This window comes from Elephas maximus, chromosome 12, assembly GCF_024166365.1.
Source record: "Elephas maximus indicus isolate mEleMax1 chromosome 12, mEleMax1 primary haplotype, whole genome shotgun sequence".
In the NCBI taxonomy this organism is placed as follows: Eukaryota; Metazoa; Chordata; class Mammalia; order Proboscidea; family Elephantidae; genus Elephas; species Elephas maximus.
This window is the reverse complement of record NC_064830.1, coordinates 88712813-88849036: the sequence shown is the minus strand read 5'-3', so window position 1 is coordinate 88849036 and position 136224 is coordinate 88712813. Positions and strand designations below refer to the sequence as shown.

General features: G+C 49.0%; 9 protein-coding genes across 35 annotated transcripts in view; 7 read left to right on the top strand and 2 right to left on the bottom strand.

The window, feature by feature from the left end:
- ATXN2L (ataxin 2 like) overlaps positions 1-1649 on the top strand; it is a 12758-nt gene extending 11109 nt beyond the window's left edge. For 7 of the 14 annotated variants that reach the window (XM_049903950.1, XM_049903938.1, XM_049903937.1 and 4 more), the window contains 2 exons: positions 1-208; positions 354-1649. The exon at positions 1-208 is cut by the window's left edge and continues 5 nt beyond it. In XM_049903950.1, the coding sequence (XP_049759907.1) occupies positions 1-208; positions 354-686 (541 nt within the window). In that variant the 3' untranslated portion in view covers positions 687-1649. The remainder of the gene's footprint in view (positions 209-353) is intronic. The other 7 variants (XM_049903948.1, XM_049903949.1, XR_007519629.1 and 4 more) reach the window with 6 other exon arrangements.
- Positions 1650-5625: 3976 nt separating this feature from the next.
- TUFM (Tu translation elongation factor, mitochondrial) lies at positions 5626-9163 on the bottom strand. Its single transcript, XM_049903967.1, has 10 exons — positions 9049-9163; positions 8752-8946; positions 8158-8324; positions 7784-7888; positions 7529-7693; positions 7256-7388; positions 7063-7167; positions 6796-6947; positions 6572-6691; positions 5626-5986 (listed from the first exon to the last, which is right to left on the bottom strand). The coding sequence occupies exons 1-10, from the start codon at positions 9089-9091 to the stop codon at positions 5813-5815; spliced, it is 1359 nt and encodes a 452-aa protein (XP_049759924.1). The 5' UTR covers positions 9092-9163; the 3' UTR covers positions 5626-5812.
- A 10575-nt stretch (positions 9164-19738) lies between these two features.
- Positions 19739-30167, top strand: SH2B1 (SH2B adaptor protein 1). Of its 3 annotated transcripts, none has more exons than XM_049903951.1 (9): positions 19739-19850; positions 22285-23312; positions 23607-23708; positions 23990-24081; positions 24192-24367; positions 25993-26196; positions 26412-26623; positions 26762-26933; positions 27644-30167. In XM_049903951.1, the coding sequence occupies exons 2-9, from the start codon at positions 22374-22376 to the stop codon at positions 28015-28017; spliced, it is 2271 nt and encodes a 756-aa protein (XP_049759908.1). In that variant the 5' UTR covers positions 19739-19850; positions 22285-22373; the 3' UTR covers positions 28018-30167. The 3 variants fall into 3 exon arrangements, with proteins under 3 accessions (XP_049759908.1, XP_049759911.1, XP_049759910.1); XM_049903954.1 differs by lacking the exon at positions 19739-19850 and adding an exon at positions 27363-27462 and having other exon boundaries at positions 20017-23312; positions 27644-27751; XM_049903953.1 differs by lacking the exon at positions 19739-19850 and adding an exon at positions 27363-27462 and having other exon boundaries at positions 20017-23312; positions 26762-26986; positions 27644-27735.
- Positions 30168-30687: 520 nt separating this feature from the next.
- ATP2A1 (ATPase sarcoplasmic/endoplasmic reticulum Ca2+ transporting 1) lies at positions 30688-48388 on the top strand. The gene is made up of 24 exons (XM_049903977.1): positions 30688-31080; positions 31602-31679; positions 32695-32852; positions 33172-33189; positions 33596-33678; positions 35150-35254; positions 36105-36243; positions 38007-38087; positions 38927-39012; positions 39198-39495; positions 39674-39840; positions 41651-41739; positions 41971-42073; positions 42294-42425; positions 43868-43990; positions 44115-44333; positions 45077-45412; positions 45639-45859; positions 45959-46161; positions 46356-46441; positions 46534-46667; positions 46807-46924; positions 47198-47315; positions 48129-48388. Exons 3-24 carry the CDS (start codon positions 32735-32737, stop codon positions 48152-48154), a joined length of 3003 nt encoding a protein of 1000 aa, XP_049759934.1. The 5' UTR covers positions 30688-31080; positions 31602-31679; positions 32695-32734; the 3' UTR covers positions 48155-48388.
- Positions 48361-60195, bottom strand: RABEP2 (rabaptin, RAB GTPase binding effector protein 2). Of its 2 annotated transcripts, XM_049903955.1 has the most exons (15): positions 59896-60194; positions 59581-59789; positions 58866-59075; positions 56468-56625; positions 53932-54042; positions 53497-53847; positions 52444-52539; positions 52245-52343; positions 51305-51460; positions 50140-50317; positions 49990-50001; positions 49846-49901; positions 49698-49751; positions 49460-49576; positions 48361-49076 (listed from the first exon to the last, which is right to left on the bottom strand). In XM_049903955.1, exons 2-15 carry the CDS (start codon positions 59636-59638, stop codon positions 48975-48977), a joined length of 1758 nt encoding a protein of 585 aa, XP_049759912.1. In that variant the 5' UTR covers positions 59639-59789; positions 59896-60194; the 3' UTR covers positions 48361-48974. The 2 variants fall into 2 exon arrangements, with proteins under 2 accessions (XP_049759912.1, XP_049759913.1); XM_049903956.1 differs by having other exon boundaries at positions 49499-49576; positions 59581-60195.
- A 4373-nt stretch (positions 60196-64568) lies between these two features.
- CD19 (CD19 molecule) lies at positions 64569-70943 on the top strand. 3 transcript variants are annotated; one of them, XM_049903959.1, is made up of 16 exons: positions 64569-64680; positions 64910-65185; positions 65530-65733; positions 65874-66161; positions 67238-67348; positions 67810-67858; positions 68346-68434; positions 68882-68995; positions 69117-69227; positions 69309-69356; positions 69399-69416; positions 69524-69580; positions 69663-69719; positions 70298-70390; positions 70496-70597; positions 70764-70943. In XM_049903959.1, the coding sequence occupies exons 1-15, from the start codon at positions 64599-64601 to the stop codon at positions 70585-70587; spliced, it is 1689 nt and encodes a 562-aa protein (XP_049759916.1). In that variant the 5' UTR covers positions 64569-64598; the 3' UTR covers positions 70588-70597; positions 70764-70943. The 3 variants fall into 3 exon arrangements, with proteins under 3 accessions (XP_049759916.1, XP_049759915.1, XP_049759914.1); XM_049903958.1 differs by having other exon boundaries at positions 67241-67348; positions 69309-69416; XM_049903957.1 differs by having other exon boundaries at positions 69309-69416.
- Positions 70944-75634: 4691 nt separating this feature from the next.
- NFATC2IP (nuclear factor of activated T cells 2 interacting protein) lies at positions 75635-115222 on the top strand. 3 transcript variants are annotated; one of them, XM_049903970.1, is made up of 10 exons: positions 75635-75689; positions 76700-76820; positions 77204-77475; positions 78256-78328; positions 108414-108534; positions 109203-109283; positions 109359-109545; positions 111710-111854; positions 111984-112093; positions 112956-115222. In XM_049903970.1, exons 2-10 carry the CDS (start codon positions 76817-76819, stop codon positions 113112-113114), a joined length of 1152 nt encoding a protein of 383 aa, XP_049759927.1. In that variant the 5' UTR covers positions 75635-75689; positions 76700-76816; the 3' UTR covers positions 113115-115222. The 3 variants fall into 3 exon arrangements, with proteins under 3 accessions (XP_049759927.1, XP_049759926.1, XP_049759925.1); XM_049903969.1 differs by lacking the exon at positions 75635-75689 and adding an exon at positions 76139-76263; XM_049903968.1 differs by lacking the exons at positions 75635-75689; positions 76700-76820 and having other exon boundaries at positions 77032-77475.
- Positions 115223-126212: 10990 nt separating this feature from the next.
- Positions 126213-134389, top strand: SPNS1 (SPNS lysolipid transporter 1, lysophospholipid). Of its 6 annotated transcripts, none has more exons than XM_049903960.1 (13): positions 126213-126554; positions 126639-126847; positions 126945-127010; positions 128909-129045; positions 130194-130345; positions 130433-130499; positions 131203-131348; positions 131828-131983; positions 132298-132487; positions 132822-132887; positions 133176-133274; positions 133584-133755; positions 134032-134389. In XM_049903960.1, exons 1-13 carry the CDS (start codon positions 126430-126432, stop codon positions 134124-134126), a joined length of 1680 nt encoding a protein of 559 aa, XP_049759917.1. In that variant the 5' UTR covers positions 126213-126429; the 3' UTR covers positions 134127-134389. The 6 variants fall into 6 exon arrangements, with proteins under 6 accessions (XP_049759917.1, XP_049759920.1, XP_049759921.1 ...); XM_049903963.1 differs by having other exon boundaries at positions 126215-126309; positions 126555-126847; XM_049903964.1 differs by having other exon boundaries at positions 126227-126309; positions 126643-126847.
- A 578-nt stretch (positions 134390-134967) lies between these two features.
- LAT (linker for activation of T cells) overlaps positions 134968-136224 on the top strand; it is a 4642-nt gene continuing 3385 nt past the window's right edge. For both annotated transcript variants that reach the window (XM_049903975.1, XM_049903976.1), the window contains exons 1-5: positions 134968-135334; positions 135506-135533; positions 135651-135685; positions 135951-136038; positions 136184-136224. The exon at positions 136184-136224 is cut by the window's right edge and continues 24 nt beyond it. In XM_049903975.1, coding sequence (XP_049759932.1) covers positions 135232-135334; positions 135506-135533; positions 135651-135685; positions 135951-136038; positions 136184-136224 — 295 coding nt within the window. In that variant the 5' untranslated portion in view covers positions 134968-135231. The remainder of the gene's footprint in view (positions 135335-135505; positions 135534-135650; positions 135686-135950; positions 136039-136183) is intronic.

Here is a 136224-nt window from a genome sequence, read left to right as displayed (position 1 = left end):
GGCGGGGCAGGCCCCACACCTGGGCAGTGGACAGCCACAGCAGAATCTGTACCACCCAGGGGCCCTGACAGGCACGCCGCCTTCTCTACCACCGGGACCTTCTGCCCAGTCCCCTCAGAGCAGCTTCCCCCAGCCAGCCGCTGTGTATGCCATCCATGCCCACCAGCAGCTGCCCCACGGCTTCACCAACATGGCCCACGTCACCCAGGTAAAAGCCCAGGAGACTTGCTTCCTCTGGGTCTGTGGTCCACCATGAGGACATGATAAGCCATGGGGCTTCCCGTTCCTGAACCCCTGGTGCTCCCTCTGCTCCTTGCTCCCTGGTACTACCAGCTCCTTTCTGTTCTCTGTAGGCCCATGTCCAAACTGGAATCACAGCAGCCCCGCCCCCTCACCCTGGGGCTCCCCACCCGCCCCAGGTGATGCTGCTGCACCCACCCCAGAGCCATGGGGGCCCCCCCCAAGGCGCGGTGCCCCAGAGCGGGGTGCCTGCACTCTCAGCTTCCACACCCTCACCCTACCCCTACATCGGACACCCCCAAGGTGAGCAGCCTGGCCAGGCGCCTGGATTTCCAGGAGGAGCCGATGACAGGATTCGTGAGTTCTCGTTAGCTGGGGGAATTTGGCATGGAAGAGCTGAGGGGCTGCAGGTGGGGCAGGATGCACGGGTTCTGGGTGGGGAGTGAGGGTCTTGGAGGCAGGGCTGTCCCACAGGGCGCCCGCCGACCTGCACCTGTCTGTGAAGTATGTAGGGTGGGCAGAAGCCACAGCCGCCGCCGCCAGGGGCTTGCTCCTGGCTCTGTCCTTTGCTTCCCTCCGTCCTCGCTCAGTTGTGATCCAGCAGCCCCCCTCCCCACTGCCTCCCCAGCTCTCAGTGACCCCGACTGTCTCCTGACTTAGCCGAGGTAAGGTCAGCGCAGCAGACAGGGCCAGGCTGGGGTGCGGGGGGCTGAGCTGGGCACACGAGTAAGGGCTCTGGCTCACTGGGAAACAGCGATTGATCTGTGCTTCTGACAGCCCCAAGAGACACCCTGAGGAGGCCGCTCCTACCCAAACACACCCCCCACGCCCCGCACTGGACGGCATTGGATGAAGGGACAGCTGCTTAGGTTCTAATGCTCCTGCTCTCTTCTCTTTCCCCTCCAACCAGTTCAATCTCATCCCTCCCAGCAGCTCCCCTTCCACCCCCCGGGGAACTGAAGATTGTCCTGGCCGCGACCTGAGACCTCCATGAGTGGAGGGAAGAGTGATCTATGTCTCTTCCCCCAGCAGCTCGGACCAGTCCCAGCCCCCAACCCCCCCTTTCCCCCTGGGGAAGCTGGGGAATTCCTGCCAAGCACCTTGACTGGGAGGGGCCTCAAAGTGGGCAGGGCCAGGGCCCAGTGGGGGTGGGGGGTTCCTGCTCTGACTCTGTCCATTCCCACCCCGTCTTGCCCTCCCATCCTCTATCTATCCCACTGGAGACAGAAGATCTTTTATTTTCTATTATTTATAACCTCAGACTTGGGCCCCCTGTTGTTCTTCCCCATTAACTTGAGTGACCTGAGTGAAAGACAGACAGATGCCCCACAAGGATGGTTGGACAAGGACTTTTACTTTTTATTACATAAAAATATTTAAAAAAAAAAATAAAAAAAATAAAATTTTAAACTAACTTAACCTGCCTGTAGTTTCCTGTCTAGAGAATGGGGCAGGCCCATAGCTTCCCTTTCAAGCACTAGAGTTGTACAGATCCTAGAGGTTGGGCACCAGGGCCCTTCCCTTGAGGGGAAGATAAAGCTGAGCAGCTCCGTTTTCTCATACATGTTTTATGTGGTATTGGCGTTGTGTTTATCTTGTCATCATGTTCTTCCTCTTCCATGTAAAAATTGTATCTAACGTCTCAGTGTAGGGTCATGAATCAGATGAGGGTCTTAAGCCGTTCGCTCATTGAGTTCCAGATGGTTAACGTTTTGATGTTGTGTCCTTGATAGCTGTGAGGTTCTGGGTTTCCAGATGGCTAAAAGTGCATGAGATGTGTTGGCCAAGCCGGTTCCCAAGATGGTGCAGTGTGGCAATACAGTCAGGATGCTAAACACAGACATGGGTTCCTCCTCTGGCCAGAGCTACTGCAGAAGTCACCCAACCTCTAGTGACTGTTCCCATCTCTAAACTGGTCTCATCTTGAGGTGTGACTTGAAGCTTTTCCTTTCTAGTGGTATCTCATGAATTAGTCTGCTTCTTTGTGTTGAAAAATGTTTTTAATTTTTTTTGGCAACTGGAATTAATGGTCTGGCTGGCACACAGCTGAGATGTCTTGGGTGTGGGTGAGAGCTATAGATGTGAAGTTGGTAGTGAGGAAGAGAGCTGGGTTGAGGAACCAGGTTTAGGGGTGCAACAGCTGAACTAGGGGTTTGACAGGAGGAGAGAAGCGAGGCATGGGCTGTAGAAATGAAAACAGGCTCCAGGGGAGGTGCTTTGTCAAGGAGGCAGTTTGGAATTGTGTCACACTCTGACCTTTTGCCCTTGGTTTCCTTGTATGTAAAATGGAGAGAATCTCACCCTTACGGGGTTGTGAGAATGTGAGTTGTGCCCAAGTGCTCAGTAGAAGGGAGGGGTGTTTCACCTGGGACCAAAGTCAGAAAAAAGTGGCTGAGACCTGGGTGGAAAGAATGAAGGTTAGATATTGAGGAAGAAGTCTCAGGATGTGAGGATCTGAAACCAGGCATAGAGAAGGGTCACTTGATAAGTGGAAAAAGGATTGTGTGTAGCAGCCATGTGGCTGCTAAAATTGGACAGGGTTATGTTAGAGTCCTAGCGAGAAAGCTCTTGGATGGAAGATGGGGGTGGAATGGGAGTGTGGACTGGGGTTGGTTAGTGATGGGAGTTGGGGCAGGAAAGCCTTCTGTTGGGATTGGGGTAGCTGAAGTACACACTGAGATAACAGGTTTCTGTGGAACAGTGAAAAATATAATTGCAGGTATTACTAGAAAAGAAAAAAAACCTGTTGCCATCGAGTCGATTCCAACTTATAGTAACCCTACAGGACAGAGTAGAACTGCCCCATAGGATTTCCAAGGAGCTCCTGGTGGATTTGAACTGCCGATCTTTTGGTTAGCAGCTGTAGCTCATAACCACTACGCCACCAGGGTTTCTTTTAGGTATTACTAAGTAGTCATTTTTATGCTTTAAGGATGGATTGCAGATTGTGATTTATTACCTTATTCCTAAAAGCAGAAATGAGTTGGGGAGGGAACTTACCCTTCATCTAAGCAGGATTCCCCTGTGAAACCCAGATTCCACTTGGACACAGAAGGATAAACTTGCCCTGATATTGAACAATACTTTTTGCAAAGTTTTACCTTGTGTATTGCTTTTGTTTTCCTCTGCTCTGGAGTCAGATCAAGTTATCTGAGGTCCTCAAAACAGCACTCAGGTTGGGCCCACAACCCTCCCCCCTTCTCTGGGCTGCTGGTCCTTGGGTTGTCCTGGATGTATCCTTTTGTCAGTGGCCGTGCTCGAAAGGGGTGCCTATGAATTCCTGGTAGTAGTGCTTGATTGGTGTGGACTGTGCATCCTGGCCAGTCTTGGTCATTTCAAGTTTTTTTTTTTAATCTAGCCAGCATTTGTAAATAGCCTTTTTCTTTTTTTATTCATTTTTCTACTATGTTTTCAATGAAAGTTTCCCATACAAAAATTTATACATACATTATCATGTGGTCCTAGTTGATCTCCTTATACTGTCACAGCACACTCCTTTCCACCCTGTTATTTCCCACGTCCGTTCAACCAGCTTCCTGTCCGTTTCTGTCTTGTCTCTGGACAGGAGCTGCCCATTTAGTCTCATGTATCTACTCGAGCTAAGAAGCACACACAAGTATCATTTAATGTCTTATATAGTCCAATCTTTTTCTGAAAAATTGACTTCAGGAATGGTTTTAGTTTTGGGCTAACAGGGAGTCCGGGGCCATGTCCTCTGGGGTCCCTCCAATCTCAGACCATTAAGTCTGGTCTTTTTTACTAGAATTTGAGTTTTGCATCCCACTTTTCTCCTGCCCCTCAGGAACACTCTGTTGTGTTCTGTCAGGGCAATCGTTGGCGGTAGCCAGGCACCACCTAGGTCTGGTCCGAGGCTGATGGAGTGTCTGGTTCACGTGGCCCTTTCTGTCTCTTGGGCTCATATTTTCCTTGTCTTTGGTGTTCTTCATTCTTTGCTACAGGTGGGTTGGGACCAATTGATGCGTCTTAGATGGCCGCTTGCTACTTTTTAAGACCCCAGACACCACTCACCAAGGTGGGATGCAGAACATTTCCTTAATAAACTGTTATGCTGTTGACCTAGATGTCCCCTAAAACCATGATCCCTAGATCCCCATCCCTGCTATTCTGTCCCTCAAAGTGTTTGTCTGTATTCAGGGAACTTCTTAGCTTTTGGTTTAGTCCAGTTGTGCTGACTTCCCCTGTATAATGTGTTGTCCTTCCCTTCAACTAATTTTTGTCTACTATCTAATTAGTGAATATCCTTTTCCCTTCCCACTCTCATAACCATCAACGAATGTTTTCTTCTGTATTTAAACCTTTTCTTGAGTTCTTGTAATAGTAGTCTTATGCAGTATTTGTCCTTTTGTGACTGCTTTCACTCGGCATGATGCCTTACAAATTCATGTTACGTTTCAAGGATTCATCGTCCTTCATCATTGCGTAGTATCTCATTGTGCGAATATACCATAATTCGTTTATCCATTCATCCATCGACAGGCACCTACGTTGATTCCATTTTTTTGCTATTGTGTAAACAGCCTTTTAAATTCTAAATCCCAGTAAATGTTGAAAAAGGAAACCCTTCTACAACCTCTCACTCCTGTGCTTGGAGTTGGGTTATAGATAGCAGTGATCAACCAGTTCATTAAGTAACACTGCAGGAACCACTTACTGAGATTTATGTAGCTCTCAAGTCCCTTAAAGGTGAACAAGATAGTCCCCACTCAGAGCTTAAACGGGTAGCTAAACATTAACAACAGTAACTACTGAAAGAGGAAATAAGGTGGGTTTAGCATCTGGGTTAAGCCTATGCTGGCTCCAGGTGATAGCCAGATTCTTTCCCAAGAGCTTCCAGTAGGATAGTCCACACACTGGGGTGTTTTACTAGGCAATTAATTGCACAATGCTTACCGGGCTTTTTCTTTGGCTTTTCACTTTCTCAAGTTGCCATAGTGATAAACCCGTTGCTGTGGAGTCGATCCCAACTCATAGTGACCTTACAGGATGGAGTAGAACTGCCCCGTAGGGTTTTCAAGACTGTACGTCTTTACAGGAGCAGACTGCCAAATCTCCCTCCTGGAGAGTGGTTAGTGGGTTTGAACCACTGACAAACTTTTAAGTTAGCAGCTGAGTGCTTAACCACTGCCCCACTGTTGTCAGGTGCCGTCAAGTCTGTTCCAACTCATAGTGACCCTATATACCACAGAACGACAGCTTTAAAAAGACATCAGTGAGGTCTTCCAACCTCTGCCATAGAGATGAACTCAGACTAGCAGGATGAGCTCAAAATGGCTCTGCAGCACCTCCTGCTCCTGGACTTTGGTTCCCTTTTTGTACTCCATCTCCTCCAACTTACACAAAGTACACAAGACACACAGGCTAGTCTAGTATTCACAGAACAGTTTATTGGCCTGCCCCAGCTGGCAGGCTACTCCTCAACAGGGCAAGTGTCAGTCTAGCTGTACCCTCCTGGGCTGATAAGGGCTACAGCTTGGGCCCTGGGGACACCAGGACAGGAGGGGACACTGGCCAAGGCAGCCCTGGAGCAGATCCTGAGCAGAGGTCCAGAGACTCAACCCCACTTGATCTTCTTGTCCTCCTCAGTTAAGGCCAGTGTGTCAATGACAAGGCCAGTGCCAATGGTCCCGCTGCCATCACGAAGGGTGAAACGCTGGCCCTTTTCTAATATCATTGGCTGCCTCAAAATCAGGGTAAACTTCAGGTTCTCCCCGGGCATGGCAAGCTCCTGGAGGGAGACACAGAGATAATGTCACCTGTCAACTTCAGTGTGCCTTGCCTTCATTCAGTAACTGGTGGCTACTGTGGAGGTTGAGAAACCCAGAAGAATACATCAGGGTGATGATTCTGTCAAGGGACAGCTTCATTCCAGCTGTCAGGCAAACTCAACAGCATGTGCAAAGACAAAAAGAATGAATGGGACAAATGATACCAGTGTTTCCAAGGTATATTCTTGGAAAAAAAAGTCTAGGAAATTTTGGGTTATACAGGTTTCTTAGTTGCAGGACTTCTCTGAGCCCTCATATACTGTGAAACTTAAATAACAAGAGGGTTCTTTCCTAGGAAATCTTTCTGGAGATAAATGCTGGTATAGCTAGCTTTTAACCTACTTCAGCCTAGGGCACACTGGGTGAGGACTCAGTTCCTCTAGATCCACTAGTCTAGACCCTCCCATCTACTTTCACCTATATCAACAGTCAGCCTCTGGCTGATCCACAGCAATCAAGTCACCCTAGTTGTCACATTGTATCTTTTGAACTATGAATGAGGCAGAGCTGGTGTCACTCCTTCACACTTCCCTATACCCACATACCTTCCCTGGGGGCAAGATGACACGACAGGCCATGTCCCAAGTCAGGGAGAACATGACAGGCATGAAGTGGGATACAAAAGGCTTGTGGCGGCCACCCTCCTCCTTGCTGAGGATGTAAACCTGTAGGAGAGCAATGAAGGTGCAGCTGGACTTGACTAGAAGCACTGCTTCCATGCAGGGGACAGTGTGGCTTAGCCCTGCCCACCATCAGCTGGAGCCCTCACCTGGGCCTCCACCTTCTGGTGGGGCTGGATGGAACCTGGCTTAGCCATGACCAGGCCACGCCTCAGGTCCTCACGCTTCAAGCCTCGGAGCAGGGCTCCAAGATTATCGCCTGCCTCTGCCCTTTCCAGGCTCTTGTGGAACATCTCAATGCCTAGAAAAGAAGAAAGGAGGCAAAAGGGACAAGGAGGAGTACCTGGGTTAGAGGAGAAAGCACGAGGAATTCACAAGGTGAAAGGTCAGCTCCTGGGTCCCAAGGCTTCCTATACCTGTCACCACAGTGCGAATGTTCTTGTTATGTCCCAGGAACTCACACTCGTCTCCCTTTTTCAAAATGCCACGCTCCAGCGTACCTGTTACCACCGTGCCCCGGCCTGAAAAGGAGCCGGAAAGGACATCAGGGACGCTCGGCTAAGCTATTGCTGGGGTAGAGGGTACAAACAAGCATGGTCTGGTCCTCACCAGGGACAGAGTAAATAGATTCTACAGGCATGAGGAAAGGCTTCTCCAGGTCTCGAATGGGCACTGGGATGTAAGTGTCCACAGCATCCAGCAACTTCTGCACTGACTTTAGGCCTAGCTCAGGGTCACGTTGCTGTGAAGGGAATTGACAGGACTCTTAAAAATCCACTCTGCTCCTCTTACCAAGCATCACTCTCTGGACTCAGAGCAGAGCTCTGCCTGCCCATCCAGCCTCATCCTCTGCCAGCAGCCCCCTACTGTCCCTATCCTCACCTCAAGGGCACAGAGAGCAGAGCCTACAATAACTGGGGCCTCCTCCCCTTTGTAGCCAAACTCAGTGAGCAGTTCCCGGATTTCCAGCTCAACTAGCTCCACCGTCTCAGAGTCCTGGACAGCATCTGCCTTGTTCACATACACCACAATGTACTCTACCCCGATCTGTAGATGGAGAAAGATAACAAGGGATGGTGTCCAGAGTGGCCCAACGGCCACTCTTCCCCTTTGCACCCCACCTGAGCTCTTGAGTACCTGTTTGGCCAGTAATAAGTGCTCTCGGGTCTGGGGCATGGGGCCGTCATCGGCTGCCACCACCAGGATACAGCCATCGAGGGGAGCGGCGCCTGTGATCATATTCTGGGTTGGGGGAGGAGAGGAAACACTCAGCCAAGTTCAGTGGCCTCCTCGGCTCCATATCCATCTGACCAAGCACAGCAATTGAGAACTGAGGCTCACATTTCCCTTCCATCTCCTCACCCCCCAACTTTGAGTCATCATGGCCACAAATCCATAGTCTCAAATACCTACATCTCAGTATCATAACCTTCTCTCCTTATGCCCACCATTTATCCTGACAGAAGGCAGCTCCTGGTCCTCTCCCCAGAGGTCCTCAGTAACTCTCTCACCTTAATGTAATCTGCGTGGCCTGGGCAGTCTGTGTGGGCATAGTGGCGGGCGGCAGTGCTATACTCCACATGGGCTGCGTTGATTGTGATACCCCGAGCTCGCTCTTCCGGAGCATTGTCAATCTCTTCATACTTCTTAAACTTGGCCCCGCCGCCCTCCTCTAGAACTGGAGGGAAGAGACACACCTCTCAGCTAAACTTCCAAGGCTACGGGCAGGGCTCAGGCCACACCCCTGAGCCCCTCCCACCTAAACGAATGAGTCTGGGAGGATAAAAATTCTGTAATCCCTCTCCCTCCAATCTCCGATTTCTCCAGCAGAGCTAACTTTGCATCAGAAAGGGCTATTACAGTCCTCAAGGTCCAGCCCTGCGAATTCTCCAGGGGGAGGCAGTTCAGGGTCCCCCAATTCATGCATCAAAAAGTTCTTCAGGTTAAAGGGAAATCTGCATCTTCCACTCTACCGCCTGCCCGAGTTCTGGTTCCCAAGGCCACACGAAACACGTCCAGCAGCCGCTCAGGGGCCCAGTTTCCTGGCTCCAGGTCCTGTCTCTAGATCGGGCACTACCGGACGCCCCCAGCCCATGCCCGCTCACTCTTGGTGATGGCCGCTGTCAGCGTGGTCTTGCCGTGGTCCACATGGCCGATGGTACCCACGTTCACATGGGGCCTATCGCGGACATAGACCTTCTTGGCCTCCACTGCCAAGCCTCGACACAAGAGGGGCAGTGCCGGGGCCTTTGGCGGCCACAACAGGCCCTGCAGTAGTGAAGTCGGGCCGGCGCCGAGACCTGCGGGACAGAGGCTTGGAGTCAGGACGCGGATTCGAGCCCGGCCACCCCCGGAGCACCCTACGGGTCCCCAGGCTGCCACCGCCCTCCCTGCCCCCTCACCGCAGAAGCGGGGCGTCGCGCGCAGCAGGGTCGTGGCCGCCATTATGGTGGTGCAGGCGCCCCGCGTACCGCGTAGCGGCAACCCGCGCGTGCAACAGCCAAAGGACACTTACTGCTGAAGTCACTTCCGGCGGAAGTGAGGGCCGAGAAGGCGAGTCCGGGCGCCTCTAGCCACCAGTTTCCACTGCTTTCTCCGCCGACTTCCGGACACAAGGCAGAGGACGTCGGGAAAAGTGCAGGTGTCTCCGGGAGGGGAAGGGTGGAGGTTTCCGCGATGCGATCGGGTCTAGCCGCCTGACGGGCTATGTTCTTTTCTCAGGTGGCACCGGTGGGCCTTGCATTTTCCAAGGCGGAGGGTTTAGGGTGGAAGTCAGGTAGGTCCGCGCCGGGTCCAGAGGGTGTAGAGGCGGCCTGGGTGCGGACTACTCAAGAAAGTCCCGGGCCCGGCGCAGAGAGGTCCCGGATCCCCTGGATTCCGACCCACTGCGCGGTTCTCGCGGCCTTCGAGCCGCAATGGAGGTAGGACCAGGTCCTGGACGCCTTTCGGGGCAGGGGCTCCAGTGTGACCCATCTCTCCGCTGAGCCTTTGTTTTCTTATCTGTAAAATGGGAATAATAGTATCCATTTAATAGGGAGATTCTGACATCTGGACCTGAGAGGAAATGAGCTACGCTGAAGTCAGGGATGGGGTCTTGGGACTTCCAGCTGGAACAGTCCCTGCCCCTCAAATATCTGTCCCCACCGCACCCCCGGTTCTGTACTGGCTGACCTCATAGGGTCGGAGTCCTAAGACAAGGCTCTGTCGTCTACTCCTGTAGCCCCTTCTGCGGCCCAGGGGGAAATTCCCTTGTCTCTCTCCTCCCCCACCCCCGCCCCCACCTCATTTTACAGATAACATCGAGGATGAGGGACCAGCCTGAATCTTGTTCCTGGAAGTGTCCCTAGCACCCAACATAGGGCAGGGCACATAGTGAGTGCTCAATAAATGTCTGTTGACTGACTGACTGACTGAAAGAGTAGTAAATAACCTTTAGCTCTCACATCCATCATCTCATCGCAGCATCCGACATCAGCCTGAAATAATAAAACCAAAAAACCAAACCCACTGCTGTCGAGTCTATTCTGACTCGTAGCAACCCTGATCCTGATTAACGTTTCCAAAACTTACCCGAACCTACGACTCAATAGACAGCACTTGTTTCAAATCGATTCCCTGATTGCTCCCTTGGAGATTATGATTCAGTGGAGTCTGGGCACAGGGTGTAACAAACACCTTGCCCTCCTCCTTCAGCTGAAAGGAGTTTGGGAAAGGAGTCTGAACTAGAGCTTTTTATGTATCAAACGTTGTGCAAATGTTCTATATTGATTCACAATCAGTGTTCCCAGTGTTACCTGATGTGTGGTCAGATCTGTTATTTTCCCCATTTTACAGGTGAGAAAACTGAGAATCAGGGAGATGAAGATTAACCCCCCCAAACCTCAAAAGCCCTAAAAACATGTGCTCTTAAGCACTGCACTGTACTATTATTTAATACATTAAATTATGTATTATTTTACAGATTGCTCAGATAAAGTGAGGAACTTGCGTCTTTCTGGCCCTCCAACCCATCATTTCTGCCTAAAAAGGGCTGGTATAAGTATGGAAATGTTTTCTTTGTCTTTTCTGTGCCCCTCAGTCACTCCGCTCCTGGGAATTTATCCTGAAATACTATCAGCCACTGGTGGGGGTGGGAGTTTTTTTGGGTGACATATGAACTAATGGTTTCTATGCTAGTGGTACTGTATTTATTTATTACTTTTTAGCAACTTTAATGAAGTGTAACTTACAGTAAATGGCACATATTGTCCAATTTGGTACGTTTTGACGTGTTTTTGAGCCACAAAACCATCACAACAATCAAAATAATGAACATGTCTATCACTCTCCCCCAAACATTTCCTCATGATGCACTGTAATCCCTCTCTCAGCCCCCGATTTCTCACCCCCACACCAGCCCTCAGGCAACCTCTGCTATGTTTTCTGTCATTGTCTATGTATGTTATTTCTATCATAAGTGTATTTACTGATTGATTTTTTTAAATATTGAGTTTTCAGTGAAGGTTCACCTAGCACTTTAGGCTCCCATTCAACAATTTCTACACAAGTGGTTCAGTGATACGTAAATGACTGAGGTTTGAGAAACAGTGCTAAGAAGAGGGTCCAAAGGAAGAAAAACTTTTGTGGCGCTGTTGAGTGTAGCATATTCTGTAATAGTAAATCGATCAGTCAGGAATCTTGATTTACAGATAATTTACATTGACTGGTTTAAGCAGGGGAGGGATTTATTAGAGAGTATTGGGCAGCTTACAGATTTGTGGGGAGGACTAGAGAGATACTCCCAAGCCATAGGACTGACAAATAAGAAAACTGCTGCTGCTGTCACTGCCACCAAACACGAAGTGCCAGGACTTAGACTTGTCTGCAGCAGCTATTGCTGGAAACACTGAAGCCATGTTTGCATCATCAAAGTGATCATCCCTCTGCCCCCAAAGCCAGGCAAATTCAAAGTCTCACATGGATATGTCTGATAGAAGAAGCCTAGATCATATGTCAAGGTTCTTGTATCAGAGGAGGCTGAGATGTAGTCTTTGATATTGGAGAGGCAGGGCTGATTGCAAGGAATTTCTCCAAATGTAGAAAGTCTAAAAGATGCCCACCATACCGTTACTGAACATTTTGATCAAAGATTCTATAGAAGAATCCTGAACAAAAGGGAGGAAATGCAGGACAGATTTCACATTCTCATGGAATCCAGACTTTCTGGAGTCATGGAGGCTGGATGAACCCCTGACATTATTGCCCTGAGATCTTTAAACCTTAAACCAAAAATATCCCCTGAAATATTCTTTAAACCAAACATTAGTTCAGCTTATTTAGTAAAGAATATCTGCCTTCAGCATTTTGCTCTTTTAAGAACTGTCTACATAGAATCAAATTGACAACAGTAATTTGAAAGATAGGAAACTCAGGGGGCAGTGAGTTTGTTAATGGGGAGGAACAATTCAGAAAAGGAGGCTGAGAATGGTTATACACCTTGAAAAATGTGATCAGTCACTGAATTGTACATGGAGAAATTGTTGAATTGGTTTATGTTCTGCTGTATATATTCTCAACAACAATAAAAAGATGTCCAGCCCACATGAACCACGGCCTCTTCTAGCCTGAGACCAGAAGAACTAGATAGTGCCCAACTACCACTACAGACCATTCCGACCAGGGACACAATAGAAGGTGCCTGATAGAATGGGGGAAAAATGTAGAACAAAATTCAAATTCCCAAAAAAGGCCAGACTTACTGAATCTATAGTGATGAGAGGAACCCCTGAGACTATCACCCTAAGATACCCTTTGAACTTGAAACTGAATCAATTTTTGCTGGGCACCTTTCAGCCAAATAATACATTGGCTTATTAAATAAAGAATATCACCCATGAGTAATGTGCTGCCTTAAACAATTAACCCTATGAGACCAAATGGTCAACATTTACCAAAAAGCAAAGATGAGAAGGCAAGGAGGGGAAGAGAAGCTAGATCAATGGAAACAGAACAAACAGAAGGGAGATAATGAGGTTGCTGACACTTTGTGAAAATTGTAACCACACAGAACAATAAGTATAAAAATTGTTAAAGGGGAACCTCGTTTGCTGTGTAGTCTTTCACTTAAAACATAATAAAACATTATTTAAGAAAAAAAAAGTCCAGCCACACCTGTCACAAATATTGTAGTCAAAGAGTGGGATAGACACGAATGTCCAGTATGTGAATATGGTGGCATGAACTGTGGCATAGCCACTAGGTGAGATATTAATGGGGTAGGCTCAGTGTTGCAGAGATGGGGGAGCCAGCCACCTGTGAAAATGTTTGTGACCAATGTTACGGAGCAAGGAAGAAGGAAGGAGCTACTCCATGGGAACCTACTACAGAAAAATAGCCTGCGTACAAGGTCGGGGGTGAAGGGGTAGGAACAAAGGAAGTTGAAAACAATGTGACTTTAGAAGGCTGTGAATTTGCTTGGAGGAGGAGATTTTTCATATTTTGTGTGACTGGAGTTAAAGGAGAATTCTTTGTGAAGAATCTTGAACTCTAAAAAAGGTGTTCCTGAAATCAAATGACCTTCCAGGTCCTCCCCTCCGCACCTCTCCAGCTGTCCATTCAGTCTGCTGTTGGGCAGACACCTTTAGTTCCTACCTGACAGTGGTTTTGCCATCTTCCTGAACGCAGGGCCCTGATTTTGTTCAGGGTGGCCCCTTCCCCAGCTCCAGGCGTAAATTCTGGTGGTCCTGTTCTTGCCAGGGGATTTGTGTGGGGTTGAGTTTGTGACTCCTTTGGAACCAGTGATTGGTATGAGGAGATCTGCTTGGGGCAGGGGGAAGAGGGCTTCTGGGAAATAATTCCTCTTAAGGAGATGCTGGAAGAGGAATACCTCTTTCTGACTGGATGTTGCTGGATCTGGATGGGAAGCGTGAAACTTCTGTGGCCATCTTGTTCCCAGTTTGGTGATGAGGCCAGAACCAAGAGGAGAACAAAGCGAAGAGGATCTTAGAAAATGGACTCCTTGTGTTATTAGATGATGAATGTCATTTCTGTTTAAGCCAGGCTGTGCCAGAGTTGTCTGTTCTTTACAGCCAAATCCATCCTAACAGATACTCTCTCTTATAGCAGTTGGTATCCTGAGACAGAGTTCTTGGTTTTACTTGCCTGAGACTATGAGTGCCTTGAGTAGGGCCAGGACCAAGCATCATTTATCTATCTCTGTGTCCCTGGTGCCTGGCTGCGGTAGACCTCTGCAAATGTTCGCAGCTGAACTATTAATGAGCCTTCGCAAACTGACTGTGGTGCTCCAGATTAACATGTCCAAAACAGGACTCTTCGTTCTCTCCCACACCCTCCTTAAAAACCAAACCAAATCCATTGCCATCAAGTTGATTCTGACTCACAGTGACCCTACACGACAGGGTAGAACACCCTCCTTACACATCTGAATAAATGGCACCACCATTCTCCCTCCCTCTCACCCCCCACACCTAACCCATTACTCAGTTTTCTCTCCAAAATATATCCCGAATGTGACCACTTCTCACTACCTCCACTGCCAACATGGTGGTTCAGTCCGGAATCATCTCATCTAGGTTACTGGAGAACTCTCTATTGAATCTCCTGGGTTTTATTCTTATCCCTAATACCCGTCATTCTCCACACAGCACCCAGGTCGGTCGCTTTAAAATGCCGATCACAAGTTAATATTCCCTCAATGATTCCTCACTGTACTTAGAGTAAAATCTAAATTCCTACTTTAAATGGGTGAATTAGATCTCAATAAAAGCTGTTACAGAAAAATAATCAAACTCCTCCCTCTGGCCCACAAGGCCTACGTGATCTGGCCCCTGCCCACCTCTCTTGACTTTCCGCTCTCTCTCCCAGCCACACTGGCCATCCTTCTGCTCTGCAGACATCCCACGATTGTTTCTACCTCAGGGTCTTTGCAGATTTCTCCCCTCTTCCTGGAATGCTCTTCGTTGCAGCTTTCCCCATGCCTTGTTCCTTTTCATTATTTAAGGCCCACCTCATTTTTTTTTTTTCAGATGTCATCTCCTGAGCCTAAAGTAGCACCCAACTCACCCTCTTATCCTTGTTTTTCCTCAAAGCACCCAAATATCCAGAATTAGTTTAAAAAACCCGCTGTCCAGTCAATTCAAACTCATAGCAACCCTATAGGACAAAGAACTGCCCCCATAGGGTTTCCTAGGCTGTAATCTTTAGGGAAGCAGACTGCCACATCTTCCTCCTTTGTAGCACATGGTGGATTCAAACTGCCAACCTTTTGGTTAGCAGCTGAGTGCTTAACTACTATGCAACTAGGGCTCCTTTCTTATTAGTTTGCTTGGATTTTTTTCCTTTCTCATGACAGTAAGAACTTATTTTTTACTCTAAGAATAGTGCCTAACCCTTAAGTGAATAATAAGTATTTGCTGAACGAATTATTTGTTGAATCATTTTTATTGAGCATTTGTTATTGGCTTATTTTGATGTTTTCAGTGGAAAGCAAAATTTGTATTCACATTCATTTTATAAATAAAGGTGAGTAACTACTTGGGCCTCAGCTTTATTATCTATAAAGTGGGGCTAGGCTGAAGAGGTTGTAGTCTCTGATATTTTAAGATTTTTTTGTAGCTCTAACTTATAAAAGGAGGGTGCGGTCTGGTGTACTTGAAATGAGTACTGGGCTGGTCCACCAACTTAGGGGCAAACTGAGGACTAGGACCCCAAATTTTGTCCTCAGTGTCACGCAACAAAACCCTTACTGGAAGCTCAAGGGCATCCTTCACTCTTCTCGTCCTCACCAGCGAGCCTGGCAATGGCGCCTCAGAAAACTCTGGACATTCCCCTTGGTACCAACCTATTGCACTGCCTATCAGGCCTCTCCTGGACCACTGCACCAACTTCCTCCTTGCCTCCAGGCCTACCCCCTCATCCCCCAGCCATCTGCATACTGGCCCCATATGCCCTTCCAAACACAGAGCTCTGACACACTCATGTCCCTGAGACATGACTGGGGACATTCCAACTTGAAACACTTTGGACATGTCACACAAAAGCTACTAAGTAAAAGGCACTTGAGAAGTGGCCTAGGTGGGTCAGCCACAGGTTGCTTCCTAGAGGAAGCCACACTTCGGAGCCTGAAACCAGAGAGAGGAAGATTGGCAGAGGAGGGAAATGTGTGTATGTCCAGAGGCAGAGCCTGAGTGAAGCAGGAGTACTGAAGAGTGTCCTGATTGAACAGGGCATGGTTTGGAAGGATAGGAGGTCCTGGCCAAAGTACCAGGGCTGAATTTGACAACCCAGAAAAGAAGACAAAATAGGAGAAGTCTTCTCTTCGGGATAGGGGAAGGTCAAGATGACCTCTAAAAGGACTCTACAAGCAAAGACTCCCCCTTCAGTCAGAGACTCCTGGTTTCCTTTGAAGAGCCACCCTCCACCATGTTCTGCCCATGAAGTTTGGTTGGAGCTGAGCCCATCCCTATCTCCGATTATGGGTCCGTGATTCAGTGTTTACCAATCAGCATAATCCACCCCTCATGGTTCTAAGTGATTGGTTCGAGGATGGTCACTGGGTGACCCAGCCCTGTTTCATTTGCTGGAACTATCAGGAAAGTCATGATCTTTTTCTGCTACAGTTAAGCTGAAAGAATGTAAGCTTAGAGCTGCTGGGGCCCATTTTGTTACCTGTGAGGGGACCACCTGCCTAGGAATGAGAACAGTCCAGAGGAAAGCAGAGCTAAGAGACTGAAACCAAGTTCAGTTAACATTGAGCCTCTGGTTCCAGCCATGCCTGAAGTCATTCTACTTTGGACTTTTCAGTTCTGTGAACCAGTAAGCTCCCCCTTCTTTTCATGTTTAAGCTAACTTAAATTGGGGTTGCCATTACTTATAGCTGAAAGCATCGTATTACATCCCCTGTTCCTGAGATAGAAGTGCTTCTCCCCTTCATATTAATACCTTGGCTTAACCTGGGACTTGGATTCCATCCCATCTCACCTTGCCCAGAACCTTGTTCCATCAATTATTATTCCTTCTACTGGCTCGTTTCCCCTGAGACTTCCAACATAATTAAGTCTCCCTCGGAATACAAACAAACAAGCCAACCTTCCTCTCTAATTGTTGTTGTCTGCCATCAAGTTAATTCCAACTCATAGTGACCCTACTGGGCAGAGTAGAACTGCCCCATAGAATTTCCTAGGCTGAAACCTTTACAGAGCAAATCCCAGGTCTTTTCTCCTGCCGAGCAGCTAGTGGGTTCAAACCACCGATCTTTCTGTTAGCAGTCAAGCACTTAACCATTGCACCAGCAGGGCTACAAACCTATCTGTATCTCTCCTTCCCTTTTTCAGCCAAGCTGTGTAGGACAGCTCTCCACATTCCTCCCACTCTTCACCTCCCATTCACTCCTCAATCTACTAGATTCTGGCTTCTGCTACCACCACTTCTCTAAAATTACTCTTACCGAGGTCACTCAGCCATGTCAGCCATTAATTCCTTCTGCAGGAGACAATGGCAGTGCACAGCCCAGAATCCCTTGGATCCATTTTTAAAACCTGTGTGTTTACCCATTCTCCTATACCTCCTATATTCCCACATCCCGTGGTCTTCGGTTGTGGTTTCACTCAAGACAGTTATAACTTCCAGATCTTTTTTTTTTTTTTTTTTGAGAAACGCCCTCAGGCTACGGGAGGCTTTGCGTTGATGGAAGTGCCTGGGAACCGATATCTCCTGGGGCCAGCTCTTAGTCAATGACTGAGGGATGTTGGAGTATGAAAGCCCCAGCTCCCTTGTTTCCAAACAAATCTGAAGCATAAGTTACATCCAGAGGTCCCCTGTGGAATCAGAATTTACTACTCCCTGAGATCACACACTTGCTTGGCTTCCTCTCCTTCCCTCTCCTGCTTCCCTATTCCCTTACCAGTTTTTCCTGGTAGCACTTAATCAATCACTCGCACACAAATCCTCATTTAAGGGTGTGCTTCTGGGAAGCCTGACCCAAGACGTCGTCTCAGCACTTTCTACTGCTCTTTCCTACCTGTTAAAAATGTTGACTATTCCCCAGAACTAGGTTCTGGACCTCTTCTCTCTACATGTACTACCTGGACAATCTCATTCATGTCCATGGCTTCAACCACGACTTGTATCTGATCACTAAACTGCTTTGTAAAGCTCAGAATGTAGATCCATCTCTGTTGAACAGCTCCACTTGGTTGTTCATGGACTGTCCAATACAGTAGCCACTAGCCACATATGGCTATTTTCATTTAAATTTTAATTACTGTAAATAAAACTTCAGTTTTTTTATTCCTTAGTCACACTAGTCACATTTCAAGTGCTCAACAGCCACATGTGGCTAATGGCTACCACATTGGGCACTGCTGACAGAGAACATTTCAACCATCGCAGAAAGTTGTATTGGATAGCTTAGACAAAACACTTTGAAACCTAACTCATCATCATCAGCTGTTTGCCTTTCTGTATTCCTCAGCTGTACCTCTCCAAAACAATGAGAAGCCAACTACAGAGAAACAAGCATGTAAGGTGGGGGAGGGGTAGAGGGAGAGCCACAGGAATAGGGTCCTTTCCATTGACATCTTCCTCTGAAACTGGAAAGAGGGATGGACACAGATGGTGATGAAGACCTTACAGAGGCCACTTCTGAGCTGAAGTTAGTTTGGTTAGAGCAGGGGTAGAGCTGGGGGACTAAGAGTGGCTAGGCCAGAACTTGCCCTTCCCAGTGAGTTTTTCCAACTCCATCTTGGCAGCAGCAGCTTTGGGTAAATATTCTTACACGAGTCAGGGCACTTATCCATCTCCATCTTTTGCGTTTCCTTGTCTCTGTGTTCCAGGATGGGCACTTGATCCAAGCCAATCAGTTCTGGAAATTTTACTGGAAATCTCAGAGTTGAGATATGTTCTTTCCACTTGAGTTGCTAAGCTATTAGGACTTAAGCTTGAAGTTATGGAAAGCCATCTTGCCACTAAAAAGAGTTAACTGAGAGTGAAGCTAAGTGCATGGGGAGAGCAGAGCCCAGAGATGGTGAGATGGATTCCTGACATCTTCTGGCCCTGTATTCAGCTATTCCTAAAGAAGTTTTGATTCACTATGGACTTTTCAATTACTTCAGCCGCCAACACTACCAGTTGCCCTCAAGTCCATTCCCACTCACCGCGACCCCATGTGTGTGAGAGGAGAACTGTGCCCCATAGGGTTTTCAAGGGCTGATTTTCGAAGTAGATGCAAGACCTTTCTTCAAGGCACCTCTGGGTGTACTCCAATCTCCTACTGGTTAGCAGTGGAGCGGTTTAAAACCCTCTGCCTCACCCAGGGATTCCCTTGAGCCAACAGATTCCCTGGTTGTTTAGGCCAACTGGAGCTGGGGCAGTTAGAGACCCGGCTGACAGAGGATCTCATTGTGTTCATGATTTCAATTATTCTCTATATCTTAAGGGTTCTCGATTTCTCTATCTGGCCTTGATGTCTCTTCTGAGCCCGGGGCTTATGTGTCCATTGGCCTTCTTAGGTCTCACAAGCACGTCCAAAATTGACCTCATTATTTCCACATCATCTTTATTTTCTGTCGACCACCTGCCTCTTCCTTCAGAGAAGCCAAGGTCGTAAGTTCAGGCTCCGCCTTCTCGAGGGGCCTCCCCAAGGTCACCCGCGTCTTCCCTCGCCCAGTTCCTTGAGGGCGGTGTCCGCGTCCCCCTCAGTAGCCAGGCCGGGCGCTCTAGGCTGCAGCGGATTCTCCAGAAAGCCTTATCATCTCGCTGGTTGCCGGTACCCGAGGGCTACTCTAGCCTTCAACCGTGCTTCGGGACTCTATCCCTTGAAGTGGCTTCTCTATGGTTGACTTCTATTTTTTGGCCCGAATCTCCTCCGGGAGGACGCTTTGGTGGGATCCAACCCCTTCCCATGGCTGCTTCTGTGGTCCCTTTTACGTGCAACTGGGAAAGTCAATAAAGTCCTGCAAGACTCGCACCTCATTAGCTCCTGCAGGGTCTGTGCCCGAAACGAGGATGGCGGAAGTGGGTATGAAGCTGCCCTTCCCTCTCGCCTCTGTTCTCTATGATCTCTTCCTTCGGTGACGGGAAAAGGGTCCCAGCGCCTGCGCAGAACTGGCCTGGGAACTGGTCGCGGAGAGGGGGGAGGGAGCGGGAGCTGCCGCCGCTGCCGCCGCCGCCGCCGCCGCCGAAGCTAACCGCGGGGACCGAGATGCAGGTGGGACCGGAACCGGAACCCCCCCTTCAAGTACCTTTTCCCTCTCCGCGATCTGGCCCCAGCACCTGAGAGGAGCCTTGAATGGGGGACGTGGGGGGGCCAGGGCAGGAGGTGCGCGCGGCGCCGGAGGGGGTGCAGCAGACAGGGCTGGTTCCCAGGAGGCTGCGGCCCCGGGGAATGGGCGGGCGGGGGTGTCCAGGGAGTAGCGTCGAGTTGGAGTGGATTGACCACCAGGCCCGGAGGGTCCGAGCCAAGAGCGGAGCCTGCACCCTCAGCCACCCGCTCTTCGGGAAATATCAGAACTGAGCCAGAAGGCAGGTGCACCGGGAAAATGTGTCTGAGTCCTGCTTGGGAAAAGAGAAACTGAGTCACCAGCTTAGGAGCCGAGGGGTCAGCGGGCCTGACGGGGGGCTGTGTCTTCCGGTGGTGCAGAGGGTTCGGTGGGCCTGTGTGAGCTGAGGTGGCCTGTGGCTGGAAATCGGTCTCTCTGCTGTGCCTGCACCTCTTGGCTCAGTTCCCCTGTGCTCTGTGACTCCTGCATCTCTTGGCCTCTTCTCTTGGTTTGGAGTTGTCCCTATGGTTAGGGCCTGCTGAATGTGTAGAGCCTAGGCCAAGGAGGAAGGAGAGGTGCCTGACTTGGAGCCAGGCTGTGGGGCTGTGCATCTGAGCAGGAGTCTGAGGTCTCTGAGGGCTTAGGTAGACTTTCCTGAGCTGCCCTCACCTAGTTTGGGGGCTGTTATCTTCCAGTATTATGAAACAGAGAAGCACTAACAAAAGAACCATGGGTTGTAAAGCCCATGATCAGCTCCACCAATTTCTAGTTATTAAAATCTTGGTAAACCTTTTCTTTTCTCTAATTTCTCTTTTAGAAGATTGGAACCATAATCCTGTTCTCCCCCACAAAGATAAAAGATGATGGCAGTAGTATATTGTGTGCTTACTTTGTGTCAAGGACTAACATTCCATTTAATTCTCCTGAAAGTTCTAAGAAGTAGGAATTGTTAGTTCTGTTTTACAGTTAAGAAAGCCGAGGCTCAGAGAAGACCAGTAATTTGCTCAAGATCACATCGCTAATAGGCGGCAGATCTAGGATTGGATTCCAACTCTCACTCCAGAACCCGTGGCCTTAACCACTAAGCTAAACAGCCCTTACGACACCCTTCCCAGTAAGAGATGGGGAGATGAAAAGTCCTAGAATCCCCAGCTCTCTGTTATGTGACGAGCCCAACCAACAGTCTCTCCTTCCCAGATGCAGCTGCTTCTGGGCCCCAGACTGAAGGGGCACCAAAGAAGTAGCCTGTGGCCATTCCAAGCCTCTTTTACACAGTGCTTGGGCCCTGGGCCCTGGCTTCAGCTTTCAAGACAGTTGCTGCTTCAGTTCATCCATGTTTTGTTCACCCATCCTCACTAATGAATAACTTCCTTTCTCAGAGCTTGAGAGTGGGATGCATGAGGCAGGATCTCTAAGCTCTGTGGGCTCAGCTCCCTTCTGGCCCCCTGAGCTGGGACAGTCAGGGGCTATGGCGAAGGCTGATCCAGCCAGTCCCTGAGCACAACGACTATGCAATGGGAAGAACAGTAGACTTGGAACCCTGAAACTTTTCTGAGCTTCAGTTTCCCCATCTATTATGTTGTGTGCCATCCAGTCAATTCTGACTCATAGTGACCCTATACGACAGGGTAGAACTGCCCTATAGAGTTTCCTAGGGTATTATCTTTATATAGACAGATCTCCAGGTCTTTTCTTCCATGGAGCGGCTGGTGGGATCAAACCGCCAACCTTTTGGTTAGCAGCTGAGCTAACACGACACCTTTTTCATGTATTGTACCAAAAAAAAAAAAAAAAAAAAACCCTTTGCCGTAGAGTCGGTTCCAACTCATAGAAACTCTGTAGGACAGAGTAACACTCTCACAGGGTTTCCAAGGACTGGCTGGTGGACTCAAAATGCCAACCTTTTGGTTAGCAGCTGTAGCTCTTGACCACTACACCACCAGGACTTCTATGAGTCGGAATCGATTTGACAGCACTGGGTTTTCATCGATTATGGGAGTTGTTAAAACTTCCCACAGGAAAAGGTTATGGAAAGCGTGTAATAAATACTGAAGGATCCACTTTGGAGAAGGGAGGTGATCTGAAAAAGCTTCCTTTTTGGAGGAATATGCCTCAAGTACTCTTATCACTTCTACAACCAAAACCAGGGGAAATGGGTTGAGTAGACAGCTGGAGAGGTACAGGCCAGATGTTGGGGAGCTGGTTTACTGGGATATGTGGGGTGCGAGAATCTGGGAAAGGGAAAGGATGCAGTTTAGTTTTCTTCCCCATTGCTCTCTGAGGCGCCTAAAAACAGTAGGGAGTCTCTGACTCGGGGTGGGGCTCTCCCCCCAGTCCCACCCCAGCAGTGACTCTGTCTGTGCCTCTCTCTTCCTTCTGCAGCTGCTGCCGCTCACCCCGTGTCTTCCAGCCACTTCCCTCTTTGCTGTCCCTCCCCACAGGCTCCCCCTCTCTACCTCCTGGGGACCATCATGAATGGTGCCCCTTCCCAGGAGGATGGGGCTTCCCCCTCCCCTCCACCATTGCCACCACCCCCTCCCCCAAGTTGGCGGGAGTTCTGCGAGTCCCATGCCCGGGCTGCTGCCCTGGATTTTGCCCGCCGTTTCCGCCTCTACCTGGCCTCCCACCCCCAATATGCAGGGCCTGGGGCTGAGACTGCCTTCTCCCGCCGTTTTGCTGAGCTCTTCCTGCAGCACTTTGAAGCTGAGGTGGCCCGGGCCTCTGGCTCCCTCTCACCACCCATCCTGGCTCCCCTGAGTCCTGGAGTGGAGATCCCACCACATGACCTGCCCCTGGAGAGCTGCAGGGTGGCCAGGCCCCTGGCTGTGCTGGGCCCTTCTCGGTCATCTGAGGACCTGGCCTGCCCCATCCCTTCCTCGGGCTCCTCCTCTTCTACGACCTCTTCGAAGCCGAAGCTAAAGAAACGCTTCTCCCTCCGCTCAGTGGGCCGCTCTGTCCGAGGTTCAGTCCGTGGCATCCTACAGTGGCGGGGAACTGTTGACCCTCCCTCGCCAGCTGGGCCTCTGGAGACCTCATCAGGCCCCCCGGTCTTAGGCGGAAACAGCAACTCCAACTCCTCCGGTGGGGCTGGGAACAGTGGTCGGGGACTGACTGGTGATGGCTCGTCCCCTGGGGAAAGATGGACTCACCGTTTTGAGAGGCTGAGACTGAGTCGGGGAGGGGGGACCTTGAAGGATGGTGCAGGGATGGTGCAGAGGGAAGAGCTGCTGAGTTTCATGGGTGCTGAAGAAGCAGCCCCTGACCCAGCTGGAGTGGGCCGGGGAGGAGGGGCAGCCGGGCCAACCTCAGGGGGAGGAGGGCAACCTCAGTGGCAGAAGTGTCGCTTACTGCTGCGAAGCGAAGGAGAAGGAGGAGGAGGAAGCCGCCTGGAGTTCTTTGTACCACCCAAGGTGAGGCTTGGAGGGGAGTGGGTGACTGGGAGAGCAAGTGATAGAGCAGCCAGATCGGTAACTCAGCCCTGCAGATAAGCTTGTGGTTTACCAGCCCACACACCTAGCTTTGCTTGCTTTTCGTTTTTAAAGCCAGCTCCTGGCTTTGGGTTAGTAGCTGTGAAGAGGACTGAGAAAGCGGTGCTTTTGTCTAACTCACGTAGGGTGTAGAAGGAAAGCTGAATCTTGTAGGGGGGAAGCGGAGGAGGGAATGATGATCTCTGTTCAGCCCAAATCTGGATTCTGTTCTCCTAGGCATCTCGGCCCCGACTCAGCATTCCCTGCTCTACTATCACGGATGTCCGGACAACCACAGCCCTGGAGATGCCTGACCGGGAGAACACGTTCGTGGTTAAGGTAGGAGCTCTGAGCCCCCCACCATCTGGAGCATGTGTGCTGGGGAGAAAACGCTCAGCACTTTTAAGCGAGGGACGTTGACGGAAGGTGGTGTGTGTAAAGTTCCTTGAGAGCGTGTCCCTGGTGCTGCAGCTTTTCTGGGAGAGAGAAAGAGAGGGAAGAGGTTCTTGTTCTCATTAGGGGTGGATTAGGGCCTCAGGACCTGGAAGTCCCCTGTGGGCCTCCTCCCTGCCCTCTTGCCATGGCTGAGGCCGTCCTCTTGTCCCCCTCTCGATCCGTAGGTGGAAGGCCCCTCAGAGTATATCCTGGAGACAACTGATTCTCTACATGTGAAGGCCTGGGTGTCTGACATCCAAGAATGCCTGAGCCCAGGGTGAGGGACCTGACTTCAGTCACTGAAGGGACGTGGGAGTGGGATGGGGAACAGCCTTGTACCTTCTCCTAGTGACTTTCCTCCCAGCACCATTCTCCTTGTCTCTGCAGACCCTGCCCTGCTACCAGTCCCCGCCCCATGACCCTCTCTCTGGTCCCTGGAACCTCATTCCTTACAAGGGAGAACACAGACAGCCTGGAGCTGCCCTGCCTGAATCACTCAGAGAGCCTGCCCAGCCAGGATCTGCCGCTGGGAGCCAGTGAGAGCAACGACCGCCTGTCACAGGGTAAGGGTGGAGTCTTAGAGGGCTGTGATCCTCAGAACCGGCCTCACAAGAACCCCTGCTGTCAGGCCTGGACCCTTTCTCTAGACTCTGCTATGCACTCCATTCCTGTTCCCCACCCCACCCCAGAATGCTTGTCTTCCCTGGACATGCAGGGCACTCTCAAGCTGTGGTTTACCTTTTAGAACCATTATCATCACCACCCCACAGGCCCCCAGCAAACTCCTATCCAACCTTCTATGCCCAGGCTTGCATCTTTTCCATGAAAGTGTCTCCTGCAGCCCACCGCTCAGGCTGGAGATAACCCTTTTCTTCCCCACACTTCCAGAACACGTTGTAAACATTTTTCTTTTGCTCTCACTCTGCATCTCTGTGCTTATGTTGATGGTGCCTTGTTTTCTCTTGACTGTCTCTATGTCTCTGCTGTTTGGCCTGATCAAACATAATGTATCCTACCCCCACACATAGACACACAGAGGCATGGGACTCCGTGACCAGCAGTGCTCACCTGTCCTGACTCGGCTTCCACTGTCCCTCCTGCTCCTTCATTCTGGGCTCAGCTTCACAGTGCCTGGCACTCAGTCTATATTCGGTGTATGAACAAATGAATCACATCTCAGAGCTAGAATGGACCTAACAAGTCATCAGATCCAACCCCCTCATTTCTCAGGCTGCTGAGACCCAGGGAAGTAAAATGGCTTTTCTGAGGCCACCTGAGCGTCACTGACAAAGACAGGAGCTACAACGCCAGCCTCCTGATTCCTGGCCCACTGCTTTCTTCAGTCTGCCCTGGTGCCTCCTCCTGAGTGCTGACTGTGTACAGCATTCACGTAGGCTCAGGCCTGGTTCAGGCCTGGCCCTGTGCTAGGCCCTGGGCAGGGTGGGGGAAGCTGGAGGTGCCTGAGGATGTGCCCCTGGCCCTCCACAGGTGCACAGGCATCCCCTGTCAGAAGCAGCTCCCAGAGAGAGAGCCAGTGCCAGTGTCCTGTGAGCAGCGCAGCAGGAAGCGCCTTGGGAGCCCAGGAGGAAGAGAGCAAATGGGGGGAGGGTGGACTAGGCAGGGAGCACTATACAGAGGAGGCAAGAGAAACGAACGTGGCTTGAGGGGAGGCAGATGGTGAGAGCAGAGACCTGAGGTGGGGTGAACCCAGGATATCTGGGAAAATTGGGTAGGGTCATTGGGTTAAAGTGGAAGGTATACAAACTGAGATAAAGATAAAGTAGGGTAGGTTAGGGGGGATTGATGGAAGGAGGATCTGAGATGCCTCTTTGAATTGGTGACTTTGTCCTATAAGCCAAAAAAAGGACCCCTTTTAAATGTCAAAATATTACAGAGTCCCCCTTTGCTTTTGCAGCAATAGCTGTAATTGCAAATGTTGATCTGGAAAATATATAGGCTCTTCTGGGTGCTAGGACCCCCTTGCAATAGCTTCTGGATGCTAGGACCCCTTTGCAATAACTGCAGCCGTCAGCAGTGTACAGGGTGTCCATAAGGAGCCATTGGCGTCTTGGCCAGCTCATTCCCAGTGTGCACTGGGGAGACTGGCTAGGGGAGAAACAGGCCCAGGTAGACCAGTCCTGCCAAAGTTCTTGCGTTCTCAACTTTGCCATCCTCTGTTTTTTTCCAGGGGCGTATGGGGGCCTCTCAGACCGCCCCTCGGCATCCATCTCCCCCAGTTCCGCCTCCATTGCTGCCTCCCATTTTGACTCAATGGAACTACTCCCCCCAGAGTTGCCCCCCCGCATCCCCATTGAAGAGGGACCCCCACCAGGGACAGTTCATCCCCTCTCAGCCCCTTACCCTCCCCTGGACACTCCAGAAACAGCCACAGGTACTAGAGGTGTAAGTGTGTGTCTGCCTCCAGGCTTGGTTGCCTGCCTTCCTGAATTCCTCTTCCATCTCCGGGTCTTGAGGGATCGGACCCAGAGGGAGGGAAATGGCACTTAAGGGGAGGAGACGCCTCAAGGGGGAAGCAAGGCTTTTATTCTCCAAGATGGGGAAGGCTGCCCTGACACCCCGGTTTCCCTCCCTCTCTCCTTCCTGAAGGGTCATTCCTGTTCCAGGGGGAGCCAGAGGGAGGTGAGGGGGACCAGCCCCTCTCAGGATATCCGTGGTTCCATGGGATGCTTTCTCGACTCAAGGCTGCCCAGTTAGTGTTAGCAGGAGGTACTGGCTCCCATGGCGTGTTCCTGGTACGGCAGAGTGAGACGAGGCGGGGTGAATATGTTCTCACTTTCAACTTCCAGGGCAAGGCCAAGGTGAGTGATGCAGGGGCAGAGGTTCTGCTCCATGCAGAGAGCTTGCGGGTAGAGGGGGGACACTGCTGTCGAGGGAAGTTGGGTTTTATAATTGGCTAGGCTTCAGCTCCCACTTCACATTACTCATCCTGCCCTCAGCACCTACGTTTGTCGCTGAATGAGGAGGGTCAGTGCCGGGTCCAGCACCTGTGGTTCCAGTCCATTTTCGATATGCTCGAGCATTTCCAGGTGCACCCCATCCCTCTGGAGTCTGGAGGCTCCAGTGACGTTGTCCTTGTCAGCTATATCGTATCCTCCCAGCGGCAGCAGGGTGAGCAGAGCAGGTCTGCAGGGGAGAAGGTGCCCGTGCACCCAAGAAGTGAGGTGTGTGTGCCAGAAAGATGGGGCGGGGGGCTGTGACGAGGAGAGGCCTTGCTAGGGGAGAGCAGGGTAGAGGAGGCTCCTGCTAGGATGTAGGAAGGCAGAGGGCTCCTCGCTGGAGCCGGGTGGGAGTTGAGAGTTGGGCTGGTGCATCCCCATTCCATCAGACTCCTTGTGCCATCATCTGTCTCCCAGACCCATCCTCCCAGCCTTGTCTTTGCCCTTCGTCACAGCCTTGCCTTGGGCCTGCCCTTCTTGGGGATTGCTCAGTCTGACCCCCTACCCTCCTCCCTTGATGTCTGATGTCCCTGTCTGATCTCTCCCTCTTCCCCATCCCAACGTCCCATCTGCCCCGCCCGTTCCCCCCTCCCGCCCCCAGGCCGGGAGCAGGCCAGGAGCCATGCAGGGGTGTGCAAGGGAGATCGATGCCACCCCGATGCCTCCTCCACCCTCATGCCCTTCGGAGCGAGTGACCGTGTGTAAGTGTGGTCCTCCTCTCACCGCCGCCCATGATCCATCTTCCATGGATGGGGGGTTGCTCAGGAGACGGGATGTGGGGGAGATAGCACATGGCTCCTGGGGGACATGAGTGAAGGGGAGGCCACGATAAGAGCTTGCCTCCTTCCACAATCAGTCTGTCTTCTCACCGTTCCTATCCAGAATCGAACACCTCCCATGATCCACCCCAGCCCTCTGAACCCCCTTCATGGACAGATCCCCCACATCCTGGGGCAGAAGAGGCGTCGGGGGCGCCAGAAGTGGCGGCAGCAACAGCCACAGCAGCCAAAGAGAGGCAAGAGAAAGAGAAAGCGGGCAGTGGAGGGGTCCAGGAAGAGCTGGTCCCCGTGGTTGAGCTGGTCCCCATGGTTGAATTGGAAGAGACCATAGGACCAGGCATGGAGGACCAGGGAAGCGCTGGATCTGGTGGGGATGTGGGGATGACCCTGACGGTGCAGCTCCAGCAGCTACCGCTAGGGGGCGACGGAGAAGGGGGCCATCCCAGAGCCATTAATAACCAGTATTCGTTTGTGTGAGACACCCTGCCCCACCCCTTCTCCACTCTTCTGGCTCCCCAGCCCTTGGTTTTTGCGATTAGGGCTGGATAGGGACACAGAGAAGAGGTAGGAACCTCCTCCCCACATGCTTCCTAACCCTTGTTGGCCAAGGGTGTATATGTTGGTACAAGAGGCTCAAGAGCCCTATTAAGTCCCAGTTCATACACTACAGGTGCCCCTTCCCCTGGGCAGGGGATTTGGGCTCCATTACCTCCCTGAGGGGCTCTTACAGTCAGCCCCACCCCTGGGGGCCATTTCCCCATTAACCACGCCTTGTGGCACAAATAGTTAAGCACGTGACTCCTACTAGCCAAAAGGTTGGTAGTTCGAACCCACCCAGAGGCGCCATGGAAGTAAGGCCTGGCGATCTGCTTCCAAAAGGTCACAGCTTTGAAAACCCTGTGGAGCGCAGTTCTGCTCTGCATGTATGGGGTAGCTATGAGTCAGAATCGACTGGACAGAAACTAACAACAACAGCAGCCCAAGGAAGGGTGAGGGGGAAGGGGGAAGGGCTGTCACTTATATTAAGGTTGTTGTTGTTGTTTTAAACAAAATGGAGAAGCATAAATAAATAAAGGGTTTATCACAGTTCTTTCCTGATGGCTGTGGCCAGTGTTTGTAGTGGGAACCCGGACAGGTGGGTAGGAGGCAGCTCACTCCATGTTAATGAGCTGCAGCACTGAGAGGCCTGGCACTGTCCAGCCTGCGCTTTTGGGCCCGTGGCTCCTCTGTGGGCTATGATGTTTGCTGATACGCTGGTAAGTGCAGAGCCAGATAATGCTCACTGAGGTCTCCAGCCACCAAGTACCCTTAATGGGAGAGGGGAAGGAACAGCAGGATCAGTGATCTCCAAGGACCCTTCACACTCTGAATTCTTAAGAATTAACAACCCTATGGAGAAAGCAGGGGGTGGGCATGGTGGCAATGTTGGGAGGGCTTTAATGCGGCAGGCCCAGAGTCTGGTTGCAGAGGGCCTAGGGCAGGCTAACTGCCCCTTCTTGGAGCCAGACTTGGAAGCAGGAGAATGGGAACAGAGCACTGATCTCCGGTCTGGGCTGTGCCTCTCACTTGCTGTGTGTGACCTGCGTGCAGTGTCGCCGGTCTGGGCCTCAGTTTCCTCATCTGTAAAATACAAGCTTTCATCTGTGTTAGAGCTACCCACATGATTTGTTTGGCCAGGATAATGTTTCCATGTGAATTTCACCTTTAAGTTTGGGTTACTGGTTTCTCTTGAAAATCAGAAGATCCAGCCATATGGGGACCACGTCTACATCCGCTCCATCTCCACCAGGCCACTTCACACACATGCCTGCCTGTCTTGTGGGCATCGAGTTGGCAACACCTCCCTGCCACGCCTCCTACTCCTTTGCCCCCCATTATACATAAGCTTTACTCTCTAAATCGGTCTTACTGAACTGTGGCTGTGCCCCCCACAGAGGGCACCCCTGGGCTTCCCAGCTCTGGGTGTGGTAGGTTCCAGTGTGGTGGGGCCAGGGTCTAAAGAATCCCACCCGTTGATTGGTCCTTTCCACCTCCATCCAGCTCTGTCTCTTACATTCCACCCTTTACTTGCCATCTCAGGCAGAGGAGCCTGTACTCCCTTATACCCCTCAGCCTCTGCCCCCACCTCCAGGAGGCCCTACCCATGCTCACGACCTTGCTATTCTGGGCCTCATGTCCTGTCGGGAGATGGACAGGAGACAGCTGAGCACACAGGCCACCCAGGCTCAAGGCTAGCAGGGCAAGGCTGCTGGCTCTCCCTGACTTATCTAATCCCTGGGGCTCCCCCAAATCTTGGCCTTGGAAGACTGGAGATAGAATTGGTCTTCAGAAGGGAGGGATGGTTTGGGAATCGGGGGGCTGTGTTTTCAAAGTGGGATGGCAAGTGAAGGCTGTGGCACCCCAGAGTAAGCAGGACCTGATCCTTTTCTAATCTAGAAGCAACTGGTGCTCCCACCCCTTCCCCTGCCCCAACCCTGCTAGCCTTCAGGGACTTGCCTTCCCAGGACACCCCAATGGCTTGCATGTTTTAGATGGAAGGGCCCAAGAGACTTTCCCTTTAAGCCTTTCTTTACAGATGGTTAAACCAGGCTCAGAACTGGTCAGAAATTGGCCCGCAGTCCAGGCTCTATCTCCATGTCCTTCAGAACTAGGGCTTCTCCCACCCTCCCAGCTTCAGCTTCAGCTCTCAGGTAAGAGAGGTCGAACACCTAACTCTGGGTTTGTTAGGCTTGGAGACCCGCAGTTGGAAGGGATACCAGAGAGCACCTCATGGCTCAACCTTCTTCCATCCCAGTCACATGACCTGCCTCCCTGATGATGACCCTTCTGCAGCTCTTGGCTGGTGGCTTTCCCTTTCTGGGAGGGAAGTTGGTGGAGGTAGAAATGAATAACCCTAAAGGGCCCTGTGAGCAGGAGCCCTGTAAAGCCGGCCACCTTTCCTCAGCTCATGCTGTGGACCCTCTTGAAGCTGCCCATCTGTCCTGTCTTACCCACTTCTCCATGTTTGGCTATTCCTGCTCCATTAAGACAGTGACCCCTGTCACTTGTCCAGGTGGTGGTGGGAGGAAGCCAGCCAGTGCCAAAGGTTTGGTAGATGTTGAGCCTGACTCTGGCCTGAAAAGGTGGGTGCTGGGGCAGATGGAGGAACCTCGGGTCAGGTGGAGGTGCCTGTTAATGTGACCTCAACACTCACGTCCTGCCTTATTGTCTGAGTCCCCTCACCCTATCCCTCAGGTCACAGCAGGACTCTGCTTCACATAGGGAGGGGTTTGTGGGAGCTGTAAAAAGGGGGAGGGACAGAGCACCATGTCCTCAACTCACCCAGGAGACTGCCCATTCCCCAAGTACAGACAGAAGAAGAGATGAGTCTGGGGGCTAAATCCTTAAGTTCCATCCACCCGTGCTGGCCACCCCCACCCTCCAAAACTGGGGGCTTTCCTTCCCTTTGCCCCACTATTTCCCTAGGTTTTTCTCGGCTCAGACCTAGAAGCAGTGTTAAGAACCCTTTCAGTGGCCCATACCCATCACTGCTGATTTCAGGTAACAGAGGTCTAGACAAAGGAAGGACTTGATCCCAGGGTCACATGGCTCCTTCCCCTCACTGACCTTCTCACCATTGCTCTCATTGAACACTCTGCCGTCCTACCCGCCACTGCCCCTACTCCATGGTACCCTCCGTTTTGCTCCCCCAGCAGCTGCCCTGGTGACCACCAAAAGACGCCCCCACGCTGCAGTGAGGGTGGGGGGGTGCGGCTCAGAGCAGCTGCCTCTCTGAGGAAGCTGACACCATGGCCAGCAGCTCAGCGACTTGTGGCTTTGCACCCAGCCCCTGGCCCCCGCCGCCCTGGCTACTGCAGGCCAGCTCTCTGCTGCCCCTTTTCCCCACTGCTCCTCTGACTTCCCTCACCCCCACTGTCCTGTCTCTCTGCCCTTCCCTCCCCCTGCTCTGTTTTTTCCTTATTTCCCCTAGACCTGTCCCCATAAATCTGACCCTCTCCCCATTCCTTGGAGACCCTGCTTTATTCAGCTTCCCAGGCCCCCTTCCCGGATGCCTCTTTCAGTGTGATATGCCTGATACCATCAGGGCCAGAATGGAGTGAAGACTACACACCGTCTGGAGCTGCTATGTAAACCCTTAGGTGAAGAGAGCAGTGTGGGATGACTTGGGGTGACCCCCGCCCCCATGCTGAAACGTTTATCTCTCCCCCTCTGCCATCAGCACATTCTACAGCCTCTTGGATTACCCAGCTGCCTGGGTATCCCATTTTGCCGGGGGCGGGGGGATTCCCTGTCAGAGATGGGGAGGCCCTGAAGGCTGTGTTCCTGGAGGCTGAGTTAAAGTGAAAGGAGGAGGGAGTGTTTGAGGGGAGAGACAGGCAGTCCTGGCTTTGCTCACCAGGGCCTGGACACTAAATCCCTTGTTGATGGCTGAAGCAACCCCTCCCTAGGGTAGGGTTACCATCTTCGGCCCTGTCCACTTGACCCCTCTCCCTTCCCTATTTCCCCTTATCCCCAAAAGATGATCTCCCCCTCTTCAGTGCCTAGAAGGCCTGGGGTGTCTGCTGCCCTTTCAACAAACTAAGTGAAGAAGGAGACTATGGCTGTGGAAACAGGCTAGGATGGGCAAGAAGGGAAGGAGGGTGTGAAGAGAATGAAAGGTGAAGGCCTGAGAGTAGAAGGGCATAAGGAAAGAATCAGGGGTTATGTTGGGGATGGGAAATTCAGTGCAACTGAGGAAGGTGAGGCAATTGGGAGAGGGGTCAGTAAGCAGAAGACGGAAAGTGAAGTCTCTCCTTACCCCCTCCCCTGGGGTTGGGGCCACCTTAGCTTTCCTCATGAGTGACATCTCAGGCTGCAGCCCCACTGTTCCCCCTCCGTCAGCAGAAATCTCTCTCTTCTAGCCCCTCCTGCTGGAGTCTCAGCCAGCCAATCCCTGATCCGGGGGAGGGGGGAACCTGGCCCCCCTACTCCCTCATAAGGACCAGCTGGGGGCTGGGGGGGGTGGCCGGCTGTTGCAAGTGGGACCGGGTGAGAACTTTGTGGAGGGAAGAAAAACCTGGGGGGGTGGGGGGCAGGAGAGAAAAAACAAGATACCCAGACAGACAGGCAGGTGGATACTGAGGAAGGCCCCCACACGTGAGACCCCCCCCGCAGAAGGAACGCACCGCCCCCTGGCCCCCAGGAAGGGAGCACAATGGAGGCTGCACACTCCAAGACCACGGAGGAATGTTTGGCCTATTTTGGGGTGAGTGAGACCACAGGCCTCACCCCAGACCAAGTTAAGCGGCACCTGGAGAAGTACGGCCACAATGGTAAGTGTTCCTTGATAAGGCTGGTAATGCCCTCCTGTACCCTTCCCCCTCCTCCACACACACATACACACCAGAGCCTCTCCCTCTGGGATATCTTAGGGATGAGCTGGGCCATGGTCCAATGGCTGCGGGAGGAAAGAAGAACTGAGAAAACAGGGTCCCTGAGACTCAGAGTTTTGTGAAATATTGTGGGATGACCTTGGTGAATCTCAGCTGCCCTTTGGGTAGCCTGATTCTCTTAGTCACAAAGTCCTGGGTGTGGGGGTCATTGGGCTGAACCCCAAATGAATATTTCCTTTTCTTCTTTTTCCCTGGGCAGAGCTCCCTGCTGAGGAAGGTAAGTTATTGGAATTTCTGAGTAAATGACCTTCCCTCATCTCCATGTCCCACTCCCTTCTCCCTGACTTCTCCCAACCCACTCCTTGGACAAATATCCCTCCCCCAAAGTTAAGAGTCTGGCAGGTGGATGGGGGGGCAGAAGTTTCCAGTCACTTTCTCCTGAAAGTATCCAACCCTTGAACAACTGCCACCACTTTGAAGAGCCTGTTCTTGGACTCCAGGCAGCTCCCTCAGGCCTTCTGTCTGGTGGCAGGTATGCTTAGCCATCACCCCAGGACCTCCCCACTCCAGGCCTGAATCCAGGGCACTCTCAGCCCCTGGACCCCAGCATTCACCTGGAGTCCCAGACATTCATCCTCTTGATCTTAGCCCCAGGGGGCCCTCCCTTTGCCTTTTCGCCTCAGGAAAGTCCCTGTGGGAGTTGGTGATAGAGCAGTTTGAAGACCTCCTGGTGCGCATCCTTCTCCTGGCCGCCTGCATTTCCTTTGTAAGTGTGGGAGTGCATATGGGGGCTGGCTGGGGGTGAGTTGGGAGTATTAGAGAGTCTGCTTGCGGCCGAGGTGAGGGGGGCTCCCAATCATCAAGTCCTCTAGTCCAAGCCCTCAGCGTCCTATTTTACAGACCAGAGCTGGAGAGAAGGGCATGCTGATTCTCATCCCCCTTCACCCTCCCCCACCCCCCGAAGGCAGATTTTATTTTAACCTTTACGGGTAAAAAAAAAAAAATCCTCAATCAAAATATTAAAGCTAAGCCACCCAGGCAGCCTCAAGGGCTTGGAAGGCTTGGGTTACTCCCTTGAAGCGCCAGGCTTCCGGAAGGTTCAGAACCCAAGCCTAGCTGCGGCTCACGGGCCCACAGACTACTACTCCCGGCATGCTCCGGGACCCGCGCGCCGCTCCACCAATCCCGGGGCATCCTGGCGCCCTGCCCCGCCCTCCTGACGCTGATTGGTCGAGGGGAAGACCCCCCCCCAGAAGCGGGAAGGAGTCGCTGGTGCGGTGGTGACTCCAAATGTGGCCCTAAAGCCCAGACCCTTCCCTTCCCATGGCCTCGCACCCACCTCGGCCCATGAGGTCTGCAACTCCTGGGGTGCCCCGCTTCTCACCCACCTGGCCTTACCTCTACTCTTCTCCGCTCTCCCCAACTCCTTACATCCTCAAGGTCCTTCCACCTTTCCTGCCCTGGAGACCTCTCCTCCAGTTTCCACAAGCCCCTCCTGTGTGACTTCTCAGCACCCACCCGCAGCAGTCCATCCTGCGTTTTGGGGTCTCTTCCTTCACATCTTAGTCCTGCTGGAAGACAAGGCTCTGGAGGCAAAAAAAAAAAAAAAGCCCCCCTGCCCTCTGGTCTCCTTAGTAGAGGCCCCTGAGTACTAGCTGGCAGGGCCTCACTTCTCCCCTCTCAGATTTGCTCCTTGACATTTGCCTGTGGCTGTTGCCGGGCAGTAGCAACAGCTGGGGCGGGGTGTGTACAGGAGGCCCCGTAACCCTATCCTCCCCCTCCTGCTCCCTCTGGTGAAATTGGAGCTACCCTGGGCTTTGGGGGAGGGCTGTGGGTGGGCCAGGCGCCTGTGAGGACTGGACTGCAGGGTTTTTCCTATGGGTTTTGGCTCTAGTGGGATGGATGTGGAGGTGGGGGTAGTTGGCCTAGTTGTCCCCTGAGCTTCGTTTACAAGCCAACAACTCAGGGGAACCTGCAAGCATTCCAGTTAATCCCCGAGTTGTGCATGTCTGTACCCGCCTGTTCTCACTGAGTAACGCTGGTGGCGGTGCACTCTTGAGTATGAGTCTCTGAGGTGTGTAGAACCTCAGTCAGATGTGTGGCTCTAGTATCCCCATGACACCCTGCCCCATTAGCTCTCACTCATGTTCTCACATCTCTTTGCAGTCTTTGGAATCTCCCCACTTCCTTTCTTTACCTTTTTGGGGGGCTTGCTTACCTGTTCCCCTGTTCCCCAGGTGCTGGCCTGGTTTGAGGAAGGTGAAGAGACCGTCACGGCCTTTGTTGAACCCTTCGTCATCCTCTTGATCCTCATTGCCAACGCCATAGTGGGGGTTTGGCAGGTTAGTTTTGACTCCTCCTCACTCCCAGTCCTGACACTAAACAGGAGACCAGCCTTTCCTCACCAATCTCCCTGTCCTCCATCACTTTGCCTGACTTGCTTTGTCCTCTGGTCCGGTCACCTAATTTGGAAATAGGAAGGTGAATTGGAAAGAGAAGGGAGACTGGAGTTCCCACTGTTTCTTGCTGGCTACGTGACCCTGGGCAAATTCCTTCATCTCTCCGAACCCCATAAAATGAGACTCATAATCCTGTGCTTCAGGATTGTGGTGAAATTTAAAAAGATGATGAGTACGCAAGTGCCCAGCATTGTGCCTGACATGTAGCAGGAAATCAATACCAATAGTTATTTTTTGCAAATAACTCACTCACGTAAATAACACACCCACACATATAATGCGCGGCATAATTTGCTTGCCAAAATAGCGAGGGGGGTTTCGTGGTTGGTAAAAATGTATAACGTGCGCATTATTTGCATAACATACTGTAAATACTAGTTCGATTTTCTTCTTCCTCTTACCTTACCACCCTTATTTTTCCTGTCCCTGCTTTCTGGTTTTCTCTGATTTTCCTTTCTTCTCTCCTCCAAGCCCGACTACCTGAAGCATGACCTTATTTTCAGCCATGGGTGACAGCTTTCCTTACACATACACACCCACCCTTGTATAAGTTTTGTCAACTCCTCTGGGCCAGGAGCTGGAACTGCATAACCCTACCTTCTCTGCAATGTCCCTCATTCCCTCTCCATCTCTACCCCCACCCAGCCCTCTCTGATCAATCCCCTCTGAGTCCATGACCTATTCCCTCTGGAGGTCCCCTGCTGACACTCCTCTCCTCCACCCTGCCCCCCAGGAGCGCAATGCAGAGAATGCCATAGAGGCTCTGAAGGAATATGAGCCTGAGATGGGAAAGGTCTACCGGGCTGATCGAAAGGCAGTGCAAAGGATCAAGGCTCGGGACATTGTCCCCGGGGACATTGTGGAGGTGGCTGGTGAGCAATGGGAATGGGCGGTCCAGGAGACAAAGATGCATGTGTGTTGTGGTGGGGGCTGGTATCTAGCAGTAGCAGGATGGTGAAGTCTTTGCCCCTCCTTCTCAGACTCCTCAGGAGGTCATCCCAGGGCATTCTGGCCTCAGGCTCCCTTCCCTTCCCCCCATCAGCGTCTCAGCAGGAACAGCCAGTCCTGTCCCCAAGCTACAAGCAGACCCCTGCTCACCCTCCTCTCAGCCAGCACTTGCAAGCAACAGGTGGAACTCAGTGTCTGCCAATGGCCCCCGTTTCCACCCCCCTCTGGAGGCCTGGCTTCCCTCTCCTTCCACACATCCCAAGCTTGGTCAGCTCTAAATCTTGACCTCTCAGTGCCCTTGAGGCCTCTCAAAGGGGAAGGAGTGAGAGTAGAAGGGAGGAGGGGGGCTGAAGGCGCAAGCCCCCGACCATGTAAGGGAAACTCAGGCCCCAGCAGAGAGCACGGGACCTGGGAGGAGGAGAGCTCAAGGAGGGGCCCCGCCTCTCTAGTCAAGGGACACTTAATGCCTGACCAGGGAGGGGTGGGGGCTGGGTGGCTAAGATTACTGGGATTCTGCCCCCTTCAGCGGATTTTATATTTGCCCTGCGCTGGCCTCCCACATCTCCAGGCATGGAGGAGTGTGTCTTTCTAGGCCTCCTTCCTCCACCAGACACTCAAGTCACCTTAACAGGAACCTTGCGGAGAGGGAGGGCAGGGCAGGCTGAAGACCCCTGTGCCCATTACAGGGCCACCCTGCTGTGGTAGCAGTTTGGAGACAGGACCATGAATGTCTATAAATATTACCTTGGCTTGGGTGACAGGATGTCCCGCCTGACTCCATCGCTGGCTTCCTCCCTCTTCCTTCCGCTTCCCCTGGCCCAGGAAGAGGAACCTTAGGAAATGAGGGAAAGGAAAGTGATTGAACCCTGTCCCCAGCACCATCCTTGGGACCAGGGTGGAATTGGGCAGAGGCCCTGGGAAGAGTTTCCAGCCTCCTCCAAAGGTTTCTAAGTTTGGCGGGCCATCTACCTCTTCAGCGGCACCCCCAAGACAATTCCATGTATTGACTCCACTCCACCTGGGTATTTCTCTTGGCCTTCCCCTCCATCTTTCTCAGCTCTCCAGTGTGTCTTGCTTTTCCTGGCCCTCTGTGCCTTGTTTCCTTCAGGCTCCCCCTTCTCTGCTCCCTGAGTGCGTAAGTGCGTGAGTGCTGAGTGCCTGAATGTATGCGTGTATGTGTGCCTGCTTGCCTACGTGTGTGCTGTCTCCCACTTCATTCTCTACCTTCGTACCCTTGCACCACTTCTCTCCCACTCACCCCGTTTTCTCTGAGCCCCCCGTGGCCCACATTTTTCACTCTTGTTTCCTTCTCTGTTGTGTTCTCTCTCTGTGTTCTCAGTTTTAGTTTCTTAGTATTCTGCTGGAGTGTCTCTGATTTCCCCTTCAGTCACTCTGCATGCATTCATTGAGCATATGCTATGTGCCATGCCAGGCAGCACGCCACACAGGTAGGGAAGGAAGGCATTCAACACAGAGGGGCCGTGGGTATGAGTGTTAAGACGGGGGATGCTTGCTGGGGCTACAGGAGAACAGGCCGAGGATTTGACTCAAGCCCAAGGGTGGAGCCACCTAGCCCTGGGTGACCTCCCTGAGACCTGGAGGGTGAGTGTGAGTTAGACAGAGTGTGAGTTAGGCAGGAAGAAACTCCCTTCCCAGCTGACCCACCTCTTTTCCTCTCTCTTCACAGTGGGGGACAAAGTCCCTGCAGATATCCGAATCCTCTCCATCAAATCCACCACCCTCCGGGTTGACCAGTCCATCCTCACAGGTCTGGTGGCCTGGGTTCCTGGGAGAATGGATCCAGTGGGTGTGCGGATGAGAATCTGATGAGGGAGAACCTGGGTGGCCAGCATTGCTCAACCATGTCCACTCTGTCTCATGCCTGAAACACAAGGGGGCGTGGGAGAGGACAGGACATTCATGCCCGTTCTCCATGTGGCCATCTACCGATCTACCCATCCCTTCCACATGGGTCTATGGACATGTGCACCCAGGGAACTGTTCTGTCTCCTTTGACATCTTCAAAAGTCCCCAAATGAGAAACCCTAAGATTCTGAAACAAGACAGAGGGTTCTGATGCGCTTAAAACCACGCTGCTTCTGTTTCTTCAGCGGGAGGGAGAAGGCAAAAAGCCAGTGAGCATTCCTTGTGATCCAAGAGGGTGAGGCTGGGGTTGCTCTGGGCTGATCCTGGAGCCCCTGCTATTAGGATGAGGGAGGCAAGCTCCCAGGACTGGGGACGGCTCCCTCCCAGAAACTTGCTTTGCAGTTTACTGTGCACTTTCACATACTCGCTTATTTCATTTCCACCAAGATTTTGTTCTGAAGTGCACGTATTATTGTCCTCATTCTACAGAGGGGCAAATTGAGGTTGAGTGATCCAAAGTCACACAACCTGTAAGTGGTTTATCTGGGACTCAGATCAAGGTCTTTTTCCTCCAAGTATAATGGATTTCCTCATTCCCTCCAGCAGCCTCCCCCAGAATTTTGACTTCCTCCAGGATTATTGCTTGATCCTTACCAGGCCCTGCCCTGATGGAGTTAGGGGTGGGAGGTATGGAAAAGGAACATGATGTCATATGAAAACCCCTGGGGCCCTTCTCTACAGGTGAGTCTGTCTCTGTCATCAAGCACACAGACCCTGTTCCTGACCCCCGAGCTGTCAACCAGGACAAGAAGAACATGCTTTTCTCGGTGAGCAATCCAGGGCCAGCTATCATGCACTCCAGCCACAGAGACTGTGATTTGGCAGAGACATCAAAGCATGAGAAGAGATGAGGCCCTTGAAGGGGCGGCCTTATGGGAAGCCCTCCCTGTGGTGGAATGGGGCATGAAGGTCACCTCTTACCTGACTCCGTGCCTCTTCTTCACCTCCCCAGGGTACCAACATTGCAGCTGGCAAGGCCTTAGGCATTGTGGCCAGCACGGGCGTGAACACCGAGATTGGGAAGATTCGTGACCAAATGGCTGCCACAGAACAGGACAAGACCCCTCTGCAGCAGAAGCTGGATGAGTTTGGGGAGCAGCTCTCCAAGGTTATCTCCCTCATCTGCGTGGCCGTCTGGCTCATCAACATTGGCCACTTCAGTGATCCTGTCCATGGAGGCTCTTGGATCCGTGGTGCCATCTACTACTTCAAGATTGCTGTGGCTCTGGCTGTGGCTGCAATCCCAGAAGGTATGGCAGCCTCTATTTCTCCTGCTATTTGCTAATCGTGTCTGCCAAGAGCCTTTTTCCAAATAAAGTAGCATTTACAGGTTCTAAGAATTAGGATCTGATGCCTTCGGGGGCCACACTGGGTCCCACCCCCTCCCTCTCCTGTATTGTCCCCTCACCCTATACCCCCTCCCCACAGGTCTTCCTGCAGTCATCACCACCTGCCTGGCCCTGGGGACCCGCCGGATGGCAAAGAAGAATGCTATTGTGAGGAGCTTACCCTCAGTTGAGACCCTGGGCTGCACCTCTGTCATCTGTTCCGACAAGACAGGCACCCTCACCACCAACCAGATGTCTGTCTGCAAGGTCAGGCCACATGCACAGCACGCCTACTCAGAAGATGGCATTGGGGGTGAAATGGGCCTTCCCAGGATAGGGTGCCCCTCATCAGTGGCAGCTTCTCTTGGCGTGGGAAATGCTCACAGGGTAGATAGAGCACCATCCTGCCAGCAAGGACAGCGATCAGAGAGGACCCCTTCACCCCAGCCAGTCCCCTCGCTAGAGCCACCTTCTGTGCACCAGACACTGCTGGGTGTGATCTTTAATTCTCAAACAGCCTCAGGAGGGGAAGGGCTCAGTAATCCCATTTTCCAGAGGAGAAAACTGAGGCTCTGGGAGATTCAGTGACTTGCCCAAAGACACGCAGGTCATAAGTAGCAGAGTTGTTTCAAACCAAGTCTGGCTCCAGAGCTCCTTCGTTTGCACCAGGCTACCCTCCAGAATGTTCAGTCCGTGTGGGACCTGGGGAGCCTGGCCGTGCTAATCTTGAGCGGTATTTTCTAAACCAGGCCTTGTAATTATTTCTGTGCCTTGGACCTGTTGGCATTCTGGGTCTCTTGTCAGTATAATATTTTAAATGCACAAAATAAAATACATAGGATTCTTTTTAATAAAATACATAGGATTCTTTTTTAAAAAATACATAGGATTACAGAGAAAGCCAATGTTTGCAATACAGTTACTAAGATATTTTAAAAACAAATTTTTGGTTTGCTAATACATACATACTTCTAACGCATCAAATATTAAGTTCTTTGAGTGGCTCTAATAACTATCATAAATTCGAAGCAGCGGTGAGCATAAATGCTATTTTGGGAGACCTGCAACAATGGTAGGAAAGTATGATTATTCTGGGGACAGAGTCAGAGGTTTTGCTAACTAACGTGATCGGTTGTCCATGTTCATAATTGGAAAGAAATGGTAAGAGAGAAAATGAAGATGAGTTCAAGTTCACAGACCCCTTGAAGGGTGGGTCATCCATGGACCCAAGGTAAAGAATTCCTGTCCTAAGCAGGGTTCTGTAAAGTAGCACACCAGTGAAATATAAACAAATATTCTGAGAAACGATGGCTCTGGGCCCGTGAGGACACCCACAGTGCCTGCTGGCGTAGAAAACTTCAGAGAAGGCCAGCTAGAATGGGAGAAGACTCCACTTTGTCTAACCTCTAGTTTCCCAAACTCCTGTGACCACAGAGCCCTTTTATCTTAGAGCACACCTGGGCCGTTTCTCTTCTCGTGACTGAAAAGCCTAGCCCCATCCACCCGCTCTGGCTTCAGGGCTGGCTGGTCCCCTGAGGCATCATGGATTCTCCACATCCTCTTACAGCAGAGGCTTCCGAACCAGACTACAGGCTTGTGGAACTTGCCTCCTGTTGGGCTTCCTGTGTTCCAAAAAACAGTAAATTGCCCACTTTGAAAAGGCAAGAGATTTCATAGGAAAATAACCTGAATTTCGAGCTCCTTCTGCAAAACTGGAAGATCTGGCCACAAACGGCTGGAGCCATAGATGAGCCATGTCCTTCCAGTTAGCTGCAGTCCCTGCCACACCTTATGGTATTGACAATCCAAAGATGCCCCTAGTCATGGCCTGCAGTACTGCTTTAAAGCTACCAATAGAGAACATGGAAATGATTGCAAGGAAACAGGGGAGAAAATGAGGGAAGAAGAAGGAAAGGCAGATGGGAGGGGACATGGCAGGAAGTCCAGGAAGTCTGCTCAGAGGGCTGGGTATAGGGAGGCTAGCCCATAGCAGGGACCTCCCCTCCATGCAGACCACTGCCTTCCGGGGACAGGGAGTTAGACATCTGTGTGCATGCCTTCCCCCCGCCCCCCGCAGATGTTTATCGTTGACAAGATAGATGGGGACTTCTGCGCTCTGAATGAGTTCTCCATCACTGGTTCCACTTATGCTCCAGAAGGAGAGATGTAAGTCCCCAGAGATCTTCTCCCAGCTCCTCATGCCCTTCCCCCCACACTCCACCTCTCCCCAGTCCTTCTCTCTAGTTTTGGCTTCCTTTCTCTCTCCACGTCGTCCCTTGGCCTTATTCTCTCTCCCACCGCATCGCCTGCTCACTGTTCCCCTCATGCTCTCTGCATCTCATTCCTGTTCTTCTCCACCTGTCTCTTTCCCTTCCTCCCTCCCCACCCCACCGCTAGCTTGAAGAATGATAAGCCAGTGCGGGCAGGGCAGTATGATGGGCTGGTGGAGCTGGCCACCATTTGTGCCCTCTGCAATGACTCCTCCTTGGACTTCAATGAGGTAACCCCCGTCCCCCCACTTCCAACGAATCCTCTCCTTCCCCTTCCAATTGGCTCAGGGGCCAGGGTTCCTCCACAGGCCAAGAGGAAGGGACCCTGGGAGGTGGGTCCAATGGGAAGTGAGTAGTTTGCTCCCTCTTAGTTCTAGGTGGAAGATGGGTATGACAGGTGGGAGCAAAGCTCTAGGAGCCTAGGGCACCTATTTCCTCTTCCCATCTCAGACCAAAGGTATCTATGAGAAGGTCGGTGAGGCCACTGAGACGGCCCTTACCACCCTGGTGGAGAAGATGAATGTATTCAACACTGATGTGAGAAGCCTCTCGAAGGTGGAGAGGGCCAATGCCTGCAACTCGGTGAGTCTGGGGACTCCTCCCTGCCCCACATTCCTTCTTCACCCCACATCACACAAATTCAAGGAACCTTAGGAGGCAGAAACAGGGTCTGTGCCCCTTGTGGGGGCCTCCTTAACCAGCACAGGCAGACAGCCCTCCCACCGCTCTTTTTGGCCAGACTGACCCTGAGTAATGCCTACTACCACTCTGTCTGCTGCAATGTCCCTTGATGAATTTCAAGATCATGTCTTCCTGTTGTTACCCTAGTTGAAATGGACGGAGCTGGGCACAGAATCCACAAGTGACCCTTACTGGGGCAGCCTGAGCTTCAAGTATTATGCGTTTGTCCCCAGAAGTTCACTTGCTTTCACTGGATCTCAAGCCCTGATCTATGGTTACCATACCTACAGGAAAGGACTACTTCACAAGCTTTTCCTCTGCTCCCTCTTGTCTAGATAAACACATACACATTCGAGTCTGTTGCTCTCTAAGTCCTTTCTGTTAATATTTACTGAGCTGTCTACATTGAACCACGGTGAAGCAGCAGTTAAGAAGGCGGCTGCTAACCAAAAGGTTGGCAGTTCGAATCCACCAGCTGCTCTTTGGCAGTTCTACTTTGTATTACAGGGTAGCTGTGAGTCAGAATCGGCTCAATGGCAGTGGGGTTTTTTTGGTTTTTATGAGTTGGAATCAACTCAGTGGCAAGGGGCTTGGGATTTGGTCTACACTGAGGTCCTCTGGGGTGTTATGTTGCCCACATCACGGTTAGGTTTGTATGCAAGATGCTTGTTGCTGCTTTCCTTAACATAACAAAAAAAGTTGAAGACAATCTAAATGTCTATCAATAAAGGATTTGTTTTACAAAATTACAGCAATGCCATACAATAGACTACTATTGCAGGTGATAATATATACAGAGATGTAGCAATGTGGAGAAATATCCATGATGTTTTTGGTGAGACAGCATTCATGTTTGTGGAATGCTTAGTACTGTGTGCCAGGAGCTAGGCCATCATGGTCCAATAGCATATGTGGTTATTTAAATGTAAATTAATTAAAATGAAATAAAAGCAAAAATTCAGTTCATCAGTCGCAGTAGCCACGTTTCCAAAGTGGAGCAGCCACTGCTCAGTTGCACCGAATTTGACAGTGCAGATTATAGAAAGTTGCCATCATCTCTGAACATTCTATTGGGCGGTGCCACACTAGGCCATCCTGTCTCTGCTGTGCCGTAAACTGGGCAGTATAAACACAGTGGCAGCACTAGCCTTGGAATTCTCTCCATGTGTACTGCTGGCACCACTTAGCTTTAGCCTCAGACTCAGCTTGGGGTCTACTTTGACCTCCAGATCTTTTTTGACTGTTTTAAGGGGTCTGAGACTCTTTCCTTTAAAATGTAGCATCATCGCTTTTTTCCCACCAATCTTACGTCTGGTCTCTCTCCCCTATCTCCTCTCTCCCAGGTGATCCGCCAGCTAATGAAAAAGGAGTTCACACTGGAGTTCTCCCGAGACAGAAAGTCCATGTCTGTCTATTGCTCCCCAGCCAAATCCCGGGCTGCTGTGGGCAACAAGATGTTTGTCAAGGTCAGAAATCATAAATGCCTCACTCCTCGATTCTTCCTAATCCTGAACCCCTCTCCTACCTCCGCCCCCTCACCGTGCCTTCGAAGGAAGGCCGTGGTCTCTGATTGCTGCTCTGCTGTCCTAGGGTGCCCCTGAGGGGGTCATCGATCGCTGTAACTACGTGCGAGTTGGCACAACCAGGGTACCGATGACAGGGCCGGTGAAGGAGAAGATCTTGTCAGTGATCAAGGAGTGGGGCACCGGCCGAGACACCCTGCGCTGCCTGGCCCTGGCCACCCGGGACACCCCCCCGAAGCGAGAGGACATGTTTCTGGAAGACTCTGCGAAGTTCATAGAGTATGAGGTGAGCAGGTGGCAGCCTCCTGGTGTCCAAGAGTTGATGAGGAATGAGCTTTCCAGTCGGCCACCTTGCTCCCTTTGCCAACCTTGTCACGCTCTGCTTCGTCAGTCAAACCCATCCCTCCTTATCACGGGTTATAGGGCACAGGGTGTTAGGGCTTGATAGAGCCTTCAGATCAGCTAGCCTGGTGCTACACTAATGTGTGTCTGGGCCAGTCTGCGGTGAGGCGAGGAGCCTGCACCAGCAGCATCGTCATCTGTGCAGTGAGCACACCAGCCCTTCTCAGTAAGGAAGCAGTACGTTCATCTACATTCTGGCCTAGCTCCTGATCTTGTAGTGGGTCGGCACTCTGAGGAGCACCACAGTCCACTCCCTTCATTTCATAGAGGTGACTGGGACCCAGCAGGTAAAAGGGATTTGCTCAACATTGTAGACCAAGTGAATGGAACAGTGAAAGCAAAAACCACCCCTGACTTCCAGTTCCTGTACTTCCCTTGAAGACATGGTCTGAGTGCCTGCGATGTGCCTGGCCCTGGTGGGGCCCGCACATACATAGATGAGTGGAAACACTCCTCTTCTGAGCCAAGGGGCCCTGCTGAGGTTTGAACATCAGGTCCCTGAGACTGCAGGTCCAGGGTGCAGGCTTTCATCCAGCTCACTGTCCTTTCTCCCATCTCTGCCAGCTTCCTCCCTGGCTCATTTTCCTAGTCCCTCCCTGACCCTGTTGCTCTGCTCTGTCTCCCCAGGTGGACCTGACTTTCGTTGGCGTGGTGGGCATGTTGGACCCACCCCGCAAGGAGGTCACAGGCTCCATCCAGCTGTGCCGTGATGCTGGAATCCGAGTAATTATGATCACAGGGGACAACAAGGGCACGGCCATCGCCATCTGCCGACGAATTGGCATCTTTGGCGAGAACGAGGAGGTGGCAGAACGTGCCTACACCGGCCGGGAGTTTGACGACCTACCGCTGCCTGAGCAGCGGGAGGCCTGCCGCCGTGCCTGCTGTTTTGCCCGTGTGGAGCCCACCCACAAGTCCAAGATTGTGGAATATCTGCAGTCCTACGACGAGATCACAGCCATGGTGAGAAGACAGGGGGCTGCTGGGCTGGGCCACATGGACGTGGCGCTGGGGGTGTCTTCTTCGCGTCCTTGGAGATGAACACCTTGGGAAGTGGGGGGTGCAGGAGGGAGGGGCTAAACAGGAGAGCTGTTGGTAGGGGCACGGGACTGGAGGGATTCAGGTCCTGTGAAGGCTCTCCAGAAGGCGGCTGTGGAGAGGGACCCTAAGTCCTACCTTCTCCTCTCAGACAGGCGATGGCGTCAATGACGCCCCTGCACTGAAAAAGGCTGAGATCGGCATTGCCATGGGATCCGGCACCGCCGTGGCCAAGACGGCCTCAGAGATGGTGCTGGCAGATGATAATTTCTCCACCATCGTGGCTGCTGTGGAGGAGGGCCGCGCCATCTACAACAACATGAAGCAGTTCATCCGCTACCTCATTTCCTCCAACGTGGGCGAGGTGGTCTGGTGAGTGGCTAGGGCGGGCCTTCCAGGATGACTGGGTGCTGGGTGGGGACAACCCAGGTCTGGAGGCAGGACCATGCTCAACTGCCTCCTTTCCTGCAGCATCTTCCTGACAGCCGCCTTGGGGCTGCCCGAGGCCCTTATCCCTGTGCAGCTGCTGTGGGTCAACCTGGTGACAGATGGGCTCCCAGCCACAGCCCTGGGCTTCAACCCGCCAGACCTGGACATCATGGACCGCCCCCCACGCACCCCAAAGGAACCCCTCATCAGTGGCTGGCTCTTCTTCCGCTATATGGCAATTGGGGGTGAGCAGGCTGGGCTGTAACCCACATCCCCACAGTCCTTCCCAGCCCTGGGGACTGAGCCCCCTCCAGGACACCAGCTCCCCCAGTGCAGCGGCCCTGATAGGCCTCATCCTCAACCAGCTGTTCATGGCCACGTGAGGCTTGATACCTCCCAGCTCCCAGCTCTGACCCCTGACTCCCATCTTCTACGACAGGCTATGTGGGTGCAGCTACCGTGGGAGCAGCTGCCTGGTGGTTCATGTATGCAGAGGATGGGCCTCATGTCACCTACAGCCAGCTGGTAGGAGGGGAGCTGATGGGAGGGGTGGGAACTGGGAGGGTCTGTGTAGAGCCACCATGGGGCTTAGTATCCCGCTCCTCCTCCCGTTGTAGACTCACTTTATGAAGTGCACTGAGGACAACGCCCACTTTGAAGGTGTGGACTGTGAGGTCTTTGAGGCCTCTGAGCCCATGACCATGGCCTTGTCTGTGCTGGTCACCATCGAGATGTGCAACGCTCTCAACAGGTGGGGCTGCCCCCCATCCCTGCCACCTACCCCAGAGCTCACTGTCTTTGCCCTGAGCCCCCCGGCCTGCCTCCACTGTCCTCACCACTTCTTTCTTCTTGCGTTTCCCACTCTTGGCTCCGTGGTTGTTTCCCTGCAGCCTGTCTGAGAACCAGTCCCTCATACGGATGCCACCATGGGTGAACATCTGGCTGGTGGGCTCCATCGGCCTCTCCATGTCCCTCCATTTTCTCATCCTCTACATCGACCCCTTGCCGGTGAGCTTCCTTCCACCCAGGGGCCACCTTCCCCTGACCCCTGTAGGGTATCTGTGTAGGGCAGAGACTGCTACAGCTAGAAGGGCGGAGAACAACAAAAGGGTGGGCTCAGATTGGGGCAGTGCTGGGTCCGCTGGCCCCCTCCACCCCCTCCTAAGCAGGATGCTTGTCCTTCCTCTCTGCTTCCCCTCCCCCCACAGGTCCACTGGCCCCCTGTCCACCCCCTCCTAAGCGGGATGCTTGTCCTTCCTCTCTGCTCCCCCTCCCCCACAGATGATCTTCAAGCTCCAGGCCTTGACAGTTAACCAGTGGCTCATGGTCCTCAAGATCTCACTTCCAGTCATCGGGCTCGACGAGATCCTCAAGTTCATTGCTCGGAACTATCTGGAGGGTAAGAGGTTCCCCCTCCAAGGAGCCCTCAGAACCTCGAGAGCCCTTGAACCTGGGGCAGAGTCCCTCTGCGCGCTGTGCCCACACCCCCTCTTCCTTCCTTTCCTTTCTTGGCCCTGTAGGACCAGTGTCCACCAGGGAGGAGCACTCCAGGCCCCTCTTACATGTTGTCCCCACTCTATCTGCTCCTGGCGCAGACACCCCCAAACCTCCTCACTCCTCAGCCTCCACACCAGCCTCCCCTCCTCCCTTCCTTGGTAACGGCTGTCTCTCTGTCCTCTCTGGTCATAGGATAACCTGTTTCCCCCTCCTCCATCTCTTTGAATCCATGTCACAGGTATTGCCCCCTTCTTGCCCTTGCCCCCAGCTGCTCTGCCTGCCGCCTGCCCCCCACTCCCTCCACACCCAAGGTCACTCGCTCGCAGCTCCACCTGGAGCCACTGCTGCTGCTGCTGCCACCCAGCTGCTGCCACCCATCGTGCTTCTGAATGGGGTTGGGCAGTGGCTGCCTGACTAGGAGTCGGCACTGCTCTCCTGGATGGCCCCCACCGTGGGTTGCACCCGAGCCGGGCACCAGTGTTGGCCGGGGTGCGCTGTGCAGCGCTGGCTGGGCTGGACTGCGCAGCGATGCTCTGACTGGGCGCTGAGCTGTCTCTGCTGCTAAGGCTGCAGTGGTTGGGGAAGTGGGTTTTGGGGACACAGGTGAATAGGGGAGCAATGAGGGCGGGGTGACCCTCCAGGTGTGCCAGGAGCCTGCAAGGAACTTCCCCCTCTCTCCTGCCCCACTTGCTCCATTCCTTCTTTCTCTTTCCAGACCCAGAAGATGAGAGAAGGAAGTAACCAGTCAGTCTTTCTGCCTCTCCTTCCCCGCCCGATAGCGACGCACCTTCAGCCAGAGCTGAGGCAGACAGACCCAGCCTATGCCCTTCTACTCCCCCTCCCGTGTTTCTGTTTATATGCCCATCACTTCCCCTCCCCGCTCTCAGCGACCTGCCCCTTCCTTTTAACCTTGTGAAAGGTTCCCCCTTCCCCGACTTCGTGGGGCTTGCAGGGACAAGGTGACCGATTGATCTGAGCTGCTTATTTATTGAAAATAAATGACAGAAAAGTCTGGCCTGGCCTCCAAGCACTTCTTGGGGTCTGAGCTGGGTCCCTGTGGACAAGCATCTTAGTGTCATGCAGTCCAGAAAGCAGCTGCCTGTCCCAGGGTATGTGTGTGTGTGTGTGAGAGAGAGAGAGAGAGAGAGACCATGACTCCGTGACTCCCAGCCACCACACACAGCTTGGGGCTGTGCCTCGGGAAGGGGACAAGTGGTAACAGATACGGCTGTTAGTTCTGCTGGGACTGAGGGGGAAGAAGAGGGCTGGGGCCCAGGAGGCAGCATGGTGGCCAGAAAGCTGCAGGGCTGAGCCTGCACCTTTGGTTCCAGGAAGGGGTTGGGACCCTCACCCAGGTATCATCCCTGAGAGCAGAAGGCTCAGCTACCCCTGGCAGGAGGTGCTAGAGGGCTGGCAGCGGTGGCCCCATCACCTCGGCCCCAGGCCTGCAGAGGGTGAAGCGTCCATCCCAAGCCCCAAAGCCTAGGCCTCGGGTTCTGGAGTGAAGAAAGGCAGTCTCCCCGACATGGGTGGGAGTGAGGGGGATTCTTGCACTGGCCCTTCAGGTGTCCTTGATGTCCCTGACATCCCTGAGGGGCGCCTCATCCAGGATGCTGTGCACTTGCTCCAGTGTCTCTGCCTGGCGGATCCGTTCCAGGCGTACCTGTGGGGACATGCAGGGGATACAGAGGGCCTTCAGCGGGGAAAACCAGCCCCTCCCGACCTGTCAGCCTACCTGGGGTGAGGGCCAACCCACCTCCCCTACCCAACAGAGGGCTCAGGTTCCAAGGAGGAAATGGGTCCTAAGAGAGCAGCCCCAGGAAGTCTGGGAGGGTTGATCACTGGTGGGGTTTATATAACAAACACATCACACACCTGCATCCCAGGCCCTGCACGAAGGCTTTCATGGGACTAAGAGCGTACACAAAAGATGTCAACTTCCTCAGAGCAATAGCTCAGGGGGAAGAAGACTCCTGCCGCTGGGGGACTGTCCTTGCAAGACCCGGAACAGGTCATAAAGCCTGGTGGGGAGGGGATAAGCCGTACCTGCAGGGCCTGGGAGAGACGTACAAAATCCCTCTGCACCTGCTCGCTGGTCTCCAGCTCCGCCTGCAGCCGCAGCATCTTGGCCCTCTGTTCTGAGAAGAGGTCGGTGAGCGGGGCCTGGGGAGACAAGACACTAAGCTGGGGCCTGGCTCAGCCTCGAGCCAGATGGGAAGGCACGTGGCCAAAGGAACGGGATGTCTGGATGCCACAGCCCGTTTTACACCTCTCAAACTCTGACCTCCTCTGTCTGGCCTAAGGCTGATGGTGGCCTCAGCGCTTCCTGCTGCCCGGCCTGAGGGAGACATAAAGGGCAGGAAGGGCTGGTCAGGGTCTTCTCCACACTGCAGCCCCTTCCCCATCGCCCCAGGTCAGCCCTGTGTTCTCACCCTGCTCTGTTCCTGCTGGACTCGCTCCAGCTCCGTCCTCAGGCTGCACAGGGAAGCTGGGAAGTCAGACACAGTGGCAAGTGTCAGGCCCACACCCACTCCCCTTCCCCACCCCACCCCTGGCCAGCTCCAGCCCATACTCACCCTCTAACACCTCTGTGTGGAAAGGAATAAGAGGTCAAGGTGAATTCTCACGCTGTTTCCTCTACCCCCTCCTGGCCCATGCCTGGTCCCTGTGGGGAGGTCAGCCTTCCTGGGAGTGGGGAGTGGGGGGCTTATCTCCGCTTGTCTCACCTGACTCCTCCCGTTGCACCCTCAACTGCCCCTCCAGGCTGGCCCTGGCTGCCGTCTCCTCCTCCAGCGCCTCCCGCAGTGTCACAATTTCAATGCGCAGGCGCTCAGCCTCGTGCTCCCGGGTCTGCTGACTGGCCCGCGCCTCCTGCCGCGTGTATCGCACCAGCTGCTGCAGCTCCTGGAAGGAATGCAAGTCACAGGCTGGGCGTGGGGCAAGAGGGAAGCCAGCCACCAGTTAGAGGGTGGTCACGGGCTGGGTGTGGGGCAGGAGGGCAGCAGGCCACTGGTTGGAGGGGAGTCACAGGCTGGGCGTTGGGGAGGAGGGCAGAGAGCCATCAGCTAGCTGGGGATCACAGGGAGGGAGGCGAGGGGAGGAAAGCGAAGAGAAAGGAAGGAAGGAAACTATTAAGACGGGAAACAACCCAAATGCCCATCACCAGGACAAGAGATAAAACTCTGTGGGCCAGCAGTAACTACTGTACCCAGTAGACAAGAACAAACCATAGCCACATGTGACAATGTGGGTGACTCTCAGCAATGGTGCTGAGTGAAATTTCCAAAGGTCATCGACAGCAAGATACCCTTTTATAAAGTTCAAAAACAATAAAGGCTAAGCAGGCTATTGTTTAGGCACACATGTACATAATATCCTGAAGAGAGAGCAAGGGGCTGCCAGATGACAGAGCTCAGGGCCGCGAGGTGCATGCAGAAAGATACAAGTTCCTGTTCTCAGGGTCAGGCAGAGTTCCACGTGTTCCTTATGCTTTCAGTCAACTTTTAACAAATTATATTACTAATAAATCAAAGAAGGCCATGCAAGACCAATGACGATACCCTGTCACAAGCCACAAATAATGATGAATCCAGTTTAGTGGATCTGACATCACTTAGAAATAACCAACCAACCAACCAAATGACTGCTTCCTTTGTGTTGTGCATTCTGTGAGCTCATATTCTCTTCGTGTCAACGCTGGGGAGGGGGTATGGTCCCATTTTACGGATGAGGAAGCTGAGCCTTAGAGGCGTGAAGTGAATTGGCCAAAGTGATGCAGCTAATACAGGGCAGCCTGGATCTGTCCACCAGCCCTGTGGCCCCAGGCCAATGCTGCACTGTCCTGGAGAGGAAGGACTGACAGGGTGGCCCCAGTGCCCACATTCTCCTCACCGGCACTGAGCTGGGCAGCGCCTCTTGCTTGCCATCCTCCTGCTCCAGGCCCCGGGGGGCTGCAGATGGAGACTGCTCAGCCCGGAGCCCTTGGTTCTCCTCATTCAGCCGCTTTACTTTGTGGCTCAGGCACTTGTGGGAGGTGGCCAGCTCTGCCTGGGGATGGGCAGTTAGTACCAGGTGATGAGGGGAACAGGGCATCTCTAACTCCCTATGAAGTCAAACCCTGGGCCCTCACAGCCGTGACTGACAGGCAGAGCGCCCACTCCTTCCTTATCTACCCAGAGAGGAGAACATCCTTTCTTAAGTGTCCGCACTCACCAAGTCCATTTCCACCCTGACCCTGGCAGCCCAAAGGTCACATCTGGCGTTTTACTTGGTTCACATGGTTTTTGTCAACTTTCAAATGAGTTGCCAACTTTAAAAAAATTGGGAGACATCACACAAATATCCAGATTTCTGGCTTTCCTTCAAAACCCTGACAATCTGGCAGCACGGAGCCTGCATTCCCACGGGTGACAGTCAGCAGAGCCCTCCAGACAGGTCCTGTGCTCCCCGGCTTGCCACGGCTCTGAGCACACACACTGTCTCCCAAATGGCCTGACTCAACCATTCACCTCTGCCCTCTGGTCTTGCTAAGAATCCGTTTTCACAATCTCTGTATTTAATTCTCACAACTCTGCAAACTAGGTCCCCTTAGCTCAATTTTTTAGACAGCAGTGTTGAGGCTCTGAGTCTGCAGAATTAGCTCAAGGCCACACAGTAAATTGAACCCCTGCGTGGCCACAGAACTGAGCTGCCCCTGAAACCCTTTTACCCATTTGGCACCAACTACAGGGTGCATCGGAGTGGCTAATGGGGAGGGCAGGTGTCTCAACTTTCTATGTGCTCCCTTCCTGCATTCCTGTCAGACCCCTCTCTCTCCTGGGCCGACCCTCACCATCTGCAGCTGAACCCGCTCCTGGGCCTGGCTCACGGTCCCCTGCAGGGTCCGAAGCAGCTGCTCCGAGTTCTGGACCTGGGCTAGGAGTACCTGCATCTGTGGGTGGAAGGAGGGTGAGGGTGAGGCCAGGGGCAGCACCCTAGAGAAGGTGGGCAGCAAGAGGCCCCGCACGAGCCAGAGCTGAGCTGGGACCCACCTGCTTGGCACAGTCCTCGTTACTCCGTCTCAGGCCCTCTTGTAGCTCATCTCGCTCGCGGCTGAGCCTCTCTAGGTCCTTCTGCAGCTGCTGCCCCTGCCACAGAGCCCTGACCTCAGCCTCTATCTTCCCAGGGTTGGCCTTCCCCCCTCCCTACCTCTCATCCCACGCTGTCTGCATCTCAGGCTGCAGTGCCATCATCCACACAGCTGCTCAGGCTCAATGCCCAGGAACTGACGCTGCCTCACCGACTCTTCCCTTTCCTTCGCTCCCCATGTCCCAACCATCAGCAGGCCCTGACCCTCTACCTCCAAGTGTAACCCAGTCCACCCACTTCCTTCCATCTGCACTGTCACCTCTGGTCCCAGCTACTTCCTCCTAACCTCCATTGAATCTCTCACCTGGTCTCCTAGCGCCTCCTGTTGCCCCCGGCCCCTACAGTCTCTTCCTACACAGTAGCCCAAGTCATCTTTTAAAAGCCTAAAGCAGAGAGGCCCTTTTCCTGGCTTAAACCCTCTGGAAGCTTCCCACTGCCCTTCACCTAATATCTGAGCTCCACGGCAGCCCAATGAGGCCCGACCTCACAGGGACCCCTTCTTCCTGATCTCATTCCTCCTCTCCCCCCTGCCCACCATCCTCCCACCTGGTGGCCTTGCTATTCCTCAGACATACTATGGTCTATCTTCCCTCAGGGCCTTTGACCTCTGAAGGCCCTGAACTTCAAAGAGCACCTCCTGTTCATCGCTCAGGTCTTAGCTCAAGCCTTAGCTGGGGGTGGCCAGTCTCCTGCACCACTAATCTCTACCCCATGACCGTATTCCATTCTCTTCTGACCATCTCATTCTGTCGCATTATCCTCCTTAGGTATCCGTGTGCGTGTTTATGTCTGACTTCCTTCCCTGGGAGGAAGCTCCAAGAGGTTAGGCGTTTGCCTTCTTCATTGTGGTCTCCCGGCTCTAGCTTGGGGCCTGGTCCCAGTAGGCACTCAGTAAGTGCTTGGAGAAGGGAGAGATGGGCACATGCAAGCCCACAGGCCATGCCCACTCCACTCACCTCTGTCTGCAGCTGCTCCCACTGGTTGTCTGGGACAAGCTGGTAACCAGGAGGGGGCAGGTAGATGCCCTCAGGGACCAGGGTGCCCGTGGACACCAGGGAGGCCGTCTCTTCCTGCTCAGGGCTCAGGCCCTGGCGGCTATGGGGCAGGGAGGTGCTGCTGCTGGCCCCACCACCGAGGGAGAAGGAGGATATGGAAGCGCTGTCATCACAGTTGTGGGCGAAGGCCTCGGCTGCCGTACCCCCTTCTCCACTCAGCTCCTCCAGAGGCTCCAGTGGGGGAGACGGGTCCCGGGACAGGGGCAGCAACTCTGTGGAGCCGTGCAAGGAAGAGGGGTGCCGGGGCCGTCTCTAGGGAGAAGGGGCAGGAAGAGGCTGGGGGGCCAGGGTCCTGAGGAACCCATTCTTCCCTCCTCACCCCCAGCCACCCCTCACCTGGATCTCTTGAATCAGCTCCTCTGCCCTCAGCAGCTTCGCCTTCAGCTCCTCAATCTCCTGCTCCATGGGCAGCACAATCTCCCGCAGCTTCTCCGAGTCCTCGTGGGCCTGGGGATAGAAGGTTGGCAGCGACAGTCCCCTCTACGGACTGCTGCACCCTCAGGTCTGCTCAGCGTTCTCTCCAAACACATCAGCTCTTCTAGTCCTCTCAAGGAGGCACTGTTTCCCGCCCCATCCCATTTTAGAGATGAGACGATAGAGGCTCTCAGACCTTACAGGACTTGGCTTAGGACACATGGCAGGTAAAAGGACAAAGGGCAGGACTATCTTCCTGCTGCTCACTTGCTCACTTTTCTTCCCCAACATCCTTTCTCCTTTTTTTCTTCTGTCATAGAATCTCACACATTTAGTTTGTCACATGGCCTAAATTCTAGAATACCGTCTATATTTCTCAGCTTACCCTGCAACTAACCATGGCTATATGATGAGGTCCCAGGTAATGAGATGTAAGCAGACGTGCCATGTGCAAATTCCAGGACAATTCCTTGTACAGAGAGGGTGTGCCTTTCTTTACTTCTCCTCTTCCCCCTTCTTCTTGCTGGCTGGAGTGTGGACATGATGGCTGGCACTTAAGTAGCCATCTTGGACTATGAGGCCTATGGCAAAACAGCCATATAGGAGGAGCCTGAGTTCCCAATGACTTGCTCAGCTGTCTCAACAGCCCTGGAACACCTACCTTTAGACTTTTAAGAAAAGTAAACTTCTATTTTATTTAAGCCACTGTTAATTTGGATTTTCAGTCACATGGCTAAACCTCATCCTAACTGCTATATCCCTTCACACTCCCATCATTACCACATCGTTGACCATTTCTTTTTGGTCTCTTTTCAGGTGGGGAATCCTGGTGAATGTGCACAGCCAAGAGCCTCTGGATATGTCCACTTGGATGTCCCACAGGCTTCTCTAACCATGTACATGACAACAGGTTTGGCTTTATTATTATCGTTATTGCTATTATTAATAATAATAGCAAGCACGTATTACCAAACTCATCATCTTTCAAAGTAAGTTCATGTCACTACCTCATTTGACTGAACCAACTCCCTGATGCTGTTCCTCCCACCACAAGCACTAGATCAGCAAGAATGGTGCTGCCATCCACCCAGTTGTTTAAGGCAGAAGCCTGCCAGTCATTCCTGTCTCCTCTCTCTCTGCCACCACCCTCTTCCAATTCATGCTGCTTCTCCCTCTTGACTCACTCTCAAATCTGTCTCCAACAAGCTCAGTTTAACTCTCCAAACCTCTTATGTGAACAGTGGCAAGAGGCAAGGTAAGCCTGCGTGGCCTAAACAAAATGCCTCTGATTCAGGCCTGGGATACACACTCTGCAGATGCTCAATGGAGGGATGGATGGCTGAACTCAGGGGCTGGGCCACGACTGGAACTGACCAGACTCCAGTCCTGATGCCCTTCTGCTGTACCAGGTGGCTTTAATTCGGCAGAGCCCGCCCTTCACCACTCTGCATAACTGAGCCCCAGGAACGTCTTGAATGCAAGTAGCAGCCACTGGGAGGCTGTGGGCTGGAAGCCTTCCTTTCTTGGGTTCCTGTTTTGGTTTTTGTCTTTCTAACCAGATAATTTAATTTACTCCATCTCGATGAACTTGTTTCCTCTGGCATAAGATGAGGTATTAATAAATACCTATCTCACGGAGCTGCTGTGACAGTCAAATGAGGTAGCAACAATGAACTTACTTTGAAAGATAATGAGTTTGGTAATAATGTGCTTGCTATTATTATTAATAATAGCAATAACAATAATAATAATAAAGCCAAACCTGTTGTCATCAAGTCAATTTTGACTCACAGTCACCCTACAGGACAGAGTAGAACCTTCCCATAGGGTTTCCAAGGCTGTAATCTTTATGGGAGCAGACTGCCACATCCTTCTCCTGCAGAGTGGCTGGTGGGTTCAAACCACTGACCTTTCAGTTCACAGCTGAGCACTTTACCCACTGTGCTACCAGGGCTCCCAATAATAATAATAAAGGAAGTGATATACCATAAAGATTATGAATAAAAACTTTAGAAACCAGACTGCCTAGATTTAAAGCTCAACTCTGCTTCTTTCTAGCTGTGCAACCCTGGGAGAATTGCTGACTCTCTCTGAACTTCACTTTACTCATCTGTTAAATGGATCTAATAGGCCTACTTCACAGAGTGAGACTCAGAAGGTTCATTCTGTCAAGCACATAGCACAGTTCCTAGGGCTTGAGAGGTATTCTTAAGTGTTTGTTTTCTTCTCCCTTAATTTTGGAGGCAAACTGACTTGCTCTAGGTCACTCCTCTAGTCAGGGGCAAGCCAGAACCTTGCCTCGTGTGGTAACTCTGTGCTATATCCAGAATTATTACTGGGCTCCCCACTCCTAAGTGATGTGGAAACGGGATACCAACAATCCCTCTGCCCCACTGTCTTTGGCTGCCTCAACCTCTTTCCAAATCCAGGGGAGGACGGGAGCCATCTCAGCCCCAACCTTTTCCATCTGCTTCTCCAAGGAGTCCAGGGGGTGAGCGCGGGACAGAAGCTGCTTCAGCCGGCCCAGTTCCCGCTCCTTCTCCTCACACTCCTGCTGCTGCTGCTGCCGCTCTTGCTTCAGAGAAGCGATTTGGGCTTCATAGCTGCAGATGGAGTCTGGCAGGGCAGGAAGGGCAGGGAGAGGAAGGGTCAGTAGGCAGGCCCCACCTGTGATAGGGGGGTGGCTCTCAACGCATTGACTCTCTACAAACAGCTGACCCTAGTGGTTAAGACAGTAGCTTTGCAGAGAGACGGACCTGGGCTTGAACCTGGACTCTGCTACCCAACTGCCATGGGAGCCGGGCAATCACTTAGCCTCTCTGCACATCAGTGTCCTCAAGCTGCAAAATGGTGATACTGACGCTAACTTCAGGGGTTGTTAAAGGGTTAAAGGAGATGCCATATGTAAGGTGTTCAGCTCCCTCTTCCTGGTGCACAATAACGCTTAACACATACCATCTATTCCTATTAGCAAGTACCAATAACAATCAATGTTTAATCGTAGTAATAAATATTTATTTTGGACCAGACTCTGAGCCGGGCTCTGGAAATAGAGAAATCAACTCAACACAAACCCTGCCACCAAAGCTCATAGTCTAGTGGGGAAGGCAGCTGTGGAAATAAGTTACAATGCTGTGTAAGGAGAGCTGTATGAGAGGACCCTTCCTGGGCTTGTGGACCCTGAGGGAGGAGCTACTCCCTCTGAGATCTGGTTAAGAGGAGTAGACACTGCTAGGTGGTGATGGAGGGAAAGGCCCGGCAGGAGCAAATGCTCAGAGGTGGGACAGTGGCTGGTGTACTGGGGGCATGCCAGGAGGAGCTGGAATGAAGGTCGTCCAGGACAGATGCTGGGAAGTGGGAAGACAATGGCGGTGGACAGTTCACAAGGCCTTGAATGGCACTCCAAAGAGTTTGCAATTCATCCTGTACATCGGTGGGAGGTGGAGATGATACGGGGTGGAATACAGACACTTTTTATTTGCATAGTTATTTATGTTAAAGTGTACTAATGGTGAGAATAAAGGTTTTGCCACTGGACTGCCTGGGTTTAATTCTTCTGTCACTTTCTGGCTGTGTGATCATAAACCAGAAAAACCAAACCCTTTGCCATCGAGTCGATTCTGACTCATAGCAACCCTATAGGACAGGGTAGAACTGCCCGATAGGGTTTCCAAGGAGCAGGTGGTGCACTTGAACTGTTGACCTTTCAGTTAGCAGCTGTAGCTCTTAACCACTGTGCCACCAGGGCTCTGGATCTCAAGCAAGTTATTTACCTTTCTGGGCCTCAGAGACTCCTCTGAAAAATGGAGAAAGATAATAGTTCCTACCTCAAAGTTTGTTCAAAGATGAAATATTTGTGAAGCATTTCACACAGTGCTTGGCATATAGTAAGCATTTAATAAATGCTAGCTATTGTTTATTTCTTTATATAGCAGAGTTAGAAAGTTTCCTTTAAAATTAATTTACATAAGTTTTAAGAAAGTAGATCTATTTAAAGAACAAATAGATTAAGTAAATAACAGGCAAAGGCATACGGGAATAAGACCGCATTGTGCAAGTGCTCAGTGGATGCTTGAAATGTGGGAAATACAGCCCTAGAGAACCCTGAAGCCAGGAAAGGTTTTTAGAAAGGGAAAATGATATGGTGTGAAGGGAATTTTAGGAAGTTTACTCTGGAAGCCAATGTCAAGGCCAGATTAAAGAGGGAGCTCTGTGAGAAGGCTGGGGTGACAGTCCAGGAGAGAGCTGACAAGGGCCCCACTACAGCAGTTGGCGGCAAAAGGCTGGGGACAGGTTTGAAAGCTAGTTCGGAGCCTAGGGCCACTGACAGGAGGAGGAAACAGGAAAAGCAGCTGGAGGTCTGGGGCAAGGGGAGCTGGGCATCCCGAGTACTAATACAGAGAATTAGAAGTGGAGGAAGCAGCAGAAGGAGGGCAGGGGTGAGGTGCAGATTCAGGGGTAGCTGGGGGAAGGAAGGAAACCTGAGGCTTAGGCTCAAGTCTCACAGAGACTGGGCCCAGGGCTGGATCTGTAGCCCAGAAGGCCAGACTAAAATGAAGCTGGCTCAGGGAACTGAGAAGTACCCTGCTCATCTTCTGGGTTGATCAGTGATCAGTGAGGGACAAGGAAAGACATGGGACAAGGGAACAGGTCGATGCTCAGGCTAAATTTAGCTGTAGCTGGCAGCACTGCCGAGAGTACAGGCAAGGCCTCTACGCAAAAGGAAGGGCGCCCATTTCTCTGCTAAGCTACCCAGAGCTTCTCTGTGCCCCGGCAAAGCTTGGCTGAACTCTTTCTTGTCACACACTCCCCCGAATGAGGCTGACAGGCAGAGCGCAGCGGAAGACCCCTCTCACCTTTCAGGATGGCCTGCAGCGAGGCCACCTCCTCTTGGCATTGCCGCCGCACTGCAGCCACAGCCTCGGCCTTCGTACTCTCGCTCACCTCCGCCACAGCCTTCATGGTCTCCATTTCTGCCAGGGCAGCTGCCAGCTCGGCTCGAAGACGGCAGAGCTCCCCGGACTCAGCCTCAGCCTTTGCCCCCTCCTGGGGCTGGTGGTCCAGCGCTGTGGGGGCAGGGATCAGCCTCTCTTCCCATCTCCTCCAGGATCCCCAACACCCCTGCAAATCTGCACCCTGCAAACTAGGACTACAACCAGAGGGACTCTACCTGGCCCCACCCACTCACCTGCCCCGCCCCTTCCCCGCCTCCTTTCTAACTAGCTCCGCCTCTATTGCCTGGAGTCCCGCCTCTTTCCATTTCTCCGTTCACCCAATCCTCCCTTTTCTGACTTGGCCCCGCCCATGCAATAGTCCCGCCCCTCTACACACCTGGCCCCGCCCCTTCCCTCACTGGGCTCCACCTCTCACCTGTCCCTGGCCCTAACCCTTGAATCGTCAGGCCACGCCCCCTTCTCCGGTGGCTCCAGGCCCCGCCTCCCGTCTTTCACGGCAGCGTGGCCCCGCCCTCTCTCCAGGTTCCCCCTCACCACCCCCTCTCCGCTGGCTACTGAGCTCAGCCCCACCTCCGGCTTCACCGCCCCTCGCGTGCATGGACGCGCCCTCACGTACCGACTCCTGGCCGCCGCCGGCCGTCCTCGCCCGCAGCAGCCGACGCAGCTGCCGCCATCGCCTCTGTGCAAACGGCGGATTCCCTCACTCCCTGGCGATTGCTCTCACCGCTTCCGGGTCCTTTCGGTTGTTTCCGGATCCGCTCGGCTGTTTCCGGATCGGCCCCGGGCTCATGCAGGGACCGGAGATGAGGGGTAGGAGTGCCGAGCCTGGGCCGAAGATTCCCGAGTCGACGCCAGGCCCCGCCCCGGCCCCGCCCACTCCCCGCCTCCTTTCCTAGCCGCGCTCTGGATGGAGGACGCCAGCCCTTGGGACCTCAAAGGAGTGCTTTCTTCAAAGGCCCTGCCGACCGTCTCCGCGTCGCCTTGGAAGTTCTGCCTAAATTACACCTCCTCCCGGACGCCTGCCGGTGTCTGCCAACGGAGGGCGAAGCTCGCTCTGTCTTCGGAGCCCGGGAGACCGCCTTTGATCGGCCCTTGGCAGCCCTTCCGCCGGAGCCAGGCTCACGTTACAGCGAGTTGTGGCGGGGCCCTCTCTGCATCTCCGCCCTCGTGGCGCGTCCCTCGGGGCAGGGCTGGGGCGGCTTCATTTTCTCGGTGCCTCTGAGGTCCCGCGTTGCTGTGAACCAGTTTTAGAAGTCGGAAACTTCCACGTCACCACCCCCATTCTGATACCCAGCCAGTCACCGCTTGCTTCTAATCCCCCTCTCCCACTCTCAAATCCCTTCTCTCCTCCCCTGGCCACTGCTCTAGGTCACGCCCTCATTATCTGCGACCTCCCCATCCAAGAGCCCACCTGACATCTCCCCCGATGGCAGGCGACTCAAACTCGTGTACAGAAGTCTGGATTCCCCTCTCCCAGACCTATTTTTCCCTCTGTAAAGGACACCCCAGGCACCTGGAAGCCCTTGATTCTTTTCCTCCTGCAAGTCCTGGATGCTCTACCTGTAATGTACAGAATATTCCAGAAGGTGTCCGTCCCTTTATCTCCATCTCCAGTGCTAACACCCAGCCCCATCATCTCTCCTGAACTTCCACAGTGCCTCTGAACTGTTCCCCCTATGTTGACTCGACCCCTTTAGCATATTCTCAAGGCAGCTGGAGTGCTCTTTGTAAAACAGATCATGTCTCATCTCTGCTTGAAACCTTCTAGATCAATCCAATATGAAAACAGGCAAAGGACATGCACAGACATTTCGCAGATGGCAGGTAAACACATGACAAGGTTTCAGCATCATTAGCCATTAGGGTAAAGAAAATTAAAGCCACAATAAGGTATCACTACACGCCTATCAGCGTGGCTGAAATAAAGTGATAACACCAAGTGCTGGTGAGAATGCAGAGAAACTGGATTCCTCATATATTACTGATGGGAATGTAAAATATAGTACAGCCACTCTGTACGGCATGTGCTTACTTAAACAGACCAAATGTCACTTCCTCAGTCAGGCCTTCCCCAACCACCCTGTCTAAAGTAGCCACCTCCATCACCTCTCCACCCCTAGATCACATCAAGCGCTTCACCATGTAGAATTATATATGGTTAACTTGTTTATTATCAGTCCCCCTTTATACTCCCTCCACCCCAAAACTAGAATCGAAGCTCCCTGAGAAAAATACAGTACAGAATTTCAAATTCCTATGGACTCTAGACTTCCTGGAGCCATGACGGTTGAATGAACCCCTGAAACTATTGCCCTGAGATGATCTTTAAACCTTAATCCAAAAATATCCCCTGAAGTCTTCTTAAAACCAAACAGTAGTTTAGTTTAACCAGTAAAAAATGTCTGCCTTGAGCATTAAATTCTTTTAACAACTATCTATGTAGGATCAGATTGACAACAGCAACTTGAAATATTTGCTAGGAGCCTTAAGGGGCAGTGAATTTATGTTAGTAGAGAAGAACAACTCAGAAAAGGAGGGCGAGTGGTTGCACAACTTAAAGAATGTAATCAATGTCACTTAATGGCATATGTAGAAACTGTTGAATTGGTGTATGTTTTGCTGTGTATATTCTCAACAACAACAACAAAAAAGTTCCCCGAGATTAGGAATCTCGTCTTTCTTGTCCCTTGCTGTTTCCGCAGCACCTAGCACAGTGCCTGATCCGTAACCAACCAGTTGCCATCTGATTGATTCCAACTCACAGTGACCGCATGTGTGTCAGAGCAGAACTGTGCTCCATCGGGATTTCATTGGCTGATTTTTCAGAAGTAGACTGCCAGGCCTTTCTTCTGAGGAGCCTCAGGGTGGACTCGAACCACCACCCAGGGACTCCAAGGCTCTAAATAAATATTTGATAGATGAATTATTGAACGGACACTTTCCCTACTGGCCTCCTGGGCTCCCTGCAACTCACTATCCTCATTGCAGTCAGGGGAAGCTTTGGAAAATGCAAATCTAACCAAGTCTCCTCCTGGTTTATGAATCCCCAATAGCTTCTTGTGGCCCTCAGAATAAAGTCCAGGCTCCCTGTATGCATGGCAGGCTTCTGGGGGGAAGGGATGAAATGATGACTGAAATAAAGTTCCAGTTAGTTTGGGGAGAACCGGCTATCAGGCTTGGATGGTATGCTGCAGGCCTTGGAAGCCATTGAAGGCTGTTGAGCAGGGGAAGCACGTGACTAATACCAAGGAAGCTCTCTCCAGTGAAGTGTAGGTGGGAAGTGAAAGAGATGGGGGGTAGGGAGCCCAGAATGGAGGCTATTGAAATAGCTCTGGTTGTGAAGGCAAGAGTCCAAAGAGAAGAGAAAATTTAATTTAAGAAATACTGAAATTCAGAAAACAAAATATAGGAACATGGACTAGCCTCGATGACTGAATGCCTGTGAGGGAAGAGAAAAGAAAGCTTTCTTTCATTCTCCCTAGTTTTCTTCCTCCCTTTATTCAATAAATATTTATTGAGCACGTATTAGATGCCAGTGAACAAGACAGTCACGATCCCTGTTCTCGAAGAGTGAGCAGGAGGCAGTCGAGAAGACTAACAAACACGCATAACTTGAGACTGGAACAAGTACTAGGAAGGAAATAAAAGAGGGCGTAAGAGCAAAAGTACCTGGGGGTCAGGGAAGGCCTCTCTGAGTGTGCGACATTTGAGTTGAGGCCTGAGTGATAAAAGGAGTCAGTCAAACCAAGAGCTGGTGGAGAGATCCAGAAAGAGTAGCAAGTGCAAAGACCATGAGGATGGAAGGAGCTTTCATTGGACAATGGTGAGCCAGAGGAGTGGTGAGGGCTGAGGTGGAAAATGTAGGTAGGGGCAGCATTACTCAGGCCTTCATTGTAGGCCATGGTTTGGAGGAAAGCCACTGAAATGTTTTAAGCAGGGACCTGACACACACTAGCAAGAAGGCTCTGACTGGGCACCTGTGGCAGCCAGTGAAGGGGATTAGAGAGATTTTGTTGAATAAAAGGCAAACGGGGCTCCTGCCATTGTCCTGCCCTCTCCATCCCCCAGTGCCTTGTTCTTCCCCTCTCAGCTGCCTCAACCCAGCCAAAGGGAAGTGGTGGCCCTACCACCTGGAGGGTCCCCTGGGGTTTGCCTGAGGCAAACAGGAAGCCACAGCCCAGTGAGACAGGCCTGGAAATCAGCAACTGAGAAAGCGTGTCTCCTGCGTTCCTGGACCCTTTCCCTGAGTGCCTGCAGCAGTGAAAGACACAGGAATACACACACACATACACAGATAAAGAGAAAGAAGAGAGACAGAGCAAAGAAAGAACAAGATTTAGGAGTCAGGATTCCTGGGTTCTAGTGCTGACTGTGCCAGCAGCTCAATGTGTGATTGTGGGCAATACCCCGTGCTTCTCTGGGCCCCCATTTCTAAATGGGTTCCTTCCATAAATGAAGCAAGGGCTTTCTGGGAAGGAACTGAGCGAGCAAGGAATACTGATCGTCGGTCATTTCTAAGGACCACTGCAGAAACACCTACAAAGACTTCTGTCTGCTCCACACAGCTGCCAAGCCCCCTCCCAGCTTTCTGTATGTTGACTAATTTCTCCACAGAACAATCGATGGGGTAGGTTAGCTCTTCTTATCACTTCCAGTGTATGGATAAAGAAACTTGCCCATGCTTTTAAACCCAGGCAGTCTGGCTCTAGCCTGTGCTCTTAGCCATGCTGTCTCTCGTTAACTGAGGGCCTACTATGTGTGGGCTCTGGGATAAAAAGACTGCACAATATATTGTCCTGTTTAATCTCCATGGACAACCTTTTTTTTTTTTTTAATAATTTTTATTGTGCTGTAAGTGAAAGTTTACAAATCAAGTCAGTCTCTCACACAAAAACCCATATATACCTTGCTACACACTCCTATTTACTCTCCCCCTAGTGAGACAGCCCGCTCTCTCCATGGACAACTTTTGATAGAACTATTATTATCCCCAGTTTAGAGGGAAGGAAACTGAGGTTTAGAGGGATGAAGAAATTTTAAATTTAGACAAGTGGAGGAGGCGAAGGATTCAAACTCCGGTTACCCAGACCCACAAAGTGTAAGTGACAGAGCAGTTGTATGGAGGTGGAAGGAGGCCAAGAAATGTTTGTTGAAGGATGGTTGGGGTGTGTGTGAAGGGACATAGATTTGAGCCTGGGGTTGAGAGTATGGGGGAGAAGAAGGGAACCCCTGAGGCTAAATTCACTCATTCAACAAATATTTTGGGGGCACCTACTATGTGCTAAGCACTGTTAGGGCACTGGGTCTGTAGTAGTGAGCAAGACAAAGTCTCTGCTGCAAGGGGCTTATGTTCTGGTGGGAGAAACAGAAAGTGAACAAGCAGACACACAAGATCATTTCACATGGTGGTAAGTGCTGGCATGGAAATGAAACAGGGTAGCCGAGTCAGGAGGTAAGGTTTGTGGGTCTGGGGAGAGTGCCTGGGAAAGGGGGTCTGAGGCGTGACCACCCCTTCCTCCCCGGGGGAATGCCCGCCCTCCCCCGCAGACACCCATGGTTCAGTGCCCCCTAGGCCCCTGCCTCCCCAGCATCCCCTGCGCGGGGAAGCTGGGCGCCCCGGGGAGTCTAGCCACCATGCCGCCCCCTCTCCTCCTCTTTTTCCTCCTCTTCCTTGCTCCGGCAGGAGTCAGGCCCCAGAAACAAGTGCTGGTTGAAGGTATGTCATAAAGGCACAGAGGGAAGGAGTGGGGACTAGAACCCTGGGTGCCCTTGGCCAAGTAACCTACTCTCTCTGGGCCTCCATTTTCTTACTCATAAAATTCAAGGAGGGGTTGGAAGGACTCTGAGGGCTCATGGCACTCCCAGCTTGTGGGGTCCTTGGGTTTAGGACCCAGTGTGAAGAGAGAAGGGGGACATGGGGATTCTCTCTCTTTTTGTCTCCACAGAGGGAGACGATGCCATGCTGACGTGTCTCAAGGACCCCTTAAACTCCTCACCTGAGTCCTCTATGCCCCTGGCCTGGTATCAGGGGTCCGAGATAGAGCCCTTCTTAGAGCTGAAGCTGGGGTTACCAGGCCTGGGCATCCAGGTGGGGCCTCTGGGCATCATGCTGCTCATCTTCAACGTCTCGTACCAGATGGGGGGGTTCTACCTATGCCAGCCACGGCCCCCCTCTGAGCAGGCCTGGCAGCCTGGTTGGACAGTCAGTGTGAATGGCAGCGGTAAGGGCCAAGCTGATCCGGGCGGGGGGGGGTGGGGGGGAACTGGGAGAGACAAGGGAGGCCTGCTATGGATGCCGGAGGTCCATGAGCCAAAACTGAGTTGGATGGAGGGCTGGGGGATCTGACAGATAAGCGGGGAGCCAGTTCTAGATGGGTGGGACTCGAGTGGCTTCAGCTCTGAGCTGCTGACATCTCTCTGACTCTCACTCTTTTCTCTCCCTCTCTCTGAATCTCCGTTTCTCTCTTCACTACCTCTCTGGGTTTTTGTCTCGGTTTATGTCTGCCTTTGCATCTCTGGATCTCTATCTCTCCTGAATGTTGGCTGGTTCTGGGTCTCTTCCCAGGGGAGATGTTCAGGTGGAATGCTTCAGACCTAGATGGCCTAAGCTGTAATCTGGGGAACATGTCCTCAGAAGGCCCCAGGGCCTCTTCTGGTTCCCCCACCAGCTCCCAGATGTACGTGTGGACCAAACGTCACCATAAGACCTGGGAGGCAGACCCTGTGTGTGTCCCACCTCAGGGCAGTCCAAACCAGGGCTTCAACCAAGGTAAGGTGACAGGGGATGGGGAGATGCCAGGAGGTGGGGGTCCAGGGGCTGGGGAGGGGCAGGGATTCAGAATTGGTGGGCTTGCAGAGGATGGGATTGCAAGGACTAGGCCTTCCTAGCTTTGGCTCTCCCTGCCTCAGACCTCACCGTGGCTCCTGGCTCCGTACTCTGGCTACCCTGTGGGGTGCCCCCTGCCACCGTGTCCAGAGGCCCCATCTCCTGGAACCATGTACACCCCAAGAAGCCTAACATCTCACTGCTGAGCCTAGACCTGAAGTATTCTCTAGCCAGAGAGATGTGGGTACAGGGGACCCTCTGGGGAGGGACTGTTCTGTTGCTACCCCAGGTCACAGTTCAAGATGCTGGCACCTATCGATGTCACCATGGCAATTGGACCGAGTTTGAGCTGAAAGTCACTGCCAGGCCAGGTAGAGAGCTTTTTTCAGTTGTGGTGTATCTGTGCAGGGCTACAGGGAAGAAATGGAAGCTAGTCAACCTTGGAATCCCAACCTGAGGGCTAGTACCAGCCTCAGCCTGAACCCCTACCTTTGCACTGAACATTAACTCCAACCCTTTCCTCCTCCCTTGCTTCCAAGACACTACTTTTCTGGACCTTCTCCTACCACTGGCTTGTCCTTCCCATCAGCTTTGCTAGGGTTTTCCTTCCTCCCCCACTCCTCTTCTCATCCATGTCCACACACTCTCATCCCTGCCTACACTTTCTTATCCTGTCTACACATCGTTCCTACTTGGCCTCCTTTACTTCCATGGCTTCTTGGACCATCCATGCCTTGGTGACGTGTTTCCAGGGTCCATACACCCATACCCAGTTGTTTCCTGGAACTAGCATTTGACGTTCCATGGACACCTCAAGCTGAACATAAACAAAATCAAACTCAAATCTTCCTCCCCAAGTATAGTCTTCTGGGTGGCCCACTGTAAGCGAAGGGCACCATCACCTGCCCTCTAGCCCAAGCCAGGAACCTGGACATCGTTTCTTTTCCTCACCCCATCCATCAAATCCGTCACAGTGTTTTGCTCACTGTATTTCCTTAATACAATCATACCGTGCTACCCAAACCACAATTCTCAAACTCAACCTCAACTTTCACTCCAAACGCAACCTCAGCAATCCGTTGAATCCCAACTCAAACTTTGTGAATTCAACTCTGCCCTTGACTTTGACCATTATTGTCCTTAACTGCAGCATGAAGCTAATCTTCATGCTCCCCTTAAGCCTAACGTTGCCTCTGACTATAGTTAAGGTTTGTTCATGGTTTGCTCCATAGATACTGCTCCAGGCCCTGTGCCAGGCTCTGGCCAGTCCCTGTCCTTCTGGGACTTGGCTCCTCACACAGGGAGGGAGGAGAATCCTCCTTGTAGCTTGGGACATCAAGGATCATTGTCTTGCCCCTGACCCCCAGACTTACAGCCCTTTGAGATCTTGAGGCTGGGAAGTAAGATGCCAGCTCAGGGTCCTCATCTCATAGTCCCCTCCCTCTAGCAGTATGGCGCTGGCTGCTGAAGTCTGGTGGCTGGAAGGTCCCAGCTGTGACTCTGATTTATCTACTCTTCTGCTTGGGTTTCCTGGTGGGCTTGCTTCATCTTCGAAGAGGTGAGTCGTGTCTTCCACCCAGCCTGCCCAAACACTACCCCCATCCTCCTCAGATAAGCCCACACTGGCCAATCTGACAACTCTCTCTCTCTCCTCCCAGCCCTTCCCCACAAACCCCAGAATTCTGTCCCCCAACTCCTCCTCTAGCCTCCCCAAACTTCCCAAGTCCCTTAGAATTTGAGCTCCCATCTCCTCCATTGACTCAAGTGATCTTCCTGGAACTTCCCCGCCCATCTTCACCCTAAAGCAGCCCCCAGAAGCATAGCGAGGGGGGTTGGGGGGGCATTGCCCCCAGGCGCAAGCAAGTCCAAGGGGGTGCCAGAAGAGGCCAGCGAATCCCCCCAACTGTCGACAACGCTGGCGCGGGATGGGGGGAGGAGAGGAAAAGCACAAATTTAGAGATTACCCTCGCTACGCATCTGGCAGCCCCTCCTCTGATACCTCCCCTCAACTCCCACCAGCCCTGATCCTGAGGAGGAAAAGAAAGCGAATGACTGACCCTACCAGGAGGTAATGCAGGAGCCCCCCTCCCCCTTCACTTTATGCTTTGCCCACGGTGTCTTTCCTCCATCTCTGCCGCCTGAAATACTGCCCAACCTTCAAAAGCCAGCTCTAAAGCTACCTCCTCTGCGAAGCCCCTTGAAGTGCTGGCAGCTTCCTCTGTAGGATAAAAAAAAAAAAAAAAAAAATCCTCTGTATCCCCCAAAAAACCAAACCCAGTGCCGTCGAGTCGATTCCGACTCATAGCGACCCTATAGGACAGAGTAGAGCTGCCCCATAGGGTTTCCAAGGAGCGGCTGGTGGTTTTGAACTGCCGACCTCTTGGTTAGCGGCCTGAGCTCTTAACCGCAGCGCCACCATGGCTGGTTCCCACCACAAAGGAGTTAATTACAAGCCACCACGTTTTAACTGCTGAGGGCCTGGCCTAAATTTTGAATGTATCTCCCCAGTCCCCTCCAGGCCTGGCCTCAGAGGGCAACTCCCCTTCCCCTGCTAGGTTCTTCAAAGTGACACCTCCGCCGGGAAACGGGGCCCAGAACCAGTACGGCAACGTGCTGTCGCTGCCGACGACCACCTCCAGCACCGGTAGGAGGCAACGCCCGGCTTCTAATCCAGCCCCGCCCCTCCGACCTTTAGCGCCACCCCAGAGCTAGAGCCCGACAGTGTCCTGCACCCCTCCAAGCCCCTGAGCTCCAAGTCTTCTCCCAGAGCTGGGAGCTCCTCCTTCAGAACAGATCCCCCCCCAGATTCGAACTCCTCTCGTAGAACCAAGGCCTGCCTCCAGGACTCAACCCCGTCCCCAGGTTTCAAAGCCCCAAGTTCGGTACCCAGAACCAAACCTCACCCTAGAACTTGAGGCCACGCCCCAAATTTAGATCCCGCCCCCGTGGCTCAAAGGCGTGTACCTAGCCCCAGAGTCTGTCCCCAGAGCCTAAAGCGTCCTCTCCTACTTCCCTGGCGCGCAGACCCTGGACCCTGACGGTCTGCATCTCTTCTGACCCTCCCCTTCCCTTACAACATCCCTCTCGCCAGGACGCGCCCTCCGATGGGCTGCTGGCCTGGGGGGCGCCGCTTTGCCCTACGGAAACCCGCACAACGACTACCGGGAGGCTGGAGCCTCGAGGCCCCAGAGCCCACAGGGAGCTGGTGAGTAAGGGAGGGTGTCGTTACTCACAAGGGGGGAGTTGGAGACGTCTGTGGCAGGAACAGTGGATCAGGGCCTGGAGGAGAGGGGCTGTAACTCGATTTCACCAACCTCTGTCCCCAGACCCCAAAGAAGAGGAAGGGGAGGCCTATGAGGAGCCGGACAGTGAGGAGGCCTCGGAATTCTATGAGAACGACGATGCCAACAACCTTGGGCAGGACCAACTGTCCCAGGGTAAGGCTGCCTTCCATGCCTCCCCCACTTCCTCAGTGGTGGGCTGTGGACTCTCGCTGAACACCCCTCTTTCTTCATCAGATGGCAGCAGCTATGAGCACCCTGAGGGCTATGAGAATCCTGAGGATGGGACCTTAGGTCCTGAGGATGGGACCCTGGGTCCTGAGGATGAGGACTCCTTCTCTAGCGGTAATTTGGGGATCCCACAGGGCCTTGGACTTGGGAGGACCTCCCAGGGCTGTAGAGGCCCTAGGGAGCAGGAGTGGTCCTTGGATGTCTCTATTTTTTTCCATCAGCTGAATCTTACGAGAATGAGGATGAAGTGCTGGCCCCACCAGTCCCCCGGGCAGTAGGTGTGTGTGAGGATGGTCGCATTCCTGGGGGAGCGGGGACTGGAAGCCAGCAGGAATGGTGACTTTCCTCTTCCTTTCTTAGACTTCCTGAGTCCCCATGGGACTGCTTGGGACCCCAGCCGGGAGGCAACCTCTCTTGGTGAGAAGTGCTTGGAACTGCCTACCTTACCCAGCTGGGGCTGACCTGGCCTCTCAGCTCGGACCCCAAACACAACCTTGACACTGACACTGAGCTCAGACCCAAGTCCAACCCTGACCTTAGATTTTACTCCTAACTCTAACCTCAGGCCCAATCCTGACCACCAGTATTTACCCAAACCCTAACCAGGAACATCAACACTGATCCCAATCCAACTCCAACCCTGTCTTTGACCTCCAACTCATGCCAGCCCCAATGCAGTCCTCAGCTTTCACCCCTCATTCTCTACAACCTCCTCATGACTCTGATTTTGGCTCCTTCCAAGTCTGTTCTTGGCCTTTTCCTTACGACTATGACCTTAATCTAACCCATAGTTGACCCTTACCCTACAACTAATTAGGGCCCTGAATCTGGTGCTAACCCTTATCATTCCTTCCTAGTACAGCATGGATCAAGACTCCCACCCTCCTCCACCCCTCAAGCCTCCCTCTTTACCAGAGGCTGCACTTTCCCTTTCCATGCCACCCCCTCCCCCCATGGCTCCTGGGCCTCCAGTTCTCCATTCCTTGCCCAATCAGGGTCCCAGTCCTATGAAGATATGAGAGGGATCCTGTACGCAGCCCCCCAGCTCCGCTCCCTTCGGGCCCAGTCTGGTCCCAATCATGAGGAAGGTGGGTGCTTCTGCCGCTGCCCGTTGTGTGTCCTCTGGGGTTGACTTCCCCTCCCGGACTACTTCCAGCCCTACCTCTGTTTTATTGCTTCCTGGTCCTATCCAGATGCAGACTCCTATGAGAACATGGATAATCCCGATGGGCCAGAACCAGCATGGGGAGGAGGTGGCCACATGGGGACCTGGAGCACCAGGTGACCCTCTCCAGGTGAGCTGGGAGCCGCCCTGTAAGGAAGGGAGAGGAGGGAGATGAGCAGTGATAGAAGTGGGACGGATGCTGGCTCTCAGGGAGGGTGAGGTGAAGGGGCTCCCAAGGCCCAGCGGGTAGGGAGAGGGCTCCTGGACCCCACTCCATCACCATTTCTTCTATATAGCTTGGGCCTTCTCAGGCCCGAGATTCACATCTGACTGAAATCTGGGAACCCCAAGCAGATGGTATCAACCTCTGGAGCGACGCTGCTCAGATTGTGTGTATGTGTGAGTGTGTATATGTGTGTGTGTACTCAAGTGAAACTTCTGGCCCCCTTTCCTCTCCCCAAATAAACTCAGTGAGCTCTTCCAATCCTATGAAGTAGTGCGCTTGTGTGGGAGGGGAAGGAAAGGTGAGGGTGGGTGTATCCCTATCCTCTCTCAACTCCAGCGGATACAACCCAGTTCCCCTCTCAACATCCTGGATACAACCCATTTCCCCCTCTTGCCTGCTACCCACCAGACTCCTCACCATCTGCTACCTTCCCACCATCCAGTCATTCAAGCATTGTTCATTCAGCAGTTGTGTGCTGGGGATTTAGTGAAGAAGCAGCAATCCAGGAATTGGCATTCTGGTTCAGCAATATCATTCATCATCACTGACATTTACTGAGCACCTACTATATTCTAGAAGCCCTCGTGGCACAATGATTAAGCATTCAGTTGCTAACCAAAAGGTCGGCAGTTCAAATCCACCACCCACTCCTTGGAAACCTGGTGGGGCGGTTCTACTCTGTCCTATAGGGTTGCTGTGAGTTGAAATCAACTCGATGGCGATGGGGCTATATTCTAAGCACATCAATAAGCTCAATTAATCCTTACAATCACCTCACAAGGTTATTGAGCACTTACTATGTGCCAGGATTGTTCAAACTACTTTCTGTATATTAAATCATTTTATCTTTACAAACAACTCTATGAGGTAGGTATACTATTATTATCCCCATTTCCTACATCGGGAGACTGAGGCAGAGAGTTAAACAACAAGGTTTGCCTAGTTAATAAGTGGCAAGATCAGGAGGCCTTGAACTCAGAGCCTATACTACTTACCCATTGCCGACGAGTTGATTCTGATTCATAGCGACCCTATAGGACAGAGTAGAACTGCCCCATAGAGTTTCCAAGGAGCGCCTGGTGGATCTGAACTTCTAACCTTTTGGTTAGCGGCCATAGCACCTAACCACTACTCCGCCAGGGTTTCCCTATACTACTTAGTCTATGCTAAATCAGAGCTGGTTCCAGAACCCTATGCTAAATTCCAATACTCTCCTTCCCTAGGTGCAATTTTATAGATGAGAAACAGTCAGAGAGGCTGAGTAACATGTATAAGCTCACACAACTAGCAATAGATAGGCAGAGCTGGGATGTGAATCTAGAAATCTGGCTGCAGCTCTAGCCACTGAGCATTACTACCTATCTTAGTCATCTAGTGCTGCCATAACAGAAATACCAGAAGTGGATGACTTTAACAAAGGGAAATTTATTTTCTCACAGTCTAATAGGTTACAAGTCCAAACTCAGGGTGTCGGCTCCGGGGGAAGGCTTTCTCTCACTGTTGGCTCTGGAGGAAGGTCCTTGTCCTCAATCTTCCCGTGGTCGAGCTTCTCTGGTGCAGGGACCCTGGGCCCAAAGGACGGGCTCTGCTCCAGGTGCTGCTTTCTTGGTGATATGAGGTCCCCAACTCTCTGCTTGCTTCCCTTTCCTTTTATCTTTTGAGAGATAAAAGGTGGTGCAGGCCACACCCCAGGAAACTCCCTTTACCTTGGATAAGGGAGGTGACCTGAGTGAGGGTCGTGTTACAATCCCACCCTAATCCTCTCAACATAAAATTACAATCACAAAAGGGAGGACAACCACACAATACTGGGAATCATGGTATAACCAAGTTGATAAACACATTTTGGGGGGGACATAATTCAATCCATGACACTACCTGATATAAACTGTGCTTACTCCTGATGTAAACCATGAACACAATGGTTTTCAGAGATAAAGTCTTCACTCCCTGAGCTGCTGTGTGGCAAGCTCCACCACAGGCCAATTCTTGTCTCAGGTGAAGGTGGAATCAAATCCATTCCTGGTATTCCTGATGTCTTCCGCCTGATCTCCCTGTTACCACTCTCCCCAGCAACAATGGTTCTCTGAAACCCAGGACTGATATGTCTCCCTCCTGCCCGATAAATTTCGATACTGTTGTAAGACTGACTGACATTTTTTCCATGTCTGTGTTTTTATTTCTAGAATTTCCTTTTCTTGAGGCACCAGTTCTTCATAATGTCCTATTTTTGTTTTAGAGATTCTATCCCTTTATCTCTGAACTTTTAAAATTTATTCTATCTGTATGAACTATGGTTATTATGTGCCGGGCATTGTTTCAAGTGCTTTGCAGGCATCGCCTCGCTTTATCTTTACAAAAATCCTGTGAGGTAGGTACACTAGAATTATTATCATCTCACAGATGAGAAGACTGAGGCATAAAGAGAAGTTAAATACTGTACTTCAATCGCTGTGTGACCTTAAGCAAGTTATTTAACTTCTCTGACCCTCAATTTTTCCTCTCCAAAGAGCATTAGGGAGAAGGTATGTTGTGATTACTATTGTCTGTGTAATTACGGTTCTAAGTGAATTCTCCCATGGCAGTGGCACCGTGGAAGGTTTCTTTGACTTATTTGTGTTTCTCTTCTGTGAGTGAGTCAGCCTGCAGGAGTTTTGTGAGTTCCCTGGGCCCTACTGACACCTCTTGTGGCCAGTTTGCTTTGGCTTCTATCACAGCCTTAAAGGCTACACAGGTTTCTGACCAATTTATTCATGAGTTTCTCAGAGTAAGTTTTTACACCAGAGGTTTGATCTAAATCCAGGCCCTTTGGTGAGTCTCGGGATTCTGATTTCTCAGAGCAGAATCCCACCGCCTGTTGGGTGGCCTGCTTCCATACCACATCCCAGGGCCTGTGGAGGGACTTTTGTCCTTGTTTCTTTTGTGCCAAGATAAGACAGCTCTTTGTTAGTTTGTGCAGGGAGCTCAGTTTCAGCCTCCTGCTGTTCCTGGGGCCTTAGTCATGACCTCTGTCCCCAGAGAGGTGTTAAAACTCCAACCTTAGGGTATATCTAATCCCGGCATCCCTGAGGGCTGCTTGACTTCAGCCCCCTCTCATTGCATGGCTTTGATTTCCTTCTTTATTTCTGGCACCAGGAAGAGTCCATCTTGCTTTTTAGCTCTGCTATCTCTATTAAAAACAAAAACAAAACACCCTACCCGCCCCCCCCCCCAAAAAAAGCAACCTTCCTTATATTTTGCTTAATGTATCTATGCGTTGTTTGGAGTATGAGAGGCGGGATATGAACCTCTAGCATTTCCTTGGTCTTCCATTTTGAACACACATCCCTGAGCATAAATAAATAAATTAATAAAAAGTCCAGGTCTGGCTCAGCATTCCAGACCCTCTGCTGTCCTACGTCACCTTACCTTTCAGACAAAATAAGCTCTCTGCTTTGCCATAATTCTCACTATTGCCTATTACTTTTTACCTGGCTTGCTACATTCATTTAGGCTTCCTGCCTGGGGCTGAAGCATTGAACATCTTACCTTCTTGAGGATGAATCCATGTCTGGGACTTCTCTTTGCCTCTGGTGCCCAGCCAGGGGATGGCAAAGATAAGGAGCTCAGGAAATATGGGAGGAGCAAATGAAGAATTGCTGAAAGTACCGAGATGGGTGCTTCAGGCATTCACGTGGATGGAGACACTGTTGTGGGCTCTGACATCCAGGGAAGTCTCAGAAGGTGACGCTGGAACAGAAGTGGGCTAACTCCAGCCCAGTGCTCTGGAATCAGACTATCTGGGTTCGAAACCCAGCTTCACGCCTTTTTCAGCAGCTCCGCGGGAGAAAGATCTGGCAATCTTAAAAATTATAGCCTAGAAAACCATATGGGGTAGCTCTACTCTGTCACATGGGGTCACTATGAGTCGAAATCAACTCAACGGCACAATCAAAAATAAATAACTCAGAATACCATTAATAGATTGCTATGCCGGTTTAGTAGACAATTTGCAAATTGGGCAGTACATCATTACCGAATGAATTACTACGCCTGATTAACTAGGATTTTTAAAGTGCTTACATACAATTTTCTCAGGAACCTTGAACAAAATTTGACATTTACATTAAAAAAACAGTGTGTGTTCACATATTATTAAAGTTTAAATACAAACTTTGCTAAACAATCACAAGACAATCACAAAATTAGTGAGTCATGGTTACAAGACCCCTGAAGTTTTGAAAACAGGATATGTTTGTTCATTAATCTTGATTGTTTTCTGAAAGAATAAGTTTCAAGTGAAAGTCAATGAATAATGAAACCAGCCTCTTTAGTTTCAGTGAGCTTGGTCACCTAGAAACAATTACGTGAAACAAAACAAGCGACTCTAAAGGTTAGTTATAGTTTAAAGCTTAGCTAAGAGATTATTGTTTCATTACAGTCCATAGATTTCTAGCAACATTTAGCAAGATGACTTTTAGTGTCGTGGGTTAACAGAATTTTTTGTTTTCATAACATAAAACTTGTAATTTTGTTTTATAGCACCTAACAACAAAGCACACACTGTAAGCACTCAATAAACATTAGCTATTATCATTATTTGGTATTTACTAAGGGTCTCTTGTGTGCTAGGAGCCCTGGTGGCACAGTGGTCCAGACCTTGGCTGCTAACCACAAGGTTGGTTAGTTTGAATCCACCAGTGGCTCCTTGGAAACCCTATGGGGCAGTTCTACTCTGTCCTATAGGGTCCCTATGAGTTGGAATCGACTCCACAGCAATGGGTTTGGTTTTTGTGTACCAAGAGTCAAAGGGCACCAAGGCCATTTGGATTGGGGCTTCCTCCATTCTGGAGGAAGCCAGTATCCAAAGCTTCTCAACTTCCTGTCCCATGACTTATTTTTTTTTTTTTTGGCAGGGGGCTGGACCAGAACAAGGCTTAGAAAGAAAACAAGCATGAGGGAAGTTTTAGATCCTCGGGAACACCTCCTGTTTTCCTAGCCCGCAGGGGCTGCCCCGGTGGGTCCAAAGCTCACAGAAGGGCTTTCAGTGCTGTCTCAATGCCCCCAGCCTAGTAACGAAAAGTGGCTGAATATTCCCTGGGGCTGGGAAGTCCTTGGGGTTCCCGTCAGCTCAGGAGCCTCTGTTTCGTGGGAAATAGCCCCACCTGCTGGGAGTTTGTGCCTCATTCTTGACCTGGGCTGAGTCTGCATGAATTATTCGAGGTGTAGGTTGACTGAGTCTGCATGAATTATTCGAGGTGTAGGTTGACTGAGTTGCGTTGTATGGAATGAGAAGTGGGTGGTGCTGGAGATACTGTTCTGGATGGCTGTATGAGGTATGTGAACATTGTGTATGTGAGAGGCACGTGGTATTGCTGTGTAGGTATGGTGTAAGATGTGTACACAGGGTTATGCTGTTAGAGGTCATGTTCTGTTCTGCGCCATCGAGTTGATTCTGACTCATAGTGACCCTATAGGACAGAGTGGAACTCCCCCATAGGGTTTCCAAGGAGCGGCTGGTGGACTCGAACTGCCTATCTTTTGGGTAGCAGCTTGAGCTCTTAACCACTTCACCACCGTGGCTCCTGGAGGTAATACGGGAGTGTGAAGTGTTGAAGGGGTGTGTTTGTGTTATGTTGGCTTTATATGTTGTGCAGGAGTTGCGAATAAGGTACATATGTGGAGGATGTGTAGAGTCTCTGATGCTATTTGTGTTCAACTGTATATGTTCTGTTGACGTTGTGCAAGTAATGTGTGAGGAATGTCTGGTGTGAGGCGGGGGGGCTCTGTGCTGGTGGAGGTAATTCGAAGCTTTGAATGGTGTTTAAGTGTAGGCCTGGGGTGTGTTGTGTGAGCTCTGCAAATGAGGTGGGGAGTGTGGGACGGTGTGTGACGCTGAGTGAAATAACTCATGCCCACAACGCGGTTGGGTTGGCGGGGGGGAACCGTAAAATGGCTATCAGAGATTTCAGGCCTCTTCCGCGGTTCCTAAAAGAAAATCCTAACGTGCCTTCCTCCGCGCTGTAGTTTTAGGGCTTGGGGACTACAATTCCCAGAATGCCCCGCTCCTCCACCAACTGGAAAAACGGATACCTTTAGGGGGCGGGTCTGCGAGAAGGCTTGTCTGGAAGAGAAGTGCGGCCAATGGGTGAGTAGAGTCGAATCGAAACCTATGCTGATTGCACGGAGGGTGATTGGATTCTTTGGCGCCTTAGTTTCAGTGGTGGGTGCGTGATGGGCAGGTGTAGTGATCAGTGAGAAGGCGAGAGGCGGGTCCAGAGGATGTGGGCGGGGTAGGGTGCTGACCAGCAGGCCGTTTGTCCAATGAAGAGCGGAAGTTGCTGGAGGAGGCCGGGCAAGACAAGTAGAGGCGGGCGTCCGTGGGTGCGGTTTGTGCGATGGCGGAACCAGTGAGGAGACGGGGTCGGACGACCCGAGGCGGCGGTGTTGGCCGAGGGGCTCGGGGGGCTCGGGGGGCTCGTGGGGCCCGGGGTGGCCGAGGCCGGCGTCCTCACGCACAGCGGTCTCCAGCCCGGCGCACCCTGGACTCCGTGTTTGTGGATTTGATCAGCGATAGTGATGAAGATATTCTGGAGGTCGCAACGGCGCTCGGCGCTACGGACCCGGCTGAAGCCCCGCTACCGGAGCCCCCCGCTCCTGTCGCGTCCCGGGACGATAGCGACAGTGACAGCGAAGGGGCGGACGCGCGACCCGAAGGAGCACCGCGAACCGCGGTCAGGCGGCGGCGGCGGCTGTTGCTGGATCCGGGGGAGGCACCGGTGGTTCCGGTGTACTCCGAGAAGGTGCAGCCAAGTCCCCGGGGGCGGAGGGTGGGGGGCTAGCGTGGAAGGGCCAGGAGGCTGGGCAACTAAGACGGGCCGGGGTTCGGCGAGGGGCTGGTTTTAGGGAGTGCTGAGGTTGGGGCTCTGGCCATGGTCTTGGGGGAGCAAACGGAAGCCAGGGCCTGGGCTCTTGGGCAGAGAGGTGCAGGAATCCTGGGAAGGTGAAGGGGTTTGGGGCGTGCTGACAGTTTGGGATTCCCGGAAGCTGGAGTCTTGAGGGCACAGAAAAGCTAACGTCCTCGGATCCCTGGGGGTTCAGGGAGGGGCCGGGAGGATTTGAGACAGGGATTTGTCATATGCTGGAGTTTGAGCCAGGGGCCTGGGGTATTGGGGACGAGACTTGAGGTACTGGAGACTTGAGGGCAGGGGTCCATGGGTGTTCCGGGAGGAGGCTGGAGTCCCCACTTAGGAGGGTGAGATGGGGGGTGGGCTTCCCTAGGAGTCTAAGGTAGGAAGGGTGGCTAGCAACCTGGTACAAAAAGTACCAAACCTGCATGTTAACAGTGCGTTAGGGAAAGAGGAAGTGCAGCATGAGAGTACTATGATTCTATGAGAGTACTATGATTCTGGAATCTGGGGAAGCCTGACAGGTCCCTGGGAGAGGGCTGTGGTGTCTGCATCCTTAGGGAGGATCAGGGAGCTAGAGGAGGCCTGTGTGTGGGGAGGAATCAGCCCTCCTCTTCCGTTTTCACTGGAGGGATGACTTGGGGCTGACCCTTCTGCTCTTCTTGGTCTTTGCAGGTGAAAAGCAGCCTCCACCTCATCCCAGATCACCTGCCCCTCCTGGAACTCTGCCCTGCAGGGGCTGAGGAAGGTAAGGGAGGGCTTCAGGGAGAGGAGCCAGTGCTGGGCCCTCTAGGGACACTTCCCGGCGTCCACATCCCTGTAGTCATTTTTCTCCTGAGGCTTAGGAAAAGGAGGTGGGAGAGGTGACTCCTGCATCCCAGGTAGAGAAAGGCTTCAGAAAGCTCCAGAAAGGCTGGGTTATTAACCAGAAGGCATAGGAGTCAACTTAGGAAATTGTGTCAAACCACCCTCCTCCCAACTCTAACAAGCATGAGAGTGTGTTAATATACAGATTTACAGGCCTCACCTCCAGAAACTCCAATTCTGTAATCCTGGTGTGGAGGGGAAGTGGGGAGTCTGTAACATCTTGTTATATCTGCACCAAGTTCCTGGGGAACACTCTGGAGCCAGCAGGTGGAGGTGCTGTGGATGGGGAAGTGTGGTTATCTGTAACATCTTGTTACATCTGGGACGGGTGCCCTGGGAACAATCTGGAGCAAGCAGGGTGTTCTTTGAATTTTATCCTGGCCTCTGTCCTCTTTCTGGGAGTGTGGTTTTTGCAAATCACTCAAAGGCAGTGGATGGGAATTCATTCTAATGAGGAAATGATTTATGGGGGGTAGGAGGCAGGGATGGAAGGATGTCTTAGTTATCTAGTGCTGCTATAACAGAAATACCACAAGTGGGTAGCTTTAACGGAAATTTATTTTCTCACAGTTTAGGAGGCTAGAAGTCTGAATTTAGGGTGCCGGCTCTAGTGGAAGACTTTCTCTCTCTCCGTCGGCTCTGGAGGAGGGTCCTTGTCTCTTTTGAGCTTCTTCTCCTGAATGAGCTTCATGTGGATTGGCATCTCTCTTCCCCCATCTCTGCTTGCTTCTCTCTTGCTTGTTTAATCTCTTTTTATCTCAAAAGAGATTGACTCCAGATATACCCCACACTAACCCTGTCATCCCCCACGTGTCTGGCAGTTTGTCGTGCTTTGGGGGCTTGCTTGTTGCTCTGATCCTGCAAGCTATGCCACCGGCATTCAGATACCAGCAGGGTCACCCATGGAGGACAGGTTTCAGCTGAGCTTCCAGACTAAGACAGACTAGGAAGAGGGACCTGGCAGTCTACTTCTCAGAGGCATTAGCTAGTGAAAACCTTAGGAATAGCAGCAGAACATTGTCTGATATAGTGCTGGAAGATGAGCCCCCCACGTTGGAAGGCACTCAAAAGATGACTGGGGAAGAGCTGCCTCCTCAAAGTAGAGTTGACCTTAAGGACATGGGTGGAGTAAAGCTTTCGGGACCTTCATTTGCTGATGTGGCATGACTCAAAATGAGAAGAAACAGCTGCAAACATCCATTAATAATCGGAACCTGGAATGTACAAAGTACGAATCTAGGAAAATTGGAAATTGTCGGAAATGAGATGGAATGCATAAATATCGATATTCTAGGCATTAGCTGAAATGGACTGGTATTGGCCGTTTTGAATTTGACAATCATATAGTCTACTATGCTGAGAATGACACCTTGAAGAAGAATGGTGTTGCATTCATCATCAAAAAGAACATTTCAAGACCTACCCTGAAGTACAACGCTGTCAGTGATAGGATAATATCCATATGCTACAAGGAAGACCAGTTAATACGACTATTATTCAAATTTATGCACCAACCACTAGGGCCAAAAATGAAGAAGTAGAAGATTTTTGTCAGCTGCTGCAGTCTGAAATTGATCAAACATGCAATCAAGATGCATTGATGATTACTGGCAATTGGAATGTGAAAGTTGGAAACAAAGAAGCATCGGTAGTTGGAAAATATGGCCTTGGTGATAGAAACAATGCTGGAGATTGAATGATAGAATTTTGCAAGACCAATGACTTCTTCATTGCAAATACCTTCTTTTACCAACTTAAACGGTGACTATACACGTGGACCTCACCAGATGGAATGCACAGAAATCAAATTGACTGGATCTGTGGAAAGAGACGATGGAAAAGCTCATATCAGTCAGAACAAGGCCAGGGGCCGACTGTGAAACAGACCATCAATTGCAAGTTCAAGCTGAAACTGAAGAAAATCAGAGCAAGTCCACGAAAGCCAAAATATGACCTCGAGTATATCCCACCTGAATTTAGAGACCATCTGAGGAATAGATTTGACGCAGTGAACACTAGTAACCAAAGACCAGACGAGTTGTGAAAGGACATCATACATGAAGAAAGCAAGAGGTCATTGAAAAGACAGGAAAGAGAGAAAAGACCAAGATGGATGTCAGAGGAGACTCTGAAACTTGCTCTTGAACATTTAGCAGCTAAAACAAAAGGAAAAATTGATGAAGTAAAAGAACTGAACAGAAGATTTCAAAGGGCAGCTCGAGAAGACAAAGTATTGTAATAACATGTGCAAAGAGCTGGAGATGGAAAACCAAAAGAGAAGAACATGCTCGGCGTTTCTCAAGCTTAAAGAACTGAAGAAAAAATTCAAGCCTCGAGTTGGAAGAGTGAAGGATTCTATGGGGAAAATATTAAACAACGCAGGAAGCATCAAAAGAAGGTGGAAGGAATACACAGAATCATTATACCAAAAAGAATTAGTTGAAGTTCAGCCATTTTAAGAGGTAGCATATGACCAGGAACCGGTGGTACTGAAGGAAGAAGTCCAAGCTGTTCTGAAGGCATTGGCGAAAAACAAGCCTTCAGGAATTGATGGAATATCAATAGAAATGTTTCAACAAGCAGATGCAGTGCTGGAGTTGCTCACTCATCTATGCCAAGAAATGTGGAAGATAGCTTCCTGGCCAACTGACTGGAAGAGATCCATATTTATGCCTATTCCCCAAAAAGGTGATCTAACTGAATGTGGAAATTATAGAACAGTATTATTAATATCACACGCAGCAAAATTTTGCTGAAGATCATTCAAAAATGGCTTCAGCAGTATATCGACAGAGAACTGCCAGAAATTCAGGCCGGTTTCAGAAGAGGACGTGGAACCAGGGATATCATTGCTGATGTCAGATGGATCCTGGCTGAAAGCAGAGAATACCAGAAGGATGTTTACCTGTGTTTTATTAACTATGCAAAGGCATTCGACTGTGGATCATAACAAATTATGGATAACATTGCGAAGAATGGGAATTCCAGAACACTTAGTTGTGCTCATGAGAAACCTTTATGTAGATCAAGAGGCAGCTGTTCAGACAGAACTAGGGGATAGTGATTGGTTTAGGGTCAGGAAAGTTGTGCATCAGGGTTGTATTCTTTCACTATACCTATTCAATCTGTGTACTGAGCAAATAATACGAGAAGCTGAAGTATATGAAGAAGAACGGGGTATCAGGATTGGAGGAAGAGTCATTAACAACCTGCGTTATGCAGATGACACAACCTTGCTTGCTGAAAGTGAAGAGGACTTGAAGCACTTACTGATAAAGATCAAATACCACAGCCTTCAGTATGGATTGCACCTCAACATAAAGAAAACAAAAATCCTCACAACTGGACTAATGAGCAACATCATGATAAATGGAAAAAAGATTGAAGTTGTCAAGGACTTCATTTTACTTGGATCCACAATCAGCAGCCATGGAAGCAGCAGTCAAGAAATCAAAAGACACATTGCATTGGGTAAATGTGCTGCAAAGGACCTCTTTAAAGTGTTGAAGAGCAAAGGTGTCACCTTGAAGACTAAGATGCTTCTGACCCAAGCCACGGCATTTTCAATCGCATCATTTGCATGTGAAAGCTGAACAATGAATAAGGAAGACTGAAGAAGAATTGACACCTTTGAATTGTGTTTGTGAAGAATATTGAATATCCCATGGACTGCCAAAAGAACGAACAAATCTGTCTTAGAAGAAGTACAACCAGAATGCTCCGTAGAAGCAAGGATGGCGAGACTGTGTCTTACATACTTTGGACATGTTGTAAGGAGGGATCAGTCCCTGGAGAAGGACATCATGCTTGGCAGAGTATAGGGTCAGTGGGAAAGAGGAAGACCCTCAACGAGGTAGATTGACACAGTGTCTGCAACAATGAGCTCAAGCGTAACAATTGTAAGGATGGTGCAGGACTGGGCAGTGTTTCGTTCTGTTGTGCATAGGGTCGCTTGAGTAGGAAGCGACTCAAGGGCACCTAACAACAACAACCCTGTTCATTAACGTAACAAAGACAACTCATTCCCGAATGGGATTATAAACACAGGCATACCAGAAACCAAACCCATGGCTATGGAGCAGATTCCAACTCATAGCGACCCTATAGGACAGAGTAGAACTGCCCCATAGGGTTTCCAGGGAGCGGCTGGCAGATTCAAACTTTTGGTTAGCAGCTATAGCTCTTAACCACTGCACCACCAGGGCTGCAACCACAGGCACAAAGGCTGGGATTAACAACACTCAATTTTGGGGGACACAATTCAATCCATAATGGGGCGGAGAATGCAGACCTTGGACCAGGACTTTGCACCTTGAGGGAGCATGGTAGAGTGATTAAGAGCTCAGATTTAGGAGCCTGTTGACCTGGTTCCTGTAATAGCTGTGTGGCCTTTGGCAAGTTACTAATCTCTTAATACTTCAATTTCCTCATTAGGAAAACAAGGATAATAGTGGACCTATATCAAAGGATTTTGGTGAGACTTAATTAAAGGGAATACTGCTAGGGGCTATATGTAAAAGGTCGTTTTTACTCAGTGTGGGGTCCGTGGGCCCAGCTGTTTTGGGTATCACCTGGGAGCTTGTTAGAAATTTGGCCTTAGACCCTTGCTAGGAGAGTATTTCTCAATCTCATCACTACTGATATTTTCCACCAGATAATTATTTGTTGGGGCAGGTGTTCTCTGTATTGTCAGATGTTTAACAGCATCCCTGGCCTTTAACCACTAGATGATAGTAGCATCTCCCAGGCATAACAATCAAAAATGTCTCCAGACATTTCCAAATGTCCCCTGGAGGGCAGCATTGCCTGTGGTTGCGAACTACTGAGCTAGGATTTATTAGCATAGTTTTGGGTTTGCAGTACTTATTTATTTTCTCTAAATTTTATTTATTTTGTTGGTGTTGTTGAGAATATACACAGTAAAACATCCACCAGGAGTTTCTACATGTACAAGTTGGTGGCATTGATGACATCCTTTGAGTTGTGCAACCATTCTCACCCTCCTTTTCTGAGTTGTTCCTTCCTCATTGACATAAACTCACTGCCCACTAAGGTTCCTATCTTTTGAGTTGCTGTTGTCAATTTGATTCCATATAGGTAGTTCTTAAAAGAGCATAATGCTCAAGGCAGATCTTTTTTCACTGTTTAACCTAAACTACTGTTTGGTTTTGGAGCCCTGGTGGCGCAGTGGTAAAGAGCTTGGCTCCTAACCGAAAGATGGACACTTTGAATCCACCAGTTGCTCCTTATAGACCCTATGGGGCAGTTCTACTCTGTTTTATAGGTTTGCTATGAGTCAAAATTGACTTGATGGCAATAGGTATTCTGTTTTATGATGCCTTCAGGGGATATTTTTGGTTTAAGGTTTAAAGATTATCTCAGAGCAATAATTTCAGGGGTTCCTCCACCTTCCGTAGCTCCAGAAAGTCTAGAGTATGAGAGTTGGAAATTCTGTGTTCTGCATTTTCACCCTTTTGATCAGGATTCTTCTATGTAATCTTTGATTGAAATGTTCAGTAACAGTAGCCGAGCGTCATCTAATTCTTCTGGTCTTGTAACAAAGAAGGTAGTTGTTCATGGAGGCAATTAGCCACACATTACATGTTGTTGTTGTTAGGTGTTGTCGAGTTGGTTCCAACTCATAGCCACCCAGTGTACAACAGAAAGAAACGCTGCCTGGTCCTGTGCCATCCTCACAATTGTTGTTATGCTTAAGCCCCTTGTTGCACCTACTGTGTTAATACATCTTGTTGAGGGTCTTCCTCTTTTTCATTGGCCTTCTACTTTACCAAGCATGATGTCCTTCTCCAGGAACTGATCTCTTCTGATAAAATATCAAGTATATGAGAGGAAGTCTCAACATCCTTGCTTCTAAGAAGCATTCTGGTTGTACTTCTTCCAAGACAGATTTGTTCATTCTTTTGGCAGTCCATGGTATATTCAGTATTCTTTGCCGATACCACAATTCAAAGGAGACAGTTCTTCTTTGGTCTTCCTTATTCATCATCCAGCATGCATATGAAGCTATTGAAAACACCATGATTTAGGTCAGGCACACCTTAGTTTTCAAGGTGACATCTTTGCTTTTTAACACTTTAAAGAGGCCTTTTGCAGGAGATTTGCACAATGCAATGCGTTTTTTTTTTTTTTTCTTTTTTTATAATTTTTATTGTGCTTTAAGTGAAAGTTTACAAATCAAGTCAGTCTCTCACACAGAAACCCATATACACCCTTGCTACACACTCCCAATTACTCTCCCCCTAATGAGACTTTTTTTTTTTTTTTTTAATGAGACAGCCTGCTCTCTCTCTCCACTCTCTCTTTTCATGTCCTTTTCACCAGCTTCTAACCCCCTCCACCCTCTCATCTCCCCTCCAGGCAGGAGATGCCAACATAGTCTCAAGTGTCCACCTGATTCGAGAAGCTCACTCCTCACCAGCATCCCTCTCCAAACCATTGTCCAGTCCAATCCATGTCTGAAGAGTTGGCTTCAGGAATGGTTCCTGTCCTGGGGCAACAGAAGGCCTGGGGGCCATGACCACTAGGGTCCTTCCAGCCTCAGTCAGACCATGAAGTCTGGTCTTATGAGAATTTGGGGTCTACATCCCACTGCTCTTCTGCTCCCTCAGGGGTTCTCTGTTGTGTTCCCTGTCAGGCAGTCAACTGTTGTGGCCGAGCACCATCTAGTTCTTCTGGTCTCAGGATGATGTAGTCGCTGGTTCATTTGGCCCTTTCTGTCTCTTGGGCTCGTGATCACCTTGTGTCCTTGGTGTTCTTCATTCTCCTTTGATCCAGGTGGGTTGAGACCAGTTGATGCATCTTAGATGGCTGCTTGCTAGCACTTAAGACCCCAGATGCCACTCTTCAAAGTGGGATGCAGAATGTTTTCTTAATGGATTTTATTATGCCAATTGACTTAGATGTCCCCTGAAACCATGGTCCCCAGACCCCTGCCCCTGCTACACTGGCCTTCGAAGCATTCAGTTTATTCAGGAAACTTCTTTGCTTTTGGTTTAGTCCAATTGTGCTGACCTCCCCTGTACTGTGTGCTGTCTTTCCCTTCACCTAAAGTTGTTCTTATCTACTATCTAATTAGTGAATACCCCTCTCCCACCCTCCCTCTTTTCTGCCTGTCATAACCACAAAAGAATATTTTCTTCTCAGTTTAAACTATTTCTCACGTTCTTATAATAGTGGTCTTATACAATATTTGTCCTTTTGCAACTAATTTCACTCAGCATAATGCCTTCCAGGTTCCTCCATGTTATGAAATGTTTCACAGATTCCTCACTGTTCCTTATCGATGCATAGTATTCCAGTGTGTGAATATACCATAATTTATCCATTCATCCGTTGATGGGCATCTTGGTTGCTTCCATGTTTTGCTGTTGTAAACAGTGCTGCAGTAAACATGGGTGTGCATGTATCTGTTCGTGTGAAGGCTCTTATTTCTCTAGGATATATTCCAAGGAGTGGGATTGCTGGATCATATGGTAGTTCTATTTCTAGCTTTCTAAGGAAGCGCCAAATTGATTTCCACAGTGGTTGTACCATTTGACATTCCCACCAGCAGTGTAGAAGTATTCCAGTCTCTCTACAGCCTCTCCAACATTTATTATTTTGTGTTTTTTGGATTAATGCCAGCCTTGTTGGAGTGAGATGAAATCTCATTGTAGTTTTGATCTGCATTTCTCTAATGGCTAATGATCGTGAACATTTCCTCATATATCTGTTAGCTACCTGAATGTCTTCTTTAGTGAAGTGTCTATTCATATCTTTTGTCCGTTTTTTAATTGGGTTATTTGTCTTTTTGCAGTTGAGTTTTTGCAGTATTGTGTAGATTTTAGAGATCAGGCGCTGATCAGAAATGTCATAGCTAAAAACTTTTTCCCAGTCTGTAGGTAGTCTTTTTACTCTTTTGGTGAAGTCTTTGGATGAGCATAAGTGTTTGATTTTTAGGAGCTCCCAGTTATCTAGTTTTTCTTCTACATTCTTTATAATGTTTTCTATACTGTTTATGCCATGTATTAGGGCTCCTAATGTTGTCCCTATTTTTTCTTCCATGATCTTTATCGTTTTAGATTTTATATTTAGGTCTTTGATCCATTTTGAGTTAGTTTTTTGTGCATGGAGTGAGGTATGGGTCTTGTTTCATTTTTTTGCAGATGGATATCCAGTTATGCCAGCACCATTTGTTAAAAAGACTGTCTTTTCCCCATTTAACTGTTTTGGGGCCTTTGTCAAATATCAGCTGCTCATATGTGGATGGATTTATGTCTGGATTCTCAAATCTGTTCCATTGGTCCATGTATCTGTTGTGGTACCAGTACCAGGCTGTTTTGACTACTGTGGGGGTATAATAGGTTCTAAAGTCAGGTAAAGTAAGGGCTCCTACTTTGTTCTTCTTTTTCGTAATGCTTTATTTATCCGGGGCCCCTTTCCCTTCCATATGAAATTGGTGATTTGCTTCTCCATCTCATTAAAGAATGTTGTTGGGATTTGGAATGGAATTGCATTAAATGTATAGATGGCTTTTGGTAGAATAGACATTTTTATAATGTTAAGTCTTCCTATTCATGAGCAAGGTATGTTTTTCCACTTATGTAAGTCTCTTTTGGTTTCTTGCAGAAGTGTACTGTAGTTTTCTTTGTATAAGTTTTTTACGTCTCTGGTAAGATTTATTCCTAAGTATTTTATCTTCTTGGAGGCTACTGTAACTGGCATTGATTTGGTGATTTCCTCTTCGATGTTCTTTTTGTTGGTGTAGAGGAATCCAACTGATTTTTGTGTGTTTATCTTGTATCCCGATACTCTTCTGAACTCTTCTATTAGTTTCAGTAGTTTTCCTTAGGGTTTTCTGTGTATAAGATCATGTCATCTGCAAATAGAGATACTTTTACTTCTTCCTTGCCAATGTGGATGCCCTTTGTTTCTTTATCTAGCCTAATTGCTCTCGCTAGGACCTCCAACACAACGTTGAATAAGAGTGGTGATAAAGGGCATCAATGTCTGGTTCCCGATCTCAATGAGAATGGTTTCAAGTTCTTTCCATTTCGGATGATGTTGGCTGTTGGCTGTGTATAAATGCCCTTTATTATGTTGAGGAATTTTCCTTCTATTCCTATTTTGCTGAGAGTTTTTATCATGAATGAGTGTTGAACTATGTCAAATGCCTTTTCTGCAGCAATTGATAAAATCATGTGATTCTTGTCTTTTGTTTTATTTATGTGGTGGACTACATTAATTGTTTCTCTAATGTTGAACCATCCCTGCATACCTGGTATGAATCCCACTTGGTCATGGTGAATTATTTTTTTGATATGTTATTGAATTCTCTCAGCTAGAATTTTGTTGAGGATTTTTACATCTACGTTCATGAGGGATATAGGTCTATAATTTTCTTTTCTTGTGGTGTCCTTACCTGGTTTTGGTATCAGGGATATGGTGGCTTCATAGAATGAGTTTGGTAGTATTCCGTCCTTTTCTATGCTCTGAAATACCTTTAGTAGTAGTGGTGTTAACTCTTCTCTGAAAGTTTGGTAGATCCCTACAGTGAAGCTGTCCGGACCAGGGCCTTTTTTTGTTGGGAGTTTTTTGATTACCTTTTCAATCTCTTCTTTTGTTATGGGTCTATTTAGCTGTTCTACCTCTGTTTGTGTTACTTTAGGTAGGTAGTGTGTTTCTAGGAATTCATCCATTTCTTCTAGGTTTTCAAATTTGTTTAAGTACAGTTTTTCATAGTAATCTGGTATGATTCTTTTAATTTCTGTTGGGTCTGTTGTAATATCGCCCATCTCATTTCTTATTCAGGTTATTTGCCTCCTCTCCTGTTTTTCTTTTGTCAGTGTGGCCAGTGGTTTATCAATTTTGTTGAGTTTTTCAAAAAACCAGCTTTTGGTCTTGTTAATTCTTTCAGTTGCTTTACTGTTTTCTATTTTGTATAGTTCAGCTCTAATTTTTATTATCTGTTTTCTTCTGGTGCCCGTGGGTTTCTTTTGTTGCTCTCTTTCTATTTGTTCAAACTGTAGGGATAGTTCTTTGATTTTGGCCCTTTCTTCTTTTTGTATGTGTGCATTTATTGATATAAATTGGCCTCTGAACACCGCTTTTGCTGTGTCCCAAAGGTTCTGATAGGAAGTGTTTTCATTCTCATTGGATTCTCTGAATTTCTTTATTCCATCCTTAATGTCTTCTATAATCCAGTCTTTTTTGAGCAGGGTATTGTCCAGTTTCCAAGTGTTTGATTTCTTTTCCCTGATTTTTCTGTTATTGATTTCCACTTTTATGGCCTTATGGTCAGAGAAGATGCTTTGTAACACTTCCGTGTTTTGGATTCTACTAAGGCTTGGTTTATGACCTAATATGTGGTCTATTCTAGAGAATGTTTCATGTGCACTAGAAAAGAAAGTATACTTGGTTGCTGTTGGGTGGAGTGTTCTGTATATGTCTACGAGGTCAGTTTGGTGGATTGTAGCATTTAGATCTTCCGTGTCTTTATTGAGCTTCTTTCTGGATGTCCTGTCCTTCACCAAAAGCGGTGTGTCGAAGTCTCCTACTATTATTGTGGAGCCGTCTATCTCACTTTTCAATGCTGATAGAGTTTGTTTTATGTATCTTGCAGCCCTGTCATTGGGTGCATAAAAAAGTAATATGGTTATGTCTTCTTGGTGTATTGTCTCTTTAATCATTATATAGTGTCCTTCCTTATCCTTTCCGATGGATTTAACTTTAAAGTCTATTTTGCCAGAAATTAATATTGCCACTCCTGCTCTGTTTTGATTGTTGTTTGCTTGATATATTTTTTTCTCCATCCTTTGAGTTTTAGTTTATTTGTGTCTCTAAGTCTAAGGTGTGTCTCTTGTAGGCAGCATATAGACGGATCTTGTTTTTTAATCCATTCTGCCACTCTCTGTCTCTTTATTGGTGCATTTAGTCCGTTTACATTCAGGGTAATTATGGATAGGTATGAATTTAGTGCTATCATTTTAATGTCTTTTTGTGTGTGTTGATAGTTTCTTTTTCCCACTTAATTTTATGTACTGAGTAGATTTTCTTTATATATATTGCCCTTTCCTCATATTTGTTGTTGATTTTGTTTCTGCTGAGTGTGTATTTTTCCCTTGTATTTTATTTTGATGAGTAGGATAGTTTGTCTCCTTTGTGGTTACCTTATTATTTACCCGTATTTTTCTAAATTTAAAACTAGCTTTTATTTCTTTGTATTGTTGTATCTTCCTCTCCATATGGAAGGTGTATGATAACATTTCTTAGTCCCTCTTTATTATTTTAATGTTTTCTTTTATATAATAACATTGCTGTTACCCTGTTTTGAGCTTTTCTTTTCCTTTTTCTTTTTTATAATCTTGCTTTGTTTTTTTGGATTTCCCTGTCTGGGTTGACTTCTGGTTGCTCTGCCCAGTGTTCTAGTCTTGGGTTGATACCTGATATTATAGATTTTCTAACCAAAGAACTCCCTTTAGTATTTCTTGTAGTTTTGGTTTGGTTCTTACAAATTCCCTAAACTTACGTTTATCTGGAAATGTCTTAATTTCACCTTTGTATTTAAGAGACAATTTTGCTGGATATATGATTCTTGGCAGGCAATTTTTTCCTTCAGTTTTTTAAATATGTCATCCCATTGCCTTCTTTCCTGCATGGTTTCTGCCGAGCAGTCCGAGCTTATTCCTTTTTTTTTTATGTCATTCTATTATAAATTTTTTTTTTTATTATTAACTTTTATTGAGCTTCAAGTGAATGTTTACAAATCAAGTCGGTCTGTCACATACAAGTTTGTATACATCTTACTCCATACTCCCACTTGCTCTCCCCCTAATGAGTCAGCCCTTCCAGTCTCTCCTTTCGTGACAATTTTGCCAGCTTCCAACTCTCTCTATCCTCCCATCCCCCCTCCAGACAGGAGATGCCAACACAGTCTCAAGTGTCCACCTGATATAATTAGCTCACTCTTCACCAGCATCTCTCTCCTACCCACTGTCCAGTCCCTTTCATGTCTGATGAGTTGTCTTCGAGAATGGTTCCTGTCCTGTGCCAACAGAAGGTTTGGGGACCATGACCACCGGGATTCCTCTAGTCTCAGCCAGACCATTAAGTATGGTCTTTTTATGAGAATTTGGGGTCTGCATCCCACTGATCTCGTGCTCCCTCAGGGGTTCTCTGTTGTTCTGAGCTTATTCTTATTGGCTCTTCTTTGTAGGTGACTTTTTGTTTATCTCTCACTGCTCTTATAATTCTGTCTTTGTCTTTGGTTTTGGCAAGTTTGATTATAATATGTCTTGGTGACTTTCTTTTAAGACCTACCTTATGTGGAGTTCGATGAGCATCTTGGATAGATATCTTCTCATCTTTGACAACATCAGGGAAGTTTTCTGCCAACAAATCTTCAACAATTCTCTCTGTATTTTCTGTTATCCCTCTCTGTTCTGGTACTCCAATCACTCATAGGTTATTTCTCTTGATAGAGTCCCACATGATTCTTAAGGTTTCTTCATTTTTTAAAAATTCTCTTATCTGGAGAGGCGGGGCCAAGATGGCAGACGAGGTGGATGCTACCGCGGATCCCTCTTGCAACAAAGACTCGGAAAAACAAGTGAATCGATCACATACATAACAATCAACGAACCCTGAACAACAAACACAGATTTAGAGACGGAGAACGAACAAATACGGGGAGGCAGCGATTGTTTTCAGAGCCTGGAGCCAGTGTACAAGTCAGCGGATTTTCTGGAAAAACTAGTTTCCCAGTGATGGCTCGGAGACACCAGTCCATATCAAACCACATAAAGAAGCAGACCATGACAGCTTCTACAACCCCCCAAACAAAAGAATCAAAATCTTTCCCAAATGAAGATACAATCCTGGAATTATCAGATACAGAATATAAAAAACTAATTTACAGAATGCTTCAAGACATCACAAACGAAATAAGGCAAACTGCAGAAAAAGCCAAGGAACACACCGATAAAACTGTTGAAGAACTCACAAAGATTATTCAAGAACATAGTGGAAAAATTAATAAGTTGCAAGAATCCATAGAGAGACAGCATGTAGAAATCCAAAAGATTAACAATAAAATTACAGAATTAGACAACGCAATAGGAAGTCAGAGGAGCAGACTCGAGCAATTAGAATGCAGACTGGGACATCTGGAGGACCAGGGAATCAACACTAACATAGCTGAAAAAAAATCAGATAAAAGAATTAAAAAAAATGAAGATACCCTAAGAATCATGTGGGACTCTATCAAGAAGGATAGCTTGCGGGTGATTGGAGTCCCAGAACAGGGAGGGGGAACAGAAAACACAGAGAAAATAGTTGAAGAACTCCTGACACAAAACTTCCCTGACATCATGAAAGACGAAAGGATATCTATCCAAGATGCTCATCGAACCCCATTTAAGATTGATCCAAAAAGAAAAACACCAAGACATATTATCATCAAACTCGCCAAAACCAAAGATAAACAGAGAATTTTAAAAGCAGCTAGGGAGAAAAGAAAGGTTTCCTTCAAGGGAGAATCTATAAGAATAAGTTCAGACTACTCAGCAGAAACCATGCAGGCAAGAAGGGAATGGGACGACATATACAGAGCACTGAAGGAGAAAAACTGCCAGCCAAGGATCATATATCCAGCAAAACTCTCTCTGAAATATGAAGGCGAAATTAAGATATTTACAGATAAACACAAGCTTAGAGAATTTGCAAAAACCAAACCAAAGCTACAAGAAATACTAAAGGATATTGTTTGGTCAGAAAACCAATAATATCAGATACCAGCACAATACAAGGTCACAAAACAGAACGTCCTGATATCAACTCAAATAGGGAAATCACAAAAACAAACAAATTAAGATTAATTAAAAAAAAATAACAATACACATAACAGGGAATCATGGAAGTCAATAGGTAAAAGATCACAATAATCAAAAAGAGGGACTAAATACAGGAGGCATTGAACTGCCAGATGGAGAGTGATACAAGGCGATATAGAAGGATACAAGTTAGGTTTTTACTTAGAAAAATAGGGGTAAATAATAAGGTAACCACAAAAAGGTATAACAACTCCATAACTCAAGATAAAAGCCAAGAAAAACGTAACGACTCAACTAACATAAAGTCAAACACTATGAAAATGAGGATCTCACAATTTACTAAGAAAAACGTCTCAGCACAAAAAAGTATGTGGAAAAATGCAGTTGCCAACAACACACATGAAAAGGCATCAAAATGACAGCACTAAAAACTTATTTATCTATAATTACGCTGAATGTAAATGGACTAAATGCACCAATAAAGAGACAGAGAGTCACGGACTGGATAAAGAAACACGATCCATCTATATGCTGCCTACAAGAGACACACCTTAGACTTAGAGACACAAACAAACTAAAACTCAAAGGATGGAAAAAAATATATCAAGCAAACAATAAGCAAAAAAGAAGAGGAGTAGCAATATTAATTTCTGACAAAATAGACTTTAGACTTAAATCCACCACAAAGGATAAAGAAGGACACTATATAATGATAAAAGGGACAATTGATCAGGAAGACATAACCATATTAAATATTTACGCACCCAATGACAGGGCTGCAAGATACATAAATCAAATTTTAACAGAATTGAAAAGTGAGATAGACACCTCCACAATTATAGTAGGAGACTTCAACACACCACTTTCGGAGAAGGACAGGACATCCACTAAGAAGCTCAATAGAGACACGGAAGACCTACTTACAACAATCAACCAACTTGACCTCATTGACTTATACAGAACTCTCCACCCAACTGCTGCAAAGTATACTTTTTTTTCTAGCGCACATGGAACATTCTCTAGAATAGACCACATATTAGGTCATAAAACAAACCTCTGCAGAGTCCAAAACATCGAAATATTACAAAGCATCTTCTCAGACCACAAGGCAATAAAACTAGAAATCAATAACAGAAAAACTAGGGAAAAGAAATCAAATACTTGGAAAATGAACAATACCCTCCTGAAAAAAGACTGGGTTATAGAAGACATCAAGGAGGGAATAAGGAAATTCATAGAATGCAACGAGAATGAAAATACTTGCTATCAAAACCTCTGAGACACAGCAAAAGCAGTGCTCAGAGGCCAATTTATATCGATAAATGCACACATACAAAAAGAAGAAAGAGCCAAAAGCAGAGAACTGTCCCTACAACTTGAACAAATAGAAAGTGAGCAACAAAAGAAACCATCAGGCACCAGAAGAAAACAAATAATAAAAATTAGAGCTGAACTAAATGAATTAGAGAACAGAAAAACAATTGAAAGAATTAACAAAGCCAAAAGCTGGTTCTTTGAAAAAATTAACAAAATTGATAAACCATTGGCTAGACTGACTAAAGAAATACAGGAAAGGAAACAAATAACCCGAATAAAAAACGAGAAGGGCCACGTCGCAACAGAACCAAATGAAATTAAAAGAATCATTTCAGATTACTACGAAAAATTGTACTCTAACAAATTTGAAAACCTAGAAGAAATGGATGAATTCTTGGAAAAACACTACCTACCTAAACTAACACATTCAGAAGTAGAACAACTAAATAGACCCATAACAAAAAAAGAGATTGAAACGGTAATCAAAAAACTGCCAACAAAAAAAAGCCCTGGCCCGGACTGCTTCACTGCAGAGTTCTACCAAACTTTCAGAGAAGAGTTAACACCACTACTACTGAAGGTATTTCAAAGCATAGAAAATGACGGAATACTACCCTACTCATTCTATGAAGCCACTATCTCCCTGATACCAAAACCAGGTAAAGACATTACAAAAAAAGAAAATTATAGACCTATATCCCTCATGAACATAGATGCAAAAATCCTCAACAAAATTCTAGCCAGTAGAATCCAACAACACATCAAAAAAATAATTCACCATGATCAAGTGGGATTTATACCAGGTATGCAAGGCTGGTTTAATATCAGAAAAACCATTAATGTAATTCATCACATAAATAAAACAAAGATAAAAACCACATGATCTTATCAATTGATGCAGAAAAGGCATTTGACAAAGTCCAACACCCATTTATGATAAAAACTCTTACCAAAATAGGAATTGAAGGAAAATTCCTCAACATAATAAAGGGCATCTATGCAAAGCCAACAGCCAACATCACTCTAAATGGAGAGAACCTGAAAGCATTTCCCTTGAGAACGGGAACCAGACAAGGATGCCCTTTATCACCGCTCTTATTCAACATCGTACTTGAAGTCCTAGCCAGGGCAATTAGGCTAGACAAAGAAATAAAGGGTATCCGGATTGGCAAGGAGGAAGTAAAGTTATCACTGTTTGCAGGTGACATGATCTTATACACAGAAAACCCTAAGGAATCCTCCAGAAAACTACTGAAACTAATAGAAGAGTTTGGCAGAGTCTCAGGTTATAAAATAAACATACAAAAATCACTTGGATTCCTCTACATCAACAAAAAGAACACCGAAGAGGAAATAACCAAATAAATACCATTCACAGTAGCCCCCAAGAAGATAAAATACTTAGGAATAAATCTTACCAAGGATGTAAAAGACCTATACAAAGAAAACTACAAAGCTCTACTACAAGAAATTCAAAAGGACATACTTAAGTGGAAAAACATACCTTGCTCACAGATAGGAAGGCTTAACATAGTAAAAATGTCTATTCTACCAAAAGCCATCTATACATATAACGCACTTCCGATCCAAATTCCAATGTCATATTTTAAGGGGATAGAGAAACAAATCACCAATTTCATATGGAAGGGAAAGAAGCCCCGGATAAGCAAAGCATTACTGAAAAAGAAGAAAGTGGGAGGCCTCACTCTACCTGATTTCAGAACCTATTATACAGCCACAGTAGTCAAAACAGCCTGGTACTGGTACAACAACAGGCACATAGACCAATGGAACAGAATTGAGAACCCAGATATAAATCCATCCACGTATGAGCAGCTGATATTTGACAAAGGACCAGTGTCAGTAAATTGGGGAAATGATAGTCTTTTTAACAAATGGTGCTGGCATAACTGGATATCCATTTGCAAAAGAATGAAACAGGACCCATACCTCACACCATGCGCAAAAACTAACTCCAAGTGGATCAAAGACCTAAACATAAAGACTAAAACGATAAAGATCATGGAAGAAAAAATTGGGACAACCCTAGGAGCCCTAATACAAGGCATAAACAGAATACAAAACATTACCAAAAATGATGAAGAGAAACCCGATAACTGGGAGCTCCTAAAAATCAAACACCTATGCTCATCTAAAGACTTAACCAAAAGAATAAAAAGACCACCTACAGACTGGGAAAGAATTTTCAGCTATGACATCTCAGACCAGCGCCTGATCTCTAAAATCTACATGATTCTTTCAAAACTCAACCACAAAAAGACAAACAACCCAATCAAGAAGTGGGCAAAGGATATGAACACACATTTCACTAAAGAAGATATTCAGGCAGCCAACAGATACATGAGAAAATGCTCTCGATCATTAGCCATTAGAGAAATGCAAATTAAAACTACGATGAGATTCCATCTCACACCAACAAGCCTGGCATTAATCCAAAAAACACAAAATAATAAATGTTGGAGAGGCTGCGGAGAGATTGGAACTCTTATACACTGCTGGTGGGAATGTAAAATGGTAGAACCACTTTGGAAATCCATCTGGCGTTATCTTAAACAGTTAGAAATAGAACTACCATACAACCCAGAAATCCCACTCCTCGGAATATACCCTAGAGATACAAGAGCCTTCACACAAACAGATATATGCACACCCATGTTTATTGCAGCTCTGTTTACAATAGCAGAAAGCTGGAAGCAACCAAGGTGTCCATCAACGGATGAATGGGTAAACAAATTGTGGTATATTCACACAATGGAATACTACGCATCGATAAAGAACAGTGATGAATCTGTGAAATATTTCATAACATGGAGGAACCTGGAAGGCATTATGCTGAGCGAAATCAGTCAGAGGCAAAAGGACAAATATTGTATAAGACCACTATTATAAGATCTTGAGAAGTAGTAAAAACTGAGAAAAACACACACTTTTGTGGTTACGAAGGGGGGAGGGAGGGAGGGAGGGAGGGAGAGGGTTTTTTATTGATTAATCAGCAGATAAGAACTGCTTTGGGTGAAGGGAAAGACAACACTCAATACATGGAAGGTCAGCTCAATTGGACTGGACCAAAAGCAAAGAAGTTTCTGGGATAAAATGAATGCTTCAAAGGTCAGCAGAGCAGGGGCGGGGGTCTGGGGAACATGGTTTGAGGGGACTTCTAAGTCAATTGGCAAAATAATTCTATTATGAAAACATTCGGCATCCCACTTTGAAATATGGCGTCTGGGGTCTTAAATGCTAACAAGCGGCCATCTAAGATGCATCAATTGGTCTCAACCCACCTGGAGCAAAGGAAAAGGAAGAACACCAAGGTCACTCGACAACTAGGAACCCAAGAAACAGAAAGGGCCACATGAACCAGAGACCTACATCATCCTGAGACCAGAAGAACTAGATGGTGCCCGGCCACAATTGATGACTGCCCTGACAGGGAGCACAAGGAGAGAACTCCTGAGAGAACAGGAGATCAACGGGATGCACACCCCAAATTCTCATAAAAAGACCATACTTAATGGTCTGACTGAGACTAGAGGAATCCCGGCGGCCATGCTCCCCAGACCTTCTGTCGGCACAGGACAGGAACCATCCCTGAAGACAACTCATCAGACATGAAAGGGACTGGTCAGCAGGTGGGAGAGAGATGCTGATGAAGAGTGAGCTAATTATATCAGGTGGACACTTGAGAGTGTGCTGGCTGCTCTTGTCTGGAGGGGGGATGGGAGGATAGAGAGAGAGGGAAGCTGGCAAAATTGTCACAAAAGGAGAGACTGAAAGGGCTGACTCAATAGGGGAAGAGCAGGTGGGAGTATGGAGTAAGATGTATGTAAACATATATGTGACAGACCGATTGGACTTGTAAACGTTCACTTGAAGCTTAATAAAAGTTAATAAAAAAAAAAATTGTCTTGTCTGATTTTTCTTTAAATATATTAGTACCAAGTGATTTATCTTCAAGTTCAGAAATTCTAGCTTCTACTTGCTCAATTCTGCTCCTCTGACTTCCTGTTGAGTTGTCTAACTCTGTAATTTTATTGTTCATCTTCTGAATTTCTGATTGCTGTCTGTCTATGGATTTTTCCAGCTTATTAAACTTTTCATTATGTTCGTGAATAATCTGAGTTCTTCAGTTGTTTTAACTGTGTGTTCCTTGGCTCGTTCTGCGTATTACCTCATTTCCTTCCTGATGTCTTGAAGGGTTCTGTATATTAAACTTTCGTATTCTGCGTATGGTTATTCCAGGAATGTACTTTCATCTAGAAGATCCCTGGATTCTTTGTTTTGAGAGCCTGTTGAGGTGATCATGGCCTGTTTCTTTATGTGACTTGATATTGACTGTTGTCTCCAAGCCATCTCTAAGTTATTGTATTAGTTTATGCTTGCTTGCTGTGTCGTAGCTGCTTGTTTTGTTTTGGGATACTCCTATGGGTTGCTTGAGTGAGCTAGTTTGATTATTTTCTCCTTTAGAGCTCTGATGTCCTGTCCCCAGCTGGCTAGGGCTGTTATCAGGTATATCAGTCTAGGAATCCATTCAGTTTTCTTGTATGAATTCGGCTAAGGTTTCCAGGTAGCTGATCATCAAGTGTGTGGTACAGGCTCTGTCCTACAGTCTTAGAGGGGCAGGGGTGATTGGCGTACATACTGGTATCCGGTTGCAGCAGAGGGTCACGCTCTGAACAAGACAGGGGGCTGAGAACCAGCCCCCGAGTGTCTCTGAGGAAAACACGTCTCTGTTCCCTAGAACGTGCAGGTGGGTGGGTTCTGCAGATGGACCATGGGCACCCAAAGTTTTTGGTTGTAAGGACTGGGAGGTACCAGTTATCTTTGGTCCCCTGTCGCAGATGGCTGGTGACCTGAGTGGAGCTACCAGTCCTTTGGTTCCTGATGTGGGTAGGTGAGGACCTTGTTTAGTAGACAAAGCAATGTCAAACGTCAAACACCCACCTCTCCACTACACAGCTGAAACGGTTGGAGTTTGCCAACAAGGGCCTATTCTCCGGAAATAGGCCCATACAAGTCCATGCAGAAGGGAAAGGTGCTCAAGGTCCACGGACGGTTTATGCCTGGACAGGAGCCGCTTCTGTCCTGAGCTCCCCTGGTTAATGGAACTAGCAAATTATCTTTTCCCCCCAATTGCAAATTTTTTTCTTCCCCAAGGCCAGGAGGATGGTACTTCATATAGTCCAGCTTCTCGGACTATTTGTTCAGCATACAGATTGAATAAGTATGGTGAAAGGATACAGCCCTGATGCACACCTTTCCTGACTTTAAACCACACAGTATCTCCTTGTTTTGTTTGAACAGCCACTTCTTGGTCTTTGTACAGGTTCTGCATGAGCACAATTAAGTGTTCTGGATTTCTATTCTGCACAATGGTTATGATCCATACAGTTGAATGGCTTGCGTACTCAGTAGAACAAGGTAAACATCTTTCTGATATTCTCTGCTTTCAGCCAGGATCCATCTGACATCAGCAATAATATCTCTGGTTCCACGTCCTCTTCTGAATCTGGCTTGGCTTTCTGGCAGTGTCCTATCGATACACTGCTTCAGCTGTTTTTGAATGATCTTCAGCAAAATTTTACTTGTATGTGATATTAATGATAGTTGATAATTTCAGCATTTGGTTGGATCACCTTCCTTGGGAATAGGCATAAATACGCATCTCTTCCAGTCTGTTGGCCAGGTAGCTGTCTCCCAAATTTCTTGGCATAGATGGGTGAGCACTGCCAGCATTGCATCCGTTTGTTGAAACATCTCAATTGGTATTCCGTAAATTCCTGGAGCCTTGTTTTTGCCAATACCTTCAGTGCAACTTGGACTTCTTCCTTCAGTACCATCAGTTCCTGATCATATGCTCCCTCCTGAAATGGTTGAACGTTGACCAATTCTTTTTGGTATAGTGAGTCCGTGTATTCCTTCCATCCTCTTTTAATGCTTCCTTCATCATTTAATATTTTCCCTGTAGAATCTTTCAGTATTGCAACTCGAGGCTTGAATTTTTTCTTCAGTTCTTTCAGCTTGAGAAATGCCGAGCGTTTGCTTCCCTTTTGGTTTTCTATCTCCAGGTCTTTACACGTGTCATTATAATACTTTACTTTGTCTTCTTGAACCGCCCTTTGAAATCTTCTCTTCAGCTCTTCTACTTCATCATTTCTTCCTATTGCTTTAGCTACTGGACTCACATTCCACGTCATTCTTCTATTTCTGACTGACTTCTTCCTCAGTTGCTCCAGGCAAATAGAGACCAATTGTTGTGCCTTGGATGTCTGCTTGGGAACTTTTAAGACCCTAGGTACTACACAACAAACTAGGAGGTAGAACAGAAGCACTAAACATGTTTTAGGCCAGCTAAGTGGAATGTCCCCTGAAACTGTGACCCTAAACCTCCAAACCAAGGCATCCATAAGGTGTTTGGTTGTACATAAGCGGCCTCAGCAGCTACTCTTTTTGTTGTTGTTGTTGTTATAATATATATGTATCACACAACTTTTGCCAATTCAACTTTTTATAGATGTACAACTTATTGACAGCAATTACAATAATTGGTTATGCAACCCTACCCTTAATCAATGTAATTTTTCCATCACTGTTAACTCTCCCTTTTCCCCCTCCCTCCCACCCCTGGAAACTGCTAATAAATTTTGGTCTCTATACATATTACCTTTTCTTTTCTTTTTACATAAGTGAGGTCATAAAACATTTGTCCTTTTGTGATTGGCTTATTTCGCTCAGCGTAATGTCTTCAACGTCCATGCATACTGTAGCATGTGTGAAGACTTCATTTTTCCTACTGGTTGAGTAGTATTCTATCGCATGTACGTACCACATTTTGTTTATCCATTCGTCCGTCTGTTGATGGACATTTAAGTTGTTTTCATCTTTTGGCTATTATGAATGGTGCTGCAATGAACATTGGTATACAAGTTTGTTTTTGAGCCTGTGCTTTCAAGTCTTGGGTGTATACCTAGGAGTGGAATTACTGGGTCATATGGTAGTTCTATTTTTAGTTTTTTAAGGAGATGTGGCACTGTTTTCCACAACAGTGGTACCATTTTGCATTCCTACCAGCAATGGATAAGGGCTTCAATTTCCCCACATCCTCGCCAACATTTGTTATTTTCAGTTGTTTTTTTTTTTTAAATCTTAGCCATCCTAGTGGGAGTGAAATAGTATCTCATTGTGGTTTTGATTGGCATCTCTCTGATGGCTAATGGGAGCCCTGGTGGTGCAGTGGTTAAGAGCTATGGCAAGCTACAGCTGCTAACCAGAAGGTTGACAGTTCGAATCTACCATCTGCTCCTTGGAAAACCTTTGGATAGTTCTACTCTGTCCTATAGGGTCACTGTGAGTCAGAATCTACTCAACTGTAATGAGTTTGGTTTTTTGGTTTGAATGGCTGATGATGCTGAACATCTTTTCATATGTATGGTGGCTGTTTGAATGTCCTCTTTGGTGAAATGTCTATTCATATCCTTTGCCAATTTTATGATTGGGTTGTTTGTCTTTTTGTTGTTAAGTTGTCAAAGTTTTATATATATTTCAGTTATTAGATTCTTGTTGGATATATGGTTTCTGAAGATATTCTCCCAGTTGGTAGCTTGTCTTTTCACTCTTTTGGTAAAGTCTTTGATGAACAAAAGTTTTTAATTACTATGAGAACCCATTTATTAATTTGTCTTTTGCTGTTTGTGCTTTTGTTATTAAATTAGATAATCTATTGTTGAAAGCTAGGACTGACAGTGTTGCCCCTGCTTCTTGTTCTAAGAATTTAATGCTTTTAGTTTTCACATTTATGTGCTTAATCCATTTTGAATTTATTTTTGTGTATGGTTTGAGGCGTGGATCCTGCTTCATTTTCTGCGTGTGGAAATCCAGTTTTCCCAGCACCATTTATTGAAGAGATTCTTCTTTCCTCATTGAATGGAGTTAGCACCCTTGTTAAAAATCAGTTGACCATAGATGTGTGGGTTTATTTCTGGGCTCAATTCTCTTCCATTGGTCTGTGTGTCAATTGTTTACCCTGTAGTGTAATGGATTACTTTTATATGGCCATTCTTTCCATGGTCTTGTAACTCCCACCGAATGAGTGGGTAACCAAAACCAAACCAAACTCGTTGCCATCGAGTTGACTCCAACTCATAGCGACCCTATAGGACAGGGTATAACTGCCCCATAGAGTTTCCAAGGAGTACCTCATGGATTCAAACTGCTGACCTTTTGATTAGCAGCCGTAGCACTTAAACACTGTGCCTCCAGGGTTTCCAACGACTGGGTGCAACTATGCAAATAAGGTGCTTGTGACCCACTAAGGGGATTGGGCAGCTTGCTAATAATGCAAATAAAGATGGATGACACCTTTGTGGGGGTGTTGTTGTTGTTGTTAGGTGCCATTTAATTGGCCCATGATGAGATTTGGTATAATGTGATCACATCCATGATGGGATTTGCAATGAGTAGCCAGTCAGTTGAAAGGGAGCTTCCTTGGGCTTGTGGCCTGTATCGAATATAAGTGGACATTCTGGCAAGGCTTGTGGGCTTTTGCTCACTCTGGATCCTGCAGCTGGCTCTGGTTTGTTTGACCTCGGGTTCTTGGGACTTGAGCTAGCAACCTACCTGCGATCTTGCCTGTCGATCTTGGGATTCGTTGGTCTTTGCAGCCTGTGAGCAAGAGCCCTGCTCTCTGACCTGCCGACATTCACTAGCCCCTGCGGCTACTTGAATCAGGAGAAGCCTCCAGCTGGACCCATGGATTTGGGATGTTTCAGCCTCTATAACCGTGTGAGCCATTTCCTTTATATAAATCTCTGTATGTTTTTATGTAGATAATTATATGCTTTGCTGGTTTTGCTTTTTTAGAGAATGCAGCCGAAGACACGTCCGTTTTGTTTTTTTCTTTCTTTCCTGTCTTTTTAATGACCTCTTGCTTTCTTCATGTACGATGCCCTTGATGTCATTCCACAACTCATCTGGTCTTTAGTCTTTAATGTTCAGTGTGTCAAATCTATTCTTGAGGTAGTCTCTAAATTCAGGTGGAATATATTCAAGGTCATATTTTAGCTCTCATGGACTTGCTCTAATTTTCTTCAGCTTCAGCTTCAGTTTGCATGATGAGCAAATGATGGTCTGTTCCATAGTCAGTGTCTGGCCTTGTTCTGACTGATGATACTGAGCTTCTCTCCCTTATCTATTTCCACAGATGAAGTCAATTCGATACCTGTGTTTTCCATCTGGTGAGGTCCATGGGTACAGTTGCCGTTTATGTTGTTGAAAAAAGGTATTTGCAATGAAGATGTCGTTGGACTTGCAAAATTCTATCGTGCAGTCTCTGGCATCATTTCTGTCAAGGCTGTGTTTTCCAACTACTAATCCTTCTTTGTTTCCAACTTTCGCATTCCAATCACTAGTAATTATTAATGCATCTTAATTGTGTGTGTGATCAATTTCAGACTGCAGAAGTTGGTAAAAATCTTTAATTTTTTTAACTTTGTTTTTAATATTTTGTTGTATTTATGTGGCATTTATTGCTATAAGCTTCCCTCTGAGTACTGCCTTTGCTGCATCCCAGAAGTTTTGTTATGTTGTGCTTTCATTTTTATTTGACTCTAAGAAATTTCTGATTTCTCTTTTGATTTGTACCTTGACCCATTGGTAGTTTGATAGTGTGTTGTTTAATTTCCATATGTTTGTGTATATTCCAGTTTTGTTTTCTGTTACTGATTTCTAGCTTTACTTCATCGTAGTCAGAGAAAATACTTTGTATGATTTCAGTCTTTTTAAATTTATCAAGACTTGCTTTATGACCTAAAATGTGGTCTGTCCTGGAGAATGATCCATGTGCACAGGAGCAGAATGCATATTGTGCTGTTTTTGGGTAGAATGTTCTACATGTCTGTTAAGTCTACTTAGTTTATAGTGTTGTTCAGGTCCTCTGTTTCCTTGTTGATCTTTCTAGATGTTTTTTCCAATATTGAAAGTGGTGTTTTGAGTCTTCAACCATTATTGTAGTACTATCTATTTCTCCCTTTAACTATCAGTGTTTGCTTTATATCAGTTTAGGTGCCCCAATGTTGGGTGAATATTTATTTATGATTGTTAAATCTTCTTGATTAGTTGACCTTTTTATCACTATATAATGTCCATCTTTATGTCTTCTACTCTACTTTGTTGGATAGTGAGATTGCCACCCTAGCTCTCTTTGGTTATTTACATGGAGTAATTTTTTTCCATTCTTTCACTTTCAACCAGTTTGTGGCTTTGCGTTTAAGGTGTGTATCTCTTGTAAACAGCATATAGTTGGATCTTTTTTTTTTTTTTTAATCCATTCTGCCACTCTCTGCCTTTTGATTGGAACATTTAGTCCATTTACATTCACTGTAATTACTGATAAGAAGTGACTTACTTCTGCCATTTTGTTGTTTGGTTTTTTTTGTGTGTGTGTGTCTTAAGCCATCTTTGTCTTTGTCCTTTAGTACTGCTTGCTTTTGTGTTTTGTTGGTTTATTGTAGTGAGTCTTTTTGGTTTCCTTCTTCTTTCCTTTTACATATGTTTTTTACGTATTAGTGGCTACCATGAATATTACATTTAAGAGCTTATATTTATAACATTCTAGGATAAGTTGGTACCAACTCAGGTAACATACAGGAAATTCTATCTTTGTAGCATTCCTCTCCCCCCTTTTTTTGTTGTTATCACTGATTACATCTTTATTTTTCACGTGCCTTATAACGAGTTTATCTTTGCATTTTATATATTTGTTATTAAAAAACACGAAAGACAAAACATTTAGAATTATCAAGCATGAATACCTTATTTCTAGCCTTTATACTTGTTCATGCATTTTCCTTTATTAAGGATCTTTCTTTTTATGTATAGTTTTGAATTACTTTCTAGTGTCTTTTCTCTTCCATCTACAGAACTCGCATTAGTATTTTTTCTAGGGCTGGCCTGGTGGATATGAACTGTCTTAGCTTCTGTTTGTCTGGGATTGTTTTAATTTTGCCCTCATTCTTGAAGGATAGTTTCACTGGGTATAGTATTCTTGGTTGACTTTTTTTTTCTTTCAGCACTTTAAATACATCATTCCATTGCCTCCTGGCCTCTAGTGTTTCTGAGGAAAACTTGGCATTTAATCTTATCGGGGATCTGTTGTATGTGACAGTTTGCTTCTTTCTCACTGTTTGCACTATTCGCTCTTTATCTTTAATTTTTGAGACCCTAACTATGATGTGTCTTGGTGTAGATCTCTTTGGGTTTATCTTGCTTGGAGTTCTTTGAGCTTCTTAGATTTATAGATTCATGTCCTTTGTTAGATCGGTGAAATTTTCTGTCTTTATTTCTCCAAATATTCTTTCTGTCCCTTTCTCTCATCTCGTGGAATTCCCATGATGCGTACCTTAGGTCTCTTGTTGTTGCATCATAATTCCATTAAACCATGCTCAGCTTTCTTGAGCCTCCGCTCTTGTTGCTCTTCAACGTCTATAATTTTATCTATTTTATCCTCTAATTTACTGATTCTTTCTTCTGCCTGACTAAATCTGTTGGTAAGTCCTGCTGTTGCGTTTCTCATTTTTTATTGTCCCTTACAGTTGCAATATCTCTTTTTTCAGATTCTCATTTGTTCTTGCAATGTTTTTATTTCTTTTGGCTCTTTGTCTATGTTTCCCTTAGTTTTTTAATTATATTTAATGCTGTATTATAGTCTTCCCTTTTTTTTTTTTATTTGGTCATCCCTAGATGCACTTTTACTCCTTTTGTCATATTCATTTGGATGAGCCATTGTTTCTGTTTTGTGTGTCTTGTGACTTTTTCTTGGGGCATTGGATTTTTTGAGGATGTTAACTTTCTCAGTTTTCTCCAGTATTTGGTGTTTTTGCCTGTACTACTTTCTGTAAGATTGGGATTCAGAAGCTCCAGATCTTGTTTTTCAATTTTCAGTCTCTCACAGACACCCCAGAGAACACACTGTGGTCAGTCTTTGCACCAGTGGGCACCCTTTCTCAGGCGAGATATTGTACACTAATCAATCTGATCACCAGGGGTGCAGTCCCACTCTCTGGTTATTACTCCCTTCCCTTTTCTGTTTCTGTAATCACGTTTTTAGTCAGAAAACATACTCAGTGAACCTCCTTTGGGGCTGGGTGTTGCTCTTCAGCTTTGCCTGAGGCTTCCTTCCCTGCTCTGTAGGGGCTACTTATGTCTGAGCTGGCATTCAGGGGACACACAGGTAGACATTCCTCTGTTTCAGGGAGAGGAAGAGCTGGCACTCCCCAAGGAGCCCCGAGAGATCTGTCTTATCAGCTTCAGAACCTCAGTGGCCCTCTGGTTATTGGGGGAGCAGTCTCCACTTAGATGACTCACCTCCTGACTCCACTGTATGGAGCCTTCTGTGGGAGTTTGTATCAGTCCAGGATCCTACAGTTACTGGTTGGGGGAGGGGTAGTCATACTCTGAACTGACCCCCAGGGAGGTCTGCCTTGTTGCTATCTGAGCCTGCTGCATAGAATGTTGGCTGTCGGTGTAGCCTCCACTCAAGATGCCTGCTTCCTAACACATAGCAGCCTCAGTAAGCAGTCCTCAGTGCTGACTGTAAGGGAGCAGACAGACCCAAACTGATCCCCAGGGAGGTCTTTCCTGTTGGTTTCAGAGGCCTGAGCTATGGGGTGCACAGGGAGGCTGGTAGAATGTTGACTGTGGGAGCAGACTCCACTTCAGGGGCCTTCTGTAGCAGTTTGCAATAGCCTGGCAACCAACAATTACCAGGTGCAGGGGGTGTCTCACTCTGGTCAGATTCCCTTGGAGATGTGCCTTGTTATCAATGTACTCACAGTAGAATGTTGGCTGTGAGTACGGCTTCCACCTGAGTCCTGCTTTCTAACATACAGCGGCTACAGTCAGCAGTCCTCTGTGCCAACTGGAAGTAGGGACAGACTAAACTCTAAATGACTCACAGGGAGCTTTGTCCTACTGGTTTCAGAGACCCAAGCTATAGGGTACACAGGGAGGCAGGGAGAGTACAGACTATGGGAGCAAATTCTACTCTAAGGCCCTTCTGTGGCAATTCACTGCAGGCTTGCAGGTGACAGTGTCTGGGTGAGGGAGGGGCTGGGATACTCCAAATGAACCCCCAGGGAGGTCTGCCTCGTTGCTATCAGATCTCCCCCGCCTCCTGCCCGCTGGAGTGTGCTGGCTGTGGGTGTAGCCTCCATGAAAGATGTCCCTTTGTAATTGGTTTATTTTACTTAGCATAATGTCTTCAAGCTCCATCCACATTGTAGCATATGTCAAGACTTCATTTCTCCTACTGGCTGAGTAGTATTCCATTGTATGTATGTACCGTATTTTGTTTATCCATTCATCTATTGATGGGCATCTAGGTTGTTTCTATTTTTTGGGTATTGGGAGTAGTGCTGCAAAGAACGTTGGTGTACAAGTCTCTGTTTGAGTCTCTGCTTTCAAGTCTTGGGTATATACCCTAGGAGTGGAATTGCTGGGTCATATGGTAGTTCTGGTGGCACAGCGGTTAAGAGCTCAGCTGATAACCAAAAGGTTGGCAGTTCGAATCCACCAGCTGCTCCTTGGAAACCCTATGGGGCAGTTCTACTCTGTCCTGTAGGGTCTCTGTGAGTTGGAATTGACTTGATGGCAACCGGTTTGGTTGTTTTTTGTTTTTTTTTTTTTCATTATAGTAGTTCAATTTTTAGTTTTTTTGAGAAACTGCCACACTGTTTTGCACAACTGCTGTACCATTTTTTATTCCCAACAGCAATGGGTAAGGGTTCCAGTTTCCCCACATCCTTGCTAACATTTGTTATTTTCTGTTTTTTTTGTTATCTTAGCTATCCCACATCCTCTCTGACATTCGTTTTTTTTTTTTTAATCTTAACTATCCTAAACCAAAAAGCCAAACCCGTTGCCATCAAGTTGATTCCAACTCATAGTGACCCTATAGGGCAGAGTTAGAACTGCCCCATAGGGCTTCCAGGGAGCAGCTAGTGGATTCAAACTGCTGACCCTTTGGTTAGGAGCTGTAGCTCACTGCAGCTCTTAACCACCAAGCCACCAGGGCTTTCTAGCCATCCTAAAAAAAAAAGTGGGAGTGAAATGGTATCTCTTTGTGGCTTTGATTTGCATCTCTCTGATGGCTAATGATGCTGAACATCTTTTCATGTATTTATTGGTCATTTGGATGTCCTCTTTGGTGAAATGTCTATTCAACTCCTTTGCTCATTTTATGATTGGGTTATTTGTCTTTTTGTTATTAAGTTGTCAAAGTGTTTATGTATTTTAGTTATTAGAGTCTTGTCAGATACAGTGTTTCCAAATATATTCTCCCAGTTGGTAGCTTGTCTTTTCACTTTTTTGGTAAAGTCTTTTGATGAACCGAAGTTTTTAATTTTTATGAGGTCCCATTTATTTATTTTGTCTTTTGCTGTTTGTGCTTTTGTTATATTAGATAATCTACTGTTAAAAGCGAAACCTAACAGCGTCACCCCTGTTTTTCCTTCTAAGAATTTTATGGTTTTAGCTTGCACGTTTAGGTGCTTAATCCATTTTGAATTTGCTTTTGTGTATGGTGTGAGGCATGGATCCTATTTCATTTTCATGCACGTGGATACCAGTTCTCCCGGCATCATTTATTGAAGAGATTCCTCTTTCCCCATTGAACGGACTTAGCGCCCTTGTCAAAAATCAATTGACCGTAGATACGAGGACCTTCTTGAAGCCTCCATTTGTTTCTCCTGGGGCTCCAGCCGCCCTTTCTTGGCTAACCCTCTTCTACTCCCTCTCCCTCTGCCCCAGATGCAGAAATGGCAGATTCCAGCAGTTCCCAACCTGAGGACCCCCCATATCCAGGCTTTACCTGGAAGAAGAAGTTGAGGGGTAAGGATGAAGAAGAGGAGGAGGAGAAGAAGATGTTTCTGTGAGTGAGGCGGGGCACTTGGGTCTTAGGAGCAGGAAGGGAGTTGGAGGGGAAAGCTGAGGTGGGCGGGACCCTTGGGTGGGTACTGGAAGTGTAACAAGAGGGGATGCAGGAGTATTGGGGCTCAGGTGGTGAATGAGGCTCTTGGGAGAGGAGGTGGCCCACCCCACAGGATGATAGCAAACCCTTCAGGACCACCCGTGAAGTGGAGTGTTTTGTCATTACACCTGGGACTAATGGTGTGGCTCGGGGGACAGCCTGTGTGGTTCCAGTCCTGCCAGCTGTCTCTTACCTGTCCTCTCTGTGCTTCATTTTCCTCCTCTGTAAAATGGAGATGATAGAGGTACCTGTGTTAGAGAATTGCAGAGTAGGCTGCCTGAGTTAATACTTGGCACATAGTACATGCTCTGTGTCTGTTGGGTGTTATTGGATGTTAACTTGGGCAGTAATTTACCTTAAAAATTTGGCCTTTTCTTCCCTAATATTTGGGTCATGTGAATATAAAAATGGTGACTTGTATCTTCTCTCTCCTATCTTCTAGTAAAACAGATAACTACTGGAAGATGCCCCAACTCTCCCTCTGGCTCCTGAGGGCCCATATGCCATGATGAGAAGTGTGAGGCGGCGGTCTCTCCTCTGGTTCCATTCTGCCCCTTTTCTCTCTGCAGGGCCCAGGACATGTCTCCCTCGCCCCCGTCTCCACCAAGGACCAAAAGCAGGAAGCATACCAGGGCACTCCAGAAGTTAAGGTGCGAGGGCAGGGGCACTGGCTGGGGGAGGGACAGTCTGGAAGGGTGGGTGACCCCAACTCCTCTGTGCTCCAGGGAGGTGAACAAGCGCCTCCAAGATCTTCGTTCCTCCCTGAGCCCCAAGCAGCACCAAGGCCAAGACCGTCAGAGCCAGGAGGATGACGTTGTCCTAGTGGAGGGGCCCATCTTCCCACAGAGCCCTCGCCTCTTCCCACTCAAAATCCGGTGCCGGGCAGACCTGGTCAGATTGCCTGTCCGAATGGTGAGTACCTGGAGGGTCTTTGAGAAGAGGGGCTGGGAGCCACCTTTGGAGAGACCGGAGGCTGGGCAGGGGCTCGCTGGCAGAGGGACTGCCTTCCTTTTCTCATCACACTCCTGCTGTCTGGAGCTGCCCAGCACTCCCACAGTCCTCCTTGCCTGTCACTTGCTCTTCCCTCTGTGTTGTCTTTTCCTCACTCTCGCCCTCTTTCTGGCAGACTTCCTACCTATTCTTCATGCATTTTCTTTCATTAAGCATTTTTCTTTAACATCCTCTCTTCTAAGAGTCTGTAAGGATGACACTATAAACTGCTGTACAAAAGGGGCTAGGTGGGCACACCCGACCTTTTTCACTAACTCTGCATGGCACGGATCAGCCTGAATCGAGTTCCCAGCTGGAAGTGGATCCAAGCCTCACCTTCCCACATCTCCATACCTCATGCCAGCCACTTCATATGGCACTTCCTCTCTCTGACCCTAACCACCCAGAGTTAGGTCAGACCTCATCCCTGACCACCCTGAGCCAAGTGAAAACATCCCTTGCCACCTGGGGGCCAGGTCATTGGGGACCAGGAGTAGGCTCATGAGATGGCAGAACTCCCTGCACTTCAGACCAGCTGGTCTCTCTCTCTCTCTAGTCCCCTAGGACAAGGTCACAAGCTAGAAGGACTCCATTCTTCTTCGACTGCCCGCACGGCCTTTTCCTGACCAGCAGCCCCCAGAGCTGGGTCTATACAAATTGACCCTGTGCTGCCAGCCCCTGCTGACTCATTGCCCTCTGTGGGTTTGTTAATTATAATGGCTCACAAAATTCACAGAGACTATTACCTATACTTACAGCTATGCATTTATTATAACGAGAAAGGCTACAAGCTAAAAGATGCATCAGGCAAGGTCTGGGAGAGGTCTTGGCACCACGAGGCTTCCATCATCCCCAGGGACATGCTGTACCCTCTCCCATGGATGGATGTTCTCACTGATCCAGGTGGCCCCAAAAAGAGCATTCCAAGGTCCTGGGTCCCTTAGTCATTGGGACCTCAGTGAATATGCATGACTGGAGCCTTAATCCATAGTTACGATTGATCCAATCGATGAATATGCATGACTGCATCAATCGCCTTCCCTTCCTGAAGTTCCCCAGGTGTGCGGCCTGTGTATCCTCTACTTGCCTGGCTGTGTTAGAAAGACAGAGAGCACCTGAATTGATTGGGCTGTTTTCAGAAACCAGATACAAAAGGCTAACTTTAGTTCTTTGTGACACAGAAGTTTTGGTTGGTGACCTCCTCCCAGGGTGAGCTCCTCCCTCTCGCCTCCCCCAGGACCTGTGTGTCCCTCTTGATTTGCTCTTACTGCACTAGAGGCAGCAGAGGTCACTCAGTCACCCAGAGCTTCCCCGGCTTCCTGGTGAAGGCCTGGAGCTTTGCAGGGATGGCCCATTTCAATAGCATGAATGATAAGGGAAATGACCATTTATTGAGCACTAGCCCCACATTGGAGCCCTGGTGGTGTAGTGGTTAAGCGTTTGTCTGCTAACCAAAAGGTTGACAGTTCGAATCCACTAGCCACTCCTTGGAAACACTGTGGGGCAGTACTACTCTGTCCTATAGGGTTGCTGTGAGTTGGAATAGACTTGAGGGCAATGGGTTTTGTTTTGTTTTTTTAAGCCCCGCATCTGGCGTAGCAGCCCGTGGCCACATCAACAGTGCCTCTGCTTTCTTTGCCCTATACAGTGCTTTAAAAACATCTCAGTTTGTTGTCAACCCTTGTAATGGGTGATTTCATACAAGGGTCCAGATTTCTGGCCTCCCTTAAAAACAGGCAGATATAGCCACACTGGCCCATGTTCCTACCTGGTACCAATCAGCTGGAGCTGACTGACAGCTGGCCTGCCCGCACGCATGGAGCATGGAGTTCCAATTTTCCACAGTCCCCATCACTCCCTTTTGCCTCCTAACCCATGGCGGCTTCATTTCTTTTATGTTACTTGCCTGGAGTCCTACTTCACAGGATTTTATTCTATACATTGCCTGGGCAATAGGAGGAAACTTCCAGCTGAGGAGCTCAGTGTGTGGCCAAGACTAGAAACTTGCGTTTGGGATGGTGGTGTTGGGGTGAGGGTTGGGCAGATGTGGAGGCAGGAATACCTCCTTTGCTTCTTGTCTCCACAGTCGGAGCCCCTGCAGAGTGTGGTGGACCACATGGCCAACCACCTTGGGGTATCCCCAAGCAGGATCCTCTTGCTATTTGGAGAGACAGAGCTGTCCCCTACTGCCACCCCAAGGACCCTGAAGCTTGGAGTGGCTGACATCATTGGTGAGAGGACAGTGGGGAGGTGTGGGATCCTGAGGCTTTTGCCACGGGAAGGGGCTACTGGGACCATCCAGAGGGGCTCCTGCTTCCAGCCCCTAGCTTAGGCCTGGGTTCCTGACCTGCCTCCTGCAGACTGTGTGGTGCTCGCAAGTTCTCCAGAGGCTGCGGAGACATCCCAACAGCTTCAGCTCCGGGTGCAGGGGAAGGAGAAACACCAGGTGTTGGAAGTCTCGCTGTCTCCGGTGAGTGGGAGAAATGGTTCTCCGTGCCCCTCACCCTTTCCTCTGCCTTTAATCCTGACTGACTGGTGACACTGCCCTCCATACTCTTGGGTCCCACCCACCCCAGATGGTGGGGAGAGCCTCTGGTCAACTTCTCGTCCCCTTCTGCTGGTTCCTCCAATCTAGTCTGTGCATCCCTTCAGCCTCCAAATTCCTTCCTCCATCTTTTTCCTTTTTACAGTTAAAATAGAAAGGAACCTTTGGCAGTAACCAATAAAAGCCATCAAACTAAGAATAAAGACAGCCACACTTTTAAGTGCCAGTCCCAGAGCTAAGGATAATTACTTCACATTCAGGATATTATCTAATTTTCACTACAATTCTATGTGGGAGAACACTGTTGTTGCCCTCATTTAACAAGTGAGGAAGGAGAGGCTCAGAGAGGTGGAGTGACTTGCCTAAGGCCACATAGCTGGTAAGTGGGAGAGCGTGGTTTCCAGCTCCGGTCTTTCTCACCCCAGAGACTGGGCTCCCTTCATTGTGTGGTATGCATCTCTATTTTGCAAATGAGGAGACTGAGGCTTGGAGAACTTTTCTAACCCAGAACCTGTACTCTTAAGCCTTGAGCTCTGCGTTCCCACTCTACCTGAGGAATCTGGGGTCAAGAGGGAGGAAGGGACTCATTAGAGTTCACCAGAGGCAGTAACAGGCCATACAGGAACTCAAACTGTGCTGGCTTCTTGGTCCACTCGCCTTCTCTTTGGGGCTGTAACTTCACCAACTCAGTTCCTTGTGTTCCCAGTCCCAAGTTCTCTGTTTGTCCCTACAAGTTCTCCGAAGCCTCTTTTTCAAGTTCTTACATCCATTTTTTCCCTCCATCCAGGATTCTCCCCTCAAGACCCTCATGGCCCGCTACGAGGAGGCCATGGGACTCTCGGGATGCAAGCTTGCTTTCTTCTTTGATGGGACGAAGCTTTCAGGCGTGGAGCTGCCGGCCGATCTGGGCATGGAATCCGGGGACCTCATTGAGGTTTGGGGCTGAGACTCCTCGGCCTGCCTGCGGGCCCATCCTGGACTCAGCGAGAACATCGGCCCCTTGCCTTTAAAATGTTTTTACCAAAGCCCATAAGGGCTAGTTAAAGCTGAGATAGAACATTTCTTTAAGCTAAAGCAGAATCAAGGAGTGACCTTTGGCTTTTCTCTCCCGTCGACATTGGTTTTAAGCCATTAACTACCTGGGTAGTTGTGTGGTAGTTGTTCCTGCCCTGAGTCGGCTGTGCTTCCATCCACATTTTTGTGCTCAGTTTTCCAGCCACTGGGACATGGAGGAGGTGTCCCTCCGTCACCACCGTTTCATGTCCATCATCACCCTTTCCTTCATCGAAATGTCTGTTCTCTGAAACTTTCTTGTATTTAAATAAGGGTTGGGTTTGGGATTCTAGACCTGGGATCTCTGCCACGTCTAAGACCAACAGTGGGCTTCCTTTTATTTGGGGGGGTGGGAGTGGGATTTGCTTAAGGCAGATGCCCTGGTGTGGTTCCTTCCCTCGCAGGAAATAAATGGCCAGGCTCACACATGCATTAGCTTAAGTGTAGGCAGACAATTGGTGGTTCTTTTGAAGGCTGTAGGTAGTGGATTCTCAGCCTTGGGTGTCTTCCTAACCCTAGGGAACCTTCCATTCACCCTTCCTAGTTTACCCTTCCTGGTGCACGCACAGTAAGGTATAGCAGCACGTTCAACTGTTTTTGTTTTGGGTCTTGGGATTAGTCTCTGGTTTTATGGCTTTTCCCCTCTTCTCCACCCTGCGAATCTATTCTTGTAAAATACAGTGTTTTATGTGTGAATGTGCTTTTAATATCCGCAGTGGTACCTTGTGCCGTTTCTTTTTTCACTCAACGCGTGTTAGGATCTAGCCCTGTCACCTACCCTGTTTCTGCTTCATTGCTTTGAACTGCTGCCTGGTATTCCACAGTGGGCGCCAGTTGCATTTTGCTAATCCAGTCCCTTCAGTGGTGGACACCTGGGTGCCGCCAACTCCTTGGCACCATACACAAGGCCACAATAAGCATCCTTTTATGTGTCCCCTCCTGGGCTCGCACAAACAGTTCTCTAGCATAGGTGCCCAGGATAGGATTGTGGGTCGTACAGGGTAGTTTCTCTGTGGTTCCACCAGATTTGTCCTTAGAAAGGTAATTGACCCTCCCACTGAGGCTCCTAATCTCTCCTCATCTTCCCCAGCTTTTCTTATTGCCCAGCTTTCTAATTTCTGTCAGTCTGATGTGTGTCAAGTGGTGCCATGTTTGAATGTACATTCAGCTGATCGTCAGTAATGCTGGGAACCTCTTCATATACGTGGCAGCCTTTCGGGCGTCCCTTTCTGCGACTTGCTTGTTTTCTCATGGGCGTCCTGTCTTTTCCTGACGTTGTCACAGGAGTTGAGCAGTTTTAGGCATTGCAAACAACTCTCGTAGAATGCCTTTGTCTTTTTTATTTCTACAGGTGTCCTTCATGGAATAGAAATCCTTAAAGTACATGAATTCACTATATTGTCATAGAGTTTGCTGCCTTTTGGTTTCTTGTTTAAGAGTAGCTAAGACATTCTGCACTTTCTAATGTTAGCAGATAAAACCAATGAGCATTTGCTTTCGTATCAGGCCGCTAAATGGGGCAGGAGTCTCGCTGGCACAAGCTGGTCTGTGGCGTTGGTGATACCTGTACTGAGTGGTCAAACCCTTGCTCTGATTGGTCGATGCTGGGCTGCACTGGTTGCTATATATTTTTGAATAGCATTCCTGCCTTTAAACCATTTGAAATACGCCTTTGTGTTTGAGATCCATGTTTATTTCCATCATACAACGAGCCAGTTTTCTCATTACTGTCTACTAAAAGAGCCATGAATTCTCCACTGATAACATGGTGTAATTTTAGCAAAAGTATGTCAACTTCTTAAAAAACTTTTTTTTTTTTTTGGAATGTGAGATTCCTTAGAATTTACAATGTGGCACTGCAGAAAGAAACCTTTGTAATGTTTAAATAATCCATGATATGGTATAACTCCATTTTTCAGATCTTCTGTATGTCTACGAATAAGTTCTAACACATTAAAGTTATGTATTCAGCCTCAGCAAAATAAATGGGAATACATTCAACTTGTGTATCCTTGAGGACATCTTCCTTTGTGGCCCTCACGTGATCCCCACTAAAACCCCTGTGACAGAGACCATTAGTTGTCCCTCATAGTCATTCTTCCTCCTTCTCACGTTTCTAGCTAAGCACAGGGCCACGCAGAATACAGGCAGTACTTCCTAGCCTCCCTTGCTGCTGGGTGTGGCCAGGTGTGAATCCAGGCTCCTGGGATGTAAGTAGGAGAGTGTGTGCCCATCTCCTTTGCTTTCCTCCTGTCTGCTTGCTGGAAGGAGCACAACCATACTGACCACGAGGTGATCTTGGAAATGGAAGCTACACAGGATGCGACACGAGAGAAGAGCCTGAGTCTTGGTCTCCGTAGAGCATCTTATCAGCCCCACATTGCTGACCCCTGGGCTTTTATGTGAAAGAGGAACTTTTGTCTTGTGTAAATCACTGTTACTTTGGGATTTCTGCCACTTGAACTATACCTAGTTCTTTTTTTTAATTGTGCTTTAGGTGAAAATTTACAGCTCCAGTTAATTTCTCATAAAAAAAATTATACACATATTGTTTTGTGACACTAGTTGCAATCCCCACAATGTGACAGCATGCTCCCCCTTTCCACCCTGGGTTCCATTCGACCAGTTCCTGTCCCTTCCTTCTCATCCTGCTTTTGGACAGGAGCTGCCCATTTGGTCTTGAATATCTGATGGAACTAAGAAGCACATTCCTTACGTGTATTATTTTTCGTTTTATAGCCCTGTCTAATCTTTGATGAGGACCACACCTAGTTCTAACTCCAGGATATTGCTGTTGTAACCAAGACTACAGTAATCCTCTTTGGGTACCAGTGTGAGATTTGTTCAGAGGTTCACGTCTAGGAATGAAGCCACCAGTTGTTGAATATGTACCTGCCCAGTTTCTCTTGAATACGGTTAAATTGCCAACCAAAGTGGTTGGGCCTCTTTGTATGTCTATTAGCAAGTGCTAGAAGTTTCCAGTTTCTTCACATCTTCCTCAGCACTTAATCTGGGCAGGGTATGGGAAAAACTACTTACTGTAAAAGAATTTGCATCTCCTCTGTGATGAGAGATTGTTCCTCCTTTCAAAATCTAAAAGACTTATTGGGTGATCTTTCTAAAATCCTGCTGTTTGGGACCTTTCAAAACATCAGTGAACCCTTACTCAGTGCCATGTACCAAGTTTAGCACTTTTCATAATCTCACTAATCCTCAGAGCAATTCAGTGAGGTAGGTGTTATTATTCTTTCTATTTTACAGAAAACAGAAGCTTAGAAACATTAATTAAGGGGCCCAGACCACACAGCTACAAGTCACAGAGCCAGATGGAAACCCAGGTGGGCCTAACAAATTCTTAACTAGACCAGCACATCTCAAACCTTAATGTGCATACAAATCAGCTAGGGATGTTATTTAAAATATAGATTCTGGTTCAGCAGCTCTGGAGTAGGGCCTGAGATTCTGCATTTCCTGTAAGCTCCTAGATGATACACGTGCTGCTGGTCCAGGGACCACACTTGGAGTAGCAAGATACTATTTTGTCTTTCTCTATAGACTTCCACCTTTGAAGCCTCCCATCTTCCCACCTCTGCCTCCACTTTCCAACTCAGTGGTCAGTTCCTCCATGAAGCCCACCTGAACCTGGAACAGGCGTCTTTTTTGTGTGTCCCACCTGAACCTGGAACAGGGGTCTAGCTCAGCACACTGTTACGCCCATTTGTCTGTGCCTTTATCCCCTATGTCATGGATTGAATTGTGTCACCCAAAATATGAGTATCAATTTGCCTAGGCCATGATTCCCAGTATTTGTGATTGCCCTCCCTTTTATCATCTGATGTGATTTTCCTATGTGTTGTAAGTCCTGTCTCTGTGATGTTAATGACAAGGAATTAGCCACAATTATGTTAAAGAGGCAGGACTCAGTCTATAAGATTAGATTGTGTCTTAAACTAATCTCTCGAGATATAAAAGAGACTAGCAGAGAGATGTGTTGGGGACCTCATACCACTAAGAAAGTAATGCCAGGAAAAGAGCATGTCTTTGGACCTGGGGTCCCTGTGCTGAGAAGCTCCTAGCCCAGGGGAAGATTGAAGATAAGGACCTTCCTCCAGAGCCACCAGAAAGTCTTCCCCTGGAGCTGATGCCCTGAATTTGAACTTCTAGCCTACTAGACTATGAGAGAATAAACTTGTTTGTTGAAACCATCCACTTGTGATGTTTCTGTTATAGCAGCACTAGATAGCTAAGACACCCTACTAGACTGTAAGCTCCTTGAAAACAAGTACCGATCCTCCTGATAACATGTCCAAAGTATGTGAGACGTCCCGCCATCCTTGCTTTTAAGGAGAATTGTGGTTGTACTTCTTCCCAGACACATTTGTTTGTTCTTTTGGCAGCCCATGGTATATTCAGTATTCTTGGCCAACACCACAATTCAAAGGCATCAATTCCTGGGTCCTCATTATTCATTGTCCAGCTTTCACATGCATATGAGGCGATTGAAAACACCATGGCTTGAGTCAGGTGCACCTTAGTCCTTAAAGTGACATCTTTGCTTTTTAACACTTTTTAAAGAGGTCTTTTGTGGCAGATTGCCCAATGCAATGAGTTGTTTGATTTCTTGACTGATGCTTCCATGGCTGTTGATTGTGGCTCCAGGTAAAATGAAATCCTTGACAACTTCAGTATTTTCTCTGTTTATCATATTGCTTATTGGTTCAGTTGTGAGAATCTTTGTTTTCTTTATGTTGAGGTGTAATCTGTACTGAAGGCTGTGGTCTTTGATCTTCATCAGTAAGTGTCCTTCAAGTCTTCTTCACTTTCGGCAAGCAAGGTTGTTTCATCTGCATAACACAGGTTATTAATGAGTCTTCCTCCAATCCTGATACCATGTACTTTTTCATATAGTCCAGCCTCTCAGATTATTTGTTCAGCATATAGATTGAATAAGTATGGTGAAAGGATACACATATGACGTGCACCTTTCCTGACTTTAAACCATGCAGTATCCCCTTGTTTTGTTTGAACAGCTGCCCCTTGGTCTTTGTACAGGTTCTGCATAAGCACAGTTAAATGTTCTGGGATTTCCGTTCTTCACAATGTTATCCATAATATGTTGATCCACACAGTTGAATGCCTTTGTGTAATCAATAAAACACAGGTAAACAACTTTCTGGTATTCTCTGCTTTCAGCCAGGATCCTTCTTACATCAGCAATGATATCCCTGGTTCCACGTCCTCTTCTGAATCCAGCTTGAATTTCTGGCAGTTCCCTGTTGATACATCGCTGCAGCTGCTTTTGAATGATCTTCAGCAAAATTTTACTTGCATGTGATATTAATGAAACTCGATAATTTCTGCATTCAATTGGATCACCTCCCTTGAGAATAGGCATAAATATGGATCTCATCCAGTCGGTCGGCCAGGTAGTTAGTTGTTTTCCAGATTTCTTGGCACAGACGAGTGAGCACTCCCAGCATTGCATCTGTTTGCTGAAACATCTCAGTTGGTATTCTGCCAATTCCTGGAGGCTTGTTTTTTGCCATTTCCTTCAGTGCACCTTGGACTTCTTCCTTCAGTACCATCAGTTCCTGATCTTATGCTACCTCCCGAAATGATTGAACGTCAACCAGTTCTTTTTGGTGTATTCCTTCCATCTGCTTTTGATGCTTCCTGCGTCGTTTAATATTTGCCCATAGAATCCTTTAGTATTGCAGCTCGAGGCTTGAATGTTTTCTTCAGTTCTTTCAGCTTGAGAAATGCTGGTTTTCTATCTGCAGGTCTTCTCACATGTCATTATAATACCTTACTTTGTCTTCTTGAGCCACCCTTTGAAATCTTCTGTTTAGCTCTTTTACCTCATCATTTCTTCCTTTTGCTTTAGCTGCTTGACATTCAAGAGCAAGTTTCATAGTCTCTTCTGACATCCATTTGGGTCTTTTCTTTCTATCGTCTTTTTTTTAATGATCTCTTGCTTTCTTCGTGTGATGCCTTTGATGTCATTCCACAACTCATCTGGTCTTTGGTCATTAGTGTTCAACATGTCAAATCTATTCTTGAGATGGTCTTTAAATTCAGGTGGAATATACTCAAGGTCTTACTTTGGCTCTTGTGGACTTCTAATTTTCTTCAGTTTCAGCTTGAACTTGCATATTGATGGTCTGTTCCGCAGTCGGCTCCTGGCCTTGTTCTGACTGATGATATTGAGCTTTTCCATTGTCTCTTTCCACAGACGTAGTCAATTTGATTCCTGTGTGTTCCATCTGGTGAGGTCCACGTGTATAGTCACTTTTTATGTTGGTGAAAAAAGGCATTTGCAGGGAAGAAGTCATTGGTCTTGCAAAATTCTATCATGCTATCTCCAACATCGTTTCTATCACCAAGGCCATATTTTCCAACTACTGATCCTTCTTCTTTGTTTCCCACTTTCAATTCCAATTACCGGTAATTATTAATGCATCCTGATTGCATATTCAATCAATTTCAGACTGCAGAAGTTGGTAAAAATCTTCAATTTCTCCATCTTTGGCTTTAGTGGTTGGTGTATAAATTTGAATAGTAGTTGTACTAATTGGTCTTCCTTGTAGGCATATGGATATTATCCTATCACGACAGCACTGTACTTCAGGATAGATCCTGAAATGTTCTTTTTGAGGAAAAAGGCAATGCCATTCCTCTTGAAGTTGTCATACCTGGCATAGTAGACCATATGATTGTCTAATTCAAAATGGCCAATACCAGTCTATTTCAGCTCACTAATGCCTAGGATATTGATGTTTATGTGTTCTATTTCATTTTTGACGATTTCTAATTTTCCTAGATTCATACTTCGTACATTCCATTTTCCTATTACTAATGGATGTTTACAGCTGTTTCTTCTCATTTTGAGTTGTGCCACATCAGCAAATGAAGGTCCCAAAAGCCTGACTGCATCCATGTCATTAAGGCCAGCTCTGCTTTGAGGAGGCAACTCTTCCCCAGTCGTATTTTGAGTGCCTTCCAACCTGAGGGGCTCATCTTACGGCACTATATCAGACAATGTTCCCCTGCTATTCATAAGGTTTTCACTGGCTAATTCTTTTCAGAAGTAGACCGCTGGGTCCGTCTTCCTAGTCTGTCTTAGTCTGGAAGCTCAACTGAAACCTGTCTGCCTGCTGGTGTCGTGTGTTGCTGTGATGCTGGAAGCTACACCATTGGTATTCAGCCCCCCTGGCCAGGCAAGATCCCCCTGGTACAGGTCTTATAATACCCATATGCTGTACTTCATTTTTGTGGCACTTGTCACAGGTGAACTTTTTTTCTCAAGAAATTTCATGTGTACGTAGTATCTCACAAACCACAATTTCCAAACAAATAGAACAAAAGTTGGGCTTCAGTTTAAACCAATTAGACCTGTTAAGACGTATTTACTTATCTGACTTTAATCTGTCTCGAATCTTAATTGAGAGATCCATCAAATTAAAAAGCACCTGTACTCAGGGAAGAACCAAATGTTTTTCCCATTTGGCAAAACCGATTAGCATTAAAATATTTGCCTTTATAACCAGAAAGTTTTATTTTCATTAATGTCCTCTGGTATTGTGTTTGGACTTGTTATGGATTGAATTATGTCCCCCAAAATATGTATTATAAATCCTAGCCTCCATGCCTATGACTATAATCCTGTTTGGGAATGGGATGTCTTTGTTATGTTAATAAGGCAGGATTAGTGTAGGGTGTATTTTGAGTCAGCCTCTTTGGAGATATCAAAAGAGATTAAATAAATGAACAGACAGAGAGATGGGATGAGATAGATGCCAAGACATATGGAGATCTCCAAGGAACCGAGAAGCAGAAGCTAAAGAGACAAGGATTTCCCTCCAGAGCTGACAGAGAGAGGCTTCCCCTAAAGCCAGCACTGTGAATTTGGACTTGTAGCCTCCTAAACTGTGAGAAAATAAGTTTCTGTTTTTTGAAGCTATCCACTTGCGGTATTTCTGTTACAGAAACACTAGATAACTAAGAATTTGGTACCAGAAGAGTAGGGTGCAGCTCTAACAGATAACTAAAATGCAGAAGCGGTTTTGGAATTCGTTAATGAGTAAGAGACTGGAAGAGTTTTAAGGTGCCTAATAGTAAAAGCCTAGATTGTCTTGAAGATACTGTTGGTAGAACTATGGACGTCAACCGCGATGCTAGCGAGGGCTCAGAAGGAAGTGAGAAGAGCTATAAACAAAGCGTCATCTTAGGGAATACATATGGCACCAGCAACAGAATATTGCTAGAGATGTGGGCATTAAATGTGCTTCTGGTGAGGCTTTAAAAGAAAATGATGAATATGTGATTGGATGACGGAAGAAGGGCAATGCTTTTTATGCAGTGGCAAAGAACTTGTCTGAATTACGTTCATATGGTTGGTGGCAGGTAGAACTTGTAAGTGATGAACTTGGATACCTGGCTGATAACATTTCTAAGCAAGATCTTAAAGGGGCCACATGGTTTGTTCTTGCTGCTTATAGTAAAATGCAAGAGGAAAGAGTTGAACTTAAAAAGGAACTGTGCAGAATGAAAACAGAACTCAAAGATATGGAAAATTCTGTTGTACAAACTAAGGGCACATGTCCTAGAATGTTTACCAAGGACACGGCTACATAATCTTTTGTTAAAGAGATTAAGTGTGTGACTGATGAATCTAACCAACTACCACAGCAGAAGACTCATCAGCTTAGACTGAAGGGGACAGAGAAAGAGCAAAAGGAAAGAATGCTGTGTGCCTTGTGGGATTCCACAGGCAGGAAACAGTCCAAAGGAGCTACATATGTTGTTCTCCAAGAAAAGAAAAAGGACCATTCCTCGAACAGCTTGGAGATCAGCAGAACTATTGGAAGGAGCACGAGAAGCAGGGCCTTCTTGGTTTCAAAGGGGGGGCCACGATCTCTTGGATATCCAAGGGTGGGACCACAGCCTCCTAGATTTCAAGGAGTTGGATCTTCGTCAACTTGGGTCCAGAGTGTGAGACTGCCATTAAGGTGTGCCAGGGGCATGGGGCTGCTGCCTAAAACTGAGGGGGTTGGGCTGCCATGCCCAAGGGACAGAAGAACAAGGCCTGCCAGGCCCAAGGGGCTGGGGTTGCCACTCAGATGGACTAGGAGAATGGGGCTGCCAAAAGCTGAGGGAGCAGAGTTGCCATCCCAGTAGGCCTGGAAGGTGGAGCTGAAGCCCAGGGCTGAGGGGCCTCCACCCAGAATCCAGAGGGCATGGCCAACACACAGAGTCTCTAGGGCAGGGCTATTCCCTAGATGGTCTCTGAGAACAGATGATTATTTTCAAGCCTTAATCGCTAATGTAAATGGGTTTGAGACTTGTTTGGTACCTGTTATCCCTTCTTTTCTCTCCAGTTTCTCCCATTTATAATGGAAGTCTCTACCTTGAACCCATTCCACCACTTTACTTTGGTAATAGATTTCACAGGTTCACAGATGAAGAGAAATTTAGATGCTTCAGAAGATGAGATTTTGGACTTTGGGCTGATTTAAGACTTTTGGGATCATGTGATGGGGTGAATGTGTTTTGCTTATGGCAAGGACAATTTTTGGGGGCCAAAGCATGGAATATTATGGATTGAATTATGTTCCCCAAAAATATGTGTTGTAAATCCTAACCTCTATGCCTGTGGTTATAATCCCATTTGGAAATGGGTTGTCTGTGTTATGTTAATGAGGCAGGATTAATAGTTAATGTAGGGTGTATCTTGAGTCAGTCTCTCTTGAGATATAAAAAGAGATTAAACAATCAAGCAGAGAGAGAGATGAGATAAGATAGATACCAAGGCACATGGAAATCTCCAAGGAACCAGGAAGCAGAAGTTGAAGAGACAAGGACTTCCTCCAGAGCCGACAGAGAGAGAAAGCCTTCCCCTAGAGCTGGTACCCCAAATTTGAACTTCTAAACCCCTAAACTGTGAGAGACTAAATTTCTCTTTGCTAAAGCCATCCACTTGTGGTATTGCTGTTATAGCAGCATTAAATAACTAAGATAGGCTTTTTTTTTTTTTTTCTTAATAACAAAGTATAGTTTACATGCCTAACCATTCAACCCATTTTAAGTGTACAGGTCAGTGAGTTTTGGTAAATACACGAAGTTGTGCAACCATCACCACAATCAAATTTTAGGACCCTTCTTTCAACCCAAAAAGCTTCCTAGTACTCATTTGCAGTCTCCTCCCCCTAACCTCAGGGAACCACTAATCTGCTCTCTGTCATTTTAGTTTTGCCTTTTTTAAAGATTTTCATATGAATGGAATAATACAGTATTTAGTCTTTTGTGTCTGGCTCCTTAGCATGATGTTTTGGAGATTCATCCGTGTGTATGTCAATGATTGAACCCTTTTCATTGCTGAATAGTACTCCACTGTATGGATGTACCATTCACCTGTGGATGGACATGTGGTGTTTTTCATTTTTTAAAAGCTTTTATGAATAATGCTTTTTACCAACATTTGCATACGGGTCTTTGGACACATGTTTCCATTTTTCACAGGTAGATTCCTAAGCTAAGGGTAGAATTGCTGGATCATATGGGAAGTGTATGTTTAGATTTGTAAAAGAATTGCCGAATTGTTTTCCAAAGTAGCTGTATCATTTGCATTCCCACTGTAGGAGGATTCCAGTTGTTCCCTATCACCTCAAGCACTTAGTATTGTCATTTCTTAGCTATTCTAGTGTTGTTGTTGTTCTTATCAGTTGCCATACAGTCAAATTTTGACTCATAGTGACCCAATGTGACAGAGTAGAACTGCCCCATAGGTATTCTAGGCTGTACAGGGTTGCTATGAGTCGGAATCGACTCAATGACAACGACTCTGAATCTTTATAAGAGCAGATCCCCAGGTCTTTTCTCCTATGGAGCCACTGGGTGGGTGTTGTTTTGTGTTGTCGAGTTGATTAAACAGAGGCCCTACAGGATAGAGTAGAACTGCCCCGTAGGGTTTCCAAGGCTGTAATCTTTATGGAAGCAGACTGCCACATCTTTCTTCCATGGAGCATCTGCTGTAGTTGAACCATTGACCTTTCAGTTAGCAGGCAAGTGCTTAACCACTGCACCACAGGGCTCCTTCACTGGGTGGGTAGTGGTATCTTATTGTACAGTATTTTCCATAATGACCAATGCTGTCATAAACTTGTTGGCCATTCGTATATCTTCTGTAAATGTCTGTTCAAATATTTTGCCTATTTAAAAAGTGTTTTTGTTTATTGAGCTTTAAGAGTTATTCTTATATTTGGATATAAGTTCTTTGTCAGATATATGCTTTGCAGATATTTTCTTCCAGTCTGTGGCTTCCCTTTTCATTTCAGGTTCAGTTTTACATGTACTTGGTAGATACCTGTCTTCTCCATGACATTATAAGCTCTATGAGAGTGAACACTAAGTCTCTTTTTCCGGGCATCTGGCACACCACCAGGCAGATAGATGCTGAATAATATTTTCTTGAGGGAATTAAGTGACTACAACCAGAAGTTCCTCCTCACCTCTTTCCCTTAGACACTCAGTGGATACCAGGCTTACAGTTCTGAAACATGAGATATTGCCTGTGGCACCACTGAGGGCTATTCAGGTTTCAAAATAGTTCCTAATAAGGCTTCTTGAGGGCTTCACGCTGTCCCCATGGGACTTCAGAATTTCAGTAGAGGAGTTTAGAGGTCTCTTTGGAAGAGGGGTCTTAAAGGAACACTTGGATAGAGCTATACTATTTGGGGGGCCCTGGGAGCGCAGTGGTTAAGAGTTCAGCTGCTAACCAAGAGGTCGGCAGTTCGAAACCACCGGCGACTCCCTGGAAACCCTATAGGGCAGTTCTACTCTGTCCTATAGGGTTGCTATGGGTAGGAATGGCCTGGAGGGCAATTTTTAAAAAATACTAATTAGATGTAGCTTGGAGATTATGGGGAACCACTAAAGAACCACCCCAAGCTACCCTTTGGTGCCATCACTCCGTTGAGCTTTGACCCCAAACCTGCCCCTAGGAGCCGCCTTAGTTTTTGAGCCCGTCTGCCCTGAATAAGACCACCAGAGGGCGAAAGGGCTTCAGTCACGATTGGATGTGAGGAAAAACCTGCTCCAGAGGGCGCAGATGGGGTTCTGTGGACCGGTCCTTCTTCAGTATCTATTTGAGTATCTACAGTGAAGGCTCGGGGGTGAACGTTAGCTGGGCTGGGGAATCCGAACGGTGGGAGAGAGTGAGGCCAGGACCGGGGTCATTCAACAAACGTTTACTGAGCATGTGTGAGGTCGCAAACCAGGCAATGAGGAAGACAGAACAATTAACCTACAGCTAGAACTGTTCACTGGCATTTCTAGAGATGAGTATTTCTAAAACCCTATCAGATTCCATTATCTGGTTCTATCCTGCCCTGGTGGCGCAGTGGTTAAAAACGACAGCTACTAACCAAAAGGTCAGCGGTTCAAATCTACCAGCCACTCCTTTGAAACCTTACGGGCCATTCTACTTGGAAACCCTGGTGGTGTAGTCGTTAAGGGCTACGGCTGTTAACCACGAGGTTGGCAGTTCGAATCCGCCTAGGCGCCCCTTGGAAACTCTACGGGGAAATACTACTGTGTCCCATAGGGTCGCTATGAGTCGGAATAGACTCGACGCCAGTGGGTTTGGTTTTTTGGGTTATCCTGAGGAAGTCGGCCAAGCGGGGTGTTACAGATAAGGAAACTGAGTCAGAAGGGTTAAGTGACTTCACCAATTCACAGAGGCACCCTTTAGGTTGGAGATTTCGGCGGGAACAGAGCCGGCGCTTTGCCATGGCCGCCCAGCCAGCTGAAACGCCGGGGGACGCGACGTGTGGGAGCTGGGTCCCCGGTTACCGTGGCGACCGACTCGTCAGTCCAGTGCCACCGGAGCCGGGGCGAAGCCGAAGAGACGCGATAAACTTTCCGTGGCAGCTTCCGTAGTCGGGCTGGCGGTCACGTGTCGGGGGCTGGTACGCGGTGGCTTCCTCCACTCGGGCCCCAGAGTCACATGACCTGCTCTAAGGCAGCATGGCGGTGGCCGTGGTGCAGCGCAGGGGCTGAGCTGCGGCGAGTGTAGAACGCTCCCAACTAGGGTGAGGGGCAGCCTCAGCCTGGGTGGGGGAGTAGGGCCCTGCTCAACCCGCTCCTGCCACCGGCATCGTCTGAATTCCGTGCTGTCCCCCCGCGCGGTGTGTCTGCCGGGACGGGGAGGCATGACAGGGTCCGGATCTCTTCTCAGCTGTGCACTGTGTCCCCGGGCAAGCTCTTCCTCCTCTGGGCGCACTTTCCTCGCCTGGGTTTCCTCCATCCTCTTTTCTGCAGCCTCCTCCCCTCGCAGGTGGGATCATCGGTGATAACCGGAGCGCGGGCGGGCGCGGCCCCCGGGGACCATGGCCGGGCCCGACACCACGCCCTTCCTCAGCCAGGCGGATGACACGGACGACGGACCAGTGCCTGGCACCTCGGGGTTATCGGGGTCCATGGGGGCCCCGAAGTCCGGGGAGCCTGAGGTCCCGGACCCAGAGGGACTGCAGCGCATCACGGGCTTGTCTTCGGGCCATTCGGTTCTCATAGTGGCCGTGCTGTGCTACATTAATCTTCTCAACTACATGGATCGCTTCACAGTGGCTGGTACTGGCTTCAGAGAGGAAGACAGGCGAGGGGAAGGGAGCGGGTTCCGAGGGTGGGGCTGTCTCGCTTGGCCCATCCTGAATCTTCTCCTTCCCAGGCGTCCTTCCTGACATCGAGCAGTTCTTTGACATCGGAGATGGTAGTTCCGGCCTTATCCAGACCGGTGAGTAGGGGCCCCTCCTGGGCACACAGCAGCTCTTCTACTTTCTCTGCCCTAGTTGGGGCCACATGCTGGCATGCCTGGGGCCCCGTTAATGGAGGTCTAGTGGCCAGAATCGCTATGAGTCAAAATCCGAGGCAACGGGTACTACAGTAAGTGGCCAGAGAAGGAGCCCTGGTGCAGTGGTGGAAAGGTTGGTGATTCTAACACACTGATGCCTCCAAGGGAGACCCTATGGGGGCAGTTCAGCTCTGTTCTATATGGTTGCTGTGAGTCAGAATCCACTCCACCACAGATGACAACAGAGGCCAGAACTAGGGGAGGTGTTGGCCTCGATCCTGCTCTGGCACTGTCCTGTTCAGTTGGAACACCACATTTAAAGAGGGAGTTAGTATAATGATTAAGATAGACCTGGTTTTAAATTTCAGCTTTTCCACTTAATGTGTGATGCTGGGCAAGGCACTCAACCTCTCTAAGCCTCACTTTTCCTTCTCCGTAAGATGGTACTCCCGATAACACAGTTCACTTTATAGAGCTGATATGAGGACTAAATGAGGTAAAGTGTGTGAAGTGCCTAGCACAGTGCTTGGCATGTGATGGGCACTCAATAAATAATGGCAGGAGAGAGTGCCTGGAATGGGGAGAGGTAAGTTTTACTTGTTCAGAGCTTTGGGACTTGCAGGAGAGGCACAGGTGGGGCCAAGTCGTTTTTCCCTTCATTCCCTCCTTCATTCATTTCTCAAACGTGTCTTAAGCACCTACAGTGTTTCAGATCCTGGAGGAAGTGGTGATAACATCTGCAGGACTTTGCTGAGATCTTTTATGCCCATTGTTTTCTAAACCTTTCATCGGCCCAAGGGATAGGTGTTATTATCCTTGCTTTATAGAGGAAGGAAACCCCTCCAGAGGGAGGCTTAGAAAAGAGTTAAGACTTGCCCAGAGTTACATAACAAGTTAGAGGCAGACCGAAATTTGAAACCAGTTTTGTGGTGGTCTTTTCTCCACTTCAGCCCAGTAAGGAACTAGAAGTATTTAAGGTGAAGTCTGGAGGAAGGAGAATGGGCTCATAGGTCAAGGTTTCCAACTTTTGAAGGCTTGTTGAGTTATAAGAAGTAAATCATTTTAGGCAGCCCCGTTTATTCACTTTTTCATTCAACAATTTTTTATTGAACAACAGTTTAGTGCTAGGCTCTGTATTAAGTGATGGAAACACAGTCATGGCCAGTATAGGCAGTCTGGGCTTTCATGGAGCCGGAATTCCACTGTGTATGAGGAGGCAACAGTCAATAAAAATGTAAACTAATAAATGAGATAATTTTCCATAGGGATAAGTGTTATACAGAAGAAAATGGCATAAACGCAATAGATAGCTAGGGGAAAGGTGTGTGGTGGTCTGGGGATGTATCTGAGCTGGAACCTGAAGGAGCTAAGCCCTATGAAACTCAGAAGAGAGGAGAGAATATTCCACATAGAGGGGACAGCAGGTGCCAAAAGCCCTAAGGTGCTATTGAGCTTGGGAAGTTGTAGGGACAGAATGAAGGCCATTGGGGTACAGAGAGTAGGAGGGACAGTAACTGGCGAGGCATGAGGTTGGGGAGGTAGGTAGGGGCTGGGCAGATGGGCGTTGTGAGCCATGGTACAGAGTTTGGGTGGAGGGAAGTGGCAAGTCAGCTGGACCATCCATTCTACAGTGGAAAGTTTGGGAAGATGTTGGAGCTGGGACTGGACAGTCTCCTTGGCAGGAAGCTCTGATGGGTTTCAGGGCTGCAATAGGGTGAACTCTTGGTGGGAGAAAGGTCGGGGATCTCTTACTTGGTCATCCCTGGCCCTCCTTGTGCTCCCAGAGCTGGGGGTCTGGGCAGGGGTCGGGGGCTGGACTTTGACTCTCTGCTTCCCTGCAGTGTTCATCTCCAGTTACATGGTGTTGGCACCTGTATTTGGCTACCTGGGTGACAGGTACAATCGGAAGTATCTCATGTGCGGGGGCATTGCCTTCTGGTCCCTGGTGACACTGGGATCATCCTTCATCCCCAGAGAGGTGAGGCCCCAAGCTGGCCCCTGATTCTAGCGACCCCTCCTCCCCCCACTCTGCCATCTCTTTGCTGCTGCTCCTTGGAGTCTGGGTCTCGGGAACTTCTGCAGTTTCCTTAGTCTGTGCCTTCTTATTCCTGCTCCTTGCCTGAGTTTATCTGCTCACCCCGTCCTCTCCCCTTTTCTTTTAGAACCTTCTTTTGTTCATCATTCCCTCTCCCCCTGACCATTGCCTGCCTCCACGCCACACTTGAACATTCGCATTTCTTACCGCGGACAGAATCTTCCTGGGCCACCCTCCCCTTCTCCCTCCTCCTCTCCGTGTCAGACTTCCTCGTGCTGAGCACCACTCTGGGTGCAGGGGCAGCCAGGGAAAGTTCTTCACTCTGCCTGCATGTTCTCACTCCCGCTCACCCCTGAAGCGTTGCTGGCTGACTTCTGCCCGACTGCTCCATTGAAGCTGTTCTTGGCCAAAGCCAGCAGTGACCTCCTGGTTGCTAAGTGCAGCTCCGGCCTCCTACTCCTCTTCTTGCTCAACCTGCTTGTAGCCTCTTGCTCGGTTGACCCACTTCTTTCTTCCTGAAGCTTTTTCTAACTTCTGACCCCACACTGGCTTCCTGCTTTCCTGGCTGTTGTTTCTTTGCTCCCGGTAAAGTTTTCTCCATCTGCTCTCACTCCCTGACCTGGAACTGTGTCCTCAGCCCTGGCGCTACACACTTCCCTTGGGTGGTTACACACTGGTCTTATTCCAGGTGTCTTTGGTAGACAAACGAGCCCTTATCCACGATCCTAATTCACTGTTGGGGTGTCTCAGATGGGGTGGGATAACAGAAAGTAAGATTTATTTTGTACCTACTAGGTGCAGAGTAATAAGTAGACCTTTTTTTTTTTTCCAATCCTCCCAGCAGTTCTGTGAGCAAGGTATTATTATTCCATTTTTGCAGATGAGGAAACTGAGGCTCAGAGAGGTTAAATTACTTTCCCAGAGTCACAGCTAGTAAGTAAGTGGTGGAGCCAGGATTCAAGCCCAGGTCTGTCTGATCCTAAAGCCAGGCCTCTCCCGCCATCCCCACGGCCTCTCTAGAGCCAGCCAGTGAGGTAGGCTGGGAGGCTGGCTTCAGGGCGGGCTGCTACCTCCCTTGTCTCATTCCCCAGCGTTTCTGGCTGCTCCTCCTGACCCGGGGCCTGGTGGGGGTCGGGGAGGCCAGTTACTCCACCATCGCGCCCACGCTCATTGCTGACCTCTTCGTGGCAGACCAGCGGAGTCGGATGCTCAGCGTGTTCTACTTTGCCATCCCTGTGGGCAGGTGAGTGGGCCTTGGGCCTGGTGGGGCAGAGGGCCTGGAATAGGAGGGATGACTGACTGGCTCTCCCCCTGTCCCCTCCATCCCCAGTGGTCTGGGCTACATTGCAGGCTCCAAAGTGAAGGATGTGGCTGGGGACTGGCACTGGGCTCTGAGGGTAAGTCTGATCATTGATTGCCTGGGGAGGGTCAGCGCCATTCTCGCTGGTCCCCATTTCCTACCCTTACATACCCCCTTGGTGAGGCAGTGAAACCTGGCTGCCCTCACCACGAGGCCAGGAAGAACTCTTGGTTGCAGATGACAGAGCCCACTGTAAAGCTGTAAGCCTAAAGAAGGGACTGTATTGGCACTCATAACGGAAAGTCCCAGGCGGAGCTGCACATAGACCTGGCTCCAGCCCTCCCATTGTCATGGGACTTTGATCATCTTGTTCTCAGCTTTCCTCTCCTCTCTGGTCACTTGATTCTCAAGCCAGTGAAAGCTCCAAACTAGCACCTTACTGTTTAGAAACCTCGGTACTCTGGAATCTTGAGTGGTTGTCGTGGATTGGTGTCTGGTTAGATCAGTGTGGGTCACATGGCCAAGCCTGGGTTACATGTCCAGCCCTATTTGAATTACGTGGATTGAGAGAAGGGGAGGATGGTTCCCCCCAAAAAGATTAGGGTGCTGTTACCACAGAGGGAACAAAAGTTAAGCTTGCAGAAACAGGGTGGGTCCCTAGTGACAGCCTCCCCCCACTCCCAATTACAGGTTCAGCTTCCTTGGGGCCCCAGTTGTCTATACATGCCCTCTCTCTCCCCAGTCCCAGCGTTTGAGTCTGTCCCTGCCAGGGCCTGTCATGAAGTGCACTCTTTCCCTAGGTGACGCCAGGTCTAGGAGTGGTGGCTGTCCTGCTGCTCGTCCTGGTAGTACGGGAGCCACCAAGGGGAGCTGTGGAACGCCACTCGGACTCACCACCCCTGAGCACCACCTCCTGGTGGGCAGATCTGAGGGCTCTGGCAAGAAAGTGAGTTTAGTCCCGTCCTAGTCCAACAGCTAAGGCCCTGAGGGAGGCCCTGAACATCTTGTTTGAGTGGGCATGGTCCTTGTTTTCTGTTCTGTCAGCTGGCCATTCCCCAGGAAACCCTGGTGGTGTAGTGGTTAAGTGCTACGGCTGCTAACCGAAAGGTTAGCAGTTCGAATCCACCAGGTGCTCCTTGGAAACTATGGGGCAGTTCTGCTCTGTCCTATAGGGTCGCTGTGAGTCAGAATCGACTCGACGGCACTGGGTTTGGCTTTGGTTTGTTTGGCCATTCCCCAAGGCCAGGGATTCCACCAGCACTGCCCCCTTGTGGCAGCTGCTTGAATTACAGGCCCAGGAGCCAGGCCAGGAGCCTCCACATGTAGTGTGCTGACCTTACCAAGTCATGCCAGGAAGGGAGAACAACGGTCCTCTGCCCTGACCTCTTGGTGAAGGCTGACCTCCTCCTTCCCTCCCGTCTGCAGTCCCAGTTTCGTCCTGTCGTCCCTTGGCTTCACTGCTGTGGCCTTTGTCACGGGCTCTCTGGCTTTGTGGGCTCCTGCATTCCTGCTGCGTTCCCGTGTGGTCCTGGGGGAGACCCCACCCTGCCTTCCTGGAGACTCTTGCTCCTCCTCTGACAGGTGCGCAGATGAGACTGGGCTGGATGGCCTGCAGGTGGCAGGGGTGGAGTGAAGAGAGGCTGCTTTCAGACTCGGGTAAAGAGTTTGAATCCTGACTCCACAAGCTACCTCCTCTCTCTGAGTCTGTGAAATGGCTGATAATGTGAAATACGCCTTCCTCTTGGGGCTTTGTGAACCACAGGGCCTGGGCCTGGATAGACGGGAGTGGTGCGGGCAGCTGGGATGGAGCATCTTCCTCTCCAGGCCTTGGGAGCGAGGCTGGGGGGCTTTGTAGGCAAAGGAACTAGGCCACATGCCCCTATCCTGTCCCCTAGCCTCATCTTCGGGCTCATCACCTGCCTGACTGGCATCCTGGGTGTGGGCCTGGGCGTGGAGATCAGCCGCCGCCTCCGCCGCTCCAACCCCCGGGCTGACCCACTGGTCTGTGCTGCTGGCCTCCTGGGCTCCGCACCCTTCCTCTTCCTGTCCCTCGCCTGTGCCCGTGGTAGCATCGTGGCCACTTACGTGAGTAGCCAACAGGTGTCAAGGATGTGTTCTGGGTCTGGGGTGGAGGAATGGTATGCTGGGGCAGGCCGAGGGTCAGCCAGCATAGTGGTTAAGAGCAGACTCTGGAGTGGGAATGCCCGGCTTTGAATCCTAGCTCTGCTCCTTCCCAGCTGTGTGACATTGGTGACTTAACCTCTCTGTGCTCCGTTTCCTTATCTGTAAAGTGGGCGTAATGGTAGCACCTGGCTTCCAGGGGTGTTGTGAGGAGGAAATGAGTTAATAGATGAGCCTGGTACATGGTAATCACTCTGTGTGTTTGTTCTTGTGATGGCGAGATCTCTCCTTCCCCCAGATTTTCATCTTTATTGGGGAGACACTGCTGTCCATGAACTGGGCCATTGTGGCTGACATTCTGCTGGTGAGTAGCTAGGAGCTCCAGGGTTAGCCCAGAGGCTGATGGGAGCAGGGATTGGGTCAGGAGGCTTTTTATCCTTTCTTCAAAACCCACCCCAGACTGACTCTGGAATCCAGCTCCAGATGGACCTGTAATCCTGGCCCTGACCTGTGGCCTGGACCTCAGTCACATCTCTGAGCCAGGGGTTACCTCTGACCCCTGCCTAGCTGAGCCCTGGCCCTGTCCTCATCCTCTGCCTCCTGTTTCTCCTGGGGGAGCCTGCCCACTGAACCCTCCTCCTCCTGCCCCTAGTATGTGGTGATCCCCACGCGACGGTCCACTGCGGAGGCCTTTCAGATTGTGCTGTCCCACCTGCTGGGTGACGCTGGGAGCCCCTACCTCATTGGCCTGGTGAGCACTGTCCCTTGGCTGGACCTGTGGGCGTCAGGGGGCCCTTCATTCCCAGGACCAGCACCAGTTAAGTTCCATGTCCACTGGCCAGGCACTCCTCAGCTTGGAGCCTCAGCTAGACCAAAAGGATCTCATCTTCAAAGATCTCCAGCAGGAAGGCTGGGGGCCTGTCCCGGGTGCTACAAACTTTCTTCCCTTTCCCAGGCTCCGTTTTCCTTTTCCAGAGTCCAGGGGCTCCCTCTCCCACCTCCTTTCTAGGTCTCTGCTGGTGTTCCTCGCCTCTGATGGCTCACTGTCCTCTCCCCCCAGATCTCTGACCGCCTCCGCCAGAGCTGGCCCCCCTCCTTCCTGTCCGAGTTCCGGGCCCTGCAGTTCTCGCTCATGCTCTGCGCCTTCATTGGGGCACTGGGTGGTGCGGCCTTCTTGGGCACCGCCATCTTCATCGAGGGCGACCGTCGGCGGGCCCAGCTCCACGTGCAGGGTCAGTCGGGACCTCCTTTTGTCTGTAGCTCCCTACCTGACTTCACGACTCTGCCTACCTGTCTGTCTGTCCATCTGTCTGCCCAGTCCTGTGTACCTGGCATCTCTCCCCTCGTTCAGCTCTGGGTCTGTCTGTCTAACAGGCTGATGTCTGTCCGTGTCCACAACCCTGGCTCTCCGGCTGCTGCCCCATCCACTTCTACTGCTTGTTTGTTCCCCGACCCCTAGTTTTGTGTCTGTCCCTCCAGCCCTGGCTCTGACCCTTCTCTCCCTCCAGGTGTGTTGCGTGAGGCAGGGCCAACAGATGACCGTATCGTGGTGCCCCAGCGAGGCCGCTCCACTCGGGTCCCTGTGTCCAGTGTGCTCATCTGAGGGGACATTGCTCACCTATCTGCATACCTGTCACTCCTGGTCCCAGCCCCACCTCAGGTGGGGCCCAGGCCCAAAGCCTTGGCCTGGCCCAGCTCCCAGGAGGGCCCTGGGCCGTGTTCCAGCTTCCAGACACTAAAGGGCAGCCCAGTGGGGCTGGGGAAGGTGGGGGCCCAGGGGATCCCTTCCACTGGGGCAGTCCCAGGGGCTCGGTGCTATTTGTAACTGAATAAAATTTGTAGCCAGACCTCAAGTGCCTGCTGGAGTCTTTCTGTGGGTTCTTGTGACCTCTGGCTATGCAGGGCTGCCGCCTCCCCAACCCAGGGCTCCTGGGATGGTTGGGTCACTCCTGTGAGGTTGTTGGCAAGTCCCTGTGCTCTGGCCGGGTGAAGGAGAGGGGACTGCTCTCCTCCAAGTGAGCTGGCTCGATGTGACCATGAGTCACGCCTATGTTCCCCCCCAGATCCTGCCCCTCTGGCGGGCAGGCTGGGGTGAGGTGGGGGTGGGCACTGCCCTATGCCCTTCAAATTCCCAGCCTCAGAGCCTCCTTCCCGGCTGCCTTCTCCAGCCCATGGATACGCGGAGACCAGGTTCCTGGCCGCCTGGCAGGGGTCTTCCTCCTCCCATCAGCCTGCGTTGCCCCCCTCCTGGGGGAAGGCAGACCCTTCATGAGGGCCTTCTCCCGCTCCCTGCTGGTGGGTGGGGGTGGGAAGGGGCGGGTGCAGCCGGCTGAGGAGCCGATGATTTCCTGCCCTCACCCGGTGCTCACCACAGCTTCCTGCTGCAGGCGGGCGGGTGGGTGCCCAAGGAGAGGCGGTGCGGAGCTGAGGCACAGGTACGACGGGCGCAGGGACGATGCAGGGGGTGGCTGGGGCCCCGGATCCCAGCCCAGGCTCTGGCCTGACCGACTTGGGGCCGGTGGTCTTGCAGAGCCAGGGGTGACCCCCTCGCAGCCCCGCCAGGGGAGGGAGCCCCCAGGAGGGCACAGCTGCCGCCCCAGCAGGCTCCCCAGCCTGGTACCCTGCTGGACCCAGTCCAAGCCCTGCTGCAGCTCTGCTCTTGAGGGCCTTCAGGGGGCAACCAGGCCTGCTCCAACCCCTCTCCACAGATGGAGACGGCGGTCGTGGTCTCCACTGTGCTGGAGCTCCTGCTGCTGCCCCTCTTAGCTGTGCTGCTGCTGGCCCTATGTCTGCGCTGCCGCGAGCTGCCAGGTGAGTGGGGAGCTAGCGGGGGCACTGGCTGCTTGAACACAGAGATCCTCACCCCACCCCCCACCCCAATTTGCTTCTGCACCCAGAGACTCTGCAAGCCCCCAGACTCTAGCCCTCTCTAACACCCCACCAGTACCCCTTTTCCTGCCTTACCGGCCTTCTCTTCCCCAGGCTCGTATGACAGTGCTTCCTCAGATAGGTGAGTCTCCCCTTGTCTACCCTGTGGGTCCCCCTTACTACCCTGCAGCAGGCTGGGCCTCAGGGGCTGGGCAGGGGCTCTCATGGCCCCATTCCCAAGCTATGTCTCTCCTGGCAGTCTGTACCCAAGTAACATAGTGGTCAAGCGGCCTCGTGAGTACATGGGACCTTTGGGTGGAGGGATGAAGGTCCCTGTGTGTGAGCAAGAGTGTGCCTTTGTGGAGGTCTCTGCTGGGGCTGCCCATCTGGGTCTGTGTCTTGCACCGTGGCATGAGCTGGGGATGGGGAGGGAGACGGGAAGCCCTCAGGCCTGTCTGGGCACAGGAGCTTCTGGGGTCTTAGTCTGCCCTTCAAGGCCTGGGTGAGGGTAGGGAGCATGATGACCGCAGTCATTCCTTCAGCTTGGTCCTATCCTCAGACACTCTCGCCCCCTGGCCACCTGCCAACTCCTACCCACCCGTTACGTCTTACCCACCCCTGAGCCAGCCAGACCTGCTCCCCATCCCGTGAGTAGCCCCTGAACCACCTCTCCCCCAGCTCCCATTCTCTGCCCTCTCACCACCCCCCAAATTGGGGGCCTCTTTTCCTGTTGCAAACCCCCTTGCCCCCAGGTCCCTTTCCTAGGCATGACCCCTATCCTTTGACTCCCAGGAGATCCCCACAGCCCCCCGGGGGCTCCCACCGGATGCCAT

What these genes read in the sequence shown, in the direction of transcription:
- CD19 (XM_049903957.1), top strand. Translation starts at nt 64,599, where the DNA reads ATGCCGCCCCCTCTCCTCCTCTTTTTCCTCCTCTTCCTTGCTCCGGCA. An exon ending in AGTCAGTGTGAATGGCAGCG is followed by an intron (nt 65,186 to 65,529) that starts GTAAGGGCCAAG and finishes GTCTCTTCCCAG; the next exon opens with GGGAGATGTTCAGGTGGAAT. An exon ending in AAACCAGGGCTTCAACCAAG is followed by an intron (nt 65,734 to 65,873) that starts GTAAGGTGACAG and finishes TCCCTGCCTCAG; the next exon opens with ACCTCACCGTGGCTCCTGGC.
- SH2B1 (XM_049903951.1), top strand. Translation starts at nt 22,374, where the DNA reads ATGAATGGTGCCCCTTCCCAGGAGGATGGGGCTTCCCCCTCCCCTCCA. An exon ending in AGAACACGTTCGTGGTTAAG is followed by an intron (nt 23,709 to 23,989) that starts GTAGGAGCTCTG and finishes CTCGATCCGTAG; the next exon opens with GTGGAAGGCCCCTCAGAGTA. An exon ending in ATCCTCCCAGCGGCAGCAGG is followed by an intron (nt 26,934 to 27,643) that starts GTGAGCAGAGCA and finishes GTTCCTATCCAG; the next exon opens with AATCGAACACCTCCCATGAT.
- TUFM (XM_049903967.1), bottom strand. Translation starts at nt 9,091, where the DNA reads ATGGCGGCCACGACCCTGCTGCGCGCGACGCCCCGCTTCTGCG. An exon ending in GCCACGCAGATTACATTAAG is followed by an intron (nt 7,889 to 8,157) that starts GTGAGAGAGTTA and finishes CCCCCAACCCAG; the next exon opens with AATATGATCACAGGCGCCGC. An exon ending in TCATCTTGCCCCCAGGGAAG is followed by an intron (nt 5,987 to 6,571) that starts GTATGTGGGTAT and finishes GTCTCCCTCCAG; the next exon opens with GAGCTTGCCATGCCCGGGGA.
- ATP2A1 (XM_049903977.1), top strand. Translation starts at nt 32,735, where the DNA reads ATGGAGGCTGCACACTCCAAGACCACGGAGGAATGTTTGGCCTATTTT. An exon ending in CCATAGTGGGGGTTTGGCAG is followed by an intron (nt 35,255 to 36,104) that starts GTTAGTTTTGAC and finishes CCTGCCCCCCAG; the next exon opens with GAGCGCAATGCAGAGAATGC. An exon ending in CCTCCTTGGACTTCAATGAG is followed by an intron (nt 42,074 to 42,293) that starts GTAACCCCCGTC and finishes TTCCCATCTCAG; the next exon opens with ACCAAAGGTATCTATGAGAA.
- SPNS1 (XM_049903960.1), top strand. Translation starts at nt 126,430, where the DNA reads ATGACAGGGTCCGGATCTCTTCTCAGCTGTGCACTGTGTCCCCGGGCA. An exon ending in GGATCGCTTCACAGTGGCTG is followed by an intron (nt 126,848 to 126,944) that starts GTACTGGCTTCA and finishes TCTCCTTCCCAG; the next exon opens with GCGTCCTTCCTGACATCGAG. An exon ending in CATCCTTCATCCCCAGAGAG is followed by an intron (nt 129,046 to 130,193) that starts GTGAGGCCCCAA and finishes CTCATTCCCCAG; the next exon opens with CGTTTCTGGCTGCTCCTCCT.
- NFATC2IP (XM_049903968.1), top strand. Translation starts at nt 77,071, where the DNA reads ATGGCGGAACCAGTGAGGAGACGGGGTCGGACGACCCGAGGCGGCGGT. An exon ending in CCCTGCAGGGGCTGAGGAAG is followed by an intron (nt 78,329 to 108,413) that starts GTAAGGGAGGGC and finishes CCTCTGCCCCAG; the next exon opens with ATGCAGAAATGGCAGATTCC. An exon ending in GAGGAGAAGAAGATGTTTCT is followed by an intron (nt 108,535 to 109,202) that starts GTGAGTGAGGCG and finishes TTCTCTCTGCAG; the next exon opens with GGCCCAGGACATGTCTCCCT.
- RABEP2 (XM_049903955.1), bottom strand. Translation starts at nt 59,638, where the DNA reads ATGGCGGCAGCTGCGTCGGCTGCTGCGGGCGAGGACGGCCGGCGGCGG. An exon ending in GCTGCAGGCCATCCTGAAAG is followed by an intron (nt 56,626 to 58,865) that starts GTGAGAGGGGTC and finishes CTGCCCTGCCAG; the next exon opens with ACTCCATCTGCAGCTATGAA. An exon ending in AGCTGATTCAAGAGATCCAG is followed by an intron (nt 53,848 to 53,931) that starts GTGAGGGGTGGC and finishes CCTTCTCCCTAG; the next exon opens with AGACGGCCCCGGCACCCCTC.